The following is a 110277-nucleotide window of genomic DNA, read 5'->3' as shown; positions in this document are numbered from 1 at the left end:
GGGACCTGCCTCTGCCATGAGTCCCCGCTCTAAACACCATCGCTGCCACAGCCGGCAACCAGCAGGTCCACGGTCTGGGCCTACCGCAGCCAGAAATCCTCGCTCCGAGCGCAGCCACCACCACAGACCCACCAAGCTACTCACCATCCTGACGTGGAGATATATTCACCGTTCCTCCAATGTTGCTGCATTAAAATCCTGGAATTTCCTCTCTAACAGCATTGTGGGTCTACCTACAAACCAACAGTTCAAAAAGGCAACGACTCACCCTCTTCTCAAGGGCAGTTAGGGATAGGCAATACTCGTTGGTTCAGCCAGTGACACCAACATCCCAGGAAAAAAAATACATGCTCTCCCCTCTATCCTTATATCTCCAGCCATGGAAACCATCTCCTCTGCATCTACTTTTTCAGGAAATGGCCAGCGACATCCACCTCTCAAGGAATTTTTTTTTGCAGTGGCTCAATGGGCTGAATGGTCTTGCCTAATCTTGATGTAGTTGGATGATCCTGACGGACCCCACCACCAGGGATATATTTCCCTCCCCTCCCCTATCAGCGTTCCGCAAAGACCACTCCCTTCGTGACTCCCTCGTCAGGTCCACACCCCCCACAAACCCAACCTCCACTCCCGGCACCTTCCCCTGCAACCGCATGAAATGCAAAACTTGCGCCCACACGTCCTCCCTTACTTCTCTCCAAGGCCCCAATGGATCCTTCCATATCCGCCACAAATTCACCTGCACCTCCACACACATCATCTATTGCATCTGCTGCACCCGATGTGGCCTCCTCTATATTGGGGAGACAGGCCGCCTACTTGCGGAACACTTCAGGGAACACCTCTGGGACGCCCGGACCAACCAACCCAACCACCCCGTGGCTCAACACTTTAACCCTCCCTCCCACTCCATCGAGGACATGCAGGTCCTTGAACTCCTCCATCGGCAGAACATAACAACACGACGGTTGGAGGAAGAGCGCCTCATCTTCCGCCTGGGAACCCTCCAACCACAAGGGATAACTCAGATTTCTCCAGTTTCCTCATTTCCCCTCCCCCCAACTTGTCTCAGGCGGTTCCCTCGAACTCAGCACCCTCCTCCAAACCTGCAATTTTCTTCCTGACCTCTCCGCCCCCACCCCACTCCAGCCTATCACCCTCACCTTGACCCCCTTCCACCTATCACATCTCCATCGCCCCTCCCCCAAGTCCCTCCTCCCTACCTTTTATCTTAGCCTGCCTGGCACCCTCTCCTCATTCCTGATGAAGGGCTCTGGCCCGAAACGTTGAATTTCCTGTTCCTTGGATGCTGCCTGACCTGCTGTGCTTTAACCAGCAACACATTTTCAGCTCTATCCAAAGTAACCAATTTCTCCTAACCCTATGTGATCTTACCTGGCAAGTTGATCTTTGTGCCACCTTCTCAAATGCTTTCTACATCTACAGGATTCCCAGTTATCCATATTGCTTGTTACATCTTCAAAGAACTCCAGTAGATTAGTTAACTGCTAAAATCTGAAAGAACTGCGGATGCCGTAAATCAGAAACAGAAATGTTGGCAAAACTCAGCAGGTCTAGCAGCATCTATGAAGAGAAATCAAAGTTAATGTTTCAGGTCTGCTGACCCTTCCTCAGAACTATTTGTTTAAAGGCCAAGTGTATGGCATTGAGTTCCAAATACAATTTAATTGTTCTGCCATTAGACTGTAAGCCTTGTTCTTGCAGCACAGTTAAAATGCAAATGAAAAGAAGAACTGGCACAATATTTAATAAGATAATATATGATTTAACCACCAATCAGTAACTGTTCCAATAAAGGCAGCATCCCATAAACTCACCCTTGGCAAGGCAATTTAACAAAACAGTTTTACTCTCTAGTCCCGCAGACTGAAATCCTGAAAGAAACTATCTGCCCCCTTTGATTTTTCAGATGAAACCTCACTGTCTAAGACTCTCAAAGCAGAGAACTCAAGCTTCTGGCTTCAGCACCCAACAGAAAACCTTTAACTGACTGAAAGGAGAACTAAAATCCTTCCTGAACTTATGTAAGCCCTGACCCGGCCCACTCATTATTCTTTTATCTAATTTTTACAAAAACCTGAAGTGATTTACTCTGTCTGGAACAGATACCTCTACATCATGGAGACCACAACCCTCTGCAAGAGAAACAGGACAGAACACAACTCTTTTAAAAGCACAGTACCATCACACGTCCCCACCACCCCCTTTAAAAAAAACACTTATCAATATACAAAGATGGCTTCATTTTCTAAGCCATTAGTATCATGCTATTAGTACTCTACATTTTTTATATATATATATATAAAAAAAACAAAACTCTAAACATGAAAGCATTCAATAACACTGCCCATTTCCGACCATTTCTTCCATCACTGAACATCTTCATCTTCCTTCATCAAATTAGTGACAATGCATCAGCAATTACATGTTCTCAGCCTGCCACTTGTATAATTTTCAAATTGAATGGCTGTAACAATAAACTTCATCTAAATAGTTTGGCATTTTTATCCTTAAATTTTTCCAAAGATGTTCAGGGGTTATGATCAGTATACACAATCATCTCAGGTACATTACTCACAATATAAATGTTGAAATGTTTCTATGCCAACACCAAACTTAAGGTTTATTTCTCAGTGGTGGGATATTTCTTCTGAAGAACATTCAACTTTCTGGAAAAGTGTCCAATATGTCTCTCTATACTTGTCTTCCTGTAAGGTACAGCAGCGACGTCCATATCATTCATATCACCTTGAACAGCTTTGCATAATTGGGTGTTGCCAACACCAGGATGGTGGTCAATACAGCTTTCAGGCAGTCAAATGAATTCTGACACTCATCCGTCCATTGAAAATTTTCACACTTCTTCAACAGCTCAGCCTTTGGAGCAACCATGCTTCTAAGATTAGGTTAATATTTTTGGTAAAACCAATCAGGGCCAGGAATTGTAGTATTTCTGTCTTTGCCAGTGGTATGGGAAACTCCCCAATAAACATCCCTCGAGGCCATGTGTCAGTGTCCAACGGTATAGCATTGGAATTTCTTGGGTTTTTGTGAGCTCAATCTTAACTAAGGTTATCACAAAACCTGCCTCCTGAAGTCAATCAAACAATTCTGCTAGATGCTCCAAATGTTCCTTCCATGTGTGTATAAAAATCACCAGATTGTCTGTGTATACCATGCAATTGGGCAATCATGAAATGACCTTATCGATTTGAAATGTGGCTGGCACATTCTTCACACCAAATGCATGACTTTAAACTGGAACTGTCCACTCAATGTCATGAAAGCTAAAATTTCCTTCACCCTTGCAGTTAAAGACATTTGTCAGTGCCGTCTGAGTAAGTCCAGCATAGAAATGTAAATTGCTTGTCCCACTTTCTCAATACAGTCTTCCAATCATGGAATAGGGTACAAGTTGGATTTCAAATTAAACATTGACTTTCTGATAGGCCCCATACAATCGTTTGGTGCCATCTGGTTTTGATAACATCTCCATGGACGAGTTCCATTCACTGCAACACACTTCAATTAAGCATACTTTCAAACTTTTTTTAGATTCTATACCAAGTTTAGAGAATTAAGCCCATAGGGATGTTGCTTAATTGGAACAGCATTTCCTATATCTATCTCATGCATAATCTGTTTAGTACTTCCCAGCTTATTCCCACTTATATTTTCATGTGATTGTAGTAACTCTTTCCACTGGATGGTAGCTGAATGATTTATTCCAAATTCTGAAACATCCTCATTGTCATAATTTCAAAACCATTTGGATTTGGTTCTTCACTCTGAGTTGTAACAAATAACACATTCACCTTTTGCTTTCATTCTTTATCAAAATACCATTTCAATATATTTACATGGCACACTCTGTGAGTTTTCCTTCTGTCTGGCATTCTTATCAAATAACTCACCTCACCCAATTTCTTTTCGATTTGATAAGGCCCACTAAATCTTCCCCTGACGGTACACCTTTCACTGGGAGTAATACTAATACTTTATCTCCACTATGAATTTGATCTCTTCTCTGCTTCCTCTTTCGTTGCCTGATGTGCTACTGTTAAATGCTATCTAGCCAATGCACCCGCTGTATTTAGTCTCTCCCTACATTTGATACATAGTCCAAACATATGCTCTCTGAACTCTGACTCACCCAGTTTTTCATAATTGATTTGTGTCATCCTCTCAACTCATGCCCAGAGACTAATTCAAATGGACTAAATTTTGTTGATTCATTAGGTGCAACCCTATTTGCAAAATGCACAAATGGAATTCCTTGAACCCAATCCTTTGGATAGTCTTTATTCTAGCCCCTCAACGTAGTATTTAAAGTTTGTTGCCATTATTCTAATGCTTCCTGTGATTCTGGATGGCAAGCAGTTGATTTAAATTGTTTTATGACCAAGCTATCCATTTTTCCTTGAATAATTTCAATGCAAAATTTGATCCTCGATCCATTGTATCTCTGTGGGTAGTCTGTATCTGTTTTAAAAAAATTGAGAGACTCTTCTCCAATTCTATTAGTTGTAATATTGCATAATGAAATGGCCTCTAGAAATCTAGTAAATACATGATCAGCTAATATTGATTCCCACTTTTTGTTTTAGGTAGGGATCCCATACAATCAACTAAGGCTCTTGGAAAAGGTTCATCAAATGTTGGAATATGTTGGTTTTATCACAGTCTGAGGTTTTCCAACTATGTGACATTTATGATAAGACAAGGCCAATAAAAATGTTTTTGTATTTTGGTTTGAGTTTCTCTTATTCACAAATGACCTCCTACTGGAAAATCGTGCTACCCTCAACACCTTCTTTCTGCAACCTACCAGGAATACAACTTGATGAACCTCTGCCCATTTTTCATTTGCCTGAACATGTGATGGTTCTCCATTTTTCTAATCAAGACTTTATTTTTTAGATAATTTTTTAGCCAATTCACGTAACCTGCATATCTTTGGACTATGGGAGGAAACCGGAGCATTAAGAGGAAATCCACGCAGATACAGGGAGAATACAGGGGTTCACTTTGATACTCCTTCTGCATAGGCTTTTTGATAGAACTGCTTTATCTTTCCATCTTTCTATTTTTTTTTCCTAAAAATGTACAATTTGGCCTTCACCTGTTCTTGTTTCTTTCTCAACCATTTGGTCAAATATAGTTTCTGATAATATGGTCTTCAGTAAGATGTTCAACAAGGTTCCCCATGGGAGACTGGTTAGCAAGGTTGGATTTCATGGAATACAGGGAGAATTGGCTCAAAGGCAAGGACTAATTAGGGATAGTCAACATAGCTTTGTTTGTGGGAAATCATGTCTCACAAACTCGATTGAGTTTTTTGAGGGAGTAACAAAGAGGAATGATGAGGGCAGAGCAGTAGATGTGATCTATTTGGACTTCAGTTTGACATGGGAGATTGATTAGCAAGGTTAGATCTCACGGAATACAGGGAAAACTAACTATTTGGAACAGAACTGACTCAAAGGTAGAAGACAGAGGGTGGTGGTGGAGGGTTGTTTTTCAGACTGGAGGCCTGTCACCAGTGGAGTGCCACAAGGGTCGGTACTGGTTCACTACTTTTCGCCATTTACCTAAATGATTTGGATGGGAGCATAATACGTCCAGTTAGTAAGTTTGCAGATGACACCAAAATTGGAGGTGTAGTGGATAGCGAAGAGGGTTACCTCAGATTACACCAGGATCTTGATCAGATGGGTCAATTGGCTGAGAAGTGGCAAATAGAGCTTAATTCAGATAAATTTGAGGTGCTGCATTTTGGGAGACCAAATCTTAGCAGGACTTATACACTTAATGGTAAGGTCTGAGGAAGTGTTGCTGAACAAAGTCACCTTGGAGAGCAGGTTCATAGCTCCTTGAAAGTGGAGTTGTATGTAGATAGGATAGTGAAGAAGGCATTTGGTATGCTTTCCTTTATTGGTCAGAGTATTGAGTACAGGGGTTGGGAGGCCATGTTTCGGCTGTACAGGACATTGGTTAGGCCACTGTTGGAATATTGTGTGCAATACTGGTCTCCTTCCTGTTGGAATGATGTTGTGAAACTTGAAAGGGTTCAGAAAAGATTTACAAGGATGTTGCCAGGGTTGGAGGATTTGAGCTATAGGGAGAGATTGAAAAGACTGGGTCTGTTTTCCCTGGAGTGTTGGAGGCTGAGGGGAGACCTTATATAGGTTTATAAAATTATGAAAAGCATGGATAGGATAAATAGACAAAGTCTTTTCCCTGGGGTGGAGGAGTCCAGAGCTAGAAGGCATAGGTTTAAGGTGAGGGGGGAAAGATATAAAAGAGACCTAAGGGGCAACTTTTTCACGCAGAGGGTGGTGGTATGTGCATGGAATGAGCTGCCAGAGGACGTGGAGGAGGCTGATACAATTGTAACATTTAAGAGGCATTTGGATGAGTATATGAATAGGAGGGATATGGGCTGGGTGCTGGCAGGTGGGACTAGATTGGGTTGGGATATCTGGTCGGCATGGACAAGTTGGACGGAAGGATATGTTTCCGTGCTGTACATCTCAACGACTCTATGACTCTAATTGATCCACAACTCCCGTATCTTTATTCTTTGATTTCTCCTTCTACTTCAACCTGTAGCTTTGTGACTCTATTACCACGCAGTCAGGAAAAATCCCAGGACGTACTTCCTGGAACACCTCAGTTGTCTGATTTTCAATCACAGTAGGCACCACTTCCACCTGTGATCTAACTATATCATTATCAAGGATAAATTGTATTCCCAGAACAGAGAACTTCTCTGTTATTCCTACAGCCAGTTCCCCAGTCTTCACTAGACTCTCCAACTTATATAAAGAACACTATTCTTCTCACCATGAATTCAATAATCTTTCTAAATTACATATCTTCCCATCTCTCACTTGTTCCTATATCTCTTAAAATATTTCTTAGTATTTTGTAAAATGTTTACCTATGCTTTCTTACATGAGTAAACCTTATTTATGCAAATGAATTATTTAAAGAGATCTTGGGGAGTGTCGTAGAACAGAGATATCGGGGTTGACCTACATAATTCTTTAAAGTTTGCATCACATATCGACAGGGTGGTTAAGGAGGCATTTAACATGCTTGTCTTCATTGCTCAGACCATTTGAATATAGGAGTTGGGACTTAATGTTGAGGATGTATAGGAAATTGGTGAGGGCTTTTCTGCAATAAGGTGTGGGGTTCAGATCGCCCTGTTATAGACAGGATATTATAAAGTTGAAGAGGTTCAAAAGAGATTTACCAGGATGTTGCTGGGAATGGATGGTTTGAGTTGTAAAGAAGATTGGAAAGGCTGGGACTTATTTCGCTGGAGATTAGGAGGTTGAGACGTGAGAGATTGAGGTTTATAAACTAATGAGGGGTATAGATAAGATGAATAGCAGGTGTCTTTTCCCTGCGGTGGGGGGTTTCATGATACGGGCGTATTTATTAAGTCTGAGGAGAATGATTTAAAGACATGAGAGGCAATTTTTCTCACAGATAGTATTTTGGGTGTGGAATGAACTTTCATGGGAAGTGGTGGATGTGGCTACAATAACAAATTTTAAAAGATATTTATGCAAGTATATGAATAGGACATGTTTGGAGGAATCAGGGTCAAGCACAGGCAGGTGGGACCAGTTTAGTTTGGCATTATGGTCAGCATGGACTGGTTGGGTCGAAGGGTCTCTTTCCATACTGTATGACCCAATGACTCTATCTAGTACTTGCTTATTAATCAACCCTAACCAGGCTGTAGGTTCTTTGCAGTTCCTTTACTTCATCTATGCTTTCCTTTATGACTTTAACAGACTCCACTTGCTCTTATTTTCTCACATTAGTCTACCCAGTGCTTTTCCAAACCACCATCACTGTGACTTGATGTATCCTACTTTATTTCAGTGAGAACACCTGTGCTTTTTTACTAATCTTCCTTCCTCATGGGTTTCTTTCGAAACCTATGGCAAACTCTTTACTGCCTTCAGTGAGATCCCTTTTTCCCTTACCACTCGAAGATTTCTCATTTCCTCAATTTCTAGCATTCAAAAATTGAAGTTGATGTCAATAGACAATAGGTGCAGGAATAGGCCATTCTGCCCTTCAAGCCTGCACCACCATTCATTATGATCATGGCTGATCATCCTTAATCAGTATCCTGTTCCTGCCTTATCTCCATAACCCTTGATTCCACAATCCTTGAGAGCTCTACCCAACTCTTTCTTAAACGAATCCAGAGACTGGGCCTCCACTGCCTTCTGGGGCAGAGCATTCCACACACCCACCACTCTCTGGGTGAAGAAGTTTCTCCTCACCTCTGTCCTAAATGGCCTACCCCTTATTTTTAAGCTGTGTCCTCTGGTTCAGGACTCACTCATCAACTGAAACATGTTTCCTGCCTCCAGAGTGTCCAATTCTTTAATAATCTTATACGTCTCAATCAGATCCCTTCTCAGTCTTCTAAACTCAAGGGTATACAAGCCCAGTCGCTCCAATCTTTCAACATAAGATAGTCCCGCCATTCCAGGAATTGACCTCGTGAACCTACGCTGCACTCCCTCAATAGCCAGAATGTCTTTCCTCAAATTTGGTGACCAGAACGGCACACAATATTCCAGGTGTGGTCTCACCAGGGGCCTGTACAGCTGCAGAAGAATCTCTTTGCTTCTATATTCAATCCCTCTTGTTATGAAGGCCAGCATGCTATTAGCCTTCTTCACTACCTGCTATACCTGCATGCTTACCTTCATTGACTGGTGTACAAGAACACCCAGATCTCTTTGTACTGCCCCTTTACCTAACTTGACTCCATTTAGGTAGTAATCTGCCTTCCTGTTCTTGCCACCAAAGTGGATAACCATACATTTATCCACATTAGACTGCATCTGCCATGCATTGGTCCACTCACCTAACCTGTCCAGGTCACCCTGTAATCTCATAACATCCTCCACACATTTCACCCTGCCACCCAGCTTTGTATCATCAGCAAATTTGCTAATGTTACTATTAATACCATCATCTATATCATTAATGTATATTGTAAAAAGCTGCGGTCCCAGCACTGATCCCTGCGGTACCCCACTGGTCACTGCCTGCCATTCCAAAAGGGAGCCGTTTATCACTACTCTTTGTTTCCTGTCAGCCAACCAATTTTCAATCCAAGTTAGTACTTTGCCCCCAATACCATGCGCCCTAATTTTGCTCACTAACCTCCTATGTGGGACTTTATCAAAGGCTTTCTGAAAGTCCAGGTACACTACATCTACTGGATCTCCCTCGTCCATCTTCAGAGTTACATCCTCAAAAAATTCCAGAAGATTAGTCAAGCATGATTTCCCCTTCATATATCCATACTGAGACTGACCTATCCTGTTACTACTATCCAGATGTGTCGTAATTTCATCCTTTATAATTGACTCCAGCATCTTTCCCACCACTGAGGTCAGACTAACTGGTCTATAATTTCCTGCTTTCTCTCTCCCACCTTTCTTAAAAAGTGGTACAACATTAGCCACCCTCCAATCCACAGGAACTGATCCTGAATCTATCAAATTCTGGAAAATAATCACTAATGCATCCACGATTTCTCGAGCCACCTCCTTCAGTACCCTGGGATGTAGACCATCAGGCCCTGGGGACTTATCAACCTTCAGACTTAACAGTCTCTCCAACACCAATTCCTGGCAAATATAAATTCCCTTCAGTTCAGGTCTTTCAGCCACTGTTACCTCAGGGAGATTGCTTGTGTCTTCCCCAGTGAACACAGATCTGAAGTACCAATTCAACTCTTCTGCCACTTCTTTGTTCCCCGTAATATATTCCCCTGTTTCTGTCTTCAAGGGCCCAATTTTAGTCTTAACCATTTTTTTCCTTTCACATATCTAAAAAAAGCTTTTACTATCCTCCTTTATATTTTTGGCCAGTTTACCTTTGTATCTCATTTTTTTCTCTGCGTATTTCCTTCTTAGTAATCCTCTGTTGTTCTTTAAAAGCTTCCCAGTAGGCCGTTTTCCCACTCATCTTTGCTATGTTATACTTTTTCTCTTTTGACTTTATATGTTTCTTAACTTCCCTCGTCAGCCATGGCCACCCCTGTCTCCTCATAGGATCTTTCTTCCTTTTTGGAATGAACTGATCCTGCATCTTCTGCATTATACCCAGAAATATCTGCCATTGTTCCTCCACTGTCATCCCTGCTAAGGTATTGCACCACTGAACTTTGGCCAGCTCCTCCCTCATAGCTCCATAGTTCCCTTGATTCAACTGAAATATTGTCACTACCGATTGTACCCTCTCCCTTTCAAATTGCAGATTGAAGCTTCTTATATTATGGTCACTACCTCCTAATGGCTCCTTCACTTCGAGGTCCCTGATCAATTCTGGTTAGAAGTCAAACTTTGATTTATGAACCAACTCCTAATCAGTTGCCAATTCTGCTGCTAACCTTGCAGTTTTAATTCTCTGCTCTTCAGCATGAGTTGTCTCTACTTCAGGCAGTGAACTTTTGAACCACTCCAAAATAACAGGCCCTCTAAGACTGTCATAGGTTTGGACTATTTTCAATGTAAATATCCACCTATCAAAATAACTCTGTTTTGATCTTTTCACATATCGTGTACATTTGACCAAGTTCTCTCCTTAGCTTCCTAAAATGTTGTCTGCAGGCTTCTGGCACTAGTTCGTATAGACTTTTTTTTTCATTTCATGATACTTCCCAGGGACCCCGTCTGATAGTGATGTAAACACTTGACCAGCTCTACCTACCAAATTTGTTTGGATCAACAATTACCACATAGTCACTGGCTGTTTCATTGCCACAGAAGGCTGTGGAGGCCAGGTCATTGAATATATTTAAGACAGAAATAGATGGATTCTTGAGTATCAAGGGTATCAAGGGTTATGGGGACAAAGCAGGAGAACAGGGTTGAGAAACTTACCAGTCATGATCGAATGGCGGAGCAGGCTTGATGGGCCGAATGGCCTAATTTCTGCTGCTATGTCTTATGGTCTTATGGAAATGGAAAAGATTTCTACATCCTTCCCGTTGAACCTTAACAATGTTTGAACACATTTAAACAGATACCCACCAGACTTTTGGCTACAATGGGTTCACTGTCCATCACTGTCCTCATAACTGCTCCCACCGTTTACATTTACCTCTGCCATTGTAAGTCGATCTTTTTGGTAAATATATGGATAGGAAAGCTTTGGAGGGATGTGGCCAGGAGCAGGTAGGTGGGATTAGTTTAGTTGGGGATTATTTTCGGCATGAACTGGTTAGACTGAAGGGCCGCCTCCAGTCTGTTTCCGTGCTGTATGACTCTGTGACTCTATGACTTTCACTTTTCAATGCCAACTTCTGAAATCAAAATTTCTCTCTTTATCCCTTTCTTCTGATTGGGCTATTCTGTCCTTTTCTTTTCCTTCCGCTTTCAATCAGAACTAAACTTGTTTCATTTTGTTTTCATAGTCAGGTTGTTGTAATTCTTTTGTTCTTCGTTCTGCTGCAATTAGCCCTCTCTTTTCTCCATTGCCATCGCCTCTGATTCAATCTGCTCCATTTGCAATTGAATGTTAATCATTACCAGTTATCCTGATTGCATTCGAGGCAATTGTAAATGCTGAAATGTTGCTACAATGATCTCCCTTTTCTGCACAGACACAGGCAGTTCCAACTTTAATTTGCCTGTCTCTTCAGAAAGCTTTGCCTCGCCCAAGTGACTTCTTGCAGCTGCAGGAAACTCTTAATGATTGATAGAACCTTTATTACACAAACCACACTCTACTTAAACCAATCAGATGCAACACCCAAAGTCCAATAATCCTAAACCCAACATAGAATTAGAGATTTTGATTGTACACAAGCCCCCAGTTTTGTTATGGACCAGACCAGATCACCCCACCACCCCACCACCCCACCAAAATGTAGTAAAGAGAAAGCCTAGGCACTGACTTTTATATTATTTAAAGACACGGATAATGCACTGTGTTGCAGATGTAATTTGATTGGTTCACCGCTAGGTTTGAAGCAAACACACTTTATTCTGACAACACAGTTAGATACAAAAAAAACTGACATAGCTCTAACTTTATTTAAATACTTAACAAGATAATATATCATTAAGTGTTCCAATATTGGTACATCCCATAAATGCACCCTTGCCAAGGCAATTTAATAAAACAGTTTTATTCTCAGGCATTATCTTTCTCTAGTCTAGCAGACTGAAATCTTGAAAGAAACCATCTGCCCCTTTTGATTTTTAAGATGAAGTCTCACTGTCTAAGACTCTCACAGCAGAAAACTCAAGCTTTTGGTTTCAGCAGCCAGCAGAAAACCTTTAACTAGCCAAAAGTAAAATTAAAAACCTTCTTGGGCTTGTGTGAACCCTGGCCCTGCACACTCATGATTCTTTTGTCTCATTTTTTTTTTAAAAAAAGCAAAACAATTTATTCTGCTTGCCCGGTGAAGGCATCTTGGTATCAGGGTGACTACAACACTCTGCAAGAGGAACAGAACAGAGCACATCTCTTTTAAAGGCAAAGTGCCATCACATTATGCTGTGCCCCACTGTGTGACTCGTGTTTGAGGACTCCCACCAGGGACTTCTTTCCCTTGCTATTTCTTACAGGCAGATTCCAGTGCTGATTTCTCACTGCATTTCTCATCATTTCTTACTGTAGTACTGATCTTCTCCTTTATTAAAAAGGACACCACCTCTTTTTTTTTGGAAACCTCTCTGAAGCACTGAGTACTCTTAGATCTTCAATTCCCAAACTTATCTCCCTGCAACCATGTCTTAGTAATTGCCACCAAACCATAACCATTTGCATGTATTTGTGCTGTTAACTCATTAATATAATCTGGACAAATGTGAGGTGACACATTTTAGAAGGTCTATTGCAGGAGAGATGTATACAGTAAATAAAGGAACCCTTTGAAGCTTTAACACACAGAGGGATTTAGGCATATAGGTCCACAGTTCTCTGAAAATAACAACACAATTGAATAAGGATGGTCAAGAAAGTGTGTGGCACGTTTGCCTGCATTGGTCAGGACTCAAGAATATAAAAATCGGCAAGTCATTTTGCAGTTTACAGATAGTTAGTTGGGCTGCATTTGGAATATTGTGTACAGTTCTGGTTAGCAGACTGCCAGAAGAATGTGGAAACACCAGAAAGGGTAGAGAGAATGTTTTCCAGAGTGTTGCCCGGCTTGGAGGGTTTTAGCTATCAGGAGAGATTGGACAAACCTTCAGGGGTGACCTGAAAGAAGTTCACAAAATGATGAGAGGCACAGAGTCTTCTTCCCAGGGTAGAAATATCAGTTACTAGGGGGACATAGGTTTAAGGGCTTAGGAGGAGAGTTGAAAGGAGATGTGAGAGGTAGATTTTTTTGCACAGAAGGCAGTAAATGCCTGGAATGTGCAGCCAGCGGAGGTGATAAGGGCTATAATAGCAATGTTGAAGAGACATCTGGATGGATGAATAGGGGGATATGTGTTGCTTAGGGGCAAAAAGTTTTTAGTTTCTGTATAGTGCTGATTTTTCTCTTTGTCTTTATAATTTAATGCTTTGTCTTCCTCTATTCTTGAAAGGGGTGTGGGTGGGGGGGGTCACATTCACAGTTTTCCAATCTGCTGGAACTCCCCTGGAATGCAGTGTACTCTGGAATGCTTTGACCCTACTGCCCCTGCAGCCACTTCTTTTAATATCCTTGGATGTGGGCCATTGGGTTGAAGAGATTGAAGTCCTGAGTAGGGGTCTCAACTTCTGCCCGACCACCAAAATGGACCCATTGGTTTTGGCAGCAGACACAGAGGAGTTCATCAGACGAATGAGACTCCGGGAATTCTTTCAAGGTGCTAGCAGTCCCACTGAGCCCACTGATGAACTAGAACAGTCATCACAGGGATCTGTAGAGGAGCGACCAAAGAAGGTGTCAACATGGACCCCACCGGAGGGCCACTGCCCTGGGCTTGACATGTGTGCTCAAACTGTCAGGAAATATATAAATGCCAGATTCATCAGCCTTACCCACAAGGTAGGGCAAAACATCACCCAGTCACAACGCAATGCCATCCAGGCTCTCAAAACCAATCACAACATTGTCATCAAACCAGCAGATAAAAGAGGAGCTATTGTCATTCAGAATAGAACAGATTACTGCAAGGAAGTTCACCGACAAGTGAACAACCAGGAACACTACAGACAACTACCAGCTGATCCGACCAAAGAACACACCCGTGAATTAAACACGCTGATCAGAACTTTGGATCCAGTCCTTCAGAGTTCCCTATGCACCCTCATCCCACATACCTTTCGTGTAGGTGACTTCTACTGCCTTCCAAAGGTACACAAAGCCAACACACCAGGACGTCCCATCGTGACGGGCAATGGGGCCGTATGTGAGAATCTCTCTGGCTATGTGGAAGACATGTTGAAACCTATTGTACAGGGGATCTCCAGCTTCTGTCGTGACACTATGGATTTCTTCCAGAAACTCAGCACCCACAGACCAGTCAAACCGGGAACATTCTTCGTCACAATGGACGTTTCCGCACTCTACACCAGCATCCCCCACAAGGATGGCATCAGTACTCAACACCAACAACTGCCAATCTCCACAATGTTTGAAGAAGCAAATATAAGAAGGCACAGTCCTTACATCTAATAGCTACCCTATAACACTCCCATGTCTTATTGCTTTTTCAAGTTCTCCCTGTCTCTAATTAGCTCAAAGTTCTCTCTGTGGTCCAGGAGTACTAGGACATTGTTCCAACACCATCATCCACCTCCACCACCCCCCAACCTATACTACAGCTCGCTGCTACTCCAGTACTGGTGTCAGTCACCCTGGAACTAAATCCCATTCCACCCACACCAATCTTTGGGTCATGCAGGTAATGTCTTGACACTGTTTACCCTATGCAGTTTGTCCATGGCTCGGATAGTAATCTAGAAGTTTAGAAGTTCCGCCTTTTAATTTAACTCCTAACTGATAACATTCTTTCAGCAGAACTTCCTCTCTAGTCTGATCAATGTTGCTAGTACCAATGTGGATGATGACAGCTTGATCCCTCCTCATGTTCTTCTCCATCTCTAAACAGTATAGCCTTTTGGACTCACAGCAATGGCTCTAGAGCACAGCATCTATCCCTGCAATTATATAGCTCTCTACCATTACTATATTTCTGTTTCCTCCCAGTGCTTGAATGGCTCACTGCACCAAGTGCTATGGTCAATTCACCCAGTTTGCTAGAACCTCATTATTGTTGGATAATTGCAGGGGATGAGGCTTCTCAATTGCAGCTCACTGGATCCTCATACCTGCCTTATCTGCTCTTACCTAACTGTCCCTGATCACAGATCAGATTTGAATTACCTTGACTGAGGGATATGAACTCCCTCCAGACCAAAGTATCCAGGTAACCTTCCCCTACCCTGATGTGGTGCATTGTCTGCAGCCCAGACTCCAGTTCTTCAACTTGAGCTGCAAACACTTACCACAGATGTGTTCCGCTTGGATCACACTGGTGTTCAGCAATTTCCACATGCTGCAGCAGCAACACATCTTCTGTCCTGCCAACAATATCTTATCTGATTTCATTCAGAAATTAAAAGCTTTCAATTTTCTGCTCTTTACATTTTATTGGAATCACAGCATCAATGTCATAATTAACCAGTTTTTTTTTAGGAAAGCTAAAAATAACAATGAAGACCTTACTTTTATTTTAAGACCAGATATGTTCATGACTCCAGGGCAAAAGTGAGAATTGCAGATGCTGGAGATCAGAGTCAAGATTAGAGTGGTGCTGGAAAAGTACTGGAACATCTGAGGATCGGGAAAATCGACGTTTCGGGCAGGAGCCCTTCATCAACCATTCCTGATGAAGGGCGTAAGCCTGAAACATTGATTTTCCTTGGATGTTGCCTGACCTGCTGTGTTTTTCCAGCACCACTCTAATCTTGACCATGTTCATGAGTCTAGGTCACCATTGCTTCTTACTTGGAATTGCGCATACTGTGGTTTGTGATGTCTCTCTGTCTCTGGTTTATTAAAGGTTGGCCTCTCGATCCACACTCTGTATCCGCTCCCACTTATAGAACATAGGACATAGAAAAATACAGCGCAGTACAGGCCCTTCGGCCCTTGATGTTGCGCCGACCGAAGCCTACCTAACCTACAAATAACCTCCATATGCTTATCCAATGCCCGCTTAAATGACCATACTTTGGAAAGTTTACTTCTTGCAATAAACCTTAGTGAAATTGCCTCTGGCTCCCCTTGCACCTAATTTCTACCTGAATTAAATTTCCATACTTCACTCACTTGTCCTTTCTCTCGCTGTACTGAAGTCTCATTCACACTGAATGTGCTCCTTACCTCTTCCTTCAGTGCTGGCTATTCCTTTATGTGGCTGTGATTGCGCTGACCTGGGTCAAGTTCTGGTGTGGTGACATCCTCTACTTGTCATGGGTGAAAAAGACATTTTGCCTCTGCACTACCTGTCTACCAGGACGTCCATGTCCCTGTCCACAGAATGGGTCAGTAATTTTTCCTTGTCTGCCATGTCTGGGCAAATATTAGGAACAGTGCAGGGCATTGACAGTATTTGCCATGTGTCTGACAGCATTTTAACAATTCCAGAGATGTAGAGGAAAGGATAGCAAAGATGATTCTGACAAGGAGCGAGAGTAACATGGTAGTTGTTATGGGGAACCTTAACTTACTAAATATTGACTGGAAATATCACTGTAAAAGTACTTTAGATGGTTCAGCATTTGTGCAGGAGGGTTTCCTGACACAGTGTGTAGACAAGCCAACAAGGGGTGAGGCCACATTGGATTTGGTACTGGGTAATGAACCTGGCCAGCTGTTAGATTTGGAGGTAGGTGAGCACTTTGGTGATAGTGACCACAATTAGGTTATATTTACTTTGGCGATGGGTAGGGATAGGTATGTACCACAGGGCAAGAGTTACAGCTGGGGGGAAAGCAATTATGATGTGATTAGGCAAGATTTAGAATGCACAGGATGGGTAAGGAAACTGCTGGGGGTGGGCACAATTGAAGTGTGGATCCTTGATAAATATGTACCTGTCAGGCAGGGAGGAAGGGGTTGAGCAAGAGAGCCATGGTTTATTAAGGAAGTTGAATCTCTTGTCAAGAAGAAGAAGAAGGCTTATGTTAGGATGAGACATGAAGGCTCAGTTAGAGTGCTCAAGAGTCACAAGTTTGGCACATATGATCAAGGAAAACCCTGAAGCTTTCTATAGGTTTATCAGGAATAAAAGATTGACTAGAAAAAGATTAGGGCCAATCAAGAACAGTAGTGGGACATTATGCGTGGAGTCTGAGGAGATAGGAGAAGGACTAGATGAATATTTTTGTTAGTATTCACACTGGAAAAAGGCAACGTTGTTGAGGAGATTACTGAGACACAGGCTACTAGATAGATGGGATTGAGATTCACAAGGAGGAGGTGTTAGCAATTCTGAAAAGTGTGAAAATAGATAAGTTCCCAGGGCAGGATGGGATTTATCCTAGAATTCTCTGTGAAGCCAGGGAGGAGATTGCAGAGCCTTTGGCTTTGAACTTTATGTCATCATTGTCTACAGGAAGTGTGCCAGAAAACTAGATGATAGCAAATGCTAATTCCTTATTTAAGAAGGTGAGTACAGACAACCCTGATAATTATAGACCAGTGAACCTTACTTTGGTTGGAGGTAAGGTGTTGAAAAAGGTTATAAGAGATAGGATTTATAATCATCTGGAAAGGCACAAGTTGATTAGGGATAATCAACATGGACTTGTGAAGGGTAGGTCGTGCCTTACAAAACTTATTGAGTTCTTTGAGAAGGTGACCAAACAGGTGGATGAGGTAAAGTGGTTGATGTGGTGTATACGTATTTCAGTCAGGCCTTTGATAAGGTTTCCCACGGTAGACTATTGCACATAATGCAGAGGCATAGGATTGAGGGTGATTTAGTGGTTTGGATCAGAAATTGGCGAGCTGAAAGAGGACAGAGGATGATGGTTGATGGGAAATATTCGTGCTAGTGTTCAGTTACTAGTGGTGTACTGCAAGGATCTGTTTTGCGGCCACTGCTGTTTGTCATTTTTATAAACGATCTGGGTGAGGGTGTAGAAGGATGGGTTCATAAATTGCAGTCGATAGTGAGTTTGGTAAAGTTCTGGATAGTGCTGAAGGATGTTGCAGGTTACAGAGGGACATAGATAAGCTGCAGAGCTGGGCTGAGAGGTGGCAAATGGAGTTTAATGCAGAAAAGTGTGAAGTGATTCACTTTGGAAGGAGCAACAGGAGTACAGAGTACTGGGCTAATGGTAAGATTCTTGGAAGTGTAGTCGAGCAGAGAGGTCTCGGTGTCTATGTACATGGATCCCTGAAAGTTGCTACTCAGATTGTTAGGGTTGTTAAGAAGGCATATGGTGTGCTGGCTTTTATTGGTAGAGGAGTTGAGCTTTGTGGCCATGAGGTCATGCTGCAGCTGTACAAAGCTCTGGTGCGGCCACACTTGGAGTATTGTGTACAGTTCTGGTCACCACATTATAGGAAGGATGTGAATACTTTGGAATGGTTTCAGAGGAGATTTACTAGGATGTTGCCTGGTATGGAGGGAACGTCTTATGAGGAAAGGCTGAGGGATTTGAGGCTGCTTTTGTTAGAGAAAAATATATTGAGAGGTGACTTAATTGAGACATATAAGATAATCAAAGGATTAGATAGGGTAGACAGTGAGATCCTTTTTCCTTGGATGGTGATAGCTAGCACGAGGGGACAAAGCTTTAAATTGAGGGATGATAGATATAGGGCAGATGTCAGAGGTAGTTTCTTTACTCAGAGAGTAGTAGGGGTGTGGAATGCCCTGCCTGTAACAAGAGTAGACTCGCCAACTTGAAGGGCTTTTAAATGGTCATTGGATAAACATATGGATGAAAATGGAATAGTGTAGGTTAGTGGGGCTTCAGATTGGTTTCACAGGTCGGTGCAACATCGAAGGGCGAAGGGTCTGTGTTCTATGTCACCAGTGCCTGGGATGCTGGTGAACTGTATTGGGAACAGTCATGGTAGACAGGGTTAGAATTGAGTGAGAAGGGAGTCTTGGGGGAGAGGTAGGTAGTTAATTGGACAGGTTTCTTCAGAGACTTTTAGATAAGCACATGAGTATGCAAGGAATGGACGGATATGGACCAAGGGGAGGCAGAAGGGATTAGTTTAATTTGATATCATATTTGGCACAACATCATGGACCGAAGGGCCATTGCGGGGCTCTACAGTTCTATGTTCTGTATAGAGAGAGATCTCACTGGTCCTCATGTTGAGAATCCTTCCATGAAACGCGAATAAACTATCACTTAGCTCAAAAGAAGCACAAGATACAGCCCTTGAACTCACTGCTTGGAAATACACCGGACAGTTTCCTGCAGATTAATGCATGTTGTTTCGAATAATATATAGATGTAAGTACATAATCTACTCTGTAAGTAATCTATTACCCCAACTGTACATATTCCTGGCATGTTTAATGGGAGCATGAAGGTGATATTTTATTACTTATCTTACCCATTCTTTTTACATGCTCCAGGAGTGACTGATATTTACAGTGAAAGAGAAACTGTTGCCTCAAGATTTACAGAATCTGATGAAAATTCTGAGAGTGAAAGCAAAACTTGATGCAGCATCCAAGGAGGTCTAGAGAAAAAAAAGAGTTGATGGGAATCAAGGATAATTCTCCACTGATTTGACTGAGACCCAGCACAAAGGAAGATGGCTGTGATTGTTGGAGGTCAGTAACTCAAGTCCATAGCAGTTCCTCAGGGTAGTGACCTTTGCCCAATCATCTTCAGTTGCTTCATCATAAGGTCAAAAGTGGTAATGTTACCTGATGATTGCACAATGTTCAGTGATGTTTCTGAATCCTCAGATACTGAAGGGGTTTATGCACATATACAGTATGACTTGGACAACATTCACTATCAGTCAATGACCATCTCCAACAAAGGAGAATCTAACCATCTCCCTTAATGTTAAATGGCATTACCATCACTGAATTTAGCATTAGCCAGAAACAGACCAGTCAGCATGAAAGCTATGATTACAAATGCCGCCTAGAGGTTGGGGAATCTATGGCCAGCAACTCACCTGACTCAAAGACTGTCCACCATTTACAAGGAACAAGCCACAAGTGTAAAGGTGCATTCAATGATGCTCAAGATGTTCAGGAAGGGCAAAACATCCCACTTGATTGGCACCTAATCAGGAGGTGATGGCCTGGTAGTTTTAATGCTAGGCTATTAATCTAGAAACTCAGCTGGAGACTTGGGTTCGAATATGGCAGATGGTGGAATTTAAATTCAATAAAAAATGTCTGGAATTAAGATTCTACTGAGAACTGTGAACCCATTGTTAATTGTCAGGAAAACTCATCTGGCTTACTAATGTCCTTCAGGGAAGGAAATCTGCTAGAGTTCTTTGATGAGCAGGTTAGACCAAGGTCAGCTAATGGATGTTATTGACCTGGACTTCAAGAAGGTCTTTGATAAGGTGCCTCACAGGAGGCTGATGAGTAAGATAAGGGCCCATGGGTGTTAGAGGCAAAGTGCTAGCATGGATAGAAGATTGGCTGTTTGGCAGAAAGCAGAGAGGAGATAATAGGGTCCTTCTCAGGACAGCAACACAAGTGTGTTCAGTGTTGGGACCACAACTTTATACATTAATGATGCAGATGAAGGAACTGAGGGCATTCTGGTTAGGTTTGCAGATGATACAAAGATAGGTAGAGGTAGAGGAATTGCAGAGGTGGGGGGCTGCAGAAGGATTTGGACAGATTAGGAGAGTGGGCAAAGAAGTGACAGATGAACCATGTGGGAAATTATGAGGTGATGCACTTTAGTAGGAAGAATAGAGAAATGGACAATTTTCTACATGGGGAGAAATTTAAGAAGCCTGAAGTGCAAAGAAACAAGAGAGTTCTCGTCCCGGATTCTGTCAAGGAAAACTTGCACGTTGAGCCATTAGTTAGGAGAAATTGAGGACTGCAGATTCTGGAGATTGGAGTCAAAAAGTGTGGTGCTAGAAAAGCACAGCCGTTCAGCTGGCACCCAAGGAGCAGGAGAGTCGACACTTTGAGTGTTCCTGGTGAAGAGCTTACGTTCGAAATGCTGATTCTCCCGCTCCTCGGATTCTACCTGACTGGCTGTGCACTTCCAGCACCACAATATTTGACTCTGAGTCAGTAGTTAGGACGGCAAATGCAACGTTGGCATTTATTTTGAGAGGACTTGTTTATAAAAACAGGGATGTACTTCTGAGACTCTAAGGCTCTGGTTAGGCCACATTTAGAGTATTGTGCAGTTTTGGGCCCCATATCTCAGGAAGGATGGACTGAACCTGGAGCATGTTCTGAGGAAGGTCATGAGAATGGTCCCAGGAATGAAAAGCTTAACACACGAGGAAAGTTTGAGGGCTCTGGGACTATACTCAATGGAGTTTAGAAGGATGAGGGGGGGACCTGATTAAAACTTACAGAATATTAAATAGCACGAACAGAGTGGATGTTGGGAAGATGTTTCCATTGATAGGAAAGACCAGGACCTGAGGGCACAAACTTAGAAAAAAGGGAACGCCTTTTAGAATGGAGATGAGGAGAAACTTCTTCAGCCAGACGTGGTGAATCTATGGAATTCATTACCATGGAAGGCTTTGGAGACCCGGTCATTGAATATATTTAAAACAGAGCTAGATAGGTTCTTGGTTGTCAAGGGGATCAAGGGTTATGAGAAGAAAGTGGAAGAATATGGTTGAGAAACATATCAGAGCTTAAAAACGTGTTGCTGGAAAAGCGCAGCGCTATTCCAGCAACACATTTTTAAGCTCTGATCTCCAGCATCTGCAGTCCTCACTTTCTCCTTGAGAAACATATCAGCCATGATTGAATGACAGAGTAGACCCGTTGGGCTAAATGGCCTAATTTCTGCTCCTATGTTTAATGGTTTTATGAAATCTGCCATCCTCACCTGGTTTGGTCTACTTCTGACTCACTACTTATGGTTGACTCTCATCTGCCATCTGAAATAGACTAGCAAGCCACTCAGTTGTATCAATTGCTACAAAGTCTCCTCCCTAAAAGCATTGTGGGCCAACCCATAAGAAGTAGATTGCAGTGGTTGAAGAAGGCAGTGCAGCACCAGCTTCTCAAGGACACCTGGGGATGAGTTGCTGGCCCAGCCAATAATGCCCTCATTCCCCAAATGAATAAACAAAATCCATCACTTTTAACATCAGGTTCCTTCACCATTGAGGCACAGTAGCAAGACTGTTTCCCATCTACAAGATGCAATGCAGGATTCACCAAGGTTATTCCAAACCCATTACCACTGCCATCGAGGAGGACAACCACCTGTTGATTCCCCTTCAAACCACTCACCATCCTGACTATGTATGTACAATAAGACAGTTTTATGAATAAAGGATATTTTTGAAATAGCAAAAGTCACTGGGTCAAAATCCTGGAGCTCCTTCATTGCGATGTCTAAGCGCCCTATGATCTGTATGTCCTTGTTTGCCGTGATCTGCCCGTACTGTTCGCAAAACAAAGATTTTCACTGTGCTTAGGTACAAATAACCACAATCAATCAAATCAAATCATGATGTCCGTGCACCACAGAGACTACAGCAGTTTAGGAAGGCTATTTACCTAGCCCTCCATTACAAGGACAATTGGGGAAGAGGAATAAATGCTGGCCAGGCCAGAAATACTCATAGCCTGAGTATTTCACAATGTACAATGGTTTTTATGTTAATTTCCCAGCAGTTATGTCACTGATACTTCCCAATTATTGTTCATATTGTGTATGAATCTTTACAGAAGCATAGGAAGTGAAGTAACTTCTCTATTCTGAGTTACAAAGACAAGAAGCAGTGGGCAAGAAGGACTACATGCTGAAGAATTAACAATGAATTTTCTCTGTTTTTGGCTCTCTGCATTCATGTCAGTTTCAGTGCGGGGTCATAGTAAGTGCTTGTAATATTTATTGTTCAAATTTATTTTTATTAATCTTGCAATTCCCTTCTTCTTGATGACCACATCTGCTGACAGTGCAAGTTTCCATAACCTGGGACTGTTTAGCACTATATTTGTTCTTTTTCATTGCTGTTCCTCAAATGGGCAGCAACATTTTGCTTGTGAAATAATTACAACATCACTGATGGGTAAAATGCAGGTGCAGAAAACAATAAGAAAAGTTGATGGAATGTCAGCTGTTGTCCCAGAAGTATTTAAGCACAGGAGCAGTGATGCTTTGCTTCAATAATATAGAAACTTGATAAGGCTATTCTTGGAATACTGTGTACAGTGTATAAATTTGTTATCTCAGGAAGGATATTATTTCTAAAGAGGGAATGCAACAAAGGTTTAGCAGACTTGTTCACAGGATGGCGGGACTGTACCATGAAGATTGAATTGGGCAAACTGGGTCTGTACTCTCGAGAGTTTCAAAGAATGAGAGGTGATCTCGAAGGACCACAGAATCGTACAGTACAGAAGAGGCCCTTCGGCCCATCAAGTCTCCAACAACAGAAACTACTCCAAATCTACACCAGTGCCACTTCCCGGCACTTGGCCCAGCGCTTTGAATGTTATGACGTTTCAAATGCTCATGCATGTATTTTTTAAAGGTTGTGAGGTTTCCCGCCTCAACAACAGGGTGGCATAGTGGCCCAGTGGTTAGCAGTGCTGCTTCACAGCACCAGGGGCCTGCGTTTGATTTCACCCTTTGGCAGCTTCTGTGCGGAGTTTGTACATTCTTCATTGGTTTTGTCCGGTTGCCCCAGTTTTCTTTCAGAGTCCAAAGATGTGTACAAAGTTAAAAATCACACCACACCAGGTTATAGTCCAACAGGTTTAATTGGAAGCACTAGCTTTTGGAGCGACGCTCTTTCATCAGGTGATTGTGGAGGGCTCGATTGTAACACAGAATTTATAGCAAAAATTTGCAGTGTGATGTAACTGAAATTATACATTGAAAAATTGATTGTTTGTTAACCCTTTCATCTGTTAGAATACAGTGGTAGTTTCACTTCTTTCATGTGTAAATCACAAAACCTTTGTTTTAAAGTTGCATTCTCGGGTTAGCTGTTAACAATGGTGATAGCAAGACAATATGTTGAAGGTGTTAGTCCCCTGTGTTCTCTGTCTATGACCTGATGTTTAGATTGATCCTAATCTAAAAAGTGAGTGTTTTACATAAATTCCTGCAGTTTTTGAGCTCAGAGTTCTACGTGAATGTATGCAGTATCGACACAAAGATGTGTAGGTTACATGGATTAGCCAAAGGAAATGCAGGGATAGAGTAGGTAGGTGAGTGAGTTGATGTTTGGATGGGATGCTCTTTGGAGGATTAGTATGGATTTGAGGGGCTGAATGACCTATTCTGCACTGTTGGGATACCTTCCCAGACAATGCATTCCCGATTATCACCACCCTCTGGGTGAAAATTGTTTCTTTAAACACCCCTCTGAATCTGCTGCCTTTCACTTTGAAATTTTGTTCCTTTTTTTACTGACCCTTCAACTAAGGGGAACAGTTACGTTCTATCCACATTGTCCATGCCCCTCATAATCTATCAGGTAACCCCTCCTCAGTCTATAAACCAACCTGAGTTTGTCCAGTCTGTCTTCAGAGCTAAACTGCTCCATCCCAGGCAACATTCTGGTGAATCCCCTCAGCACCTCTCCAATGCAAACACATCCTTCCTGCAGTGTAGTGATCAGAGCTGCACATGGTGCTCTCATTGAAACTTGCAAAATACTTATCAAAATACATGTAGGTGAGGTGTTTCTTGGTTATGAATCTCTAGAAAATAGGAGCAGGAGTAGGCTATTTGGCCTTCTCCGCCATTCAATATGATCTTGGTTGGTTAGATTAGATTAGATTTACAGTGTGGAAACAGGCCCTTCGGCCCAACAAGTCCACACCGACCCACCGAAGCGAAACCCACCCATACCCCTACATTTACCCCTTACCTAACACTACGGGCAATTGAGCATGGCCAATTCACCTGACCCACACATTTTTGGACTGTGGGAGGAAACCGGAGCACCCGGAGGAAACCCACGCAGACACGGGGAGAACGTGCAAACTCCACACAGTCAGTCGCCTGAGTCGGGAATTGAACCCGGGTCTCAGGCGCTGTGAGGCAGCAGTGCTAACCACTGTGCCACCGTGCCACCACGTGGTCTTCTATCTCAATACCATATTCTCACTTTCTCTCCAAACCCCTTGATCCAAACTGTATCAATTTCTTTCATTGAACATACTCAGCCTCCACAACCTGCTCTGGTAGTGAATCTCACACGTTGGCCACCCTTTGAATGAAAAAAAATGTTTCCCCATTTCAATCCAAAATGGTTAACCCCATGTTCTGAGACAGTGACTCCCCAACCAGGGGAAACATCTTCCCTGTATCTCATATGTCCAACTCTTTGACATTTCAATCAGATCCCCTCTCTTTCTTATAAACTCTAATGAATACAGGCCCAGCTGGATCAACCTCTCCTCCTAGAAAATCCCACCATCTTTGGGGGATCTTTAAACTGGTGACACAATTTATAAAGAAGGGGATGCCAGTTAGGGCTGAGATGAGGAGAAATCTTTTTCCTCAGAGAGTGGTGAATGTTTTGAATTTTAAGACCGAAAGACATAGGAGCAGAAATTAGGCCATTCAGCCCATCAAGTTTGCTTCACCATTCAATCAGGGCTGATAGGTTTTTCAAACCTATTTTCCAGCCTTCTCCCCATAACCTTTGGTCCCCATGGCAATCAAGAACGTCTCTACCTCTGTTTTAAATATACTCAATGACTTGGCCTCCACAGACTTCTGTGGCAATGAACTCCAGAGATTCACCACTCTCTGGCCAAAGACATTTCTCCTTATCTCCATTTTAAAAGGTCTTCCCTTAGAGTAAAGACTGGGACATCAGGTCCTAGTCTCTCCTTTAAATGGAAACATCTTCCCAACATCTGCTCTGTCCAGGCCATTCAGTATTCTGAAAGTTTCAATCAGATCCTCCCTCATCCTTCTAAACTCCATCACGTATGACCCCAGAGTCTTCAAGTGTTCGTCATATGTTAAGCCTTTCATTCTTGAGATCATGCTTGTGAACGTTCCCTGGACCTGCTCCAGGGCCAGTACATCTTTGCTGAGGTATGGGGCCTAAAATTGCTCACAGTATTTTACATGTGGTCTGACCAGAGCCTTATAAAGCCTCAGAAGTACATCCCCGTTTTTATATTCTAGTCACCTCAAGATGAATGACAACATTTGCCTTCCTAACTACTGACTCAACCTGCACGTTCACCTTAAGAGAAACCTGAATTACAACTCCCAAAACCCTTTACACTTCAGCTGTCTGAACTTTCTCCAAATTTTGAAAAATGTCAATGCCTCTATTCTTCCTTCCAAACTGCTTTATCTCATACTTTCCCATGTTGCATTTCATCTGCCAATTTACCAACTCTCCTCAGCTGTCTAAATTCTTTCCTGATGAAGGGCTTATGCTCGAAACGTTGAATTCTCTATCCCTGAGATGCTGCCTAACCTGCTGTGCTTTGACCAGCAACACATTTGCAGCTGTGATCTCCAGCATCTGCAGACCTCATTTTTTACTCGTAAATTCTTCCACTCCCCACCTCATCCTCCGCTATATTGATGACTGCATTGGCGCCACCTCGTGCTCTCGCGAGGAGGTTGAGCAATTCATTAACTTCACCAACACATTTCATCCTGACCTTAAATTTACCTTGACCATCTCTGACACCTCCTACCCCTTCCTAGGCCTCTCCATCTCCATTATTGACGACCGACTTGATACCGACATTTTTTACAAACCCACCGACTCCCACAGCTACCTGGATTACACCTCTTTCCACCCCACCTCCTGCAAAAATGCCATCCTGTATTCCCAATTACTCCGCCTCCACCATATCTGCTCCCAGGAGGACCAGTTCCACCATAGAACACACCAGATGGCCTCCTTCTTTAGAGACTGCAATTTCCCTTCCCACGTGGTGAAAGATGCCCTCCAACGCATCTCGTCCACATCCCACACCTCCGGCCTCAGACCCCACCCCTCCAACCGTAACAAGGACAGAACACCCCTGGTGCTCACCTTCCACCCTACCAACCTTCGCATAAACCGAATCATCCGCCGACATTTCTGCCACCTCCAAACATACCTCACCACCAGGGATATATTTCCCTCCTCACCCCTTTCCGCCTTCCGCAAAGACTGTTCCCTCCATGACTACCTGGTCAGGTCCACGCCCCCCTTCAACCCACCCTCCCATCCTGGCACCTTCTACTGCCACCGCAGCAATTGCAAAACCTGTACCCACACCTCCCTCCTCACCTCCATCCAAGGCCCCAATGAGCCTTCCGCATCCACCAATATCATTTATTGTATCCGTTGCTCCCAATGCAGTCTCCTCTACATTGGGGAGACTGGACGCCTCCTAGCAGAGCGCTTTAGTGAACATCTCCGGGACACCTGTACCAATCAACCACACCGCCCTGTGGCCCAATATTTCAACTCCCCCTCCCACTCTGCCAAGGACATGGAGGTCCTAGGCCTCCTTCACTGCCGCTCCCTCACCACAGATGCCTGGAGGAAGAACGCCTCATGTTCATTCTCGGAACACTTCAACCCCAGGGCATCAATGTGGACTTCAACAGTTTCCTCACTTCCCCTTCCCCCACCTCACCCCAGTTCCTAACTTCCAGCTCAGCACTGTCCCCATGACCTGTCCTACCTGCCTATCTTCTTTTCCACCTATCCACTCCCCCCTCCCCCCTGACCTATCATCTTCATGCCCTGCCCCACTCACCTATTGTACTCTATGCTACTTTCTCCCCACCCCAACCCTCCTCTCACTTATCTCTCCACCCTTCAGGCTCTCTGCCTGTATTCCTGATGAAGGGCTTTTGCCCAAAACGTCGATTTTACTGCTCCTCGGATGCTGCCTGAACTGCTGTGCTCTTCCTGCACCACTCTACTCCAGATTCTGGTTTCCAGCATCATTGTTTTTCCCTAGTTGATTTTAACCCTACTGCGAATTCTCTTGCAAGGATGCCTGCCTTGAAGAAGCTTTCCTCCTCTCTCTACAAGAATCTCAGAGAGTCCCTCTCCCATTGCAACTCCCAGGTCATTCCCTCTGCCCTGAACCTCTTCAACCATGTCGTGAAACAAACTCGGTACCACAGCCAGATTTGCTTCCTCAGTGCCTGCCTTCGTAAACAACTCATCCCACACGGAGTCCGGACCAACTTTAAACTAGCAGAGTTCGGACCCGAACAGGACAAACAGTACAGACTACAGTTTCTAAAACACCAGCAATGGTTCTCCTTCAAGATCCTCCGCTCCACACTCGCAGCAATGCGCCGGCACCTATCCTCTCAACAGTCTGCCCTGCCTCAGCTGAGGGCCACATTCTCTCAGAATTGCAAAGTACCCACTCTGTACTACATCCTCAGGAGAATTCATACTCTCAACAAACAGTATTTCAACTCCATCTCAAACATCAAAAACTGTAAGTACAACAATCTTTTATCTACCCACCTCCATAATCAGCGCTCCTCAAACATTCCAGTAGATTCCCCTGGCCTCTGGAATTGCTCGAATGCCATTAGCCATGTGGCTGGTTCAGTTGCCACCCCCACGCTGATTGATGATGTCACTTCCACCCCCATCATGGCCACTCCCACAGCCACTTCACCCTCACAATTCCTCATGCACCACACGTGACATCACTTCCACCCCTCACGTCATCGTTGATGTCACACGCTTAGTGACTTCCGCCTCCCACTACTGCCATGTTTGCCACCACTACCACCCACACCAACGCCACTCACCTGTATTCTGCTGACACGTCCCCCCCACAGACCCCACTGTCACCATCCCCCCCCAACCCCAGAACCCTCAGGGGAACACCACCCCTGCTCATGACTCCAGCTGCATTCCACCCACCATCACACCCACTCCAGTTACCGGCTCCACACCCACACGAGATCCCAGCTCCCAGCGCTGCCAAGTTTTCACTATCCCTCCAGACCTTCCCCTCACTGAGGATGAACGATCAGTCCTCAGCAAAGGACTCTCACCTTCATCCCACTCCGTCCACGCATCAATGAATTTATTACACGCTATGACATCGAACACTTCTTCCGCCGCCTCCGCCTCCGAGCTTATTTTCATAATCAGGACTCCCACCCACCTTCCGAGGACCCCTTCGCCCACCTCCAACACACTGCTTCCACCTGGACACCCTGCACTGGCCAATTACCCGCCCTCGACCTCTTCATTTCCAACTGCCGCTGGGAGATTAACCGCCCCAACCTGTCTACGCCCCTCCCCCACTCTAACCTCTCACCCTCACAACGCGCAGCTTTCCAATCCCTCTGCTCCAATCCTGACCTCACCATCATGCCAGCAGATAAAGAGGGCGCTGTAGTAGTCTGGCGCACTGACCTCTACACCGCTGAAGCCAAATGCCAACTCGAGGACACATCTTCCTACTGCCCCCTCGACCATGACCCCACCCCCCATCACCAAACCATCATCTCACAGACCATACAGAACCTCATCACCTCAGGAGATCTCCCACCCACAGCTTCTAACCTCATAGTCTGGGAACCCCGTACTGCCCGGTTCTACCTCCTTCCCAAGATCCACAAGTCTGACCACCCTGGCCGACCCATTGCCTCAGCATGCTCCTGCCCCACTGAACTCATGTCTACCGACCTCGACACTGTCCTATCCCCCCTCGTCCAGGAACTCCCCACATACCACCCACGCCCTCCACCTCCTCCAAGACTTCCGTTTCCCCAGCCCCCAACACCCCATCTTCACCATGGATATCCAATCCCTCTACACCTCCATCCGCCATGACCAGGGCCTCCAAGCCCTCCGTTTCTTTCTCTCCCGACGTCCCCAACAGTACCCTTCCACCGACACTCTCATTCGTTTGGCTGAACAGGTCCTCACCCTTAACAATTTCTCCTTCGAATCCTCCCACTTCCTCCAGACCAAAGGGGTAGCCATGGGCACCGTATGGGCCCCAGCTATGCCTGTCTCTTTGTTGGCTACATAGAACAGTTGATCTTCCCTAATTAAATGGGCACCACTCCCCACTCTTCCTCCGCTACATTGATGACTTCATTGGCGCCACCTTGTGCTCTCGTGAGGAGGTTGGTCAATTCATTAACTTCACCAACACATTCCACCCTGACCTTAAATTTACCTGGACCATCTCTGACACCTCCCACCCCTTCCTAGACCTCTGCATCGCCATTAATGATGACCGACTTGATTCCGACATTTTTACAAACCCACCAACTCCTGAAGAAGGGCTTATGCCCGAAATGTCGAAGCTCCTGTTCCTTGGATGCTGCCTGACCTGCTGCGCTTTTCCAGCAACACATTTTCGACTCCCACAGCTACCTGGATTACGCATCTTCCCACCCACCTCCTGCAAAAATGCCATCCCGTATTCCCAATTCCTCTACCTCCGCCTTCGACAAAGACCATCCCTCTGTGACGACCTGGTCAGGTCCACGCCCCCCTACAACCCACCCTCCCATCCTGGCACCTTCCCCTGCCACCGCAAGAATTGCAAAACCTGCGCCCACACCTCCTCCCTCAGCTCCATCCAAGGCCCTAAAGGAGCCTTCCACATCCATCAAAGTTTTACCTGCACATCCACTAATATCATTTATTGTATCTGTTGCTCCCGATGTGGTCTCCTCTACATTGGGGAGACTGAACGCCTCTGAGCAGAGCGCTTTAGGGAACATCTCTGGGACACCTGCACCAATCAACCACACCACTCTGTGGCCCAACATTTCAACTCCCCCTCCCACTCTGCCGAGGACATGGAAGTCCTAGGCCTCCTTCACCGCCGCTCCCTCACCACCAGACACCTGGAGGAAGAACGCCTCATCTTCTGCCTCGGAACACTTCAACCCCAGGGCATCAATGTGGACTTCAACAGTGTCCTCATTTCCCCTTCCCCCACCTCACCCCAGTTCCAAACTTCCAGCTCAGCACTGTCCCCATGACCTGTCCTACCTGCCTATCTTCTTTTCCACCTATCCACTCCACCCTCCCCCCCGACCTATCACCTTCATCCCCTCCCCCACTCACCTATTGTACTCTATGCTACTCTCTCCCCACCCCCACCCTCCTCTCACTTATCTCTCCATGCTTCAGGCTCTCTGCCTGTATCCCTGATGAAGGGCTTTTGCCCGAAACATCGATTTTACTGCTCCTCGGATGTTGCCTGAACTGCTGTGCTCTTCCAGCACCACTAATCCAGAATCTGTTTTCCAGCATCTGCAATCATTGTTTTTACCTAAATCCTTCTGCAGCCTCCCTACCTTGTCAGTACTTCCTGCCCCTATCTCTGTTTAATCTGCAAATGTAGCCAGAATACCGTCAATTCCTTCATCCAAATCATTAATGTATAAAGTGAAAAGCTGTTGACCCAACACCGACCCTTGTGGAACACCACGAGTCACCGGCTGCCATCCTGAGAAGGAGCCTTTTATTCCCACTCTCTGCCTTCTGCCAGACAGCCAATCTTCTACCCATACTAGTACCTTGCCTCTAACATCACGGGCCCTAATCTTACCCAGCAGCCTCCTGTGCAACACCTTATCAAAGGCCTTCTACTTCAGAATGGGTATTTTTAAAATTCCTTTGTGGGATGTGGGGATTTCTGGTTGACCAGCATTTATTGCCTATCCCTAGTTGCCCTTGTGAAAGTGGGGGTGAGCTGCCTTCTTGATCCGCTGCAGTCCACCTGCTGTGGGTTGACCCACAATGCTCTTAGGGAGGAAATTCCAGGATTTTGACACAGTGACAGTGAAGGTATGGCGATATATTTCCAAGTTAGGGGGGCGAGAGGCTTGGAAGGGACATGAAGGTGATAGTGTGCCCATGTATCTGCTGCCCTTGTCCTTCTGGATGGAAGTGGTCGTGGGTTTGGAAGGTTCTGCCTCAGGGGCCTTGGTGAATTTCTGCAGTGCATCTTGTAGATGGTGTAGAATGCTGCTTCTGAGCATCAGTGATGGAGAGAGTGGATGCTTGTGGATGTGGTGCTAATCAAGTGGGCTGCTTTATCCTCATTGGTATCAGTGTTATTAGAGCGGCACCCATCCAGGCCAGTGAAGAGTCTTCCATCACACTCCTGACTTGTGCCTTGTAGGTGGTGGACAGGCTTTGATGAGTCAGCAGGTGAGTTACTTGCCACAGTATTCCTAGCCTCTTACTTGCTCTTGTAGCTGTCATGCTTTTGTGGTGAGTCCAGTTGAGTTTCTGGTCAGTGATAAGCTCTCGGGATGTTGATAGTGGGGATTTGGTGTGAGTAACACTATTAAATGTCAACAGGCAGTGGCTAGATGATCTCTTATTGTTGATGGTTATAGCATTGCACAATTGTTACTTGCTACTTGCCAGCCCAAGCCTGGCTGTTATCCAGATGGAGTCACAGAGTCAGAGAGTCATGCAATCATATAGCATGGAAATAGATGCTTCGGTCCAACCAGTCCATCTCAACCCGTACTCCCAAATGAAAATATTTCAACCTACCTTACCTAAATGTTTAATAGCAGTATAATTTTCCCATCCCCAACGAAACACCTTCCCATACTGTCTGTTCCTCTCCTTCTCCATGGCTATTGTAAAGGTGAGGCAATTGTGGTCACTGTCACCAAAATGTTTTCCCACCGAGAGATCTGACACCTGCTCATTGCCTAGCACCTAATACAATATGGCCTCCTCCCCACTTCTCCCAGTCAGCCTATCTACATATTGAGTCAGGAATCCTTCTTGGACACACCTGACAAACCATCCACCCCCACTGCATATTGGAGAAGTCAAAGTTGCCCATAACACCTGCACCTTTCCAAGATCTGCTGTGCAATCTGTTCTTCCATCTCTCTGCTGTTATTGGGGGATCTATAGAAAACACCCAAAAAAATGACTGCTCTTTTCCTGTTACTGACTTCTACCCATACTGACTCAATAGACAAACCCTCCTCAACAACCTCCTTTTCTGAAGCTGTGGTGCACTCTCTCATTAGCAATGCTACTCCCCCTCCTCCTTTACCCTGACCCCTCCCTGTTCTTTGTAAAAGATTTAAACCTGGAACATCCAGCTACCATTCCTGCTCCTGTGAAATCCATGTCTCCATTGTGGCCACAACATCGTAGTTCCAAATACTAATCTACACTCTAAGTTCATCACTCTTATTCCTGACACTCCTGCCAAACTAGTTTAAACTGTCCCAAAATGTTCCAGCAAATCTCCTGCCCAGGACATTGGTGCCCCTCCAGTTTAAGTGCAAATCATCCTTTAAATACAGGTCCTACCTTTCCCAGAAGGTACCCCAATGATCTACGTATCTGAAGCCCTCCCTCCTGCACCAACCCTGTAGCCACATATTTAGCTGCACTCGCTCCCTGTTCCTTGTCTCACTAGCACGTGGTACTAATAGTAATCCTGAGATTACTATTGTGCTAGACTTGTTTATGGCTTCCAAACTAACTCCCTGAAATCAGCTTTTAGGTCCAGATCCCTTTTCCTAGCTATGTCATTGGTGCCAATGTGCACCACGATTTCTGGCTGCTCCCCCTCCCCCTTTCGAATCTTGTAGATGCAATCAGAGACATCCTGGACCCTGGCTGCTGGGAGGCAGCATGCCGTCCGGGAGTTCCGTTCACAACCACAGAATCTCCTGTCCTTTCCTCTACCTGTTGAGTCTCCTACAATGAATGGTTTTCTATCCTCTCCACTTCCCCTCTGAGCCACAGAGCCAGGCTCAGTGCCAGAGACCAAGTACTTCCTACAACTTAATCATCACCAAAGTCAGACTCACAGTGCAATCTTGGGGCATAGTTTAAACTGGTTGGCCGAATTTTAATTTGTTTGTGTATCCAGGCAACACTGCTCTTAGCTAGTTGTTTGACCAAGTGTTACATTGTTAACTTGTTCAGAACACTGCTATCCAGAAATTTCATCACCCTTAAAGATACAATACACCCACAACTTCATAACAGTAGTTACAAACTGAACTCAGCACAGTAAGTTACATTGTGTATATTTCAGACTCAATGCCCTTTTGTCAATCTGATGAGTATTGGTTACTGACAGTCAACCAGTGGCAAGTAACTGTTACAATTGTCACCCTTCACCAGGGTAATGTGCGGGAAATCAAGCCACACTATTCCTGGCGTTGTCACAAAAGTTAAGGATTTTAAAATAAGGACCAAAATTCCCCAATTTTCCTGATTTTCAGACCTTGTTGACAGAAAGCACTGACCAGCCTTATGAACTGAACAAAGAGTTACTAATTATTGCAAGTAATTAGATATTAGCAACAGATAAATAATCGGCATACACCACTACATGATAAAACTGGAAGGCAAAAGTGAAGACTACAGATGCTGGAAATCAGAGTCTAAATTAGTGTGGTGCTGGAAAAGCACAGCAGGTCAGGTAGCATCCGAGGAGCAGGTACATGAAACACATAGACAGATCAACAGTTAGGGATGAATTAGTAAAGAAAAACTTGGAAGGCATTTTAGTGATTCCCGACTCAGGCGACTGACTGTGTGGAGTTTGCACGTTCTCCTCGTGTCTGCGTGGGTTTCCTCCGGGTGCTCCGGTTTCCTCCCACAGTCCAAAGATGTGCGGGTCAGGTGAATTGGCCATGCTAAATTGCCCGTAGTGTTAGGTAAGGGGTAAATGTAGGGGTATGGTTGGGTTGCACTTCAGCGGGTCGGTGTGGACTTGCTGGGCCGAAGGGCCTGTTTCCACACTGTAAGTAATCTAATCTATTCTTGGGTTGTTAAGATGATCTTTATATTCCTATGCCGGTCAGTATGTTGCTTTCTTGTCATCTTTCTTCAGATGTTTTTACTGGTTTGTAAGAGATCCAAGGTGGCAGGTTCACTTATGAAAGGTCTCTGACTTATCGTTAAAAGTCACAGCTTACAATGATTTCTGAAGGGAAAACAAATTAGTTTTCTTCAGGTTAAAAGTAGATTTTGGCTGCAGAGAATAGCGAAACAGTTCCTGAGCTGGTGAAGATCAAAACAGTTTTTTCTGTACCTTGTTTCCAGCCCAAGGTGGTCCAGTTACCTGAGAATCAAACACATAGTTGTTGACAGGCAAAAGATTTTTGTCACAATGGGTACATTTGTACACTCAGTTGCTATCATTTCATTTGCAACCACTTCAACTCCTGTTTGTTCAGACAGCTATTTGCACAATACTTACCATAAATGCCAGGTTACTTGGTTTTCGAAATATGCAGCAATTTGTTAAAATATTGGTTGTAAAATAGTTCTTCCCCATTTCCACCAAGAATTAAAAAAAATCACAAAAGGACTCAGTCTTTGCACAACTGCGAAGATTCATTTGTTCAGATTTTAATTGGATGATAGGTCAGTGGTGAGCATTGCTACCTCACAGCTTCAGGGCACCGCGGTTCGATTCCAGCCTCGGGTGACTGTCTGAGTGGAGTTTGCACAATCTCCCTGTGTCTGTGTGGGTTTCCTCTGGGTGCTCTGGTTTCCTTCCACAGTCCAAGGATGTGCAGGTTAGGTGGATTAACCTTGGGGAATGCAAGGTTACAGGGTTAGGGTAAAGAGTGGGTCTGGATGGGATGTCCTTTGGAAGGTCAGTGTGGAATGACTGGACTGACTAGCCTGTTTCCACACTGCAAGGCTTATATAATTTGCTGATTGTAATAATTGTAAATATTGTTGTGACTAATTTCTGGCTGTTTCTCTGTCTTTCTCCTCATTTAATCATTTTGTTTTACTTTATTCCGTCTTATTCCTGATTTATCATCAGATTCACCCAGGTTTCCTTCTCAGTCCTTCATGATATATTGCATGATTAAAGAGACAAAAGCTAGAGCTTCAATTAAATCTGTTGGACTATAACCTGGTGTTGTGTGATTTTTAACTTTGTACACGCCAGTCCAACACCAGGGGCAGTACGATGGCTCAGTGGATAGCACTGCTGCCTCACAACGCCAGGGACCCGGGTTCGATTCCAGTCTTGGGCAACTGTCTGTGTGGATTTTGCACATTCTCCCTGTGTTTGTGCGGGTTTCCTCCAGGTGCTCCGGTTTCCTCCCACAGTCCAAACATGTGCAGGTTAGGTGGATTGGCCGTGCTAAATTGCCCACATGTTAGGTGGATTAGTCAGGGGTAAATACAGGGTAGGGGAATGAGTCTGGGTGGGTTGCTCTTCGGAGGGTCGGTGTGGACTTGTTGGGCCGAAGGGCCTGTTTCTCCGCTGTGTGGAATCTAATCTAATATCCAAATCACGACCTTCATCACATCTTTTATTTTAATGTGCTTTTGGAGGAACCTTGCTAGATTACTGCATTGCATCTTGTAGAGATGCGTCTTAAAAGGAATCATTTGACAAGGGCTTTCTTGAGTTAATAAAAGGATTAATTTATTAGTTATTAAATGTGAAAAGAATTAATAACATAGCATACAGTTTATGAATAAGAAATGAGACTAAATGAAGGTTTGTTTTTATTTACTAATGGGACATGGCCAGCGTTTATTGTTTGGCCTTAGCTGCCCGTGAACTGAGCTATTCAAATGGGCAGTTGAAAGCTACATTGCTGTGGATCTAGAGTCACACGTAGGGCTGACCATATAAGAATGGCAGATTTCCTTCCCTAAAGGATATTAATGAGCCAGGTGGGTTTTTCTGAAACATAATAATGGTTTCATTGTCATCAGTAATTTGTTAATTGAAATTGAATTCAACTTCCACCATGACAGGATTTCAACCCGAGTTTCTGGATTAATATTTGAGAAATAAGTTGATTAGGGATAGTAAACACAGTTTTGTGAAGGGTAGGTCGTGTGTTCTTTGAAAAGGTGACCAAACAGGTGGATGAGGGTAAAGCGGTTGATGTGGTGTATATGGATTTCAGTAAGGCGTTTGATAAGGTTCCCCACGGTAGGCTATTGTAGGAGGCATGGGATTGGGGATTTGGCAGCTTGGATCAGAAATTGGCCAGCTGAAAGAAGACAGCGTGGGTGGTTGATGAGAGATGTTCATCTTGGAGTTCAGTTACTGGTGGTGTACCGCAGGGATCTGTTTTGGGGCCACTGCTGTTTGTCATTTTTATAAGTGACCTGGATGAAGGCAGAGAAGGATGGGTTAGTAAATTTGCAGATGAGGCTAAGGTCGGTGGAGTTGTGGATAGTGCCTACGGATGTTGCAGGTTACAGGAGAATATAGATAAGCTGCAGAGCTGGGCTGAGAGGTGGCAAATGGAATTTAATGCAGAAAAGTGTGAGGTGATTCACTTTGGAAGGAGCAACAGGAATACAGAATATTGAACTAATGGTAAGATTCTTGGTAGTGTAGATGAGCAGAGACATCTCGGTGTCCATATACATAGATCCCTGAAAGTTGCCACCCAGATTGATAGGGTTGTTAAGAAGGCAGATGGAATTTTGGCTTTTACTGATAGACAGATTGAGTTTCAAAGCCATGAGGTCATGTTACAGCTGTACAAAACTCTGGTATGGTTGCACTTGGAGTATTGTGTGCAGTTCTGGTCACCACATTATAGGAAGGATGTGGTAGCTTTGGAAAGAGTTCAGAGGAGATTTACTAGGATGTTGCTTGGTATGGAGAGAAGGTCTTATGAGGGCAGGCTGAGGGACTTAAGGCTGTTTTCTTTAGATAGAAGAAGGTTGAGAGGTGACTTAATTGAGGAATGTAAGATAATCAGAGGATTAGATAGGGTGGACTGCGAGAGCCTTTTTCCTTGGATGGCGAAGGCTAGCATGAGGGGACATAGTTTTAAATTGAGGGGAGATAGATATAGGTCAGATGTTAGAGTAGTTTCTTTACTCAGAAAATAGTAGGGGTGTGGAATGCCCTGCCTGCAATATTCGTAGACTCACCAACTTGAAGGGTATTTAAATGGTCATTGGATAGGTATATGGATAAAGATGGAGTAGTGTAGGTTGGATAGGTTTCAGATTGGTTTCACAGGTTGCCGCAAAATCGAACATTACTGCGCTGTAATGTTCTGTGTTCCACATTCCACATTCTACATTCAATAATACTACTTGACCATCACCTCCTCTCTCAACAGTCCAAAGATCATTCTCCTGGTTCATTCATTGAATGCTGGTAAATGTACAGTTAATTTCAGGGCTCTTGGCTTTTGCAGATAAGTTGACATTTTTTAGCCCTGTTTCCTGTTGATGGTATTTAACTGACAGCACTCAGAGTGAGAGAGTCATAGAGTCAGAGATTCACACAGCACAGAAAAAGACCCTTCAGTCCAACTTGTCTGTGCCAACCAGATATCCCAATCTGACCAAATCCCGTTTGCCAGCATTTAGCCCATATCCCCCTCAACCGTTCCTACACCCACCCAGATTCTTTTTAATTGTTGCAATTGTATAAGCGTCCACCACTTCCTCTGGCAGCTTGTTCCATACATGCATCATCTTCTGATTAGAAACTTTGCCCCTCAGATCCCTTTTAAATCTTTCCCCTCTCATCTTAAACCCATGTCCTCTATGTTTGGACTCCCTCTTCCTTAGGGAATAGACTTTTGCTATTCACCCCATCCAAGTTCCTGATGATTTTATGAAATTCTGTAAGGTCACCTCTCAGACTCTGCTGCTCCCGGGAAACAAGCTCCAGCCTATTCCCCCTCTCCCGAGAACTCAAACTTTTCTTGTTCTTTTTCCTTCGAACTCAAATTTTGGTAAGATGATTTTCAGCACACAGCATGGGTGATCCCCTTCACCTGAAACAGGGAGATGATTAGTGGGTGGTCATTTGATTGTGATCTTTACGCCACACTAGCCTGAATCCAGGCTAGTACACATGAACCCCACATCTTTCTTCTCTATTACAAACAGATCAAAGTTACAATTGAGTATTAGCTGTCTTTTATGTGTATTCTTGGTAAGGCAATATGCAAGTGGCTTTAGATTAGATTACTTACAGTGTGGAAACAGGCCCTTTGGCCCAACAAGTCCACACCGATGCGCAACCCCCCCATACCCCTACATTTGCCCCTTACCTAACACTACGGGCAATTTAGCATGGCCAATTCACCTAACCTGCACATCTTTGGACTGTGGGAGGAAACCGGAGCACCCGGAGGAAACCCACGCAGACACGGGGAGAATGTGTAAACTCCACACAGTCAGTCGCCTGAGGCGGGAATTGAACCCGGGTCTCTAGCGCTGTGAGGCAGCAGTGCTAACCACTGTGTCACCATGCCGCTCGGCTTTCTGCTGAGAGAAGGGAATTAGTTACCTTCTTCATTCTCTCTTCTTGTTATGTTTCTCTCCTTGTTTGAAGTTTCCCTGACAATCTGCAGGTGTAACATTCCACAGATCCCACACAGGTCAAAGGCTTTTTTTTTAATTGTTTTACTTGTTAATAATGTGGACTGACATAGGAAAGATCTATTTGAAACCCAGGGATGTACAAGGATGGCTGCGTGCCAAGAAAGCAATACAACGTCTCAACTTCCTCAGAAAACAAAGGAAATTCAGCAGTCCACAAGGACTGTAACCAACTTCTATAGACGCACAATAGAAAGCAATCTATCTGAATGCATTACAGTATGGTATGGCAACTGTTCTTCCCAACACCACAAAAAACTATAGAGACTCATTCAGCACAGAAACCAACCCTCCATTCATTGACTCCACCTATACTTCCCACTGCCTTGAGAAGGCAACCAATATAATCATAGACCCCTTCCAGACTGGTTATTCTCTCTTCCACACTCTTCTTCCGTCAGGCACAAGTTATAAAAGTTTGAATACACACACGAACAGATTCAAGAATATCTTCTTCCTCGCTGTTATTCGAATTTAGAATGGAACTCTTAAAAATGTTAATGCTGATCTATGTCTCTGTGGCTGTCACACTGTATACTGCATTCTGTTCTGCTACCCTGATGCATTTCGTATAGTATGAGCTACCTATATAGCTCGTAAAACATTTTTCACTATAACTTGGTACCTGTGACAATAAATCAGTCAATCTATATTTTGATATATATTGTGAACTCTGGCTGTGTAGCTGCAGGTTTCAGCAATGTGAAGATGAACTGCGGTTGTTTACAGATGAAACTGATTGGATTGTGGCCATTGGACCAATTATCAATGGCAAAGGTGCTGTGCTTGACAACAGCGAGATGATTGGCTGTCAGGGAACTGAACAGCTTGGACTGTGAGTGAGACAGAGAGAAGCTGGTTCAGCTCAGGAAAGAAGCCATCAGGTCTGCAGCAGCCAGATTAAACTCTCTGTCAGTTCTCTGCAATAAGTCACCTTAAATCAGAGGATAACCAGTTTATCTTTCCTTCAGCAGTTAGTGCAAACTGTGACCTTGAATTGGGAAAGTTAGAGATCTTTTATATGTGAACCAGCCACCCTGTGCCTCTTGTAAACCATTAAAATAATCCAGAATAAAATAAGGGCAAGGAGAAGCTTTCAGATCAGCAAGAACCAACCCAAAAAAATTGCCAGCAAAGATTATGGAGCTGTTTTCCCTCTGCCAATGCCTTTTTATTTCCTGTTTATCATTGCCTATCTGTCTGTATGTGTATGTGAGGGGGAGTTTATCTGGGATTTACAGTTGTAATTTACAGTGTTTCTTTCACTTAGTTTAATTTTTTGCCAGTAGCTAGAATCTAATGGCCTGTGATAAATAGTGATTACTTGGGAAGTGCAGAAACCTGGTCCATGATATTTATCCAACTGAGTCTGAAGATTGGGTCGTTTGGGGACTTCACAAATTTCTTTTAAAAACATTACATGTTGTGACCACTCAGAGAATTGCAGGGCTTGATTTACAGCGCATTACCTGAGTGAGTCATGACACAGGACAGTCACTGAATTTATATTTGCTATAAACTTTCTTGCAGTCCTCTTTTAAAAAATTGAAATACATTGGGGATTAAAAGTTTAAAAATGTCCATCCTACTTTGGGTTCTCATCCATTGTTATTGCATTTCAACCCCGACCAACCCACCCCCTCACCTCTCACAAAACCACCCGTCCATAAGTTCTATTTCATTTCATTGCAATGGATGAAACAATCAAATGTATAAAACAATTCACACACACACGCTAATATTCTTAGCTCTAATCAATGCTATCTTTTCGGTTCTAGTTGGTTCCCTCTAAGTTCTGGACAAATACTTTTAAGACCATAAAACCATCAGAAACAGGAATGGAATAGACTGAGCCTGCTCTGCCATTCAATACAATCCTGGCTGACCTGTCATTATTCACATCCACTTTCCTGCATTTTCCCCATAACCTTCAATTCCTTTACTGATCAAGAAGCTATCTGTCTCAGCCTTAGACATACACAAGGACCCTGCTTCCCACAGCTCTCTACGTTTAAGGAATTCCAAAGACTCATAACCCACTGAGAGAGGAAATGCCTCCTTATCTCAGTTTTAAGTTATTCTGCTCTGAAGTGGTTGAATAAAGAGTCTAGATTTGCCAGTATTTCTGGTTCCATGGGGTCTCTAATTTATCCCTGCTTCTACCCTTGGTTGCTAGCTCAGTGGCATTGGAGCAGATCGTTATCTGCTTGCTGGTTGTGTTGCTTTAGCATGTTGACATGATACAGATTTTGCACTTTTCTATGATCTGAGGTCTCAATCCAACAATTCATTTCCCTGAGCTTTATTGCTACTCCATCCAGTCCATTGAGTCAGGCCTTTAAGGATTAATCTGGTGTTTGTAGGAGCATTAACACATAGTCTCCTGGCTGAAAGGTTTGGGCCCCTGGTGTGTTTATCTGATTTTTGTTTCTTTGGTATTTGGGAGATAGTGTTCCCAGGACATTTACCATGCTGGTGACAGCCATTCTCAGGAGTTCCTCTGAAGGTAACATGCTGAAGACCTCCACTGGATCAGACACATGTTATCTTCTATGTTTTCAAACCATTCTGGAATATTTTGAACATGAAATGTGAGCTCTGATCTGACTGGATCTTGGTGGGTAGGCCACACTTGGGAGAAGGATTGGACCAACATGCTTGCTATTATTTTGGCAAATATGGTTCCGAGGGAAACAGTCTTTCGGAGAAGGATAGCCACGTCCATAACAATGAGAATGTACTGATAATCCTTTTTTGTTTTGGGAAGCAGTCCCACACAGTACATTACACCTTACTAAATGGTTCCCAAAACCTGGCACGAGAATCAGAAATGTAGGTTGGGCCTTACTCACAATCTTGCACATGTGGCAAATTCTGCAAAAAACCTTGCTTTGCGGAGCTCTGGCCAGCACAAATGCTGGTTAATGTGGGCTAGGGCTTTGCACATACTGACATGCCCAGCTATCAGAATCGCGTATGCTAGCTGGAATATTTCCCATCAGCCACCTTGAAAGCATGACCTCCTGTTGGATCACTGTCCATTCCTTGTCTGAAAGTCAATGAGGGGCTGGTTTCCTTTCCTCAGCAGTACCTCATTTATAATGTAGTGGTATTCAGGGACTGTTTCTGCCTCAGCTTCAGTGTGAGCTAGTGTTTTTAACAATGTGTTAGCTCGTTGTGCTGCTATCAAATGTTTTACCTCAGCTGATGCTTTTAATCCACAAGTCAGATCCCAGGCAAAAAATGCCTTGGCAGATCATTTGAATCCTTATGTGTAACATCCCCTAATTCTGCAAGTAATGTTTCAGCATTGAATGCAGACAAATCTATACCGTGGCAACGCAAACTCAAGAAAGCCTTTTGGAGTTTTAATATGGCAATTTACCAGTCTAATTCTTTTATTTAATCTGTGGATTCATGATCAGAACCTCAAATCTTTTACGATCAGACCCCAGGTGACATATCCCTAGTTATTACAGTTATTGAAGGATATTCCAAATCCTTAACGTCCTGGGTGAGGAGGGATGAACCGGCTGCTCTTCCTTATTCACTGCCTCCTCAGTTGGTTTCAATAGGTTAATTGAAGAAAATCCATCTCTTGTAGATACCTTTCCCCTGCCCCCGATTAAATTAATGTATACTCTCAACGAGACCAATTTCACAAAGTTTTCTTGATTTAAAAGAGTGAATTTATTCATTACGTAAATTTGAAAAAGAATTAATAATGCAATATACTTAAATACAGCTTAGGAATAACAAGTGAATCAAAAAGGAAGATAAACGATTAAAGTCTCCCTGAGTTTTTATGAAAAGTAGATTGTGAAATGGTGATAATTTAATCATTGATTTTGGCCACTAGTCTCTTACATATGGTTGAAATGCTTTATCTTCTGCTTCCCTTTGATGGTAGTCAATAGACAATAGGTGCAGGAGTAGGCCATTCTGCCCTTCGAGCCAGCACCACCATTCATTATGATCATGACTGATCATCCTCAATCAGTATCCTGTTCCTGCCTTATCCCCATAATCCTTGATTCCACTATCTTTAAGAGCTCTATCCATCTCTTCCTTGAAAGTGGACTTGGCCTCCACTACCTTCCGGGGCAGAGCATTCCATACACCCATCACTGTCTGGGTGAAGAAGTTTTCCTCAACTCTGTTATAAAAGGCCTACCCTTTATTTTTAAACAGTGTCCTCTGGACTTACCTATCCACAAAAATATGCTTCTTGCCTCCAAAGTGTCCAATCCTTTAATAACCTTATATGTCTCAATCAGATCCCCGCTCCTTCTTCTAAACTCAAGTCTATACAAGCCCAGTTGCTCCAATCTTCGAGTAAAAAATGAGGTCTGCAGATGCTGGAGATCGCAGCTGCAAATGTGTTGCTGGTCAAAGCACAGCAGGTTAGGCAGCATCTCAGGAATAGAGAATTCGACGTTTCGAGCATAAGCCCTTCATCAGGGAACAGTTGCTCCAATCTTTCAACATATGATAGTCCTGCCATTCCGGGATTTGACCTCATGAACCTACCCTGCACTCCCTCAATAGTCAGAACGTCCTTCCTCAAATTTGGAGATCAAAACTGCACACGATACTCCAGGTGCAGTCTCACCAGGGCCCTGTACAGCTGAAGGACCTCTTTGCTCTTATACTCAATCCCTCTTGTTATGAAGACCAGCATGTCATTAGCTTTCCTCACTGCCTGCTGTACCTGCATGCTTGCTTTCATTGACTAATGTACAAGAACACCCAGATCTCTTTGTATTGCCCCTTTACCTAACTTGACTACATTTAGGTAGCAATCTGCCTTCCTGTTCTTGCCACCAAAGTGGATAACCATACATTTATCCACATTAAACTGCATCTGCCATGCATTCGTCCACTCACCTAGCCTGTCCAAGTCACCCTGTATTCTCATAGTATCCTCCTCACATTTTACCCTGCCATCCAGCTTTGTGTCATCAGCAAATTTGCTAATATTACTTTTCATACCTTCATCTATATCATTAATGTATATTGTAAACAGCTGCGGTCCCAGCACCGAACCTTGTGATACCCCACTGGTCACCGCCTGCCATTCCAAAAGGGACCCGTTTATCACTACTCTTTGCTTCCTGCCAGCCAGCCAATTTTCAATCCAAGTCAGTATTTTACCCCCAATACCGTGTGCCCTAATTTTGCTCTTTAATCTCCTATGTAGGCCTTTATCAAAGGCTTTCTGAAAGTCCAGGTACACTATAAGCACTGGCTCTCCCTTGTCCATCTTCATAGTTACGTCCTCACAAAATTCCAGAAGATTAGTCAAACATGATTTCCCCATCATAAATCCATGCTGACTCTGACCTATCCTGTTACTGCTATCCAAATGTGTCATAATTTCATCTTTTATAATTGACTCCAGCATCTTGCCCACCACTGACGTCAGGCTAACTGGTCTATAATTCCCTGTTTTCTCTCTCCCTCCTTTCTTGAAAAGTGGTACAACATTAGCCACCCTCCAATCTGCAGGTGGTCTGATCCTGAATCTATAGAACATTGGAAAATGATTACCAATACATCCCTGATTTCGAGAGCTACCTTCTTCAGTACCCTGGGATGCAGACCATCAGATCCCGGAGACTTATCAGCCTTCAGACCTAACAGTCTATCCAATGCCATTTCCTGCCTCATATAAATTCCCTTCAGTTCATCCATTACCCTTGGTAATGTTTAACGTCCATCAAAGGGAAACAGAAGATAAAGGATTTCAATCATATGTAAAAGACTAAATGCGCAAAATCAGTGATTAATCTATCAACATTTCACAACCACCTGATGAAGGAGCAGCACTCCGAAAGCTAGTGCTTCCAAATAAACCTGTTGGACTTTAACCTGGTGTTATGTGATTTTTAACTTGGTACACCCCAGTCCAACACCAGCGTCTCCAAATCATGCATTCAAAATGTTAGCTATTCATTGGATCATTTTTTTCTTTATCTTTTAATGGGCGACATGGTTGTTAGCACTGCTGCCTCACAGCGCCAGAGACTTGGGTTCAATTCCCACCTCCGGCAACTGTCTGTGTGGAGTTTACACATTCTCCCCATGTCTGCGTGGGTTTCCTCCGGGTGCTTCAGTTTCCTTTCACAGTCCAAAAATGTGCAGGTTAGGTGAATTGGCCATGCTAAATTGCCCGTAGTGTTTGGTGAAGGGGAAATGTAGGGGAATGGGTCTGGATGGGTTGCTCTTCGGAGGGTCGGTGTGGACTTGTTGGGCCAAAGGGCCTGTTTCCACACTGTAAGTACTCTAATCTCTAATCTTTTTTTTTGGCAGCCACCTTAAATCAGCATTCGCTAAACTTGTACCTCTTTCTCTATTCAAAGAGCTCTGCATTTATTTGTCCAAACATTTCCCCTCAAGAGAACTGTACTTAAGTTACCTCCTCGTTGACAGCTGGCCTGTTGTTAGTTACAGTTTAGTTTACCAATCTTTAAATGCACTTTATGTAGACCAGATTGATTTCACTTCATTAGTTTACATCCCCCAACTGGTTACTCTTAATCAGAATTACTTGCTCCTCCGACCTTTCCATAGCTAACCTAAACCCTACTAAATAATGACCACTGTTTTCGAAATGTTTCCAACTGTTTCCTGATTCACCTAATCCACCTCAATCTCAAGAACTAGTCCAGCGATGCCTGTTTTCCTATTGGATTAAACATATACCAATGTAGAACGTTCTTCTGAAAGCCCTAAGGGAATTCCTGCCCTTTTATCCCCTGTATACATCCCAGTTTATATTTGAATATTAGGTCCCTCACCATTACTATAATCCTAGAATTCTTGCACTCTTCCGCAATTTCCTTACAAGTGTGTACCTCTTCAACTTTCTTATGAGTTGGTCGCTGATAAATTACATTGGACGATGTAATTGCACATTTTTGTTCATTAGTTCTAGCGGAGTCAATTTTTTTCCTTGACCTCTCTGCGACATCATCTCTCTCTAGCGCTGCAATGTTTTCCTTGAACAATACTGCCCACACCTCCTGTTTTCATAACTTCCCTAACTTGATCTTTCCTGGATGTATTCTATTGAAGAATATTTAATACTTTATTCTGTCTCATCTTTGAACCAGGACTCTGTATTCACCACTACATCACATTTCCACATGGATATCTACAATGGTTACTCACTGATCTTATTTACTACAATCCATGCATTCAACTACACAGACAGTAACCTTGTATTTATTATTTTTATTCTTTCTCTGATCCCATTTATTTCATACTCTTGTGCCATCTGTCTCTCAAATATTCTTGCAATTTCTCTTGAATATTGACTTCTGATTCTCAGACTACTGCCAAAATAAATGTAGATAAGGGGGCTCAGTCTCGGGATATGGCGTAGACCAATTTGAACTAAGCTGAGCAAGCATTTCTTCATTCAAAGAGTAGTGAATCTGTAGAATTCTCCACCACAAGAGACTGTGGAGGCCAAGACACTGTATAAAATTAAGAAAGAAATACATTTTTTGGGGCTTTAAAAGTACTAAGTGATACGGGGAGAAAGCAGGAAGACAGAAGTGAAATAGAGCATTAGCTATGATCATATTCAATGATAAGCAGGTTTGAAGGGTCAAATGGCCTACTCTCTTCTTAGTTTCTATGTTTCTGTATAAACCCTAATTTCTGCACAGCACAGGTTTGTTCATTTGACAGATAATGAAGATCTTAATCCAAGATGCCTGGGGTCCCACATAGGGTGTTGATTTTTTTCAAAGCACTTTATTTTTCCAAAATGCTGAACTCTGTTGGTAGCGATAAAAGGCCCATGTTATGGGTACAAATGTCTGTAGTAGAGAGGAGGAGATGCTGGATGTCTTAAAATGCATAAAAGTGGATACATTTCCAGGACCTGATCAGGTGTACCCTAGAACTCTGTGGGAAACTAAGGAAGTGATTACTGGTCCCCTCGCTGAGATATTTGTATTATCGATAGCCCCAATGAAGTGCCGGAACACTGGAGTTTGGCTAACGTGGTACCACTATTTAAGAAAAACGGTAAGGAAAAGCTAAGAACTTAGACCAGTGAGTCTATTATCAATGGTGGGCAAATTGTTGGAGGGATCCTGATGGACAGAATTTACATGTATTTCGAAAGGCAAAAACTGATTAGGGACAGTCAGTAGGCTTTACACATGGGAAATCATGTCTCATGAACTTAATTGAGATTTTTCGAAGAAGTAATGAAGAGGATTGATGAGGGCAGAGAGGAGATGTGATCTATATGGAGTCTAGTAAGGCTTTCAATAAGATTTTGCATGGTAGACTATTTAACAAGGTTAGATCACATCAAATACAGGGTGAGCTAACCATTTGGATCCAGAACTGGCTCAAAGGTAGGAGATAGAGAGTAGTGGTGGAGGGTTGCTTTTCAGACTGGAGGCCTGTGACCAGTCGTGTGCCTCAAGGATCAGTACTGGGTCCATTGCTTTTTGTCATTTACATAAATGATTTGGATGTGAATATAGGAGGAATGATGAGGAAGCATGCAGGGGTGTCAGGGAGGCTCAGTGGTTAGCACTGTTTCCTCACAACGCCAGGGTCCTGGGTTCAATTCCAGCCTTGGGCGATTGTCTGTGTGAAGTTTGCACATTCTCCCTGTGTCTGTGTGGGTTTCCTCTGGGTGCTCCCACTGTCAAAAGATGTGCAGATTGGGTGGATTGGCCATGCTAAATTGCCCTGTAGTGTCCAAGGATGTGTAGGTTAGGTGGATTAGCTGTGGGAAATGCAGGGTTGTAGTTTGGGGGGGGGGGGGGGGGGTGCTGAGTCTACTTGTGATGCTCTTTGGAAAGTTGGTGTGGGCTTGTTGCACTGAATGATCTGTTTCTACACTATATGATTCTATGGGCACCAAAATTGGAGGTATAGTGGACAGCCAAGAAGGTTACCCCAGAGTACAACAGGACCTTGATCTAGAGTGCGGATGGAGTTTAATTTAGATAAATGTGAGGTGCTGCATTTTTGAAAGACAAATCAGGTCAGGACTTTTATATTTAATAGTAAAGTCTTTGGGAGTGTTATTCAACAAAGACACCTTAGAGTGAAGGTTCATAGTGCCTAGAAAGTAGAGTCACAGATAGACAGGATAGCGAAGAAGGCCTTTGGTATGCTTGCCTTTATTGGTCAATGTATTGAGCATAGTGGTTGGGAGGCCATGTTGTGGCTTTATAGGACATTGGTTAGCCGATTATTGAAATAGTGCATTCAATTCTGGTCTCCTGGCTATAGGAAAGATATTAGAGAGTTTGAGAAGATTTGTAGTTCAGGTTAAGGTTCTGGATGTAGGTTTCCTTGCTGACCTGGAAGGTTTATGTTCAGATGTTTCACCACCATACTAGGTAACATCCTCAGTGAGCCTCTGGATGAAGTATTGCTGATGATTCATATTTCCTACTCATATGTTTGGGTTTCTTTGGGTTGGTGATGTCATTTCCTTTGGTGATGTCATTTCATATGGTGATGTCATTTCCTGTTTTTTTCGGGGGTTGGTAAATCGGGACCAAGTCAATGTGTTTGTTGATAGAGTTCTGGTTGGAATGCCATGCTTCTAGGGATTCTCATGAATGTCTCTGTCTGGATTGTCCTTGGATGGATGTGTTGTCCCAGTCGAAGTGGTGTCCTTCCTCATCTGTATGTGAGGATAATAGTGAGAGTGGGTCATGTCGTTTTGTGGCTAGTTGATGTTCATGTATCCTGGTGGCTAGTTTTCTGCCTGTTTGTCCAATGTAGTGTTTGTTACAGTTCTTGTACGGTATTTTGTAAATGACATTAGTTTTGCTTGTTTTCTGTATAGGGTCTTTCAAGTTCATTAGCTGCTGTTTTAGTGTGTTGGTGGGTTTGTGGGCTACCATAATGCCAAGGGGTCTGAGTAGTCTGGCAGTCATTTCTGAGATGTGTTTGGTGTAGGGGAGAGTGGCTAGGGTTTCTGGGCGTGTTTTGTCTGCTTGTTTGGGTTTGTTGCTGAGTTGTTCTGTTGCTAGGTGTTCTGTTGGTTTGTCTGTAGGTTTTGTTGTTGAAGATGAAGTGGGTGGTAAGACATAGGTCCATTTGCTTGACCATATTCTCCTTGCTGATGAAGTTGGTGGTGTTTGGTGTGTGTGTCTTTGGGTATTCTAATAGGGTCTTTGGGTCAGTGTTTCCTTGGCCAGGTTAATGTTGATGTAAAAACCCCCGCTACTCTTCCCTACATCAAAAACATCTTGGAAATGACTGCCAGACTACTCGACCCCTTATCATCATGGTAGCCCACAAACCCACCAACGCACTAAAACAGCAGCTAATGAACTTGAAAGACCCTAGACAAACAACAAGCAAAACTAATGTCATTTACAAAATATTGTGCAAAGACTGTAACAAACACTACATTGGACAAACAGGCAGAAAACTAGCCACCAGGATACATGAACATCAACTAGCCACAAAACAACATGACCCTCTCTCACTAATATCCTTACATACAGATGAGGAAGGACACACATCCACAGGGACAACACATCCATTCTTGGACAAGCCAAACAGAGACATACACAAGAATGCCTAGAAGCATGATATTCCAACCGGAACCCTATCAACAAACATATTGACTTGGACCCGATTTACCACCCCCCCCGAGAAAAAGAACAGGAAATGACATCACCATAGGAAATGTCATCACCAACCCAAAGAAACATATAAATAAGTAGCAGGAATTATCAGCAGAGGCTCACTGAAGATGTTACCTAGTATGGTGATGAAGCGTCTGAACATAAACCTTCCAGCTTAGCGAGCAAACCTACATCAATAGGAAAGATATTGTGAAACTCGAAAGGATTCAGAAAAGATTTACAAGGATATTAGCAGAAAGTGAGGACAATAGATGCTGGAGAGTCAGAGATGATAAAGTGTAGCACTAGAAAAAGCATAGCAGATCAGGCAGAATCTGAGGAGCAAGAGAATCGATGCTTCTGGCACAACCCTTCTTCAGGACTGGCTTGCTCCTGAGATGCTGTCTGACCTGCTATATTTTTTCCAGTGCCATGCTTTCCAAGAATGTTGCCAGGTTTGGAGGGTTTGAGCTCTCGGGAGAGGCTGAATAATTTGGGGCTGTTTTCCCTAGTGTTGGAGGCTGAGGGGTGACCCTATAGGGGTTTATAAAATCATGAGGGGCATAGATAGGGTGGCTAGTCAAGGTCTTTTCCCCAGCGTAATGGAGTTCAGAACTAGAGAGCATAGATTTAAGGTGAGAGGAGAAAGATTTAAAAGGGACCTAATGGACAACGTTCTCATGCAGAGGGTGGTGTGTGTATGGAATGAGCTGCCAGAGGAGAGGTGGGTGGAGGCTGGTACAATTATAACCTTTAACAGGCATCTGGATGGGTATTTGAATAAGAAGGGTTTAGAGGGATATGGGCCAAATACTGGGAAATTATACAATTTTTTCTGTTTTCTCTAGAATTTAGAAGTGATCTAATCATAGTTGTCAAGATATTAACAAAAAAAAAACATGGTAGATAAAGATAAACTGTTTCCACTGGTGGGAGATTCTAGAAATGGGGACACATCTGAAAGTTAAAGCCAGACTGTTTGTGAGGGATCATAGAAAGCACTTCTATAGACAAAGGACGGTAGTTGTTTGGAACTCTCTTCCACAAATGGCAGTAGCCAATCAATCAGTTATCAATTTTAAATCTGAGATAGATGATGTTTTGTTCAGCAGAGGTATCAAGGGATATGAGGAATGGCAGACATATGGAATTATGCCATAGATCAGGCATGTTCACATTGGGTGACGGTGCAGACTCAAGGGGCTAAATGATCTCCTCCTGTTCTTATCTTCCCTGGGGCTCTCCACTAGTTACAGTTTGCTATTCTAAAAATACTGTTTCATCAATTCTCTGTCTTCAATTAGTTAGCCAATCCTCTACCCATGCTGGTATACCAATGCCAACATTATGGGATCATCTGTTACCTTGGTAATGGATGTCTTTTGGAAATCCCAATATATTATATCCACTGCTTCTCCTTTATCTATGCTGCTTGTTACCTCCTTAAAAAAAATCAGATTTTCCCTTCATGAAGCCATGTTGACTCTGCTTGTTGATAACACACTATTACATACTTCATAATACTCTGACATATTCCCAAAAACAGACATTAAGCTTCCTGATCTTTGGTTACCTGATTGTTTTTCTCCATCACTCCTTGTATAAATGTTTTACATTAGTGGTAGCCCAAACCTCTGGGACAGTTCAAGAATCTTAAGATTCTTGAAGGATTACTATCTGTACCTGTCTCTGCAGTTACTTTAGCTAAAATGTTTTGGATGCAACCCATTAGGAGGCAATTACCTAGTTGGTGGATTGTCTTATGGCGGATGATGGAATTTGAATTCAGCGAAGAAAGTCTGGAATGAAGACTCTCTAATTATGAACATGAATACATTGCTAATTGTCTGAAAGACCCATCTGGTTCACCAATGTTGTTTAGGGAAGGAAACTGCCATCCTTACCTGGTCTGGCCTACATGTGACTTCAGATCCACAGCAATGTGGTTCATGCTGAGCTGCCCACTGGGCTACTAAGGATGGGCAATAAATGCTGGCCTAGCCAGTGACATCCTCATCCTCTGAAGGAATTTTAAAAAAAGGTCCAGGAGATAAATAGGTCTTGAGACTCAGTTTCTCAAATATATTTTTCTCTAAGCATAGTTGTTATAGTTTTGGAATGCTATTACTGTCTGTGGAGATTAAAGTTCTACTCTTTTGCCACTTCCTAGTTCTCCATTACTATTTCCCCACCATAGTCATCTAAGGGGCCTAAGTTCACATTGACTCTCTCTTCCTTTGTATATACTTAAAGAAGCTCTTACTGTCTGTGTTGATGTTACTTGCTAGCCTGCTTTCATAGTTTATTTTCTCTCTCCCTATATTTCTTTTGATTATCTTTTGTTGGCTTTTAACACTTTGCCAATCCTGAGATTTAAAATTAATCTTTTCCACATTGTATCTTTTTTCTTTCAATTTGATATTATGCATAACTTCCCTGGTTAACATAGAACATAGAACATTAGAGCACAGTACAGGCCCTTCGGCCCTCGATGTTGCACCAACCTGTCAAACCAATCTGAAGCCCACCTATCTGACACTATTCCATTTTCGTCCATATGTCTATCCAATGACCATTTAAATGCCCTTAAAGTTAGCAATTCTACTATTGTTGCTGGCAATGCGATCCATGCCTCCTACCACTCTCTGAGTAAAAAACTATCTCTGACATCTGTCCTGTATCTATCACCCCTCAATTTAAAGCTATGTCCCCTCGCGCTAGCCATCACCATCCGAGGAAAAAGGCTCTCACTGTCCACCCTATCTAACCTAATTCTTATCTTGTATGTCTCGATTAAGTCACCTCTCAACCTTCTATTCTCTAACAAACTCAGCTTCAAGTCCCTCAGCCTTTCCTCATAAGACCTTTCCTCCATAAACCCAATCAACCTGGGCGGCCACTTTCAGGAATCTATGTACATGGACATCGAGATCTCTTTGCTCATCTGCACTACCAAGAATCTTACCATTAGACCTTTATTCTTTATTCCTGTTCCTCCTTCCAAACTGATTCACCTCGCACTTTTCCGCATTAAATTCCATTTGCCACCTCTCAGCACAGGTCTGCAGCTTATCCCAATCCTTCAGTACTGTCCACAACTCCACTAATCTTTGTGTCATCCACAAATCTACTAACCCATCCTTCTACACCCTCATCCAGATAATTTATAAAAATGACAAACAGCAGTAGCCCCACAACAGATACTTGTGGTACACCACTAGAAACTGAACTCCAGGATGAATATTTCCCATCAACCATCACCCTCTGTCTTCTTTCAGCTAGCCAAGTTCTGATCCAAGCCGCTAAATCACCCTCAATCACATGCATCTGTATTTTGTACAATCGTCTACTGTGGGGAACCTTATTAAATACCTTACTGAAATCCATATACACCACATCAACTGCTTTACCCTCATCCACCTTCTCAAAGAACTCAATAAGGTTTGTGAGGCATGACTTACCCTTCACAAATCTGTGTTGACTATCCATAATCAACATATTCCTCTCTAGATGATTATAAATCTGATCTCTTATAAACCTTTCCAACACTTTACCAACAACTGAAGAAAGGCTCACTGGCCTATAATTACCAGGGTTGTCTCTACTCCCCTTCTTGAACAGGGGGACAACATTTGCTATCCTCCAGTCTTCTGGCACTATTCCTGTAGACAATGGCGACATAAAGGTCAAAATCAAAGGCTCTGCAATCTCCTTCCCAGAGAATCCTAGGATAAATTCCATCTGTCCCAGGGGACTTATCTATTTTCACACTTTCCAGAATTACTAACATCTCCTCTTTGTGAATGTCAATGCCATCTAGTCTAGTAGCCTGTATCTCAGTATTCTCCTCAACAACATTTTCTTTTTCCAGTGTGAAACTGACAAAACCTAGTCATTTAGCACTTCTCCATCTCCTCGGACTCCATACACAACATTCCTTGATTGGCCCTTATCTTTCTCTAGTCATTCTTTTATTCCTGATATGCCTACAGAAAGCTTTTGGGTTTTCCTTTATCCAACCTGCCAACAATAACAGTAAGCTTTCTAGAATCCTTCTTTTTCACTGGGGATATCTTTATTGTTGGTCATGAGCAATGTTTTTAAACACCTGTTATTGTTTCTCAATCATCTTTTCTGCTAAATTACTTTCTGCATCCACTCCCACCAACTCTGCCCTATTCCCATATAAGTACTCTTATTTAACGTTAGCACAGTTTCTCATTCTCAAACTGAATGGTAAATTCTATGATGTTTTGGTTACTCTTCCCTTGGGGATTTTTTTTTTAATCATTTATTTAACCTCCCTCACTATGTGTGACAACATCTGACTCCACCTGACCTGATTGGACTCCATCATGCAATTCCCTCTACACCCTCCCAACCTTCCCTTCATGAATTTCGCTCCTTAATATATTTTTCCTCCTTATGTTAGCTCCCTTGTTGCTCCCATCATGCTGATAGCCTCACATTTCCAAATTGCAATCTCACCCTTGTTGCTGCTGGGTAATGCTACCAACTGCCCCCCTACTGAATGGCGCACGACCCATTAACTCCAGCCAACTTACCTCCTTGCCCACTTCACACATTTACTCTACCCACTTCAATAGCTATATATTCATCTGTGCACTCATTTGTAAACACCCTCAGAAGCCATTCAAATGTCTCAAAGATTTTCAGTGTGTTTGTGAATGAAACTTAAGTCCCTGGCCAGAGCTGTAAATAGGTGGAGCGGTTTGTGTGATCCAGTGCTCTAAAGGAAAGCTTTGATTTAAGTTATACTCTGTATTTTTGATGAGGCTGAGATTAGAAGTCTGAGCCAGAGAACAGCACTGCCAAAGTGAATGATATTCCTCAAAAGATTTCAGCCATAGTTTTACAATTTATTTTCTGAAAACATTGTTGTCTGTCCCTGTGCTGTGTTCATATCCTCTCTCTCTCTCCCCCCCCCCACTTCACAGTGGTTTCTAATAAGGGTTGGTCAATGACAATCGCAGATGATGTGAGGGCTGAGGAAGGAAGCTTCACTGTCTTACCCTGCAGCTTCACCCACCCTGACACTCACCTCACACTCACCGGCTCTGTCATATGGAAAAAATTTAAAAAAGGTGAAATCTTTAAGTGTCCATATCCCGGTCCAGACCATTCCCAGGGTGAGCTGTGTGAGAATGTGAGACAGCGGGACGGTGGGAATCGATTCAGATTTGTGGGGAACTTCAGCAACAACGATCTCTCAATAATGATGGAGGGACTGAGCCAGGAGGATGCTGGTTCCTATCGGTGTCGTGTGGAGCTCAATATTGGCAAGTTTGGAACTCGGAGAGGAACAGGTCTGGAAGTGGAAGGTGAGGAACAATGTTTGGATGGTGTTGCTGCCCTGACAGCTCAATGGGGCCATGCTCTACCTGATCTGAATGTCTAGTTTCTGGGAGTGACAATTACTAACAATCTGTCCTGGTCTACTAATTTTGATGCAAGTGACAAGAAAGCATAGCAATATCTTTACTTCCTCAGAAGGCTAAGGAAATTCAGCATTTCCACAAATACTCAGACTAATTTTTAATTAATGCAACATAAGAAACATCTCAGAAAGCATGACATGGTAACTGCTTTCCCAAGACCACAAGAAACTACAGAGAGTCGTTAACATAGTCCAACCCATCACACAAACTGGCCTTCCATCCACTGACCCCATCTATACTCCTCAGTGCCACAGGAAGCAACCAACATAATCAATGACCCCTCCCACTTTGGTTACATTGGGCAGAAGATGTAAACATTTCAATACATGTATGAACAGATTCAACAACAGCTTCTTCCCTGCTGTTATCAGACATTTGAATGGAGGTCCAAATGTTAATGTTGGTCTCACTGTCTCTTTCCTTGCTCCCTCACTGTGCTGGAGGAATGTATTCTGCACTAAGTTCTACTACGTGATGCAGCTTGCATGGCACGATCTGCCTGTAGAGCACACAAAACAAATTGGAACATGTGACAACAATAAATCAAATCAAATCAATAAATCAAGCGATAGTGATCATGAAACTATCATCGATTATCGTAAAAACCAATCCCTGCCACCGTAAAAATTGCAAAACTTGCACCCACACCTCTTCCCTCACCTCCATCCAAGGCCCCAAAGGAGCCTTCCACATCCATCGAAGATTCACCTGCACATCCACCAATGTCATTTATTGTATCCATTGCTCCCAATGCGGTCTCCTTTACACTGGGGAGACTGGACGCCTTCTCGCAGAGCGCTTTAACTAACATCTCCGGGGCACCCACACCAATCAGACCCACCGCCCCATGGCCAAACATTTCAACTCCCCCTCCCACTCTGTCCTAGGCCTTCTCCACCGCCGATCCCTGACCACCCGACGCCTGGAGGAAGAACGCCTGATCTTCTGCCTCAGAACACTTCAAACCCAGGGCATCAATGTGGACTTCACCAGTTTCCTCATCTCCCCACCCCACCACTTTACCCCAATTCCAACCTGCCAGTTCAGCACCATCCTCATGACCTGTCCTACATGCTAATGTTCTTTCCCACCAATCTGCTTCACCCTCCTGTCCGACCTATCACCTTCAACCCCACTTCCACCTACCTATTATACTCTTAGCTACCTTCTCTCCAGCCCCACCACCATCCCTTTTATCTCTCCACCCCAGAAGCTCCCTGCCTCTTTCCTGATGAAGGGCTTTTGTCCGAAACGTTGATTTCCCTGCTGCTCGGATGCTGCCTAATCTGCTGTGCTTTTCTAGCACCACTCTAATTTAGACTCTGATCTCCAACATCTGCAGTCCTCACTTTCACCCATAAAAACCAATTAGGTTCACTGATGTCTTTTAGGGAAGGAAATCTCCCTTCCTTACCTGTTCTGGCCTACTTGTGACTCCAGACCCACAGCAATGTAGTTAATTCTAACTGTCCTCTGAAATGCTATGTAGTTGTTTAGGATGAACATGAAATCCTTTCTAAACAAATGATGCCACATACGATAAATGAAGTTTCTAACATATAATTTGCACGACTCAGCACTTCACAAGCAGTGAAATAGTTCTGAACTTGTATTGCAGTAAACGTGCCAGTGAATTTGTACAAAGAAATGATTTCATGGTCATCATTAAACTCTTAATTCCAGTTTTTTATTGGATTAAAATATCACCATCTGCAATGGCAGGAATCAAAAACCAGATCCCCTGAGCATTACCTGAGGTCTCAGGATTAATAGCCTAGCAATAATTCTATTAGGCCATCACCTCTTTTGGCAGACAGGAAACAACAAATTATGATTAGATTGGGCTTTTATTTGAGTAGCAGCCTTTGACTAGTGGGGCACCACAGCGATCAATGCAGTGATCATAAGGAGTTCAGCCAGGCGGACCTTATAGAATATGAGTTCCCAGATTGAGGCAGTTAATATGGTGCAATCAGGGAGTCCTGGCTGACAGACATAAACAGGCGTGTCAGAGGTTCACTCTGAGAGCTGGCTCTGAGGGACCTGGATCAGTGTCAAGGACTCTCCACGTGTGAGTACAGGGTGACTTGGTGATGGGATACCTGCCTCTCTGGAGTTATTTCAGTATGGACCTTAGCTCTTCACAAGATATATTAATCATTCAGATAAGGAAACTACATGCCATACCTCCACATTTTCCGACAGCATAACGATGGGTGGGAGGCTGAACTGTGAAGAGAAGGCAGAAATGTTTTAGTGTGATTTGGACAAGTTAAATGAGTGGGCAGGTGCATGGCAGATGAAGTACCATGTGGATAAATGTGAGGTCATCCACTGTGGTAGCAAAACAGGACGGCAGTTTATACGAGTGGTGACAGACTGGGAAGAAGTGCAATGAGAGTTGAGTGTCCTTGTACACCAGTCACTGAAAGTAAGCATGCCAGTGTAGCAGGCTGTACTGCATAATGAAAGGATTTGAATACAGGAGCAGGGATGTCTTGCTATAGGTGTATTGAGCTTTGGTGAAACTGCACCTGGAGCATTGAGTGCAGTTTTGATTTCCTTATCTGAGGAAGGAAGTTCTGACCACAGAGGGAGTGCAACATAGACTGACTTCTGGAATGGCAGGACTGAGGTGAAAAGATAGATTACAGGAGTAGGCAGAGTAAATGCGGAAAGATGTTCCCGATAACTGAAAAGTTTAGAACCAGGGATCACAGTCTAAGGATACGGCATAGGGCAATTCGGACTGAAGTGAGGAGAAAAATCTCCACTCAGGGTGTGCTGAGGCTGTGGAATTCTCAAACACAGAAAGTGGGGAGGTCAAAATATTGAATGTTTTAAGAAGGAGTTAGGTATAGTTCTTAGGGCTAAAGGAATCAAAGGGCATAAAGAGAAGGCGGGAACAGGTTTCTGAGTTGAGTGATCAGGCATGTTCACATTGAATGGGACAGTGGATTGAATGGGTTAGTTTTGCTGATATTTTCTATAACATATGATAAATAATAATGGAGTTCTCAACTACTCATTTAAAAAAAAATTAATCAGTTTTCTGATCAACCTGTGGCATTGCTGCCTCACAGCACGAGGGGCCTGGGTTCGATTCTAGCCTTGGGGACTGTATGGAGTTAACACGTTCTCCCCATGTCTGTATGGGTTTCTGCTGGATGCTCCAGTTGCTTCCCAAGTCAAAAGATGTGCAGGTGAGGTAGATTGACCATGGGAAATTGCCTCGTAGTGTCCAGGGATGTGCAGACCAGGCGAATTAACCATGGTTATTAACCATGTGAGGTTATTGGAATTGGGTGGAGTTCTACACGTGAATGGATTGCTCTTCAGACAGTTGGTGCAGACTCGATGGGCTGAATGGCCTCTTTTCGCACTGCAGTGATTTTATAATCTTCTATAATACCTGGAGCAGGTGGGACTTGAATCCAGACTTCCCTATCTAGTGTTAGGGATACTATCACTGCACCACAATAAGACTTTCTTAACTACTCATTTTATTGTGAAGGTGAAATAAATGAAACAAATCCAATCCAGAATGTCTGCATATTGACCTCACCCATTCTGATGTTTGTCCTTCCTCAGCTACTCAGGGAAATGTCTCAGTGGTGACTGGGACAGAGGGAGATTCAGTTACTTTACCCTGTATCTTCAGGAGCTGGGACTCCCACACCCTGACCACTGTTACTTGGATGAGGAAGGAGCCCTACCAACACATCGTTACATTTACAGCCCAATCACAGGGAACTTGGACAACTGGACACGGTGGAAATCGGTACGAGCTCATTGGGAACCCAGACGAGGGAAACGCCTCGACCAGGATAAACCAGCTGAGTGTGAGGGACAATCACACTTACCTGTGTCTGGTGGAATACAGGTCAAAACCTGATTCTCAGTATCTGATCCAGAAAGAGACTCAGCTACAGATCATACCTGGTAAGAAACTATTCACATATTCTTCACTCTGTAGATGGTGGACAGTGAGGGTGCAACTAATTCTCTGAACTTTTAATGATTTAGTTTTCTAGTGAAAGTCATTGGACAAAAACATTCATCCTGTTTCTCTCCACAGGACCTGCAGAATTGGTGTACAACTGAGTCTAAGGCTTATCCAGCCCATTCCCAAGGGTATGGGGGCGCTGCTGGAGTAATTGTTGTCCTTGTTGGCACACAGAGCAATGCCCCATTAATGCATCCACACCTGGCCACCAGGCATAGCTTTCACTGACATTATCATTTTGGATACTCCTCGATGACCCTAGTAGTGTTTAGTCAGCATTGAGCCATAACCTTTTCTTGGGACAATCACCCCCTGCTCCCCATAACAATATTGGGTAGAGATAAAAAAAAAGCTACTAATGCTGGAATCCAAGATTGACAAGCAGGAACCTGGAAGGATGCAGCAAACCAGGAAACATCAGGAGGTGGAGAAATCACCCGAAACATTGACTTCGCTGCTTCCTGATGCTGCCTGGCTTGCTGTGTTCTTCCAGCCCCCCCCCCCCCCCCACTTGTCTACTCTATAACAATAACCATTCTCTACTGTCTGGGTCCAAACATGTTTCATTTCTATTAGTGACAGCCCTCTGATTTCCCCAATCACCACCAGTTGGTTCATTTTGAAAGGATTGAATCATTCTGTGTCCAGAGTCTGATATTGTTAGCTGTGACTGGGAACGTGTCCAGATAATTTAAGACTCTTCCAAATTCTTCCAATGGGGATACTATCAGCGTTGTATCTGCTAATGGGAGGCTGCCCAATGTACCCCAGACAGTATTCTAACTTGTGATTATCACCATTTGGTATTAGAGCCCATTACTGAATGCGACCCAAAGTGAAAAGCACCACTGCCTCGTCCTCCTTGAGCAGACCAAACAGGGGTTTGTGTTCCATGAGCAACTCATATGCTCCACTTGCCACATTTCCCAATAATAAAGCCAGTTGTAGTGTCTGTGTGAAGTCCAGTTGAGCTTTAACTAGTCAGCATTTTTATACAGTGGGAACATTAATCCCACATACCAACCAATCTCTGAGCACCTCATTAATAGTAAAACCAGTCATATGCTTCTGCCAGTCATCTCAACCTAATCAACCCGACACTGATTCCCCTGTTTGTTGAATTACTGAGTGAAAACGATAAAATTAGAGGAGACTTGGGATTGTAATATTCCTTAACTATGTCTGTCAATTCTTGAAAGGTTTTGGTCTCTGGCGCCTCAGGGAAAGTTAGGTTCCTAATAACAGAAAAAGCTGCAGCTCCACATGCTGTCAGGAGAATTACTCATTGCTTTTCATCTGTCACAATGTCATCTGTCCAGAAAAAACAAACACATTCTTCCTACATACTGGGCCCAGTCCTGGATGGTAGGATCATACAAGGCAAGATTCCCAAACAAAGGCTTGGTATAAGGAATGCTTACCCCAATGTGACCAGATTCCCTCCTGAGATTCCTGAAATGTTATTAGTCAGATTCTGGTAAAAGCTGATATGCACTTTGTTTGGCTTTTTCACTTCATCATAGTCCCCAGAAACCTGCTTTGATTGTGGTGCAAATACCTCACAAGCTTATCTGAGATTTGTAGCTCAGGTTGTGAATCAGGTTGTAAATTTGCTCTCTGCGCTGGTGGGTTTGTTCTCAGACATTTTGTCACTGTGCTGGGTATCATCAGTGAGCCTCCGATGAAATGTTGGTGTTATGTCCCGCTTTCTATTTATCTGTCTTGGTCTGTTGTAGTGGGTGATATCACTTCCAGTTCTTTATCTGAAAGGTTGGTAAATGGTGTCCAAATCGATATGTTTGTTAATGGAGTTCTGGTTTGAATACCAGGCCCTTAGGAATTCCTGAGCGTATCTTTGTTTAGACTGTCCCAGGATGGATGCATTGTTGCAGTCGAACTGGTGTCTCTCTTCGTCTGTGTGTATGGATACCAATGATAGTTGGTCATGTCATTTGGTGGCTTATTGGTGCTCATGTGTTTGATCTATTTTCAGTGTGCTTCTTCACCTATCAAAATTAATTTGTTTGATCCTTTCAACTCAATGTACATCTGACCAGGTTCCCTCCTTAGATTCCTAAAACATTATCTGTAGGCTTCTGGTACTGGCTCATATGCACTCAATCTGGCATATTTTACCTAATCAGATACCCACCTTAATAGTGATGCACATACTTCACTAGCTTTACCTACCAACTTTGTTTGGATCAACAATAACCACATTGTCACCAGTCATTTCATTTGTTTAGCCACTTTCTCAAATGAAATGAACAAGTCTTCAACATCCTTCCCGTCAAAATTAAGGAATGGTTGCATTTACTTAAACAGATCCCTACCAAGCCTTTGGCTACAATGGGATTGCTTTCCATCACTGTCCTTTTCATTACTTCTATCTTTCATTCTACCTCTGCCATTTTAAGTTGACTTTGAATTTTCAGTTCCTACCTCCGAAGTTCAAAATCTCTCTCTTTCCCCTTTATTCTCTCTTTTCCTCCCTTCCTGCTGCAAGGGACATCCTTTCCTTTTCTTTTCAATTATTTTAGCCATTTCCAATTATTCTGATTGCACTACTGGCAATTGTAAATGCTGCACTATTGCCACAATTATTTCTCTTTTCCTCACAGACATTGGCAACTCCAAATCTGAAAGTTTTGCCTTACGTATTTTCTGTAAACACCTGAAGTGACTTCTTCCATCTCCAGGAAGTGCTTGGCTACTGAAAGAGCCATTACGACACAAGGCGGCACGGTGGCACAGTGGGCGGCACGGTGGCACAGTGGGCGGCACGGTGGCACAGTGGTTAGCACTGCTGCCTCACAGCGCCTGTAGACCCGGGTTCAATTCCCGACTCAGGCGACTGACTGTGTGGAGTTTGCACGTTCTCCCCGTGTCTGCGTGGGTTTCCTCCGGGTGCTCCGGTTTCCTCCCACAGTCCAAAGATGTGCGGGTCAGGTGAATTGGCCAAGCTAAATTGCCCGTAGTGTTAGGTAAGGGATAAATGTATGGGTGGGTTGCGCTTCGGCGGGTCGGTGTGGACTTGTTGGGCCGAAGGGCCTGTTTCCACACTGTAAGTCTAATCTAATCTAAAGGCAAGTCCTGCTTAACCCAACCAAACTCAATACTTGAAATAAAAAACACTGATGCTTACCAGTCGCTGTCATTAAGTCCTATAATCCAAATCCCATCCTAGAATTAAAGATTTTGATCCTAATTAAGAGCCCCCAATTTGTTATGGACCAGACCAACTCCCTGAAAATATGTCAAGGAGGTAGCCTGAATAGTAATTTTCTCTTATTTTATCAGTTAATGCCAGGCATTGCATTCCAGCTGCAATTCGATTAGTCAGGTTTGAAGCAAAACAAACTTTATTCACTCACTACAGCTAAAAAAAAGACAAAATAAAAATAAAAGACAAGTATTGGCTTTACTGTAGCTCGATTGAAATACTTTACAAATAATAAACTACTCATTAAATGTTTAAATATAGTAACATCCCATTAGCACAAAGGCAACGTCTTTAAAATAGATTGTGTCACATGCAATACTAGTAGTAGGAAGAGAACCCAAATTATTAGGTTTAGCCAAAAGAGAGAGAGATGTTTCACAACCCCAGCAGCTACTAAAAGCAAAGTAAAAGTCCTGGTTCTGTGGAAACTTGACTACACCCATTCAGGCTGCTTTTATTGTTTCAACTTCAGAAAAAAGAAACCAAGGCCTCACAAGCAGTTTACTTTATTGGCTTGAAGGACTCTACTCAAACCTCTGTCTCATCCCCACTTCATAAAAATAAATAGGACAAAATACACCTCTTAAAGCTAGAGTATCATCACACTATTAAAATAACTCCACAGAGGCTGGTATTCATTACCTAGTCACCCTTTATTTACACATGAAGAGTCCATGTCTCTAGTACTGCCTCATTCAGAATCAGCTCCCAGTGTGACAGAACCTGCAACACTCCAGCTTTTTTTTTGTTTTTCTTTTTTCCCCGACACTCCTAGTTTTTCTTTTTCTTTTTCTTTTTCCATTACCCCCCCACACCCGCCTAACTGCAGTAGTGCTTATATTTTCCCCAGCACCCATGTTGTATGTGTGCAGGTGTGAGACACAGTGAATGACACAAGGTGCATGAATCCTTATTCAAATTTCTGCCACCAGGAAGAAAGGAAACACCCGAGTGCCAGTGACAAGCAGTGCCCTTCACATTAAAGGGCAATGCTGCGTGATCAAACAGTGAAGGGGAGGGCAGGATTAAATCAAAATAGGGTTGGAGGGGGAAATAATTCATTCCACTCCCTGCGGTGCCCACCTCTCCCTGAACAACTCAGGGAGTTGTTGGTGGACATTGCGTGCTCCTTCTCCAAGGACACCCGGGCTCTAACATAACCGTGGAAGAGGGGCAGGCAGTTGGCCCTAACGACCCCCTCCACGGCCCGCTGACCTGTTTATGGCCAGTTTGGCCAGGCCCAGGAGCAGACCCACGAGGAGGTCTTCAGACCTGCCCTCCCTCCTCCATACCGGGTGCCCGAAGATCAGAAGCGTGGGACTGAATGCAACCAAAAGCAGAGGAGGAGGTTTTTAAGAAAAACAAAAAGGGAGTGTAAATGCCCACACCCAATATATACGTGGTTCACGGACTTCACAGCACCACAGAACAAGCAGTTGGGCTAGGAGTCTGTGAACCAACACAATCTGCAGTTACAGGGGACCGCTGCGTGCAACACCCTCCACCCCAGATCACTCCAGCTTATTTTTTTTTTCGAGTGGCCAGTGACAAGCAGTGCCCTTCTCAGAGGGCAATGCTGCCTGATCGGGCACTCCTGATTTTTTTTTTTTCTTTTTCTTTTTTTCTTTTCTTTTAACCCCCACACTACCACCTAACTGCGGTAGTGCTTATTATTTTTAACCCCAGCACCCATGGCGTGTATGTGCAGCTGTGAGACACAGTGAGAGACATAAAGTGCACAAATCTTTATTTAATTTCCACCACCAGGAAAAGTAGGAAAACACCCGAGTGGCCTGTGACGAGCAGTGCCCTTCACATGAAAGGGCAATGCTGTGTGATCAAAACAGTGAAGGGGAGGGCAGGGACTAAATCAAAATAGAGTTGGAGGGGGAAATGATGCACTCCACTCCCTGCGGCGCCCACGTCTCCCTGAACAACTCCAGGGTGTTGGTGGACACCGCGTGCTCCTTCTCCAAGGACACCCGGGCCCTAACGTAACCGCGGAAGAGGGGCAGGCAGTCGGCCCTAACGACCCCCTCCACGGCCCGCTGCCTGGACCTGTTTATGGCCAGTTCGGCCAGGCCCAGGAGCAGACCCACGAGGAGGTCTTCAGACCTGCCCTCCCTCCTCCATACCGGGTGCCCGAAGATCAGAAGTGTGGGACTGAATGCAACCAAAAGCAGAGGAGGAGGTTTTTAAGAAAAACAAAAAGGGAGTGTAAATGCCCACACCCAATATATACGTGGTTCACGGACTTCACAGCACCACAGAACAAGCAGTTGGGCTAGGAGTCTGTGAGCCAACACAATCTGCAGTTACAGGGGACCGCTGCGTGCAACACCCTCCACCCCAGATCACTCCAGCTTATATCTGTCAGCCTGGTCTCCCTGATTGGTCCAGATTAACAGCCCGAATCAGGGAACTTAGATTCTATGAGGTCCACCTTGTTGCAATAATTACAGAGGAAATTACAGATCTGTGGAGAAGGGTAGGGGAGAGGGACTAATTAGATTGCTCCAGTTAAGAATGGTCATCTTTACTGTTGCAAAATTGCAAAATTCCACTTGGCATTTCCGAGGATCCCATACCTCTGAGAACATCCATCTTCTGCAAAGCAAGAAGGGAAGGAGAGCTGAGGAAAGACAGGGGTAAAGCCAAAGGGGTAATATCTCCAGGCTGGCTTTGTGGACATTTTTCTCAGGGTAGAAATGTCCCTCTTCAGTTACTTGACAATTCTGGGAAATCTGTAACTGTATTTGCCACTGTGTAACTGCAGAGGGTGCACACACAACACCAGTCATTAAATAGTGGTATCCCTGAATCAAAGATTATACTTTACAATTCAAATTTGATTGGATCATAGCAACAGGACATAAAATGATTGAAATCACTGAAAGATTAACCAAAGTGCATTGACTTTCCCAACAAGGGGTGAGCAGGTTGGCAAGCGAAAAGGTGAGGACAGTAGAGAGCTGAGGGGAACAGTGAGATGAGGTGATCATGGAAAGTGAAGAGTTGAGGGGTAGAATGAATGTGCAGAGATCTAAGGTGAGAAGAACAATGAGGAAATGGAGAGGTGAGGGAGGAGCGTGGACAGGCAAGGGGAGAGTGAGGAGAGGCAAGGGGAGCAATGAGGAGAGCGGAGAACTGAAGGGAAGTGTGAGGAGAAATTTGAGGCATGGGGAGCAACGCAGGGAGGTGAGGATTTAGGCGACTAGAGTGGAAAGGTGAGGGGAGTAATGGACACCAGTGAGGGGAGAAATGAGAACAGCAGTAGGATGTAGCTCAGAGAGCTGAGCAGAGATGTGAGGAGAGATTGGAGGTGTGTGAACTATGTGGAGAGGTGAGGGAAGAGGAGAGAGGTGTGGAGAGGAGAGGGGAACAATGCAAAGAGCTGAGGAAAAGCAGCAGCAAAGGGAGTGGAGAGAATTTGTTTAAAATTGTAATTCTGGTATTTGCCTACTCTGTGAGTGCTATCTCCTGATATAAATCAGATGTAGATATGATACAACACACCCAAAAATTGTTTAGAACTAGAAGCTCTACCTAACAATAAATATTAAAGATGCACATGCTGTCACTTTGAGAAGAGAGAAGACTGAAAGTTGCCCTAATATAGAGTTTTAAGGTTTAATAGAGTAGACAAAGAGTGCCCATAACTAGGGACTGTAAATTTAGGAGACATTAATAAATCCAATGGAAAATTATTTTATCCAGATGCTGGTTTGAATGTGGATTGTACTGCGTTTTGGAGTGCTGGAGGCAAATGTAATGATAGAAACATTAAGAGGCTATTCAGCCCATTGTGTCTGTGCCAGCTGAATAAACTAGCCATCCATTCTATTCCCACTGTCCAGCTGCTGGTGTGTATCCTGGCACATTCCAGTGATTCAGAAGCAGATCCAGGTTCCTTTTAAATGAGGGTTTCTGCCTCCATCACCAAACTGGGTACCGAGTTTCAAAGACCTTGATTAGATGGGCCAATGTACTGAGAAGTGGCAGATGGAGTTTAATTCTGATCAATGTGAGGTGCTGCATTTTGGGAATGCAAATCTTAGCAGGACGTATACACTTAATGGTAAGGTCCTAGGGAATGTTGCTGAACAAAGAGACCTTGGAGCACAGGTTCATAGCTCCTTGAAAGTGGAGTTACAGGTAAGTAGGATAGTGAAGAAGGTGTTTGGTATGCAGTCCTTTATTGGTCAGAGTATTGAGTACAGGAGTTGGGAGGTCATGTTACGGGTGTACAGGACATTGATTAGGCGACTGTTGGAATATTGTTTGCAATTCTGTTCTCCTTCCTATGGGAAAGATGTTGTGGAACTTGAAAGGGTTCAGAAAAGATTTACAAGGATGTGGCCAGGGTTGGAGGGTTTGAGCTATAGGGAGAGGCTGAGTAGACTGGGGCTGTTTTCCCTGCAGCATCGGAGGTTGAGGGGTGACATTATAGAGATTTACAAAATTATGAGTAGCATGGATAGGATAAATAGGCACAGTCTTTTCGGGTGGGGGGGAGGGAGCTCAGAACTAGAGGCATTGGTTTAGGTTGAGAGGATAAAGATATGAAAGGGACCTAAGGGGCAACGTTTTCACGCAGAGGGTGGTACGTGTATGGAATGAGCTGCCAGAGGAAGTGATGGAGGCTGGTACAGTTGCAATATTTAAAAGGCATTTAGATGGGTATATGAATAGGAAGTGTTTGTAGGGGTATGGGCTGGGTGCTGGCGGGGGGGGGGGGGGACTAGATTGGGTTGGGATATCTGGTCAGCATGGACGGGTTGGACCGAAGGGTCTGTTTCCATGCTGTACATCCCTATGGCTCGATGACCTATCACTCTCTGGGGGAAAGAAGTCTCCCTCACGTCCCTGCTAACACTTCTGTCAGTCAGTTTAAATCAGTGGCCTTCTGATCTCTCTGCTAGAAGAAACAGGTCTCTGTTCACTCTACACAAGCCCCTCATTATTTTCTACATCTCAATTAAGCCACTCCTCAGCCTCCTCTGTTCTAAGGAAAATAAACACGAGCCTAACTCGTTTTTCCCGATACCTGCATTTTTCAAGTCCTTACAAGATTCTTGTAAATCTCCTCTGTGCTGTTCAAGCATGTTTAACCAGAAAGATTAAAGGCAACATCAACATGAAAGAAAAAGCATCTAATTCCACAAAGGTAGGTGGCAGGTCTGAAAATTGGGCAGAATGTAAAGAACAACAATGAAGAATCAAAATATCCAATAGCTGTTTCATGAAATTCATTCCCCTGGCACCATTGAGACAGCATGTCATCCTGAAGGCTTACTGAGGGCCACAGAAGCTCCTGTCTGATCCCTGACTATGAAATTCATTATCACTTTTGCTCTTCCATTCTTTTTCCTACCACTCACACTCCTGTACAGCTTCGCCATCTGATGAGCCACCAAACTGTGTCTGGCTGCACTCTCCTGAGGAACATAGAAAATTTGAAACAGGAGTGAGCCATTTGGCCCTTCGAGAATGCTCCTTTCTTCAATATGATCATGGCCAATCATGCAACCTTGTACTTTTTTCCCAATTTCTTTTGAGGACTTTTAACCCTAAAAACTGTATCTAACTCCTTCATGAAAACACTCAATGTTTTGGCTTCAGCCATTTTCTATGGCAGAGAATTCCACAGGCTTCCCACTCTCTGGATGAAGAAATTTCTCCTCATCTCAGTCCTAAATGGCTACCCCATATCATTAGAGTGTGACTCCTGGTTCTGGATTCCCTGGTCATCAGGATCATCTGTTCCACATTTATCTTGTTTACTCCTGTCAGAATTTTAGACATTTCAGTGAAGTATCCTTTATTCTTCAAAACCTCAATGAATATAGCCTTAATTGATCCAGTCTCTCCTGATATGTCAGTTCTGCAATCCCAGGAATCAGTCTGGTCAACCTTCATTGCACTCCCTCCATGAGCAGAACATCCTTCCTTAGATAAGGAGACCAAAACTGCATACAATATTCCAGGTGTGGTGTCATCAAGTCCATGTACATATACAGTGTGACCTTGGTACCTAAGGTACTCAAAGGAACCTGTACTCTGAGAAACAATTACCCTAACCGGTCTCCAATGTGGAGTGTTATTTCAGCAGATGAGGGATGAAAGCTGCTCGGGACCAAGATTCCTTTGAATTGTCTTTGTTTCAGGGGCCTGTTTATTCCAATACACAGGAGCACCACCAAGTGGTTCAATCTGGAGGATGCCTGAATGAGAAGCATGTCCCAGGTTTGAGATATGGCTGACCAACATTGTTCCTTCCATTTTATAGTGAAGGAGCCTGAGCCCACCATTGTGATATGTCAACTGATCATCTCACTCCTCAGCCTCCTGTTCATCTTCTTCATCCTTATCATCATGTTCATCATCTACAGGAAGAAAGGAGGTGGGTTCTTTTAGGGAATGAGGGTTAATGATACAATATGGTTCTATTGGTTGAAACCAGCAAACGATGACCCTTAATTAATTTTCCCTCACTGACTCTCTCCTCTTCCACTCATTCTCTGAAAATATTGACTTTGTCTTTGGTGGGTGGTGGAGGGTGGGTGAAGGTGGCCTGTTCAATAGCATCAGCCATTCTCTGATGTCCGACTCCTGTTTGAGTTTTCTCTCGAGTGATTGAATATTGAGGCTGTTTCAAAGTAGGTCCATTCAAACCCATTCTATTGAACTATGATGGATCAAACCCCATTCTACTTCCATCATTGTCAAATCTCAATTCTTCAAAAACGTAATTTCATTCACTGCCATTTGACAGAATCCCAACAGACCCGGTACAGAATCTCAGTATCACAGAAAGGAATCTGTAATTCAGCATGATGCTCTTGTGAGTTTTTATTGTTAAGATTGAGTTAGAGGGTTTGCTGGATAAAGGCATGGACATTGTAGCTCAGATAGTCTGAGTAACAGAGCTGTATCTAGGGGTAGGACGGTAACATGGACTGAAAACAGAAAATACTGGAGATCACAGCGGCTGAGGTGACATCCATGGACAGAAAGTAAGCTCACATTTCAAGTCTAGATGATTATTCATTAGAACTCAAGTGAACTGAGGAGGGAGCTGCATTTATGCAATATGTGGTGGGGGTGGATTAGAGTGGAATGCTGGGAGATAAAGGATATTGATACTTCTGATTCGCATTCTGATCACTTAATCTGAACTATCAACATCCTTTCTCCTCCAGAATTACAAACCCCACACCACCAACCCCCCACCCCCAACTATAGCATAAGTGCTGCCCCCTCCACACTTCACTTCAGCTCTGATGAAGAGTCATGTAGACTTGAAACAGTAGCTTGCTGTCTCTCATGGATGTTGTCAGACCCATTGTGATTTCCAGCATTTTTTGTTTGCAGTACAGATTCCAGCATCTGTAGTAATTTGCTCCTACAATGTAACATAGACTCCTCTTCAGGTCGATGCAGTGGGTGCAATGCTCAGGCACTGATTTATTTTTGGGGCTGTCCTCATGACCTTCCTTTGCCCTGATCAAACTGATCATGCAGGATGGGAGTAGGTGAGGACTGCAGGAACATGAATTGAATTTTTAGAATCCCTACAGTGTGGAAACAGGCCCTTCGGCCCAACAAGTCCACACTGACATATTAGAGGCCTCGGACCCATGAGTTCAATTATGTCAGTGCTGATGAGCCTTATCTTATCTTCATGGCTCCTCCATCCCTATATCTGTAACACTTTTGTGCCCTTCAACCCTCCAAAGCTGTCTTTATTCAACTCAATTATACATCCATTTTCTTTGCCCAATCATTGGTGGCTGTGCTTCCTGCTGTCTAGACCCTAAATTCTGAAAATTTGAAGAATCACAGAACCCTTACAGGGCAGAGGGTGGTCATTCAGCCCATTGTGTCCACACTCGTTCTCTAAATGTGCAACTCACTTAGTGTCACACTCCTGCCTGCTCCCTGTCACACTCCATATTCTTTCTATTTGGGTGATAGTTGCTACTGTTTTAAATGTTTCAGTTGAACTTGCCTCCACCACATCTCAGGCTTTGCATTCCGGTGTGTTATTTTTCCACGTCACTTGTGCATCTTTGATTATCTGGTTTAAATCTGTGCCCTTTTGTTCACCATCCTTTCATGTGAGGAAAGTTTCTTGTTAGATGCGATTTTGAATACTTCGAAGTTCTTCTCCTTTTCTATAAGGAAAACAGTTGCAAATTCTCCAATCTACCTTCATAACCAAAATTCCTCATCTCTGGAAACATCGTTATGAATCATTTCTGTCATCCCTGCCATACTTTGCACACTCACACATATTAATTTGTGAGGTGAATTTGTACTTGCAGAGTCACATTGTACTCTGCTCAAAAACTGCACGAATCCATGGAAAGTTCTGTTAGTTCATTTTTTTAGATTAGAATCGATCTAAACATTACGGCACAGACAACAGCATGCAGGGGGCTAACACCTTCAACACGTTATCTGGGCTGACACCAATTGTTAAAGTTCACCTGAGAACGTAACTCCAAAAAAGGTTTTGCGACTTATGTATACAAGAAATGAAACTAACATGGTCATTCTAACAGATAAGAGACTTAACAAACAATCAAGGTATTTTTCAATGTATAATTTCAGCTACATCACACTGTAAACTTTTACTATAAATTGTGTCTTACAACTGTTTACTCGACAATCACCTGATGAAGGAGCAGCGCACCGAAAGCTAGTGCTTCTAATTAAACCTGTTGGACTATAACCTGGTGTTGTGTGATTTTTAACTTCTGTCAGTTCACCAGGAGAAAACCTTTTCAGTCCACAAAGCAGCTGTCCATATCTGCTGAACAGTCTCATCACCATCATAACCTCTCTAGTTCCACAATCATTCCTAAAACTGAATTGATCACAGCTGATGTAATTACTTTCTTTAGCTTCCAATTGTGGGCGGCACGGTGGCACAGTGGTCAGCACAGCTGCCTCACAGTGCCTGAGACCCGGGTTCAATTCCCGACTCAGGGGACTGACTGTGTGGAGTTTGCACGTTCTCCCCGTGTCTGCGTGGGCTTCCTCCAGGTGCTCCAGTTTCCTCCCACAGTCCAAAGATGTGCGGGTCAGGTGAATTGCGTGTAATGTTAGGTTAGGGGTAAGGGTGGGCGCTGCTTCGGCGGGTTGGTGTGGAATTGTTGGGCCGAAGGGCTTGTTTCCACACTGTAAGTAATCTAATCTAATCTAAAGCACCCTGCCAAGGTCTTTTTCATTCACTTAGTTGTTTGAGTAATCAAAGTTGCAGCCGTCCCTGTTTCTCAACTGGTAATACTCTGTGCTCAAAAACACTTCCAGCTGTTTTCCTTTCCACCCACTTGAGTTAGTCACTTTTACTTTGTACATTCATGGCATGTGGATGTCACTGGTTGGGCTAGCATTTTTTTCCAATCCCTAATTACCCTTAATCTGAGTGGCTTGTTAAAAAAAAAGCAGGTTTTGGAGAAACCCAGCTGGTCTGCCTGCATCTGTGGGCAGAAAGCAGAGTTAATGTTTTGCTTCCAGTGGTTTGCTGAGTCATTTCGGATTGCAGCTCAGAGTTAATCACATTGCCCTGAGTCTGGAGAATATCACATGTAGGCCTTACCAAGTAAAATCAGCAGTTTTCCTTCCATAAAGGACATCAGTGAACTAAATGGTTTTTTACAAGACCCAACGGTCCTTATATGGTCACTATTAGACTAGCTTTTAATTTCAGATTTCATTGAATTAAATTTTCACCATCTGCCATGGTACGATACAAAACCTTGTCTGCTGAATTACTTGAAGCTTCTGAATTACTGTACGAGTGCAGGGACATTTTCACTGTACCACTATTAATCATTTCTGCAGGGATTCCTTTGCACCTTTCTGCACTTCTTGATTTCTGTTCTTTTACAGTTCTTAAAATTTTACACTGCAGAAATTAGAGTTGAAGAGTGTGGTGCTGGAAAAGCACAGTCGGCCAGGCAGCATCCGAGGAGCAGGAGAATCGATGTTTCAGGCATAAGCCCTTCATCAGGAATGAGGCTCATTCCTGATGAAGGGCTTATGCCTGAAACGTTGATTCTCCTGCTCCTCAGATGCTGCCTGGCCAGCTGTGCTTTTCCAGCACCACACTCTTCGACTCTGATCTCTAGCATCTGCAGTCCTCACTTTCTCCCACTGCAGAAATCAGGTCTGAAATCATCAGGAAAATATCTGTGTTTTGTTTGATTCTAGTTTGTTGATTTGCTATCTCTATTATATAGATGTATTTGATGTACCCTTTCCATCTATTCTTTACTGCCTCTTGTGGACACAGTGGTAGACTGGTATTGGCACAGAATTAGTAATCTAGAGAGTCTCACTATGGCTGGTGGTCACATTTGAATTTGAATTGAAAATAGGTCTAATGCTGAGTATATGAGAATTGTCATTAATACCAAAATGGCTCACTAATGTCCTTTAGGAAAGGAAACTTGCTGTGCTTACCCAATCTGGCCTACATGTGAATTCAGATGCAATGTTTGATTGGCCTCTGAAATGCCTTGGAAAACCACTCAGTTAAAGTGCAATAAATGCTGACCTAGTCCACATCCACGAATGAAAGAAAGGGTTCTATAAACTGTGATCTAGAATGCACTGCCTGAAAGAGATGTTGACTCAATAGTAGCTATGAAAGCATACATTTTTAGAGGATCATGGAGAATGGCTGAGGGGATAGAATTAATTGGTTCGATCTTTCAAAGAGCTGACACTGACACAATATGCTGAATGAGCCCTTTCTGAGTGACAGGATTCTTTTGAAATGAACAAGCCTTTTTAAATCAGAGTTCAAGGAGTGTGTGCAGAAAATAGAAAACAATAAATATAGAGTGAACTGACATTAGACCAACTGGTCTGGCGTTAGGTGTTTAGGGTCAATTTCCTGCTATTGAGAATCTGGTGTGTCTAATATCAGATTGACATACATAGGTCACTCTTGATTAAGAGAATCTAGCTGTCATAAAATTCTAGACACATTAAGTGTGCAATGATTATATATTGTTGAAAATACCTTTCCACTGTGCAGCTTATTTGTTCATGGTTGAACTAAATATTTATTAATTATTTTTAATCTCCTTAGGGTACACACAGAAAATAGAGCACACCACATCGTTGAAAAGGTAGGGGTAATCGGCAATTGATATAAACATGGTGGTAGAAATGCTGTGGTTCAGAGTTGAATTGAACACCTCTTGTTCACAGACAGACTGAAGCCCCATGGTGATGAATTGATTAATGTGGTTTGTCCTTTTAAGAAGCTGCTTAAACGAAAAAGAGTGGGAAAGGGATCTGAACAAACACTCAGAGTGGGAAAGGGATCTGAACAAGCTAAGAGGTAAATGACAGGTTGATGTTCCAGTACAACATGGCTACATGTGAAGTTACACACTTTGTGAAAACAGAAATGTAGAGTATAATTCAAGTGGTAATATATTGGAAACATTGATGTACGAAGGGAGTCCTTGTACACCAGTCACTGAAAGTAGACAGAGCTGAAAGATGTGTTGCTGGAAAAGTGCAGCAGATCAGGCAGCATCCAAGGAGCAGGAGAATCGACGTTTCGGGCATGAGCCCAAAAGTAGACAGACAATGTAGCAATTGATATATGATCTTCATTGCAAGATGATTTGAGTTCAGAAGCAGGGATGGCTTACTGCGGTTGTACAGGGCTTTGGAGAGACTGCACCTGACATATTATGTGGTAGTTGTCTTTACCCTAGAAGGAGGGATTTCAAGACAAAGGGACACATTTTTTAGGGTGAGAGGAAAGAGATTTAAAAATGACATAAAAAGCAAATTGTTTCCACAGAGGATGGGTTGCATGTGGAATAAAATTCCTGAGGAAGTATTGGGTATAGGTACATTTACAACATTTAGAAGACATTTGGATAGATACATGAATAGGAAAGATTTTGGGGGGATATGAGCCAGAAACAGGCAGGTGGGACTAGACTATTTTGGGATTATGTTCAGCATGGATTGGTTGGAATGAAGGGTCTGTTTCCGGGCTGTACGGCTCTATGGCTCTATGTGCAGTTTTGTCCTCTCTTGGTTAAGAAGGATATGATTGTCATAGAGGGAATGTAGAGTTCTGAGCTGACACAGGGGATGGCAGGTCTGTCTATTGTGGAGAGATTGGGTCAACTAGGCCTATATTCTCTAAGGTTTAGAAGGATGAGGGGGGATCTGATTGAAACATATAAAATTCTAACAGGGCTGCACAGACTAGATGCAGGGGTGATGTTTCCCCTGGCTGGGAATCTAGACTGGGGACAGAGTTTCAGAATTTGAGGTAGACCATTTCGGACTGAGATGAAGGAAAGTTTTCATTCTTGAACGGATAATGAATCTGTGGAATTTTGTACTGGAGAAGGCTATGGAGACCAAGTTACTGAATATATTTTTAAAAATGCATTTTTAGATTTTAAAGGCATCTAGGGATATGAGGAAAAAAGAGGGCATTTGGCATTGAGATAGAGGATCAGCCGAGATCATATTGGATAATATGACAGGCTCAAAGGGCCGAATGGCCTACTCCTGCTCCTAGTTTTTCTGTTTCGATAATCATTTGTCTAATGCCATCTGCTTGTAAGTTTTGTGCTTCAGGTTCATTTGAGATCTCCCTTTCCAAATCAATCTATAATTTGCTCTCGGGCAAGGCAGAAGTTGTTGCTTATTTTTATTCCTGTGGACTCTTTGAGTTGCAATGAATGCTTAATGGAGTGGAAGATCAAAATGTAAACACCTCCAGTGAGTGTTGAATGCTCCATTTTCCAAGCTTTCCCAGAGTGTAATGTCAGATGAGAAGCCCCTTCAGGAACTTTCCCCTCATCTACAACACCCTCCCTCCCTGCCCTGTGACTAGTTGTTCCAATCTGACTCAGAGCTGCCTGGAATGATCTGTCACTGTGATTCCTGACAGTGTCTGCACAGCCCTCCCTGTGTTACAGCTGCTGACTACACCTTGGGTTCCCTGGGGGCCAGCCATATTCTGATGCCAAGGCAAAACTGTTTCTCATGACAATTTATTCAAGGGTGGCATTTCTGATTGTGTCTACATCTGAGTATCTGTGATCTTTAGCTGAAAATGTGTTGCTGGAAAAGCGCAGCAGGTCAGGCAGCATCCAAAGAGTAGGAGAATCGACATTTTGGGCATGAGCCCTGCTTCAGGAATGGGGAAAGTGTGTTCAGCAGGTTAAGGTAAAAGGTAGGGAGGACGGACTTGGGGGAGGGGGGGTTGGAAGTGCGATAGGTGGAAGGAGGTCAAAGTGAGGGTGATAGGCCAGAGAGGGGGTGAGGGCAGAGAGGTCAGGAAGAAGATTGCAGGTTAGGAAGGCGGTGCTGAGTTCGAGCGAATTGACTGTGACAAGGTGGGGGGAGGGGAAATGAGGAAACTGGAGAAATCTAGGTTCATCCCTTGTGGTTGGAGGGTTCCCAGGCGGAAGATGAGGCGCTCTTCCTCCAGATGTCGTGTTGCTATGGTCTGACGATGGAGGAGTCCAAGGACCTGCATGTCCTTGGTGGAGTGGGAGGGGGAGTTAAAGTGTTGAGCCACGGGGTGGTTGGGTTGGTTGGTCCGGGTGTCCCAGAGGTGTTCTCTGAAACGTTCCGCAAGTAGGCGGCCTGTCTCCCCAATATAGAGGAGGCCACATCGGGTGCAGCGGATGCAGAAAATAATGTGTGTGGAGGTGGAGGTGAATTTGTGGCGGATATGGAAGGATCCCTTTGGGCCTTGAAGGGAAGTAAGGGGGGAGGTGTGGGCACAAGTTTTGCATTTCTTGTGATTGCAGGGGAAGGTGCCGGGAGTGGAGGTTGGGTTGGTGGGTTGTGTGGACCTGACGAGGGAGTCACGGAGGGAGTGATCTTTTCGGAACACTGATAGGGAAGGGGAAGGAAATATATCTCTGGTGGTGGGGTCCCCATCTGCTGTCCTCACTTTCTCCATCTGTGATCTTTAGCAAGGTTCAATGGATTAACTGTGTTTGGACTCTACTCCCGGTAAAACCAGAGCAGGAGATTGATGCACAGAATGCTCCTTTCTGTGATCTGGGAGAGTTTCCTTGGAATATTCATGTTCCTTGTGTGTTTTTCAGGAATGATCCAGGATCATCCAGCATTCCTGAGACTGATCAGGTCCAACAAACAACTATTCCAGGTACTGGCTGTACTCTAACTGACTGATCAATATCCATTTCTGTAACAGAGGTAGTATGACACAGTGCAAATCCATAAAATCTCTGCAGTATGGAAGATGACCATTTGGCCCATCTAGTCCACACTGCCCTTTGAAGAGCATTCCACCCTCTCCCTGTAACACTGCATTTCCCATGGGTAACCCACCTAACCTGCACATCCCTTGAACACTATGGACAATTTAGCAGGCCCATCCACCTAACCTGCACATCTTTGGATTGTCAGAGGAAACCCATGCTGACCTAGGGAGAATGTGCAAACTCCACACAGTGTCTCTTGAGGCTGAAATTAAACCCAGGTCCCTGGCGCTGTGAGACAATAGTGCCAACCACTGAGCCGCTGTGCCACTCTTGGATAGATATTCAGGGGCAGACTGTCACTTTCACTACCCAGGTGATAATCCAGTTACACTGTTTCATAACATTGAAAGCAACAGAATGAAAGCAGTGGACTTCCATAAAAATTAGCTAATCCAGCTCTCTCTGTTCTTGTCCTGATAAATAGTCCGGGACAGCAGAGAGGAAAGAACTTAAAAAATTAAATCACCACCACCAGACCAAGAGAAGGTGTGGGGCAAACTATGAACCCTTATGACAGACAATTCCAGATCATCTGAACCCTGGGTGTTAAAGGAAATGTTTGCTGAGATAGTAGATGCGTTAGTTAGAAATTCCTAGAATTTCTTCTGAAAGAGTCCAATAGATTGGGAAATAGCAAACTTAAAACCTTTTTTAAAGAGTGGTGGGATGCAAAAAAAATCACAACTCAATAGACCGAAACGTTGGGAACCAAGGGCACAGTTTTAAATGTTTGTAACAGAAGGCAAGGTGAGATGAGAAAAATATGTTTTCACACAACAGGTAGTTAGGGTGTAGAATGCATTGCCTGGAAGTGTGGTGGAGGCAGGTTCAATTGAGGCATTGAGGATGACTAAGCGAAAAAAGAATTATAGGGAAAATGCAATTAGGCACTAAGTCAAAATACTCGAACAAGATGGTTGAATGGTTTACTTCTGCCACACAACAAATCTGTGATTCTGTACCTCTGTGATAGTCGGGTATCTCAACATCAGGTCAGCACAGTCAATGCAAACAATGTTTAACTAATTTATTAATGTTTTTGAGGAAGTATCAATCAATATGGATGAAGAGAAACCAGTAGATAGGATGTACCTAAATGTTCAAAAGGTATTATAATGTGGTGCCACTCAAAGACTGAGATCCAATCAAAGATTGAGATAAGAGCACATGGGCAGGGATAACATGTTGGCATGAATAAAGGTTTGCTGGTCAAAGCACAGCAGGCCAGGCAGCATCTCAGCCCTATTCTTGAGATGCTGCCTGGCCTGCTGTGCTTTGACCAGCAACACATTTTCAGCTGTGATCTCCAGCATCTGCAGACCTCATTTTTTACTCGAAGATTTTAACCTACTGCGAATCCTCTGGCAAGGATGCCTTCCTTGAAGAAGCTCTCTTCCTCCCTCTACAAGGATTTCAGTGAGTCTCTCTCTCACTGCACCCCCCAGGTCCACCTATCCCACCTCCATCGCCCCTCCCCCAAGTCCCTCCTCCCTACCTTTTATCTTAGCCTGCTTGGCTACTCTCTCTCATTCCTGATGAAGGGCTTATGCTCGAAACGTCGAATTCCCTATTCCTGAGATGCTGCCTGGCCTGCTGTGCTTTGACCAGCAACACATTTTCAGCTGTGATTTCCAGCATCTGCAGACCTCATTTTTTACTCGAAGATTTTAACCTACTGCGAATCCTCTGGCAAGGATGCCTTCCTTGAAGAAGCTCTCTTCCTCCCTCTACAAGGATTTCAGTGAGTCTCTCTCTCACTGCACCCCCCAGGTCCACCTATCCTACCTCCATCGCCCGTCCCCCAAGTCCCTCCTCCCTACCTTTTATCTTAGCCTGCTTGGCTACTCTCTCTCATTCCTGATGAAGGGCTTATGCTCGAAACGTCGAATTCCCTATTCCTGAGATGCTGCCTGGCCTGCTGTGCTTTGACCAGCAACACATTTTCAGCTGTGATCTCCAGCATCTGCAGACATCATTTTTTACATGAATAAAGATTTGACTAGCAAACAAAAAGCAGTGAATATAGATCGCTTTTGGATTGGCAATCTGTAATGAGAGATTAGTGCCTGGTCCTCAATGTTTTACAATCTCTGTCAGTGATAATGAATGCAGGGGCCAGATGCATGGAATGCACACTACATTTTTTCCAATGACATTAATATATGAAAGAATGCAAGTTGTTGAGAGTAGTTAGAGCATCTGCAAACTGTATCCGTAGTTTAAGTGAATGGGTAAATATTTGGAAAAAGTGAGGACTGCAGGTGCTGGAGATCAGAGTTGAGAGTGTGGTCCAGGAAAAGCACAGTAGATGAGGCAGCATCCTAGGAATAGGAGAATCAATGTTTTTTTCAGGCATAAGACGTCCATCCTGATTCATCCTGATCATCGATTCTCCTGCTCCTCAGATGCTGCCTGACCTGCTGTGCTTTTCCAACGCCACACTCTTGACTGGGTAAAAAAATGGCAGACTATAGTACATTGTGAGAGAATGTGATGTTGCCCACCTTGGCGGAAAGAATGAAAAAGCGGTGTACTTTTGAAGTGGAGAAAAATTGCAGAAATATGAGGTTCGGAGGAATCTAGGTACAGGAATCACATGGTTAGTGTTTATTGCGAGGCAATAGAATACTAACAAAAGAATGACTTCCTTCAGCTGTAAAAGGTCTTGGTGAGACCACAACTGTACATTATAGTCTCCTTCAGCTGTAATAAGAGGCTGTGGTGAGACCACAACTGTACATTATAGTCTCCTTCAGCTGTAATAAGAGGCTGTGGTGAGACCACATCTGTAATTATAGTCTCCTTCAGCTGTAATAAGAGGCTGTGGTGAGACCACAACTGTAATTATAGTCTCCTTCAGCTGTAATAAGAGGCTGTGGTGAGACCACAACTGTACATTATAGTTTTCTTCAGCAGTGAAAGGCCTTGCTGAGACCACAACTCTACACTCTCATCTCCTTCAGCTGTGAAAGACATGGGTGAGATCACATCGTATATTATAGTCTCCTTTGAAAAAGGGTACAAACACATTAGATGCAGTTCAGAAAAACATTGCTTCAACTCATTTAGGATAAGGTATTACCCTAATAGGTAATACCCTTCGGCAGTCCCAATGGCCTCAGTGTTTCAATTGTGTTACCATCACTGAAACCCTCAGTATCAATATCCTGGTGTCATTAAGGTTACCCTTGACCAGAAATTTGACCTTACTTGCACATAAACATAGTGGACCCATAAGCATGTTCAAGGCTAGGAATACTGCTCTGACAATCGCACCTCCTGACTCTCCAGAGCATGTCCATCATCAATAGGGCACATATCAAGTGTGTGATGGAATACTTCCCACTTGCCTGGATGGGTGCAGCTCTAACAATATTCTGGAACCTCAACACCATGCAGGACAAAGCAGCTCGCTTGATTGGCACTATATCCACAAACATTCCTTCCCTCTACCACTGACACTCAGTGTGCACTAACTACAAGATGCACTGCAGGAATTCATCAAAGTTCCTCTGACAGAACCTTCCAAACTTACAACAACTTCCATCGAGAAGGAAAGTGGTAGCACATTCGCGTTCCCCTTCAAGCCATTCACCATCCTGACTTGAAAATACATCACAGTTCCTTCACGGTAACTGGGTTAAAATCCTCCCAATTCCCTCCCTAGTGGCATTGTGGGTCAACCTACAGCAGGTGGGTTGCAGTGATTGAAGAAAGCAGTTTGCCCCTACTTTCTCAAGGGTAACTAGGGATAGGTAAAAACTGTTGACCCAGTCAGCAACACCTACAAATGAAAGAAAATGAGGCAATGTTGGGCAGGTAGGGCCAGTACAATTGGAATTTCAAAGGATAAGAGACAATTCTATTGAAACATATCAGATCCTGAGGGAACTTGATTGAGTAGAGGGTGAGGTGATGTTTCCCCTTGAGGGGGATCCTAGAAATAGGGGACACAGTTTCAGAATAAGAAAAAAGGTATTCTGTTTCAGAGACAAAAGTCTTTGCCATTGATCCTTGGAATTCTCTTGGTTAGATAGTGGTTTCCAAATTCATAAACAGCTGGATTGATAGATAGGGAGAATCTGTTGTCTCTTGGAAAAGGAAGAGGATTGAGAGGGGATAGATTTAAAGTCATGTACAAATGAACACAGAATGTTTACCCAGTAAGTTGGTGGAGGTGGGAATGCCCTATCTGTAAATGTCATGCAGGCAGGTTCAATTAAAGTATTCAAGAGGCCATTGGATGATTATTTGGATAGAAATGGTGTACAAGGATATGGCAAAAAGGCAGGAGATTGGCACTGAGTAATGATGCTGGTTTGAAGGGCTGATGTAGGCATGATAGATCAAATGGATCAAATGGCTTCCTTCTGCAGTTTAACAAGTCTGTGATTCCAAAAAAGCAATGGAGAGTAAGTCATCAAATCCATTCAAGGTAGAATCAGATAGACCTTTGATCGAAAAAAGAATTAATGGCTATGGGACTCAGGAAGGTGGAGCTGATTCAATAGTGTAGCAAGACGCACCCTGTGTCTGTGTGGGTTTCCTTTAGGTGCTCTGGTTTCTTCCCACAGTCTAAAGATATGCAGGTTGGGTGGATTGTCCATGGGAAATTGCATTGTCGTGCGCAGGCTAAGTAGGTTAGAGAAAGGAAATGCAGGGTTACAGAGAAAGGGTAGTGAGTGGGTTTAGGTGGGATGCTCTTTGGAGGGTCAATGAGACTCAATGGGCACAATGGCATGCTTCCACACTGCAGGGATTCTATGATTATTCATTATTTAAGTGCAAGTTATTTCTTTCCTTATAATGTAGAAATGCAACAACCTATCTGTGCACAGTAATGTCCCACAAACAGCACTGTGTTCAATCAGTTAGCCTGTGTATTTTCATGATGTAGACTGAGGGATGAGTAATGGTGAGGACACAATGATCTGGGTTGAGGGATGAGTGACAAGGACACAGTAGAGAGCTCCTCTGTTCTTCATTGAAGTAATGCATGTGGAATTGTTCACATCCACCTGAGAGAGCAGGCCAGGGCATCCTTTAACATCTCAGCCACAAGATAACACTTTAGACATTGCAGCGCTCCATTCGAACTGCTCCGAAGTCTCAGCCTAGACCTTACGTTGTAGCCTCAGGAATGGGGATTGAATCCACAGCCTTCTAACTCCGAGGGGTATGTGGTGTCCACTGAGCTGTTGCTGATATTTAAGGACAAGTCTGCCGATGCATGGCCCCTTATCATTCCTGTTTGTGTTACAGATCAGGACAGTTCCATTCTCTATGCTGAGATTGACAGCAACAGAACAGGTAAATGGCTGCACCTTAAAAGTTTTGAGCAATTTTCTAATTGATATTCAGATTCTATAATTAAACCAACAGAACATTTTGTCTTTGTTAATGGTAACAAGAGATTCACAATCAGTGCTTCAGAAGACCATGAATCAATGACTGCTTTTATATTGAGAAAGTGTATCATTTGAGATCACTCCCACTCTCTAAGAGCTGATTTCACTGTGGTTCTGATTTCCTGAGTACATAGAAAAGTACAGCACAGAACAGGCCCTTTGTTCCACAATGTTGGGTTGAGGGTTAATCCTAATGTAAAATAAAATAACTTAACCCGCAACTCACTGCTATCCATGTGCATGTCCAGCAGTCGCTTACATGTCCCCAATGACTCTGCTTCCACCACCACCGCTGGCAATGCATTCCATACATTCACAACTCTCTGCGTAAAGAACCTACCGTTGATGCCCCCTCTATACTTTTCTCCTAATATCTTAAAACTGTGACCCCTCGTACCAGTCAATCCTGCCCTGGAGAAAGGTCACTGGCTATTGACTCTATCTAATCCTCTCATTATTTTGTACACCTCGATCAGGTCTCCTCTCTTCCTCCTTCTCTCAGAGAGAAAAGTCCGAGCTTATTCAACCTTTCTTCATAAGGCAGGCCCTCCATTCCAGGCAGTATCCTGGTAAACCTTCTTTGCACCCTCTCCAAAGACTCTGTATCTTTCCTGTAGTAGGGCGACCAGAACTGGACACAATATTCCAAGTGTAGTCTCACCAGGGACTTGTAGAGCTGCAGCAAAACCTCGCGGCTCTTAAACTTGATTCCCCTGCTCATGAAAGCCAAAACACCATATGCTTTCTTAACAACCCTATCCACTTGGGTGGCAACTTTGAGGGATCTACATACTTGCACACCCAGATCCCTCTGTGCCTCCACACTGCCAAGACTCCTATCTGTAATCGTATATTCAGCATCCGAGGTTCGACCTTCCAAAATGCATCACTTCGCGCTTATCCAGGTTGAACTCCATCTGCCATTTCTCAGCCCAGCTTTGCATCCTGTCTATGTCACGCTGCAGCCTACAATAGCCCTCAATACTGTTGATGGCACGTCCATCCTTTATGTCATCTGAAAATTTCCTAACCCACCTCTCAACCTCCTCATCCAAGTCATTTATAAAAACTACAAAGAGCAGAGCCCTGCAGGACCCCACTCATCATTGTCCTCCAGGCAGAATACTTTCCATCTACAACCACTCTCTGCCTTCTGTTAGCTAACCAATTCTGAATCCAGATAGCCAAATCTCCCAGTATCCCATACTTCCTGACTTTATGAATGACCCTACCATGGGGAACTTTATCAAATGCCTTGCTGAAGTCCAGATACACCGCATCCACTGCTTGACCATTGTCGACCTGTCTTGACATCTCCTCAAAGAACTCAATAAGATTTGTGAGGCATGACCTGCCCCTCACAAAGCCATGCTGACTGCCTTTAGTCACACTATGCTTTGCCAAATAGTCATAAATCCTATCCTTCAGAATTCTTTCCAAAACTTTGCTGACCACAGACGTAAGACTGACTGGTCTTTAATTGCCAGGGGTTTCCATAATCCCCTTCTTGAAAAGAGGAACAATATTTGCTTCCTTCCAATCCTCTGGTATGACTCCTCTGGAGAGTGAGGAGGCAAGTATCCTTGCCAGTGGCTTAGCAACCTCCTTTCTCGCTTCCCGGAGCAGCCAAGGATAAATCTGGTCTGGCCAGACACTGTAATAGTAACATCACTGGGATCTAACTTTCAATCTCCAAGACTGTGAGAATCCCTGTCCAAACCTCTCCAACTCTCTTTCCCCCTCTTAAGTCGCTCCTTAAGACATGCGTGTTGGAATACCACCTGTCCAAATAACTCCGAATATGGCTTGATGTCGGATTCTCAAACAGCTCGTCAGACATTTTCCAATGGTAAAGCTGTGAAGTAAATGCAGGATTCTGTTTTGCTGTCAGATTCTTTGATTCTTGAGTCAGAAAGCGAATGCAGTAAGGCAGTTTCAGAGTGAATCCTGTTTGTATTACAGCTCAGCCTGACTCCTGTACCTATGCCAGCATCGTGTTTGACAGCAACAGAAAAGGTAACCAGCTACATACTTTTTTCCCACATAGTGGTGTTTCTAAACATTTAAAATACATCCTCCTCACTAACAGGCTGTTCTCTTTCAGTTCAAGATGACAAGAGTCTCTCAGTTGCGGAATCAGAAGAGAGTGAGTCAGTTTTTCCTTTCAAAATCCTAATCCTCTCCCCTTCCCTTTCCATTTCCACCTTCTCTAGCCTCTGTAGTCCATTCTCCCAAGTGTGGGACAGTGCCAGTTGGGACTGGGTAATTCTATTCCTTGTTATTTGAGTCCAAACCTGAGGTCGCTGGCTCATAGAGTATTGATCATATGACCCCCCCAGGCTGCATTCCCACGCCACAATGCTGCTGTCATTGGTTGGTCAACCTGTCCGTCTTCATTGGGGTGTTGCTTTTCTGCACCAATCCCGTTAGATGGTACTTGACTGTCAGTCAGAAAACTTGTCTCTGCCGATGTGTTTATGAGAATTAGGGGGAAAATGTTCAACCGTTGGAGTAAATATTTCCCTTTCCTGTAATTATGCTGACACTGAAGGGAATGATGTTTGGGTAAATTTGCCATTTTCCTGTAATTACCCTGAATCTGAAATTATAATTATAATCAGCTCTGATTTCTGTATCTTTCTAGCAGATGTAACCTATGCAGCTGTTATGGACACACATTAGGAGTGAGTATTTACTGGAAGTAATGAACCTGTGTAACTGAGGCTACACTGCTTCCCAGATCAAATTCAAGGAGCATCATGGGATTCACCAGCTCCTAAAATTGACATAAATATTCTTCAAAAGTTTTTATATTTTATAAAGTCTATGTCTTTTTATCTTTCTAGACTGAGATGGATTAGAATTGTTTGAAAGCTAAGGATTGTTTAAGGAATACTGTATGTTTTTGAAAGCAAGTAACCTGACACTCATTGTAAGTACTGTTTACACAGCTGCTGGGTCAGACAGCAGCAGAAGGTGCAGACGAGATGGAGACAAGGGCGTGTACAAATGGAGATTCAGCTGGCAACAAGTATCTGACTGGTCTTTGTACTAATGACTAGTAATCAATGACAAAAACTTCATGCTGCCAGCAATGATTTGATTGCTTCCCAGGTAACTGAACAGCTTGTGTGGATGTGAACACTATCGGGAGAAGCCATCAAACCATCACCAGTTCAGGAACTGATCATCATCAGCTCTGTTACCTGCAATAAAAGTTACTTTAACTCTGAGGACACTGAGCTTATTTTCTTTTCTTTTAGCAGTTGCAATAAGCTCTGACCTTTGATTAATAAGTCAGGCCAATATAAGCCACCCTGTGTCTCGTGTAAACCAGTGACAACATCTGCACATGGAAGATGGAGAAGGAGAAGGAAGTAGCATTCTGATCACAAGCATCATCTCAGCGGATCCTGTGAACTGGGACCACTGAAACTGCTTTCTGTGTTTTCCTTCAAATCAATGATGAATGTTTCATTCCTGTCTGTATGTGTATGTGTGCGGATTTAAGGGGAATTCGTTCATGAGGATCTTAGAGTTTTAACGAGTGGCGTTATATGTCAATGGTTTGTCATTATTTCTCTGGAATTCATGTCTATTTATTTGTGAAAAATAGTAATCTTTGTAAGTCCAGAAATGTAGTCTGTGCTTCCTGGCAATCTGGGTCGAAAACTCAGTTGAAGTGGAGAATTTTGTGAACTTCTATAAAATCTCCCAACTTTTGTGATGACCTTGGGAATAGTGAAGCTTGATTTCCAAAATGCTACCTCAGTGAGATGTAAAAAGATCCATCTAGGTGTAATATGATATTGATGTATGTCTGTGGTCTATCGATATAGTTTACATAAATATTATGTATCTCTATTGGTGTCTTTTTGTTAATGTGGTTCAGCTTTCGTTGCTTATCCTATTTCCCCTGGACATTTTGAGCTGGACACCCTGGTACGTTGAGAATGTTTTTAATAATGGTTTTCTGGATCACTCAGTAAACATTAAGAAATCAAAAAAATATGCATTCATGTGGATGGCATGGTGGCTCAGTGGTTAGCACTGCTGCCTCACAGCACCAGGGTTCCAGGTTCGATTCCAACCTCAGACAACTGTCTGTGTGGAGTTTGCACATTCACCGTGTGTCTGCATGGGTTTCCTCCGGGTGCTCCGATTCCCTCCCACAGTCCAAAGATGTGCAGGTCAGGTGTACTTGCCATGCTAAATTGCCCATAGTGTTTGGTACATTAGTCAGAGGGAAATGGGTCTGGGTGGGTTACTCTTCGGAGGGTCAGTGTGGACTTGTTGGACCTGTTTCCACACTGATGGTGATCTAATCATATCATTGCTAATGATGTTGATCACTCCATCTCTCTGACACAGAAAGGAACAATTATTGTTTTTCAGATTGTGACTTGTTTAAGTTTGAAGATACATTTAATTCATTCAGTCTGCTTCACTCTTCATTTCCCAACAAACAGCATTGTGCTAACAACCAGGTACTGATGTCAGTTCATGAATAAACATTGACCAAAATGTAAGGGAGAAGTTTGAATAGTGACCAGAGGTTCTTTTAGGTCTACCCCCAGTGTCACAGAATCTTACAGGGGCCTGAGTGATGAGCCAAGATCAACTTTATGGTGGAATCAGATGAGAAGTGCGCTGAGGTCTATCCCGGTATCGGGAGCATCTCACTGCATCTTTTATGGATTTGCTGAGCAGTGAGGCAGGTCACTCACTGGGCAGCAGTAAATTGGGAATTAAGGGGCATTATAACTTTTTAAATGTCTTATTACTGCCCAAACCTTACTGACTAACATTCAGCTTCCTGTCTTACCAAACATGCTGATCAAGTTAGACATGGTGAATCCTCAACATGGAAGACAGAGCAGGTGCCTGGAGACTTCAGCTCACCGCTGGCTGTGAGGAGCCTCCACGCTGGTCAGGACCAAGCAGCGTCTCAGGGAATGATCCACAGGCATCGTCCACACACACCATCATCCACAGACATTGGCATCCCGACATTTACCAGCCCCTCTCCATCTTCATGGCAGCTCTCCGATACATTGATGGGTCACTTTGAAAGCACAGACCCACACTGGGGGCAACTAACATTGAAAGCTTACTGCAGGGCCAGTTTGTGCAGAGTAATAGGTACTCAGCTCACAGATTGGAGCAGGGACCACATACCAGGCCTTATCACCACGTGGGCTGCAACCTCAAATAATCCATTGTCAGCCACTAGTGGTCCCCATCAGCAGCTCTTGATTCTCTCAGGCTGACCATTGCCCATTCTTTTATCTGCCCAACCAAATCTCTCTCTGGGTTCTATCTCCAGCTATCATTTACTCCATCTCCTTCCCTCCACCCCTTCTTTGGTGTAGACACCAACCCTTTCCTATGTGCAATCAGTTCTGAAGAATGATCACTGGCCCTGAAACATTAACTCTGCTTTCTCTCCACAGCTGCTGCCAGTCCAGCTCCAGAAGTTTCTGCTTCCGTTTCTGATTTCCAGCGCTCTCAATTCTTTGCTTGTTTTTGATCTCAGGGTTGCTCACTTGTTGTTCTCTCAGCACTTGCTCGGTTAGTACCAACCTGCATGCTCACAGTATCCATTCCTTTCCTTTCCTCACCTTGCCAGGCTGTTCCTGGCCATGCCAGTTAGTGCATTGCTGCTTTAGCCAGAGCTGAAGGCTCTCTCTACTGCTGTTTTGACAGGGTCTTCTGCACAGGTTCACAGACCGGCTCCTTACCATACTTGTCTGACAGGATCTATTCAACATGCAATGACATCTTAAGGCACAATTGGAGATTTCACTCTGACAACTGCAGCATGTGCCAGCTGCCCACACAAGCAAACACACTGCATGTTTATTCAACTAGATGGCCTTGTCAGAAACTGGGTGGGGGCTGGACCTCAGGCCAGGCAAATGAAGAGGTCACCAGCTCAGGCCAGGCACCATCAGCAAATCTGTCTGCCTGCAGCCCAGGGAGAGGGCGACAGTCAATGCTGTGGGGCCAGCAGCTTCAGTCAGGAGAACCTCGTGTTGTTAGTCCAGGAGTGGTCAGGGGTCTGACCAGTCATGTTCCAGGGGCTGTCTGTCAAAGTCACTCAGAGATTTGGGGTGAATACGGTCCTGGGAACCGGTCCATTGATTGTTCAGGAGACACAGTGAGGGAATCATTGCTAAAAGGGGTGGGGGAGTTGAGGCCAAGTGGGGAAAGGCAGAGGGACTTGTGGAGTTTGGGATAAGAATGATGATCAGCGATGGCATCTCAAGGTGTATGGGGGGAAGGGAATGAATATGGAACAGGACCGGAGGGTATGTCAGGCCATGGGGTGGGGTGGTGGTTCGTATTGCCAGTGACCACCATCATGGTCTCCACAGGGGGAATGTCGAGGGGCAGAGTAGACATCACTAAGGTGTAATGTCAAGGTTCGGGGCAGGGAGGACAGTCATTGGTGAAGTTCATTGTGGTGGGGATTCACGTCAGAAAATGTGTGGACAGGGGCTGTCAGGTGGTGTGAGGTATAAAGGGGACATGGAGGTGTGAGACCGTGTACCTAGTGATCTGGCAGAGCCCAATGCTGACAGTGTCCACCGTGAACTGCATTCCCTGCCAGCACTTACCACTCTCTAAATATGAAATGGAACTGGGAAATGGCTGGGCCAGTGACCCAGGAGAGATGGGGACAATGTCAATCTGACAGTAAAAGCCTGGGATCCACCTCTACTGAATGCCAGGACATTGAAGGATAAATTACATGAAGCAGGTGTTTGCAAACTCCAGTTACATTTAATTTGCAGTCATTTCAACATCCATTTGCAAACCATGCAGAGCACACATGGAGAGGGGTCATCTGCTGGGTCAGAGTAATTGGCACCTTGCCATTGGTAATGCCAATTGAACACTGGCTCCTCAATGATGCAGATGCTTATTGTCACAGACTTAGAAAGAGGTGAATGTTGGCCAAAGATGAACCATTATTTGTGCAACACCCAATGATGCTGTCATCATCTCTCATGTCAGTGTAACAATAGTCTGAGGAAGGGTCACCATATCCGGAACATTAACCCTGATTTCTCTTCACAGATGCTGTCAGACTTGCTGAGCTTTTCCAACAACTTCCCTTTTTGTTTCTGATTTACAGCATCCACAGTTCTTTCAGTTTTTATTTAACAATCGTCTGCACTGAATGCGGTGAGGGCACATGGGATCCTGGTCTTTCAGTGGTTTCCTGGTGAGTGGTGAGTTGTTTCAGGAATAGGGTAAAAAGTGAGGTCTGCAGATGCTGGAGATCACAGCTGCAAGTGTGTTGCTGGTCAAAGCACAGCAGGCCAGGCAGCATCTCAGGAATAGAGAATTCGACGTTTCGAGCATAAGCCCTTCATCAGGAATGATGAAGCTTATGCTCGAAACGTCGAATTCTCTATTCCTGAGATGCTGCCTGGCCTGCTGTGCTTTGACCAGCAACACACTTGCAGCTGTTTCAGGAATAGCCCTTGGTAAAATAGGGATAGAATTGGATGTGCGGAATGCCACAGGAACGGGGTGGGTAATGATGTACATTTGGTAAGATTAAGTGAAAAGTCTCATTTGTCCTCATAGCGGGAGTCTCTCCAAAAATCCTGAGGCAATTTGTACACCGACAAAGCAATGCAAGATTCACCTCAAACAATTAACCACATTGTGTAGAACCAAATCCAGACACAGGCCTGACCTGGGAAAGACAGCAGATTCCATTCCTTGAAGAACATTCATGAACCTATTGGCAATAAATGCTGGCCCAACCCACATCCAATATCCCATCAACACATGATAAACATTTACTGAACACTTTTTGGAAATCCTGGTATTCTACAGCGATCCCTTTCTCCATGTTGATTGTCACCTCCTTGAAGAACTCTAATAAATTCATAAAACATTATTTCCCTTTTAACAAACCACGTTGACTCTGCCTGACTGCATTATGATTATCTAAATCCTGATCCCATCTCCTTAATAATGGATATCAGCATTTTCCCATGGACAGCATAAAGTCTGAACACCCAGACACTTTCAGCAAATTAATCTTTGTGCTCTTTCTTTTTGACAATCCATGAAATCAAATTGATTTAAGTAACAACCGAAGAATGTTGTAAAAATAAAAATCAAATCTCCAAGGGAAGTGTGCTGGTTATCATTAAAATGTCATCCCCTGAATGATGTACTGCAGCTCCTGCAATGCCGAGTGTTCAAAGCTGGCTGGACATATCGCTGTAGGTATTGCAGTGTCTCTTCATACTCATTGTTTTAAGATTATCAATGTAATGTCATTGTGGTGGAGATAGTGCCTTCCCACCTGTCACATTCAGCATTTAGCACAGACACAGGAAGCTTGTTACAGTTGTCTGTCATCCTCAGTTGAGTCAGGGAGACAGCCTTTCTCAGGGGGCCCTGGTACACCCAGCCGAGTGCAGCCTCCGATCTGTCCTGGCCCTGCTCGGGGCAGTCAGAGTCAGGATGCTCTCCATATAAGGGATGAGGAACCAAATGATCAGCAGCACACTCTCTGTCTTGACTCTTTCTGCCCCTTTGCAGGCTGTTTTTCTCCTGGAATGAGAGAGAGGCAGGTAACAATGCCCAAAACACTTAGTGCTACTTGGACTTACCAAAAAGACACAAGATACAATCCAAAGCGTCAGGGGTCTGAGAAGGAAAGTATGGAAACTAAAGAAATAACATGCAAACCACAGACTGGCTTTAGCATCCACAACTGATTTCTTTATTCTATTAAGACCTGTGCTTGGTTTTAAAGTCAAACCAGACTCACTGCATTTGTATCTTTCTCCACACGGATTAGTGATTAACTCAGCAGAGATCTGTGACCCTGGCTCACCCCTTATCCCCACAATGTGTGCTCAGGACGGACAGTCCAGGATAGCAGCCTCCATGTGTGTCCCCAGTCACTGTTCCTTCAGCAATACAGGGGGATCTGGGTTACCAGGGAGATTGGGTTGGGATCTCTGTTCGGCATGGACGGGTTGGACCGAAGGGTGTTTCCATGCTGTATATCTGTATGACTCTGACTCTAAATGGAATCAGACACAGCCGGGAGAGTTAATGGCAGGATAGAACTGAAAAGAAAAACCCAGTGGGTTCCAGATCAGTCTGTGTTTGAGAAAAATAAAACCTTAATTAAAGATATGGTAGAGGACTGATGGAATAGGGAGGGAACTGAATCAGAACAGGAAGCTTGGTGGCTGGGTCAAAGAAAGAAAAAGGGACCAATGGGTTAATCATCTTTGTGGCTCTGTTTAAGCAGAATACAAAAAAGGAACAGAATTAATCTGAAATAGCTGCAGTGTTCATCCGTGAAAAAGTGAGAGGGGAAGACTGAATTTCTGCACAGGGCTGGTTCACTGAACCTTGTCGAAGGGTTAACTCTTTGTGGTTTGGTTTGAATGCACGAGTGTTGTTTGCAAAATGTTGTCTTGGGCAATTTATGTGTTTTTGTTTCTTGGAACTTTAGATCTGGGGTTATGTTGAAGTTAGTTTGCATTTTAGAAATGTTTGGTGCTTTGGAAGTGTGATATATGCCATATGTGAGCCAGTCTGGTTAATATAATGTCCATTTAAGAAACTATCAGTGGTTGTGCATGGCAGAAGTCTGTGACAAAATGTTGATTTAAGGAGTTGGTTCGTCAAGCTTGGTAAAAGCTTTTGGAATTGTCTCCGTGCTGTGTTTGGACTTGGGTAAAATTTTCATTCCAGAAATTACCATGTTTGGGATTGCAGTTTTTTGCCAGAATGAACTTCTATACACTGTTCCAACACATGAGTGAATCTTTAATTCCAGATGATAAGATTTGCTCATTGTAAAGGTACTTTGGTGTGAGACAATCTGTAGTATTCCTGATGAAGGGCTTTTGTCCAAAATGTTGATTTTACCGCTCCTCGGATGCTGCCTGAACTGCTGTGTTCTTCCAGCACCACTAATCCAGAATCTTAACTGCCCTCTGGGCAATTAGGGATGGACAATCAATGCTGGCCCTGTCAGTGATGCTCTCATTCCCTGCATGAATAAAAACGAGAAGTAGTGACAGGGAATACACACAGACAGGGGGCCTGCCCGAAGCAGCTGAAGGAACGAGAGTGATTTGTGTGCAATAACTTCACCAAGAACTGCCACAATAAGAAATGTGAGAGTAGTGGAGAACGAGGACACAACAGAGAGAACTGCTGGTTCCCCAGGGGAGGCAGGCACGGACAGGGACCAAGGCAGAATCACGGAAACACCCAGCCGGTTGCCAATGGCAACAGCAGTGAGAGGACTGTCATACAATTTACAGCAAGAGACCTGCCGAAACTAATCGTGAACAGGTGATGGCTTGTGGTGCTCGGACAAGTAGAAGGGGATAACCAGGTGTATATAAGCACGCTGTTAGGGGGCCGGCCGTTCAGTATGTTCATAGGCACTGGAGCCTCTATCTGTATTACAGATTTGGATTTACCATTATCAAATAAAAATTTAAAAGTACAGGGAGGGAGTAGTGGGATTCAACCAGCCACTCTCAGCCAACTGCTTCAAATAAAAATAGCTGATTGTGTAATTAATTCTCCTATTTATGTGTGTAAAAATACTGAAGGTGGTGTCCTGGGGATGGATTTATTGGAATAATTTGGAGCCATAATTGATGTGCGAGAGGCCAAAATGGGCTCACCAGTTTAAATGTGGAAAGACAAGGATTGCCTGCCTCCTTAAGAGTATCCGTGCTGTCACAATAGAGTGGGAATGGGATTCCGAGAACCCCGACCACAAATTGGCGATGATGTGTCCCAAATTATGACCAACCCCCAAAACCCAGTGAGGGAGATTGGACATAACACCGACTGAAATTCCTGGGAATGTACACCCACATGAAAGACAGTACCCCATCAGACCTGAAGCTGTTGAGGCAATTAAAGAGATTGCGAACGGTTTGGAGAAACAGGGAATAATAAAAGAAACTTGTTCCACCACAAACTCCGAAAATGGGCCAGTGAAGAAACCCGAAGGATCATACAGAATAACGACTGACTATAGCAGTCTAAAGAAATATGTAGATAAACTGGAGCCTGGTGTTGCAGATCCCAACACTATAATAAACAATATCGGGTCAGAAACCAAGACCTTTATCATCCTAGACATAGCAAACGGGTTCTGGACTCTGCCTATAGACCCCAAACACCAATATATATTTGCCTTTACCACAGGTGACTGACAGTACACCTGGACAAGAGTACCACAAGGGCTCCTCATTAGCTCTGCTATATTCCACCAGGCAATGGCAGATGTAATAGCAAAAGTTCCCAAAACAGAGTGTGTAAGATGACAATAGGTTGACGATATGCTGGTTGCTTCTACTGCTGAGGGAAAACACTACAAGACAGGACTGAAAACGTTAAAAACCATTGTAGCTTCTGGATTAAAAATAAAACCAAAGAAAGCACAGCTCGGCAAACTGGAAGTGTCTTACATGGGACAAAGTTAAAAATCACACAGCACCAGGTTCGAGTCCAACAGGTTTATTTGGAAGTAGGAGCTTCCGGAGCGCTGCTCCTTCATCAGGTCGCTGTGGAGCAGGATCATCAGGCACAGAATTTATAGCAAAAGATCATGCAACTGAAACAATAGATTGATCAAACCTAGATTGGTGTTACAGTTTTAGGTTCATTATTATGTAAATCCCAGAACTCCTCTCAAAGGAAAGGAGTGACTATAAGTACTTACCCTTCGACGCCAGCGACCTTTTAGAGTGGGAGCAGCAGCGGAGGTAAGGTGAACCAGGAAGGCTACAGCTAAGGTAAAGGAGATGTTTAACATTACTTACCGGGAGTGACCGGTGGTGTTTTTCCTCCACGGTAGGAGTGGGAGCAGTGGGGGAAGTGACACGGACCAGAGGGGCTGCTGGGAAGGAAAGTAAGTGACCATATATATTAGCAAGGCGGCTTGCTCCTCCTGCAGAATGTGGCAGGTGAGAGACATGACACACGTCTCCGCTGGCTACATCTGCGGGAAGTGCACCCAACTCCAGCTCCGTGAAAACTGTGTTAGGGAATTGGAGCTGGAGCTGGATGAACTGTGGATCATTCGGGAGGCTGAGGGGGTAATTGAGAGGAGTTACCGGCAGTTGGTCACTCCTGAGGCTCAGGATAAGGATAGATGGGTTACAGTCAGGGGGAGGAAAGGGAACAGACAGACAGTGCAGAGATCCCCTGTGGACATTCCCCTCAGCAATAAGTATATCGTTTTGGATACTGCTGGCGGGGGGGAATGACCGACCAGAGGAAAGCCATCGTGGTCAGTTCTCTGGCACTGAGCCCAGAAGGGAAGGGGGGCAGAATAGAAAAGCACAAGTGGTAGGGGACTCGAATGTTAGGAGAATTGACAGGAGATTGTGTGGTCAGGATGGGGATTCCCGGAAGGTATGTTGCCTCCTGGTGCCAGGGTCCGGGATGTCTCCGATTGGGTGTATATGATTCTGAAAGGGGAGGGCGAACAACCAGAAATTGTGTTGCATATTGGCACCAATGATATAGCCAGGAAAAGGATTGAGGATATAAAAAGTGATTTCAGGGAGTTAGGGTGGATGCTGCAGAGCAGGACGAACAGAGTAGTGTTCTCAGGTTTACTACTGGTGACACGAGAGGCGAGGAACAGGGAGAGGGCGCAGCTTAACATGTGGCTGCACAGCTGGAGTAGGAGGGAGCGCTTCAGATATGTAGATAATTGGGATGTCTTCTGGGGAAGGTGGGACCTGCACATGAAGGACGGGTTGCACCTGAACTGGAAGGGGACCAATGTCCTGGGTGGGAGGTTTGCTCGAGTGGTTCAGGAGGGTTTAAACTAGTATGGCAGGGGGGTGGGAACCTGAGCTTTATACCGGTGGTGAGAGTTGATGAAGATGAGGCAATAGCAAGAGGTTGCGAGCCAGTGGGAAGGAATTTCCTGGGAAAGAACCAAAGGATTGGTTCAAGTATGTTTGCTTTAATGCAAGGAGTATCAGGAATAAAAGTGATGAGCTTAGAGCATGGACCAGTACCTGGTGCTATGATGTTGTGGCCATTACAGAGATGTGGGTTTCTCAGGGGCAGGAATGGTTGCTGGACGTTCCAGGGTTTAGAACATTTAAAAAGAATAGGGAGGGGGGAAAAAGAGGAGGGGGTGTAGCAATGTTAGTCAGAAAGGGTATCACAGCTACAGAAGCTACCATTGTCGAGGATGGTCTGCCTACTGAGTCAGTATGGGTGGAAATTAGGAACAGTAAGGGAGCAGTCATCTCATTAGGGGTTTACTACAGGCCCTCCAATAGCAGCAGGGAGATTGAAGAAAGCATAGGTCAGCAGATTTTGGAAAAGTATGAATGTCATAGGATTGTTGTAATGTGTGACTTTAACTTTCCCAATATTGATTCAAACCTCCTTCGAGCAGATGGTTTGGAAGGAGCTGTTTTTGTAAGGTGTGTTCAGGAGGGTTTCCTAACTCAGTACGTTGACAGGCCAATGAGGGGAGAAGCCATTTTGGATTTGGTGCAATGAGTCGGGGCAGGTGTCAGATCTTGCGGTGGGAGAGCATTTTGGTGATAATGACTACAACTGCCTCACATTCTACATAGCTATGGAGAACGAGAGAAGCAGGTACAATGGGAGGATATTTAATTGGGGAAAAGGAAACTATGATGCTATCAGATGTGAGTTGGGAAGCATGGACTGGGAGCAATTGTTCCATGGGAAGGGCACTACAGACATGTGGAGAATGTTTAAGGAACAGTTGTTGCGAGTGATGCATAACTGTGTTCCTCTGAGACAGGCAAGAAGGGGTAAGATAAAGGAACATTGGATGATGAGAGCAGAGGAACTTCTCGTCAAAAGAAAGAAGGCAGCTTACGTAAGGTGGAAGAAGCTAGGGTCTTGTTCAGCTCTAGAGGATTTCAGGCAGGTGAAGAAAGAGCTCAAAAGTGGTCTGAGGAGAGCCAGGAGGGGGCACGAGAAAGGCTTGGCAGGAAGGATTAGGGAGAATCCAAAGGCATTTTACATGTATGTGAGGAATAAGAGAATGATCAAAGAAAGAGTAGGGCCGATCAGAGATAGCATAGGGAACTTGTGTATAGAGTCTGAGGAGATAGGGAGGGCCCTGAATGAGTTTTATGTTTCTGTATTTACGAAAGAAAAGGACCTTATAGTGAATGAAACCATTGAGGAGCGGGTAAGCATGCTGGAATGGATAGAGATTGAGGAAGCTGATGTGCTGAAAATTTTGACAAACATTAAGATTGACAAGTCACCAGGGCCAGACCAGATTTGTCCTTGGCTGATTTGGGAAGCGAGAAATGTGATTGCTTCACCACTTGCGAAGATCTTTGCATCCTTGCTTTCCACCAGAGTCATACCTGAGGACTGGAGAGAGGCAAATGTAAATTCCTTTCTTCAAGAAAGGAAATAGGGAAATCCCTGGCAATTACAGACCAGTCAGTCTCATGTGTGCCATCTGCAAGATGTTAGAAAGGATTCTGAGAGATAGGATTTATGACCGTCCGGAAGGTCATGGCATGACCAAATGCAGTCAGCACGGCTTTGTGAGGGGAAGGTCATGCCTCACAAATCTTATTGAGTTCTTTGAGGATGATACGAGACAAGTTGATGAGGGTCGAGCGGTGGATGCGGTGTATGTGGACTTCAGTAAGGCATTTGATAAGGTTCCCCAGGATAGGCTCGTTCAGAAGGTCAGGAGGAATGGGATACAGGGAAATTTAGCTGTCTGGATACAGAATTGGCTCGTCGACAGAAGACAGCGAGTGGTAGTGGAAGGCAAGTATTCTGCCTGGAGGTGAGCGGTGTTCCACAGGGTTCTTTTCTTGGGCCTCTACTCTTTGTAATTTTTATTAATGACTTGGATGAGGAGATTGAAGGATGCGTTAGCAAGTATGCAGATGACACAAAGGTTGGAGATGTCGTTGACAGTATAGAGGACTGTTGTAGGTGCAGCGTGACATTGACAGGATGCACAGATGGGCTGAGAGGTGGCAGATGGAGTTCAACCTGGATAAATGTGAAGTGATGCATTTTGGATGGTCATACTTGAAAGTTGAGTACAGGATTCAAGACAGGATTCGTGGCAGTGTGGAGGAACAGCAGGATCTTGGTGTGCAGGTACATAGATCCCTTAAAATTGCCACCCAAAGTGGACAGGGTTGTTAAGAAAGCATATGGTGTTTTGGCTTTCATTAACAGGGGGATTGAGTTTAAGAGCCATGAGATCTTGTTGCAGCTCTATAAAACTTTGGTTAGACTGCACTTGGAATAATGTGTCTAGTTCTGATTGCCCTATTATAGGAAAGATGTGGATGCTTTGGAGAGGGTTCAGAGGAGGTTTACCAGGGTGCTGCTGGACTGGAGGGCTTATCTTATGGGGAGAGGTTGACTGAGCTCGGACCTTTTTCATTGGAAAAAAGAAGGAAGAGAGGGGAACCTAATTGAGATGTACAAGATAATGAGAGGCATAGATAGAGTTGATAGCCAGAGACGTTTTCCCAGAGCAGAAATTGTTAACGCGAGGGGTCATAGTTTTAAGTTGTTTGGCGGAAAGTATAGAGGGGATGTCAGAGGTGGGTTCTTTATGCAGAGAATTGTGAGAGCATGGAATGTGTTGCCAGCAGCAGGTGTGGAAGCGAGGTCATTGGGGATATTTAAGAGACTACTGGACATGCATATGGTCACAGACATTTTGGGGTTCGTACATTAGGTTTACGTTACATGAGGATCAATGGTTGGCACAACATCGTGGGCTGAAGGGCCTGTTCTGTGCTGTACTGTTAAAAAAAATCACATTCTTGAGATAACTTACACTTTTAGAGTAAAAGGTGACATCTTAGTTCAGTTAATGCATTAAAGGTGCGAGGTTAGAGTCTGTCTGTATTCCAATCTTGAGTCAGACTGGTTCTATTTCCAAAGTAGGAATTTATAAAATGTTACATGGATTAGCTGCCTGCATTGACTGCCTGCAGTTGTGGACTTTTTGACAAAATGGAATGTTCCTGCACTTTTGCAAATTCACATTCACCCAATATAAATGTGTGTGAGCATGTGAGGGACAGAGAGAGAGAGAACGAGAGAGTGTGAGTGTTTGCACTTGAGTGTGTATGTGTGGGTGTGAATGTGAGTGCTTGAGAGTGTGTGTTTGCATGTGTGCGTACTTGGTAGTCTGTGTGAGTGTGACAGTGTATAAGCCTGTGAGAGGATTTGTGCTTGGTTGTGAGTGTGGGGAGTGTATGTGTGTGTGTGTGTCTGAGAGAGAGCGGGTGTATGAGAAAGGGCCCTTTGGTCATCTCCCTGCACGAACTGGTTTTTACTTGAATAAACATTGGCCACGTGCCTGGATCCTGTCTGCCTCCTGAGTCTTTGTACCCATTCGGGGGGACAATGTAAAGGTGCTTTCCTTCTGGTTAATTTCAATTTTAAAAAGTAGAAGGAGTTTTACTCTGGATCCAACCCTGAGCTGTGGCTGTCCTGGGAGTGTTTGATGGAGACAGTGCTGAAAGAGCTTTACTCTGTCTTTAACACTGTCCTGCCCCAGCTCACGGAGTGTTTGATGCTGAAGTTGATGATTTTGAGAATTGTGTTGGAAGCTTTTTCTGAACGGTTGCTGTGGTTGGTGCCTCTGTTTTAGAATAGCTTTGTCATTCTCTCAGCTCCTACTGACCGTACATGGACTTCCCGTTTGTTGTTCGTATCGTGTATGATTGCCTCACATTTATTTGGCAGGAAGTCAAGTAACTTCTGTAAAAGGACAAGAGTAAGTGAGTGAGAAGGATGAAATGGTGAAATATTAACGATGAGGTCTCTCTCTGTTTGTCTTTCTGCAGTCCTGCTGTCAGTCTCAGTACGGGGTCACAGTAAGTACTTTCTAATACTGACCTTTCAAATCCACTTTGTTCATCATGGAATTGCCTCCTCCTTGATGGTCTGTTTGCTGTCTGGTATTTAGTTCCCAAACTGTTACTGCTCAGCACGATGTGCCTTTTCCTTCACTGCGGTTTCTTCATCAGGGAGAAATCATTTGTTTTATCAAAAATGAAAGCAGTGACAATTGACTATTCCGAGCGTGATGATTTATTCCTTCATGTTTTCCTTGTAGACTCATCAACCTTAGACATTTACAGTGCAGAAGGAGGCCATTTTGGGTGATCATGTCTGTATCAGTCAACGATGATCTCACTCTACTTCTCCCATTTTGCAGCTCTCCATCTAAAAGCCTTCTTAACCAACTTATTGAGGGCTTTAATGTAATTAGTGGGGTGGAGATCACGTTGGGAGGTGGGATTCAGTTGGAGGGAATTTTGAAAATCAAAAAGGGATGTTGTTCAGAGGGTCAATGTGGATTTGTTGGGTCAAATCTCCTGTTTTCACACTGCAGGGATTCGGAAAAATAGAAATGACAGAGCAGAGGTGCAGGCTACTGAAGAGGCAAATAGAAATGCAAATGAACATTGAAGTACAAATGTTACCAGAGTTTATAACTCAACCGCCCTTTCAGGCAGTGAGTTCCAGACTCTTATTAACCTCTACATGAGGAAGAATCTGTTAAGTCTCCTCTCACCCTCTATCTCTGACCTTAAATCTATCTTTCCTGTTTACTGACCACAGTATGAATGAAGAAAGGACCTTCTTCCCTATCCTATCTGAGCACTCATAATTATCCATGTTTTATTAGTTTTCCTGTCAACCAATCAAAAAAAAAGAGAGAGCAGATAATGCAGGGTATTGAAGGGGTGAATGATAATCAAAGTGTGATGGGAAAGAGTAGGAGATGTACAGAGAAACATTGAATTTGGTACTGGGCAATAAACTGGGCCAGCTGTTAGATTAGGTGACAGTGACCACAATTCAGTTAAGTTTACTTTAGTGATGGAAAGGTGCAGGTATATGCTGCAGGGCAAGAGTTATAGCTGGGGTAAAGGCAGTTATGATGCAATGAGGCAAGATTTATGAAGCATAAGATGGGGAACGAAACTGCAGGGGATGGTCACAATTGAAATGTGGAGCCTGTTCAAGGAACAGCTCCTGCGTGTCCTTGATAAGTATGTCCCTGTCAGGCAGGGAGGACGTGGTTCAGTGAAGGAACCATGATTTATGAAAGAAGTTGAAGCTCCTGTCAAGAGGAAGAAGGAGACTGATGGAAAGATGTGATGGGAGACTCAGATAGGGCACTTGATTGTTACTTGATGTTGGCAGGAAGGACCAAAAGAGAGAGCTAAGAAGAGTCAGGAGGGGGCATGAGAACTCTTTGGCAGGTAGGATCAAGGAACCCCTAAAGCTTCCTTTCAGTGTATCTGGAATAAAAAGATGACAACAGAAAGATTAGGGCAAGTCAACGACAGTAGTGGGAAGTTGTGTGTGGAATCTGAAGAGATAGGAGCGGCGTTAAATTAATATGCTTCGTCTGGGTGTCACAGTGGCTCAGTGGTTAGCACTGCTGCCTCACAGCGCCAGGGACCTGGGTTCGATTCCCACCTCAGGCGACTGCCTGTGTGGAGTTTACACATTCTCCCCGTGTCTGTGTGGGTTGTCTCTGGGTGCTCCAGTTTCCTCTCATATTCTTAGAATGGAGAGGTCAGGTGAATTGGTCATGCTAAATTGCCCATTGTGTTCGGTGCATTGGTCATCGGTAAATATAGGGTTGGGAAATGTGTATGGGTGGGCTACTCTTCGGAGTGTTGCTGTGGACATGTTGGGCCAAATGGCCTGTTTCCATACTGTAGGGAATCTAATCTAATCAAAGTATTCACACAGGAAAAAGACATTGTTGTCGAGGAGAATACTGAGGTGCAGACTATTAGACAAGACGTTTCCACATTAAACTCCATTTACCACCTCTCAGCCCAGTTCTGCAGCTTATCTTTGTCCCTCTGTAATCTGCAACACTCTTCTGCACTGTCCACAGCTCCACTGACATTAGTGTCATCTGCAAATTTACTAGCCCATCCTTCTATGCCCTCATCCAGGTCATTGATAAAAATGACAAACAGCAGTGGCCCCAAAACTGATCATTGCGGTACATCCACTAGTAACTGAACTCTAGGATGAAAATTTCCCATCAACCACTATCCTCTGTCTTCTTCCAGTGAGCCAATGTCTGATCCAAACTGGGAAATCATTAGGAGAAGGTGTTAGCAATGCGAGAAAGTGTGGAAATAGATAAATAGATAGATTTATCCAAGGACTCTCTGGGAAGTCAGGAAGGAGATTGCAGAGCTTTTGGTTTTGATCTTTATGTCATCATTGTCTACAGGAATAGTGCCGGAAGACTGGAGGATAGCAACAGTTGTCCCCTTGTTCAAGAGGGGAATAGAGATAACCTGGTTATTATAGACCAGTGAGCCTGACTTTGGGTGTGAGTGAATGTTGGAAAGGATTATAAGAGATAGGATTTATAATCATCCACAAAGAAATAAATTGATTAGGAATAGGCAACACTGTTTTTGTGAAGTGTAGGTCATGCCTCAAAACCTTATTGAGTTATTTGAGATGGTGACCAAACAGGTGGATGAGGATAAAGTGGTTGATGTGGTATATATGGATTTCAGTCAAGCGTTTTATATAGTTCCCCATGGTTGGCTATTGCAAAATATACGGAGGCATGGGCTTGAGGGTGATTTAGCAGTTTGGAGCAGAAATTGGCTAGCTGAAAGAAGAAAGAGGGAGGTGGTTGATGGGAAATGTTCATCCTGGTGTTCAATTAGTAGTGGTGTACTCCAAGGATCTGTTTTGGGGCCACTACTGTTTGTCATTTTTATAAATGACTTGGATGAGGGTGTAGAAGGGTGGGTAAGTAGATGGCACTAAAGTCAGAGGAGTTGTGTACAGTGCTGAAGGATGTTATAGGTTACAGAGGGACATAGATAAGCTGCAGAGGTGGGCTGAAATGTGGCAAATGGAGTTTGATGTGGAAAAGTGTGAGGTGATTCACTTTGGAAGGAGTAATAGGAATACAGAGTACTGGGCTGATGGTAAGATTCTTGGTAATGTGGATGAGCAGAGAGATCTCGATGCCCATGTGCATTGATCGCTGAAAGTTGCCACCCAGGATGATAGGTTTTTTAAGCAGGCTTACAGTGTGTTAGCTTTAATTGGGAGAGAGATTGTGTTTCAGAACAAGAGGTCATGTTGCAGCTGTACAAAACTCTGGTGCGGCCACACTTGGAGTATTACATACAGGTCTCGTCAGTACATTGTAGGAAGGATGTGGAAGCTTTGGAAAGGGTTCAGAGGAAATTTACGAAGATATTGCCTGGTATGGTCTTATGAGGAAAGGCTGAGGGACTTGAGGCTGTTTTCGTTAGCGAGAAGACGGTTGAGAGGTGACTAATAGAGAATATAAGATGATCAAAGAATTAGATAAGGTAGACAGTGAGAGTCTTTTTCCTCGGATGGTGGTGGCTAGCACGTGGGGACATAGCTTTAAACTGAGAGTTGATCGATAGAGGACAGATGTCAGAGGTAGGTTCTTTACTCAGAGAGTAGGAAGGGCATGGAATGCCCCACCTGCAACAGTAATAGACTAACCAACTTTAAGGGCTATTAAATGGTTATTGGTAAATATATGGATGATAATGGAATAGTGTAGGTTAGATGGGCTTCAGGTTGGTGCAACATTGAGGGCCGAAGGGCCTGTATGTCATTGTATTGTTCTGTGTTCTACGTTTTAAAGATGTAGTAGAAATTAACAGCAGCTTAACAAATAAAGTTAAAAAATTTCAACTTTGGGCTCTTTATCTCTGTCTGGAAAAACAGTCAAAAAGTGAAAGGAGTTGGGGTCACATTGTTAATAAAGGAGGGTATCAGTGTGGTGATGAGGAGTGATACAAGTACAAGAGTTCATGATGTGGAATCAGTTCAGGGAATGGGGAAAGTAGAAAGTAAGGTGACCGATGACAGACATTAAAATTGCGATTTCCCAAAGCTGAGTGTGAATTTATTCTGAAAAAGTTGATGAGACGGAGAAACTACCTGAGGTGAACAAAGATGGTCAAGGAGAGTATCCAAACAAAAACTAACATACGTCAAACAGAAAATCCAGTGCGAGGCCAGAGGGTCGAGACATTGTTTTAGAAATTGTGAAATGTAAGAATAACAAGACCAGAGAACCAGAAATGCCAAGGAATACTCAAAACTGGATAAAAAGGAATAGAGAGCCGTACAACAGGTATGAAATGGGTAAAACAACACAGACCCGAGGGGAGTGCAGGTAGTTCAGGGGGGTCTCAAAAAGCAATAGGAGAGCAAAGAGAATTCTGTGAAAACACTGGCGGGAAAGATGAGGGAGAATCCCAGAATTCTACAAGTGTATCAAGGGGAAGAGAATAACTGGGGAGAGAGTCAGGCCTATTAGGGACCAAGGGGGCAACCTGTACATGCAGCTGGAGGACAATGGTAGAGGGTTAAGTGAATATTTTACATCTGACCTTACCCTGGAGTAAAGTATTCAAGAAGATTGACTGTGAAGCTCCTGAGCAGATTGATATATAAAGTGAGGAGATATTGTTGGTTCTGGCTTTGTAAAAGTGGATAAATCACCAAGGGCAGTTGTATATCAGCCTCCTGTGGGAGATGGGGGAAGAAATTACAGGGGTTCTGATCCAAAACAGTAAATTGTCTCTGGCGACAGGGAGATACTAGAGGATTGGACAACAGCCAGTGGTTCCACTTGACAAGAAGACTGGCAGAGATAGAACAGGGAACTATAGACAGTGAGTGTAACATTAGTATTAGGGAAATTACTGATGGAAACAGTGAAGTAGGGGATTAATCTCCATTTTGAGAAACAAGTTTTAATCAGGGATAGTCAGTGTGGGTTTGTCAGAGGGAGGGCATGCCTTACAAACCTGGTGGAATATTTTGAGGAGGTGACCAAGTGTTTGGATGAGAGTAGGGCAGTTATGTTTTTCATATGGATTTCAGCAAGGTCTTTGGGAAAGTTCCACTTGGGAAACTGATAAAGAAAGCAAACACTTGTCTGATCCAAGGTAATTTGGGAAGTTGGATTCAAAATTAGCTCAAGGACAGGAGACAAAGGATGGTGATTGAAGAATGTTTGTGTGACTAGAGCTTGGTGTGCACTTGTGTACCACAGGGATCAATGCTGGGTCCTTCATTGTTTGTGATGTTCATAATTTATGTGGATGGGCATGTTAGGGGAATGATTTGTACATTTGTGGATGAGACAAAGATTGGCTGGGTAGTTGACAGTGAGGAGAGAGCTGTTAGGTTATGGGAGGATACAAATGGATTGATAAGATGGGCAGATCAATGGCAAATGGAATTTAACCCTTACAAATTTGAGGTGACACACTTCAGAAGAAGGATCAAGACAAGGGAGTAGCCAATGAATGAGAATACTAGCAAGCTCAGATGACCAGGGAATTCTTGGTTGTGTTTGTCTGCAGATCCCTTTAAGATGGCAGGAGAGGTTGACAGGGAGTTATGAAGGCATATGGGCGACTTGCATTTATCACTTGTAGCATATATTATAGGTGCACTGAGGTCATGTTGTGGCTGTACAGAAGTTTGGTTTAGTCACAGCTGGAATAGGGTGAGCAGTTCTGGTCACCACATGATCAGAAGGATGTGACCGCACTGTAGGAGGCTGACCAGGATGTTCCTGGGATAGACCAGTCCAGCTGTGAAGACAGGCTGGATAAACCTGAGCTGTATTCTTTGGAACAGAGAAGGTTGAGGGGGGACTGATCAAGGTTTCTCAGATTATGAGGGGTATGGTCAGGTGAATATAAAGCAGCTATTCCCCTTAGTTGAAGGGTCAATAACAAGGAGCACCATTTTGAAGTGAAGGCAGGAGGTTTGGAGGGGAGTTGAGGAAAGGCTATTTTACCCAGAGTGTGGTGGAACTCTGGAATGCACTGCCTCAGAGGGTAGTTGAGGCAGGAAAACCCACAACTTGTAAAAATTATTTGGATGAAAACTTGTGGTGTCATAACATTCAAGGCTATTGGCTGAGTGCAGGAAAGTGGGACTTGTGTTGGTAGGATATATTTTGGTGGTCCAGTCTTAATGGGCCACTTCTGCACCGTCTGATTCTGTGATTCTAAACCAACTGCAGATGCCAATAAAGATCGTAAAGGTGGAGAGAATTGGGATGACAGTAACTGGACAAGCATTAGGAAAACTAACAGCAATCGTTGCTCTGAGCATGTACAGAGAAAGAAAATAATTGTGGAACTGCGTGAGGGAAAAAGTTGGGAATTTAGAACATGGAACAGGGAAATGGCAGATAATTTAGAGTTACATGGTGATCAGCTTATAGAAGTTAACAGCACAGAAGGCCATTCCGCCCTTTGAATCTGTGCTGGTCACCTATCTATTCTAATCTGATTATCCAGCACTTGCCCTCATATACCTCATGACCAGCCTGTAAATAGTTTCTTTCTGCCAAAGGCTATGCTTTTCATTATTTATCACCCCAGCAAGTTGTTTATCCTCTGTGAACTTGTTAATCAATCTGCCTACATATAAGTTTATATCATTGATATAAACCACAGACAACAAGGGTCCCAACACCTACCCCGGTGGGCCCCCAGTGAACACAAACATCCAGTCGGATAAAGGTCCCTCATCCTTCATCTTCTACTTCCTGCCAGTCAGCAAATTGTGGATCCAATTTGCCAAATGTCCTTGGATCCCGTGGGCTCTGACCTTTGCTATCAGTCTCCCATGTGGAGATTGATAAAAGCCTTGCTGAAGTCTGAGTAGACAACATCAAAATCATTGCCTCATCTGCACACCTGGTCTTGGCTTCAAACAAATTCAGTTCTGTTGGTTAGATATAAGACCGTAGGAGATTGGAGTAGAACTAAGCCATTTGACCAATCAAGTCTGCTCTGTTTGTGATCATGGCTGATATGTTCCTCAAACACATTCTCTGCCTTCTCCCCATAACACCCTTGAACCCCTGACTGATCAAGAACCCTGTCAGAAATACACTCAATGACTTGGCCTCCACAGCCCTCTGCAGCAATGAGTTGTAATGAGTTCTCAGCACAAACTGAAGAAATTCTTCCCCATCTCAAATCTAACCCTGCACTCTGTGGCTGTGCCCCTGGGTCCTCATCTCTCCCCCGAGTAGAAACATCTTCACGTTCATGATACCCAGGCCTATCAGTATTCTGTAAGTTTCAATCAGATCCCCCTCATCCTCCTAAACTCCCTTGAGTACAGACCCAGAATCTGTACTCATCATAACAAGTCTTAGTCCCCTGGGTCATTCTTGTAACTTCCTTGATCTCTTCCAATGCCAACAGCTCCATCCTCAGATATGGGGCCCAAAACTGCTGTCAATATTCCAAATGTGGTCTGGCCAGATATAGCCTTATACAGCATAGGCAATACACCCCCTAGCCTTGTATTTACACCCTCTCGGATGTAATGTTAACATTGCATTTGTTTTCTGAACTGCCAACTGTACTTAGAACTTAGAACATAGAACATAACAAAGTACAGCACAGAACAGGCCCTTCGGCCCACGATGTTGTGCCAATGTTTAATCCTAACGTAAACTACACACCCCTCAACTCACGGCTATGCATGTTCATGTCCAGCAATCACGTAAATGTCCCTAATGGCTCTGCTTCCATCACCACCACTGCTGGCAATGCATTCCTTGCTTTCGCAACTCTCTGTGTAAAGAGCCTACCTCTGACATCTTCTCAATATCTTTCTCTTAACATCTTATAACTAAGATCCCTCGTACCAGTCAATCATGCCCTGGGGAAAAGTCTCTGGTTATTGACTCTATCTATTCCTCTCATTATCTTAAAAATCACACAACACCAGGTTATAGTCCAACAGGTTTAACTGGAAGCACACTAGCTTTTGGAGCGACGTTCCTTCATCAAGTGATCAGGTGAAGGAACATCGTGCCGAAAGCTAGTGTGCTTCCAATTAAACCCGTTGGACTATAAACTGTTGTTGTATGATTTTTAATTTTGTACACCCCAGTCCAACACCGGCATCTCCAAATCATCTCATTATCTTGTACACCTCGATCAGGTCTCCTTTCGTCCTCCTTCTCTCCAGAGAGAAATGTCCGAGCTAATTCAACCTTTCTTCATAAGGCAAGCTCTCCAGTCCAGGCAGCATCCTGGTAAACCTTCTTTGCACCCTCTCCAAAGCCTCTGTATCTTTCCTATAGTAGGCCGACCAGAACTGGACACAATATTCCAAGTGTCACCAGGGACTTGTAGAGCTGTAGCAAAATCTTACGGCTCTTAAACTAAATCCCCCTGTTAATGAAAGCCGAAACACCATATGCTTTCTTAACAACCCTATCCACTTGGGTGGCAACTTTGAGGGATCATTGTGCTTGCACACCCAGATCCCTCTGTTCCTCTACACTGCCAAGAATCCTGTCTTTAATCCTATATTCATCATTCGATTTTGACCTTCCAAAATGCATCACTTCACATTTATCCAGGTTGAACTCCTTGTATTTCTCAGCCCAGATCTGCATCCTGTCTATGTCGCGCTGCAGCCTGCAATAACCCTCAATATTATCAACGGCACCTCTAAACTTTATGTCAACTGCAAATTTACTATCCCACCCCACAACCTTCTCATCCAAGTCATTTTTTAAAACTACAAAGAGCAGAGCCCAGTGGGACGCCGCTCATCATTGTCTTCCAGGCAGAATACTTTCCATCGACAGCCTCACTCTGCCTTCTGTTAGCCAACCAATTCTGAATCCAAATAGACAAATCTCCCTGTATCCCATACTTCCTGACATTTTGAATGAGCCTACTATGTGGAAGCTTATCAAATGCCTTGCTGAAGTCCATATACACCATATCAACTGCTTGACCTTTGTCGACCTGTCTTATCACCTCCTCAAGAACTTGTTCTTCTCCACAATCTCGTTCTTAATGTTGGACTGTAAAATCTTTCAAATAACCGAGGTCAGGCTAAACAGCCTATCGTATCCCATTTTCTGCCTCGCTTTCCTTAACAAAACCATTCTGTCTGTTTTTGATCCATCTCCACCTCTGAAGCGTAGATGAATTCTGCCCCTCAGAATTGCTTCCATAGTTTCCCAACCACCGAGGTTAGACTGACTGGCCTGTAGATACCTGGTTAATCCCTTGCTCACTTCTTGAATCATGGCTTTCCTCCTGTCTTCTGGCACCTCTCCATCTGCAGATCTAAGCTCCATCTGTATAACCTGAAATCTTATCTTTAAGCTTTTCTACAAAGATAAGCGGATTATAATTAGCAAAAACTATTGTCTCATTAATTCCATATCAGACATAAATTTCAAAGTTTTGAAGAGCTGATAGCAATGTTTCCTTTTCCATCATTAAGCAATGTGAACCAACCAGATAAGAAGAACAAATTTCCTTCCCAAGAGTTTATGGTCATCATGAGACTCTTAATTCCAGATTTTTAAAAAAATGAAACTCTACTATGGAGGGCTTTGAACTCCATTACCCCAGAAAATGACCTGGATCTCTAGATTTATAGCCTCCTGACAAGACAACTCTGCCATTGCACCCCCAGTATTGGCAGTCAGTTGTTTTGAGTGAATCACACAGAATCTTCACTTTTCAGTACAATACTGAGCAATGACCTTGTTCCGGTCTTTCTTCACAGCTTCAATATGTGGTTTTGTAGCAATAATCTTCCCTCATGGAATCTCCTAGTAAACCACTCCAATCTCGTACAATTCATGTCAATCTTTTTTTGAAGCTTTTCCGATGTCGTTGGGTTTAGCTGCCTCTGGCTTCAGCACTGTTACCTATCGGGCCGTAAGGGAGGGAGGATTGCTGGGTTGTCACGGGGAGTCAGTATTATGGTCTTGGTGAGCTAAGTGATCTTGACATTGAGCTTATGTCCTGTTCAATATGTAGGACATTGTTGTGGTGCAGTGGGGAATGTCCCTGCTTCAAGAAGCTCTGGGTTCAAGTCACATTAGGTTTCGCCTTCAGCCTACACAGGACTCTACGAGAGGTTGTCATCATTAATGGATCCTAATTCACTGGATGGCCCTTTAAGAGAAGTTTGAGAGTCAATTCTAACACTTTATTACATAGGAGATGTTGTGACAACATACACCTTAAACTGCTGCCAATCATTACATCCTTCATCAGCATATGATGGGTCAGCCCCATGACTTGTTAGACAGTCTGAAGCAGCAAAATCAAAGTCCGATTGACAATAAAGATCACATCCCAGTCAATCAAAATATTCCCTTCATATACAAACACACATTATTGTGTCACATACACACTGATCCTGTGTGTGCCTGTTATTTTTGCATCGAAGAGAAGAACATAACAAAGGGATAATTGAAAAGAGATATTCCAAATCATGCAATCGTTAGATAGAGTGGATAGAATATTTCCCCTTGAATTTCACAATTGGAGACATCAGAATAACTGAGGTCAGAATGGATTTGGGCCAAAGGGAAGGCTGAGGGAAGGTTTGATTGAGATGTTCCAAATCATGAAAGAACAGGATGGTGTCAATAGAGAGACACCATACCCACTCATGAAGGCTCAGGATAGTGTAGATAGAGAGGTACCGTACCCACTCATAAAGGCTCAGGATAGTGTAGGTAGATAGAGACCGTACCCACTCATGAAGGGATCAAGAACTAGAGGGCACAGTGGGATGAACAAAAATATTATTGTTCATTCAGAATGTGGAATCAAAAGTGGAGTGAAAA

General features: G+C 43.7%; 1 protein-coding gene and 1 long non-coding RNA gene across 2 annotated transcripts; both read left to right on the top strand.

Annotated features, from left to right (window-relative positions):
- Positions 1–22954: 22954 nt before the first annotated feature.
- On the top strand, positions 22955–73981 carry LOC132829859 (uncharacterized). The gene is made up of 5 exons (XM_060847249.1): positions 22955–23053; positions 55101–55484; positions 59193–59543; positions 69120–69233; positions 73938–73981. Exons 1-5 carry the CDS (start codon positions 22996–22998, stop codon positions 73979–73981), a joined length of 951 nt encoding a protein of 316 aa, XP_060703232.1. The 5' UTR covers positions 22955–22995.
- A 2967-nt stretch (positions 73982–76948) lies between these two features.
- LOC132826600 (uncharacterized) lies at positions 76949–86098 on the top strand. The gene is made up of 6 exons (XR_009645894.1): positions 76949–77012; positions 82393–82440; positions 84501–84554; positions 84643–84684; positions 85186–85222; positions 85385–86098. It is a non-coding gene; the product is annotated as an uncharacterized LOC132826600 (long non-coding RNA).
- The last annotated feature ends 24179 nt before the right edge of the window (positions 86099–110277 follow it).

Source organism: Hemiscyllium ocellatum, chromosome 2, assembly GCF_020745735.1.
Source record: "Hemiscyllium ocellatum isolate sHemOce1 chromosome 2, sHemOce1.pat.X.cur, whole genome shotgun sequence".
Classification (NCBI taxonomy): Eukaryota; Metazoa; Chordata; class Chondrichthyes; order Orectolobiformes; family Hemiscylliidae; genus Hemiscyllium; species Hemiscyllium ocellatum.
Note: the sequence above shows the minus strand (reverse complement) of the source record. Positions and strands in the feature narration are given on the sequence as shown.

Coding starts and splice junctions, on each gene's coding strand:
- LOC132829859 (XM_060847249.1), top strand. CDS start 22,996: ATGAATTTTCTCTGTTTTTGGCTCTCTGCATTCATGTCAGTTTCAGTG. Junction 23,054..55,100: donor AGTTTCAGTGCGGGGTCATA/GTAAGTGCTTGT, acceptor CCCACTTCACAG/TGGTTTCTAATAAGGGTTGG. Junction 55,485..59,192: donor AACAGGTCTGGAAGTGGAAG/GTGAGGAACAAT, acceptor GTCCTTCCTCAG/CTACTCAGGGAAATGTCTCA.